A 110,144-nucleotide genomic window follows, 5' to 3' on the forward strand; every position below is an offset into this window, starting at 1 on the left:
GGGGGGGGGGGGGGGGGGGGGGGGGGGGGGGGGGGGGCGGGGGGCTGAGGAGAGCTTAGAATGGGGTTGGACTGGGGCTGGGGGCAGGGAGGGTTTTCTTGAGGAAGTGACCACCAACCTGAGGCACAGTGAGTGCAGGGGAAAGCAGCAGGAGCTCATGTCCCTGGAGTAAATGGGCCTTTCGGATACTGTTAGGATTTTGCCTTTTACTCAGAGGAAGGGGGTAACCACAGGAGGGTCTGAGCTGGGGAGGGACAGTGTGAACCGTCTAAGGTGGGAGGCAGTGAGGCAGGAGCCCTGGGGCTAACAGGAGGCGTGAGGTGACAGTGTGGAGCCTGGGGCTCTGCGAGATGAGGCAAAGGGTCACATGAGATGGTATTTACCCAAGAGCAGTGGACACCACCAGAGAGTTTTGAGCAGGGGCTGCTAGGATTTTGGCCACATTTTCCAGTGACCTCTTAAAGCCAGGAGAAGGACAACTTCGTGGAAGTAGCGTCGTGATCACGTTCTGTATTCAGATGACCTCAGGTAGCCACAAGTGGGAGCGTCTCCCACCTGAGCCTCAGTGTCATCCTCTGTAAAATGGGGCATGCTCGGTGGGGCACACAGAGTTGTTGGGGGTTCTGTAAGGTACTGCCTCTGAAGAGCCCAGCACAGGAAGAGAGTTGCTTCTGTCTGTGGACCCTTTGGGAGGTGGAGGAAGAACATGGCCAGGTGGGTCATCTCTGACCTGAATCTTTCTTCTCCTTGACCTGGTGGCCTCAGGCATGAGTTCGACAGCGAGAGGATCCCTGAACTGTCCGGCCCCGCCTTCCTGCAGGACATCCACAGCGTATCCTCCCTCTGTAAGCTCTACTTCCGGGAGCTGCCGAATCCCTTGCTCACATACCAGCTCTACGGGAAGTTCAGTGTGAGTAAGGGAGCTGGCAAGGTTGGAGGGTGCCAGGGTGCCCCGGCCCAGCCCCCGTCACGCCTGTGCTTCCTCTCAGGAAGCCATGTCCGTGCCCGGGGAAGAGGAGCGCCTGGTGCGTGTCCACGATGTCATCCAGCAGCTGCCCCCGCCTCACTACAGGTAAGCCAGAAGGGGTGGGGAAGACCAGTGGGGGGGTCCCATGGGAGCTGAGGCTCAGGTGTTGTCCTCCACTGCCACCCCTAGGACCCTAGAGTACCTGCTGAGGCACCTGGCCCGCATGGCAAGACACAGTGCCAACACCAGCATGCATGCCCGCAACCTGGCCATCGTCTGGGCGCCCAACCTGCTACGGTAAGCTGTCAGCCCACCAGCCTGACCCCCTCAGCTTCCTTCCACAAGCTGGGCCTCAAGTTGGCCCCACACTTCCTACCCAGAACCCACCTAGCTTCTGTTCTCTCTTTCACTTCATTCCACACATATTTCCTAAGGACCCCCTGGGTGCAGGCTCTTGTTCTCAGCAAAGGGACCCAGGACCCAGCAGTGAGCAAGAACCTGTGCTTCTAGGCTCACATTTTCATGGGGGAGACAGACAATGAGCTAGCAACAAGAAAACCAGAGAGTGTGGTATGATGGTGACGAGTTCCAAGAAGAAAGATGACAAAGCAGGGAAAGGAGATGCATGTGGCCATGGAATTTTGAAAATTTTAGAGGGGCAGGCGAGGCTTTCATAAGAAGTGAGCCCCAGAGGATTTGATGGTGACCAAGACAGAAGAGCTCTCTGCTCGGCGTGAATTAAGTGGTCCATGAGATGGTGGATATAAGAACTATTAGGACAAAGAAAAAAAAAAAGAGAGAGAGAAGGAAGCTTAATAATTTTAAATAAAGTGGGTGGGGAAGACTCCACTGAGAAGGTAACATTTGAGTCAAGACCTGCGGGAGGCGAGGGTGGGGACCCATGTGGACATGTGGGGAGGAGCAGACCAGGCCAAGGGAACACAAGTGCCAATGTCTGGAGGCTGGAAAGGCACTTCTGTGCTGGAGGGCCAGCAGGGAGCCCAGGGTAGCAGGAGGGAGCGAGCAAGTGAGTGAGTGGTTGAGGGGGAGGAGATGACAACGTCAGAGTGATGACAGGGGACCAGCCAGAGCAGTAACTTCTGGGTTCCGGGTCACGGTAAGGACTTTGCTTCTGCCAGGAGAGAGGTGCAGCGGTGGAGGCTCTGAGTCTGCAGGGCCCTGACAGGGGGTCACAGGCTCCCTCTGGTTGTGGCCCGGAGCAGACTGCAGGGGGCAGGATAACCTGGGAGCCCAGGGAGGAGCCACTGTGATGTCTGGGAGTGGGAGGATGGAGGCTGGGCCACGGTGGGGAAAGTGGGGGGAGAAGAGTTTAGAATCTGGAGAGATTTTTGTGGATGGAGCAGACAGGGATTGCTGAGAGGCTGGATGTAGGTGTGAGGGGAAAGAGAGGGGTCAGGAGCATCACCTGGACGTGACTGGCCTGAGCACTGAGATGGGGAAGGCAGGGAGGGAGGGGGTTGAGGAAAGGTTGAGAACCCAATTCTGGATATGATCACTTTGATGAGGTCAGAGGTATTGGATGACTGTCATTTCTTCCATTGACTTCCCATCGTGCCTAGCTGGAACCTGCCAGCTGGGCTCAAAGCACCTGGCACCCCTCCCCCTCGTCCCATCCAGGTCGATGGAACTGGAGTCCGTGGGGCTGGGTGGGGCAGCAGCCTTCCGGGAGGTCCGGGTGCAGTCTGTGGTGGTGGAATTCCTGCTCACCCATGTGGATGTGTTGTTTAGTGACACCTTCACCTCTGCTGGCCTCGACCCTGCAGGTATGCCCATCCCACCCCCTGATGTCCTGGCTACTGCCCCCTCATTGTTAGGGCTGCAGTGGGAGGGCAGGTGGGCTCCCAGCCCTATCCCTAACCCCACTGAAGCTGGACCTCCCTCCTGGCTCCTTGAGGACCCCGCCCCGGCCTCTCCCTCCCCTCCCCCCCCTTCTCATTTCAGCTCCTACGCTCAGGATCCCCACTTCTTGGCCCGGACATCGTTCTTCCTTCACCCCTTGTAGCTCCCTGGGGCTCTTGGGGCCTTGGGGCCACCAGGGAGGAGGTGGGAGGTCCCCAGACTTGACCCCGCCCCGGCCCCACCCAGACTCCCCGCCCTACCCCGGACCCCAGCCCAATCAGGATTCAGCACGTCGGAGGGCCCTCTGGCCCGAGGTAACTGAAGCCAGAGCCGCTGCCCCCGCTGGCTGCCGGGAGCTGCCTCCTCATCAGCTCGTCCTGCCTCACTCCTCCTCACCTGCCTGCTGCCCACCTATTCCCGCCTGATCCGCCCTGGCCCCCTGCCTTGCCAGCCCGGGTGGGCACGCTGCGGGGCCGGGGCTTGGGCTGTGGCGCTTGGCTTTGCCTGTGGCCTTGAGAGGCCCCCAGAGCTGACAGCTGCCCCCTTTCCCAACTCCTTAGGCCGCTGCCTCCTCCCCAGGCCCAAGTCCCTTGCGGGCAGTGGCCCTTCCACTCGCCTGCTGACGCTGGAGGAAGCCCAGGCTCGGACCCAGGGCCGGCTAGGGACTCCCACCGAACCCACCACTCCCAAGGCCCCAGCTTCACCTGTGGAAAGGTGAGTGGAATGCTGGGGGAGCACAGGGCCAGCCTGGAGGCCCCAGATCCTCAGACTCCCTCCTTTTGTCTCCCGCAAACCCCAGGAGGAAAGGGGAGAGAGCCGAGAAACAGCGAAAGCCAGGGGGAAGCAGTTGGAAGACCTTCTTTGCACTGGGCCGGGGCCCTAGCATCCCCCGAAAGAAGCCTTTACCATGGCTGGGGGGCACCCGTGCACCCCCACAGCCTTCAGGTCAGAGGCTGCAGTGGGTGGGGAGTTGGGGTGGAGGGGAGGCACTCCGGAGTGCCCCATGCCCATCCTGCGCCTCTTCGCAGGTGGCCGACCTGACACAGTCACGCTGAGATCTGCCAAAAGCGAGGAGTCTCTGTCATCGCAGGCCAGCGGGGCTGGTGAGCGCCATGGCCCAGGCCCGGCCGGGTGGCTCAGGCCCGGCCCAGTGGAGCTGGGAGGGCTGGCAGCCCTGGGGCGGCCTCTAAATGTACTTCAGATTTGTGGGTTTGGGGTTCCTTTTTGATGTTCTTTAGTTCCTAATCCTGACATGAGTTTCAGTGTGTTAGAAAAAGTGTCACCCTTGGTTCATGATGCTCTGTGATCACTGGTCCAGGCAGGGCCCTTGCAGATTTTTATTCACTCCTTTGGAAAAAAATCTAAGTAATGAAGCGACCACCTGTGAGCCCACTGGCCAGAACTAAAAGAGCCCCACTCCCTTGGCTGCAAGCTCCTCCCCTCTGCCGTCTGCTGCCTCCCCACCGGAGGCAGCCCTGGATTCCATGGGCAGCATCTCCTTGCTCTAAGATTTTATCCCCTGCAGGCCTCCGTGTAACATATGGCACAGTCCTAGCTGTTTTGTAAACGTTGAAGGTTTCCAAAGAAAGGGTGCTGGATGCGGAACTTGACTTTCCGCTCACTGCCAACCACGTGGCTGAGTATTGCTCAGCCTTGTGCGTCTTAGTTGGTCTTAGCTGCTCTCTGGTATTCATGTGCGGCTCTCCCATCCCGAGTCACTTGTCTATCCTCCTCCTGAGGGCTTGGGGGCTGTGGGGAGCACTCCCTGCACGCCCACACTCTGGAGAGTGTTCCAGGCACCCAGGAGCGAGGGGAGGGGCGTGCTGTGGGCCTTGCTCATGTTCAACTTTACATGACAAGGCCCAATTGCTTTCCAGAAAAAAACCAGTCACGTCTGCACTCCTGATAGTGATAGTGAGAGCTCGGGAGGTCCCGCTGGTCTCCTGCTCACCAGCCTTGTGGTTGTCAGATGTCAGACTGGCCTTTGGGTGTAGAACGATTCTTATCATGGCCTGGCCATCTCTTTCCTTTCTCACTTTGAGTCTGAACAGCGCCTGGATTTGCAGCCACTGGGACCCTACCCAGGGGAATGCCTCTTCCTGTAACTTCCCCAGCCTAGCCCACTGGGTGACGTACCCTATCCTTACTGCCATATGCCTATGAAGTTCTGACCCCTGACACCTAACTGCCCCCCTTCCAGGCCTCCAGAGGCTGCACAGGCTCCGGCGGCCCCACTCCAGCAGTGACGCTTTCCCTGTGGGCCCGGCACCTGCTGGCTCCTGCGAGAGCCTGTCCTCCTCCTCCTCCTCCTCTGAATCCTCCTCCTCTTCGGAGTCCTCGTCCTCCGGATCCTCAGCAGCTGGGCTGGGGGCACTCTCTGGTTCACCCTCACACCGAACCTCAGCCTGGCTAGATGATGGTGACGAGCTGGACTTTAGCCCACCCCGCTGCCTGGAAGGGCTCCGGGGGCTCGACTTTGATCCCCTTACCTTTCGCTGTAGCAGCCCCACGCCAGGCGACCCGGCACCTCCCGCCAGCCCGGCACCCCCAGCCCCTGCCTCCGCCTTCCCACCTAAGGTGACACCCCAGGCCCTCTCACCCCGTGGGGCCGCCAGCCCTGCCTCGCCCACCGCCCTGGACATCTCAGAACCCCTGGCTGTATCCGTGCCACCTGCTGTCCTGGAGCTGCTGGGGGCCGGGGGAACGCCTGCCTCAGTCACCCCAACGCCGGCCCTCAGCCCCAGCCCCGGCCTGCGGCCCCATCTCATCCCCTTGCTGCTGCGCGGAGCCGAGGCCCAGCTGAGTGACACCTGCCAACAGGAGATCTGCAGCAAGCTGGCCCTGACTGTTCCCCGGGGAGCCCCAGGCCAGCATGGTGAGTCTTGCTCGGCCCACCCCATGCCCTTAGGAACCCTGAAGGTGCACCCAAGCCCGGCTGACTTCTCTTCCCATTCCTCTCTGTGTAGGTCCTGGTATGGATTCACCGCTGCTGCCCCCACCCCTGTCCCTCCTGCGCCCTGGGGGGGCCCCACCCCCACCCCCCAAGAACCCAGCACGCCTCATGGCCCTGGCCCTGGCTGAGCGGGCTCAGCAGGTGGCCCAGAGACAGAGCCAACAGGAGCATGGGAGCACCCCTTCTGCTCCCCACTCCCCTTTCCACCGCTCACTGTCGCTGGAGGTGGGCGGTGAGCCCCCAGGGACCTCGGGGGTTGGGCCAGCTCCCAACTCCCTAGCCCATTCAGGTGCCTGGGTTCCTGGACCCCCACCCTCCCTACCAAGGCAACAAAGTGACGGGAGCCTGGTGAGGAACCAGCGGCCCCCCGGGACCTCAAGGAGGGGACTCAGAGGCCCTGCCCAGGTCAGTGCTCAGCTCAGGAGAGGTGGAGGGTGCAGGGGGTATGGGGATGAGCCACAGATGGCAGCTCTGTTCCTGTATTCTGTCCCCCCACAGGTTCCTACTCCTGGCTTCTTCTCTTCAGCCCCTCGGGAGTGCCTGCCGCCCTTCCTTGGGGTCCCCAAACCAGGCTTGTACCCCCTGGGTTCCCCATCCTTCCAGCCCAGCTCCCCAGCCCCGGTCTGGAGGAGCCCCTTAGGTCCCCCTGCACCACTTGACAGGGGAGAGAACCTATACTACGAAATCGAGACGGGTGAGGGAACCCCCTACTCTGGCCCCACTAGGTCCTGGAGTCCCTTTCGCTCTATGCCCCCAGATAGGCTCAATGCCTCATATGGCCTGCTTGACCAATCGCCACCACTTCACAGGTCCCCTGACTTCCTGCTCAGCTACCCACCTCCCCCTTCCTGCTTTCCCCAGGACCACCTTGGCTACTCAGCCCCCCAGCATCCCACCAGGCGCCCTACTCGGCCTGAGCCTCTGTATGTTAATCTAGCTCTGGGGCCCAGGGGTCCCTCACCCGCCTCTTCCAGCTCCTCCTCCCCTCCTGCACACCCCCGGAGCCGTTCAGATCCTGGCCCCCCAGCCCCCCGCTTACCCCAGAAACAGAGGGCCCCCTGGGGCCCCCACACCCCTCACAGGGTACCTGCACCGTGGGGCCCTCCAGAGCCTCTCCTGCTGTACAGGGCAGCCCCACCAGCCTATGGGAGGGGGGGCGAGCACCACCGAGGGTCCTTGTATAGGAATGGGGGGCAAGGAAGGGAGGGGGCTGGTCCCCCACCCCCCTACCCCACTCCCAGCTGGTCCCTCCACTCTGAGGGTCAGACCCGAAGCTATTGCTGAGCCGCAGCTGGGAGGGACCTTCCTCCTCTCCCTTTCCCCTCACTGATATTGACCCAATCCAATCCCTCGTTTTGTATTTTCTTGAGCTCCTGACCTGTACCCCAGGTTTCTAACTTTGTAACATGTTTCCGATGTGGGTCCCTAACCTGTTATAGCTTCCCTACTCCGGGCTGAAGGGCACACCCATCCCCCCACCAATCTCCCCTCCTGGGGGCTCCCGCACAAATCTGAGGGCTAGGCCGACACCCTGTCTTCCCTCTCCCTCCAGGAGCCCCCAGCTTGTCCTGACCTGTGCACAGGGGGTTGGGGAACAGCTCCTGCCCATCTCCCCCAACACTCCCCACTAAACCATCTGACAAAATTAATGAATAAAAACAGTGAAAACACGGCCGGTAGTGTCATGCTGGGGCCAGACTCAGGGAACAAAGAGGCAGAGACAGATGGATTGCTTTATCACGTTATCATTTCAGCAAGTGCTGCATGGGAAGTCCGTCCTGGGAGGCTCTGAGGGGCGGTGTCTGCAGAAAGGCAGTCACAGGCACTCTAAGAATCGGTTTCAGGAGCGGGGTCGAGGCTGGGCTTGTCTCCGAGTGGGCATCCATCCCGCAGCTCCGCTATGATCTCCTCCAGCAGGTCCATCCTGGGGAATAGTGGGATGGGGGTGGAGCCAGGGTCACCACAGGGATGAGGAAGGGGCCCCAGGTGGCCCCCAGCAGGGCCCATTTCTCACTTCTGCAGGCTGGAGAAGAGACATCCTCTGATCAGCTCGGTACTGGGCTCCTGTGGAGGAAAAAGGCTGGAGCTGCCACCCAGTCAGGATGGGCCTGGAAGGGGGAGGAGGGCGGAGGATAGGCTCCGGTTCCTCTGTCTCACCCGCCCTCAGGGCCTTCCCCTGCCAGCAGCCTCCAGGGGGGTGGGAGGCCTCTCTGTGGGTCAGCAGGGTCAGCTTTAAGGCCAGAAGGTCCAGCAGGGCTGGCATCTTGGCTGAGTTCCTCTCAAACTGCTCCACAGAACCCTGGTCCCCAGCAGGGAGGCTAAGTCCTGCAGGCTGGGAGTGTAGAGCGGGCCCTGGGGGAAGTCGGGTTGGTCAGGGGGCACAGGTCAGTTGAGGGGCCCCTGGTCAAAGGCGAGGCAGCTGGGGAAACGGGCTGGTGACAACTGGGGTGAGGGCTCATAGTTTAACAAACTGAGTGGCTGCACAGGGCCCTGGGACGATCCACACCGTCGAGCTGGGCTCCAGGCAGTGGTGCAGGCTGACCCGGGCTGCAGGGCTGGAGCCTGGGTAGAGGCTGAACCCGGGACTCGGGCTGCTGCCTAGAGTCAAGCTGCTGCCTGAGTCCCAGGCTGGGGCCCTCTGGACTCTGGCGCGGCCTGTGACCTCAGGAGTCTTCAGGGCCTGTGGAGACAATGGCAGGAGCTGTCATGAGTTGCCCAGTGTCCCACAGCTCCCCTGGTCCTCCACATCCCTGCCCTGGCTCCTACCTGGCATGGGGAGAGGCCTAGGGACATCACAGGGGGCACAGGCCTGGGTGGAATCTTGGTTCTGGGAGCCACCTCACAGTACAGTGTGTCTGGGGGGGACAGACCAGTTGGTTGGAATGGGGGGAGCAGAGCGGAGCTCAGCACCAGCCACCACCCACTTGTGCCCTCTAACCTGGTAGGAAATCCTGAGATGCAGGGCACCGTGTGGTCCGGTGCATCCAGGAGCTCACCTCAGGAGCCGAGTCCTGGGGAAAGGCGGCTGAGTGTGTGATGGGGGTCCTGCCTACGGTTCCACAGCCACTCCCCGGCCGGCCAGCGTATCCCGTACCTGGGCCATGGCCTCCTGCAGCAGGTAGCGAGTGTTCTGCAGGCTGCCCCAGCGGTCGGCTGGCCCCAGGCCCAGCCCAGCCTGAACCAGGGCCTGGTAGGGGGCCGGCACCAGGGGATCCAGGGCCGGGCTCTCTCCTGCCTCCAATTTAGCCTTCACCTCAGGCCCCTTCCTCCCAGCCCAGGGCAGCTGTCCTGTGAGGAAGCATGATTGGGGGACCCGACCCAGAGGACGACCTCAGTGGGGCCGGGGTGTAGGATCACTCACTGACCGGTGAATACCTCCTGGGCCAGGATGCAGAAGCTGTAGAGATCTGAGGTGGCAGCGGGCATGTCACCGCAGATGAGCTCAAGTGGCAGCCAAGGGTACAGTTCAGGAGGCGGGGGCAGCCCTGGGCCTAAGCCTCCCCGGGAGTAGCCCTGCTGTGGCCTGTGGAGGCCGAGGGGCCTGGTGAGCCAGCGGCCACGGGACAGGGATACGGGGCAGGCGGGGGAAGTCGGCGCTCACCTGGGCTGCAGCCAGCGTTGGTGCAGGGGCCGCCCGTGCTCCAGGCTGCTCACTTTGGCCAGGCCCGGCCGGACCAGCTGCACGGCGTGAGAGCTAAGGCCACCGTGGGCGTGCCAGCGGGCCTGCAGGAACAGCAGCGCCTCCAGCACCTGCAGCAGCAGGTGGCCAGGCAGAAGCCCCGGCACAGCGCGAGGTCCTCCTGGACTCGGCCCACGTGGGTGCAGCACCACGTGCAGGGAGCCCAGCCACACTGGTTCGAAGAGGAGGCATAGCCCCGACAGGTCGGCCGAGGGGCTCAGTGCCATCAGCAGCAACAGGTTAGGGTGGTGCAGGGTGCTGGGCGGGAGGAGAGCAGGCCACTCACAAGGGGGCCCTGACCTGCGTGGTGGGGGCTGCTGCTCGGCACAGATCAGCACATGCCAGGGGTTGACCATCTGATCTGCATCAGCCACGGGACAGAGGAGAAACTGAGACCCGGCTCGCAGGGCCAGCTCCCAGTTCATACCCCATCTGGGGTACCTCTGCCTACACCCAGCCACTTCTCTGTGGCCTAGAATACACAGCATACAGCCCTGGGACCCACTTTACAGCAGAAGGGTGGGGGATGGTCACTCCAGTAGGAGGGCTCCGTGCCAGGTGCTGGCCCAGAAGTAAAGAACCGTAACCGAGGCCCTGGCCTCCTGTTTATGAGACACCTGAGTCCGGAGGGCAGACCGGAGACAGGTCTAGGGGACTGGGCCATCCTCAGGGTAAGGCTGGGGGTGGTGTACCTGCAGTGCTGAAGGTCAGCCAACAGCACATCCGGCTGAGCTCCAGGTGCCTTCAGCTTCCGAGCTGTCACGGAGTGGCCCCTCCACAAGAGGCTAGACAATGCCGGAGGGGGAAAGAGCACAGATCTGAAATGGGGGTCTTCCCACGAGGGAAGGAGGAGAGCTAGACCCCTCCCAGACTCTGCTGACAGTCAGGCAGGGGTGTGGGAGGGGCTCTCACTTGGCCATGAGGGTGTGGGAGCTGCTCTCGTAGGTGCGGTCGGGCTCGCCCTGGGCTGGCAGCAGCTCCTTGGGGTCCGCAAGGGGTATGCCTGTCACCAGCCCCAGTGGCCTCAGACAGCTCAGCTGGGAACGGGGAGTGGGATTATGAGGCACAAAGCAGACAGGGATGTTCCCTGCTCCCCCAAACTCTCCCGCTTACCTGGCCAAACCCCAAGGCTGGAATTCGGGGGGGTCTTCTGATGCGCTCTCGTCTCAGTGCCCTGGGGCAAAGGAAAGTCCAGGGGTAAGTCTAGGGCAGCTGGGGGCAGGGGTGAGTGGGCTTTAGGATATGGGTAGTTACCTGTCCGCACACTCCCGCCGCGGCAAGGACAGGGAGCCACACAGGCTGTGTCTACAGCCGGCCTGCAACTGGCCCAGGGATGCACTGACCGCCAACTCAGCGTCATGCACTAGTGCCGACATGTGGGCTCGGCACAGCTCTAATAGCTCCAGCACCTGGACGGGGGACGTGTGCGGTGAAGCAGATGGGGGTACCAGCTCTATACGCCCCCACCCCACCTGGGCCACTGCTCACCTCCCAGCTCTGCTTGGCACCACCCTGCTCGGCCCAGTCCCAAGGCGTGCGACCCTGCTGGTCATGCAGACGCAGGTCACCCCCTGCCTGCAGCAGGTGCAGCATCACCAGGCTGCGGCCCGAGAAGGCGCCTGCGTGCACAGGTGTGCTGCCATCAAGGCAGCGGCTGCAGTGGAACAACAAGGACAGAAAAGCATTAGGAAAGAGGCAGAAAAGGGACAAGAGGTGGCAGGATGGGAGCACTGAGGGACGAGAGGAGTCGCAGTGAACATGGGAGGTGGATATCGGGACAGGAGGGTCACTTGGGGACAGGGTGAAGTCTTTACTGTGAGCATGGCAGGTAGCAGGAGAATGGGAGTAGTCCCTGCTGGACAAGAGGGGGTTAATCCAGAGAACAAGGGGGAGATCACTGGGGCCAGAAGGGTCATCAGGATGGAAGGGTGTCATGAGGGAGTGGTCTCTGGGGAGGAAAGCCTCTCAGTCTCTCTGGGGCTCAGACCCCGCGGAGCGGTGGGGGCACCGCCATCGGTCCACTCACTGGTTGGGGTTGGCGCCAAAGGTCAGCAAGAGCTGCACAGCAGAGCTGTGGCCCAGCAGCGCCGAGAGGAAGAGCCCCGTCTGCCCAGCGGAGTTCTCACCATCCACCTGGACAACTGAGGGGCAACAAGGCTTAGGACTGTCCCTGCCCTTTATTCCAGAGGCAGAGGTCCTGGGGGCCGCTACGCAACACCTCTGCCAATTCCCAGTCTCTGCAGTCCCTCCTTGACTGGGTGAGCCTTGACTCCAGGTTCTCTCTGTATACCCTGGAAGCCCCACCCTCCAACCACAGGGGACTCTGCTCAGGATCTGTCTCAACAAGGTGCTCACTGTTAATGAGCCCACAGAGTCGCAACAAGGGGTGAAAACCACCTGCTATGCTGACACCCATCTGCCACCCCAGAAGTGTCAAAAATCACACAAAGGTCCCCAGGGGCCAGGGGGACGTGGACTTCTCAGAACCTCGGCTGACAGGAGCCTCGTGCACCATCCAGGGCAGGCAGCCTCCACCCAGCTCTACTGCAGTGTATGTACACGGGTCCCATGTGGCCAGCATCCAATTCTTCAAGAAAAGCAAACTCTTGGGGCGCCTGGGTGGCTCAGTCATTAGGCGTCTGCCTTCAGCTCAGGTCCTGATCCAAGGGTTCCGGGATTAAGCCCCACCTCAGGCTCCTTGCTCAGTGGGAAGCCTGCTTCTCCCTCTCCCACTCCCCCTGCTTGTGATCCCTCTCTCGCTCTGTCTCTATCAGATAAATAAATAAATAAAATCTTAAAAAAAAAAAAAAAGAAAAAGAAAAGCAAACTCTTGAATTTTCTCAGGAAATCTCTCAAGTTTATTTTTGAGTTCTGCTTCTAAGAGCTGGATCCAAGAAGCAACCTCCTCTGCACTGCACTTATGCCAACCCCCTCCCCCACCATCCTGCTCAGAGCCTCCTTCTCACCCCTCCTATCCACACCCAATATCCTGAACTCTTCTTCCTTGAGGCCCTTGCCCCTCTCCCTACTGAGGGCAAATACACAGTGTCTCTGTCATTGCAGTCCTATGTCCTAGGCAGATATGGCTAAAATCAATCAAGCACTTGGCTCAAGCCAGCTTTAGTTACTGTCACAAAATTCCTCCAAAGGTGGTCCTTCAAGAACATCTGAATGTCACATTTACTGCCTTCTATTTTAGCCAGTAGCCCACTGTCTTTTGCAAAGGCATTCTAACTGATTTTCTGCATTTGTATTGCCCTGCAAAAGGGTCTTCTTAAAACACAAATCATTGCATAATATAATCATTACAATGGTAATCATTTCATGTATAATCTTATACAAGTTGTTCCAAAAAAGAGAGAGAAAGAGAGAGAGAGGGAGAGCAAGGCTCCTTTTATGAAGCTAGAATGACCTTAATTCCAAAGCCACATAAGTTTCCAGAACCAAAAATAAAATCGTATTTCAATTCCATTTATGATCATATATGCTAACCCCCTAAATAAAGTAAAAGGGATTATCCAATTGATTTATTCCCAGAAATCAAGGATGATTCAACATAAGAAAATCGATCAATATAGAAAACACATTCATGAATTAACAAAAAATCACACTTGACTCTGTAGATACAGAAAAAGCAACTGATAAAATTCAAAATTTCCATAAGAGACTCTTAATGACAGAGAACAAACTGAGGGTTGATGGAGGGAAGTGGGGGGGGGGGGAGCTAAAAAGGTGATGGGTATTAAGGAGTGCAATTGTTATGATGAACACTGGGTGATATATGTAAATATGAGTCACTAAATTAAATAAAAATAAAATTCAATACTTATGACTGGGGGGGCAAATACCTCAAAAAACTAAGAATAAATGAGAACATCCTCACTTTATAAAAATTATATACCAAAACTCCAGAGCACCCACAATACTTAATGCAGAAATACAGATTAATTATCTTTAATATCAAAAACAAGAAAAGAGATATCTATTGACAATAAGGTTTGGGGGTTCTGGCCAACAACTTACACAGGGTAAAAAAAAAGAATCAGAGTTTAAAAGGCTGATAACAAACTGTCAACCATCTGTGGGTAACAAAAACCGTTAAGAGTCAAAAAATTTCAACTATTAAGTTCAGAAAGTGGCCAGAAACACAATCGAGTTACAAAAATCAATTGTAAATTAGATGTTCATTTCCTCCCTACAACTCCAATGGCTTCTTATCACACACAGAACAAAATATAACAGAATTCACCCACACTTCAGAGGCCCTTTCCTGTCTGTGGCTGGTGCCTCTTAGCTTCTGCCCTCTCCCTGAGTCCCCCTCCCCTCCGCTGCTACTTAACAATTTGTTTTGACTTCAAGGCCTTTGCAGTGGCTATTTCACCCTGGGGTGGGGGGTAGGGGGTTGCATGACTGGCTCTCATAAAGCCACCCTTTTTGGTGTATCTACTTCTTCCTCACCATTCTTTTAAATTCTCATGATAGATTTCATTCACAATGACCCAGAAGGTTGTCCCTAAATCCCCATCATGGACATCAGAGGCTGGCGCACAGTAGGTGCCTGGTACACAGCTGGTGACTGGCCCTCTGAAGGCCCGCCTTCCACACAGCCTCTCGAGCTGCACCCCACAGGTAGCTGCAGGAGCTAAAAGAATGCTCACCTCTTCGCAGGAGCCGCGTGAGGCCCCATCCTGGGCCCCCAGCCACGGCCAGGCGATGCAGTCGTCCCAGCTGGGCTTCTGGATCCCTAACAGAACCCAGCTCCATGGGGAAGCGAGAGCGCAGGGAGGGCATCTGTGGGCTCTGGCCTCCTCGCTCAGCTCCTGGGCAGGGATCACCTAGGGGTTTCTTATGAGGGAGGAGGAAGTAAACATAGGACCTCTTGGGGGCAATAAATACAGAGCCGGCTGGGAGTCCTGGAGGGCCGCGTGAGAAAGAGGGGAGACTCAGGAGGAGTCTGCTCTGCTGTTAGGTGTTTGAATGGGAAAAGTGGTCGGACAGGGAGAGGTAACGACCAGACCGGCAGGTCTGGGGTCTAAGGGAGTCTGGGGGCTGGGCATTCTCTCTGGGGGAGGGGGGTGTAAGGGCTCCAGGGACAGGACCTGAGCTCTGGAAAGGACACTAGCGGTTTAGGAAAAGGGTCTGGTAAAGAGGGGCCTGAGGGCTTGGCCTGAGAAGGGGTAGGGTCTCCAAGCTCTGCGAGGGGGTGGAAAGGAGGGCAGTCAGGGCAGGGGCAAAGGCGCTGAGGCAGGCTCTGTGGGCTGGGAGAGGGTCTGAGGGTTGCGGACACGGACTGAGGTTGAGGGAAGCCTCTGGGTGCTGGGGTGGGGTCTGTGGGCTATGGGAGGGGACTGAGGAAGGGGACCTGAGGGCTGTGTCTGTGGGTTGGGAGCCGGAGTCTGATAACCAGTAGGTTCTGCGGGCCACCAGGCGTGGGAAGGAGGAAGGAGTATGAGGGAAGGCGGAGGTCTGGCAGCGGAGTCTAGTCTGAGGGCCCAGTAAGCTCTAGGAAGATTCTGGAGTCTAGGCTCCAGCCCACGGCTCTTTGCACCTACCGTTGCGCTCCCGCAGTGCTTATCACGTGACTGCCACGTGACCCAGGCTCACCGGCGCTGGCGTCTGAGCGGGAACCAGGGGCGCATGCGCTTCGGGGGCTTGCGCTTGCGCAGTAGCCCCCTCCTCTGAGAGACACCCCCACAGTCCTGACGTGATGCGAAAGAAGAGAAAGCGATATCCACCCAAGAGCTATCGGCTGTGCAGCACATGTTAGCCGATTCTTCCGCCTGCCCCAGGACTGGTTTGAGGGGGTGGGCCCTTCCTAATCCCTGTCCTTGGTTGTCTTCTTTCCATGCTTCTCACCACCACCACGGGCCCCACGTGTTTTGGACACCGCTCCCTGGAAATCCTCTGATACCGTACCATCCACTGGGTCCCACACTTGTTGTATCTCCCCCAAACTGCATTTCCTCCCCGATCACCATCTCAGAGCCCACCCTCTTCAAGCGAGGGCCCTGGGCCTCGCCCTTCACTGTCTCCCTCCCATCCAGCCTCTCAGCCGGGTGGCCCATCCACTCAGCTTCCAGACTGTCCTTCTCACCATCCCCCCTCCTCTGTTTTTATTGTCCTGCCATGCTCCAGCAGCCTGCGGCGATTTCTTACTCTAGCTTCCCTTGGGCTCCCAGCCCGTCTCCCCGCTCTGGTACACTCACTACTAGGTAGCCAGGGGACTTTTACTAAAGCCAAACCTGACTTTGTCCCTCCCTTGCTTGAAACCCTCCTGACTCCCCAGGGCCCTTGGGACAAAGTCCAGCCCATGAAGCCTGGCAACAAAGATGGCATCATCTGGCCTGCCTACCCTTCCATCCCTGTGTTCCCACTCCCCAGTCTGTTTCACACTCTTCTGTCTATGCACACACTTGCCTTTGTATGCTCTTCTCAGTATTCCCTTGGTTATCCTTATGAATCCTCTGAGAAGCCCTCTTAATCACCAGGAGTCTCCCCTGATCCCCCAGGCTATCACTGAAGATAGGTCTCTCTACCTCTACTGGACCAAGGCTTGTGAGTCAGGGCCTGCAGTTGTCTTTGTCACTGCTGTGTCCCCAGCATTGTTCACCTCAGAGCATAGCTCAGGAGGAGCCTCAGTAAATGCTTATTAAATAAAAAAGTGGTTTGCCTCTTCCCTCTGTCCCTCCCAACCTCTTGGCTTCAGTGTCTCGGTGTCTGCTCATCATCTGGGCATCCACTAGAGTTAAGAAAGTTCCCCCTTGAGCCATTGACTGGCTGAATAGAGCTAATCCCAGGCCCAGTGCAGGATAGGCCGCCTCGGGTTGGAGGGAGGCATGTTAGTTTTTGATCAATGTCCTTGCTATGCTCTGTGATCAGCTACTGGTCTCTCTTGAGCTACAGAGCTGCTAGCTTGGACTGACTGAGGTCGAGAATAGCCCTTTCCCAAGGAAGCAGCTTCAGTGCAGGGCAATAGCTCAGGATCTTTTTTTTTTTTTTTTTAAAGATTTATTTATTTATTTGACAGACAGAGATCACAAGTAGGCAGAGAGGCAGGCAGAGGGGGAGTGGGGGAAGCAGGCTCCCCGCTGAGCAGAGAGCCCTATAGGGGCTCGATCCCAGGACCCTGGGACCATGACCTGAGCTGAAGACAGAGGCCGTAACCCACTGAGCCACCCAGGCATCCCTAGTTCAGGATCTTTATTAACCACATGACTCCTGGGGATTCTAATGGGGTACCCTCAGGCCCCAACCCAGCACTCTCCTCCGAAGTTCTTGGCCGAGCAGCTTCTGTTCCCTGCGGGCACCCTGCAGCACGCTCCGGTTCTCCTGGGCCCTCCGGATCAGATAGGGGATCACCTCCTCCAGGGAACCATAAGGGATGGACTTATACACCGCATAGCCGGCCTGCCCTGCAGGGAGATTGTTGGCAGGGTATGAACTCATGTTTGGGGAGAGACCCCACCTGGAACAGAGGCTCTCATCTCTGAGAATGTGACAGACTAGGTGAGTTGGACAAAATTCCCAATGAAAAAAACTTAAAATCCTGCATTAAACATTTAGAAAATGTTCCCAAAGTTATTAAAATACTGCCAAAAGAGTAAGGAATTTAGTAATCCAAGGATTAAGAGAAAATGAGAACCCAAAAAGGGAAGGACGCAAGGAAACACTTCCACCCTGAAGGCAAAATTTGATGACTTCATAGAATGGAGGGGGTACAGAAATTGAGGCCCAGAGTCTGACCAGGGTGACTTGTAAAGGAGCATTTCCTCAAGTTAAGCTGCACCCTCAGTGTCAGAGTTAACCAGAAATCAACACTCCCACCTTCCCCAGCTCACAGGGAATAGTAGCCTTGACCATAAGTAGAGCAAAGAAAACAAAAGCCCATCTCTGAGAGATCAAGGCCGTGGATTAGCCTCACATATTTGTAGCTCAAACTTGCATCATGGAGATGCTTCTGGAAATCTCAAGCTCTGAATATAAGGTAAAGTGGTTCTGTACCCCTTAGCACCTGGCAGAAGAAAACATAAATCTTCTGGTCTCAGACCCCGGGGAGACACAATCAAGATAACAAAGCACATAGGAAACAAGACACCATGATCAAAAACCATCAAAAGCGAGAGACAGCAGGCTTAGAGAACAGGCAAGCAAGGCCTTCAGATATGAGAGCAACAGATCTATCTGGAAGAGTCTGGCGGCTGGGCCAGCTGCAGGCTCTGAAGGGGAGCCTGGGCAGGTGCTGGTTGGGAGTGGGAGAAGGGATCTGGCTAGGAGGGGATGAGGCCGAGGGCTAGGTGGGGCATGGTATTGGGGAATGGGGAGAATGGGCCATCCACATACCCAGTGCCAAGGAGACATGGTCACACATCCCTAGAAGTTGTCCAAAACAGACCGGCCCGTCCAGAGGAATGCCCAGCTCCCACATGCTATAGAGAAGGCCACATCATCAGTCCACACAGTGGCTGGATCCAGAGCTGACAGTCAGCCATTATGCACTCATATGGCTGTTCCAGTTACTAAAATCTTGAAGTACTTCCAAACTCAGTGATAAATAACCACTACTCTCGAGCCTGTGAAAGCTCCCCGGTGAGTCCCAGCTCCTTCCCTGGAACCCGCAGACTTCCCTGTGCCCCAGCAAATAAGGAGCAATACCTTGTTTAGCCGGGGCCTACAGGGGGATAAATATTTTAATAGCCTCCCCTGCATCCCTGTGAACCTACTTGTCCCTCACCGTCCCTACCCCTATTCCATGTCCACCACCTTCTGCCCACCCCTGGCAAGGGAGAGGAATCGAGGGGTCCTCCTTGTGGGGACCCATTTCCCATCCCTCTACGTACCGCTTGGTTGCCTGGCAAACAGATTCTTCATTGTGGGAAGCCACCATGAGGTGGCACATGGGGCCACGGTGGGACACATGGGTCAGCATCAGATCCAGACAGCGGCTGTAACTGAAGGGAGACACTCTGTTCAGCTTACGGCTCCTGGTAGTTAAAAGTCAGGCCCCGGGGACTCAGGATTCCTCTCCTTGGGAGTTGGGGTGCTTAAGGGCAAGTACTCTGGGATCAGAAGATACCCCCATTTCCCCTCCACCAGGTGCAGGGGATAGCCCTTCTCTGAGCCTGTTTCCTCTCTTGTAACGATTCACATTCACCTCACAGCCCTGTTGAGGATGGAGTAAGATGGGGGTGTCATAAAGCCCTTGGCTTGGTGGCCGACTCAGAGCAAAGGGTGACATCACGTTCATGAGATGACATTTACCTAAGGTCATTCACAGCAGCGTTGACCACAGAACATGAGCAGCAGTAACGTAACGGTCAGTGGGGCCCGGCTCAAAGGAATGACGGCGCACAAAGGCTCGTGGAGCGCCCGGCACCAAAGAAGGGTGAGGACACTCTGGGGCTCTGATACAGAAGGACAAACTAACTGGCAAATGCTTTCCCGGCTTGCTGCTGGCTGTATGTCACCCTAAGGACAAGGTGTGGTACATCCATACAGTGGGATATTATTTTAGACATAAGAGGGAATGAAGTACTGATTAATGCGACAATGTAGTTGAACCCTGAAAACGTTACACTGAGTGGAACAGGCCAGACACCAAGGCCATATGTTATGACCATACATATGACTCCATTGGTATGAAATATCCAGAAGAAGCAAATCCATAGGGACACAAAATGGATTAGAAGCTTCCAGGGCCTGAGGGGAAGCAAATGGGGAGTGACTGCTAATAGACGTGGTGATGAAATGTTCTGGAATTAGTGGTGATGGTTGCAAAACCTTGTGAATATATTAAAATCCCTTGAATGGTACACTTCGAAATGGTGAATTTTATGGCATGTGAATTATAACTTAGTAAGAAATAATCAGATGTGATTAAGCCCGTGGGGCACAACCATATGTAGGAGCCCTCATGGGCCTCGGGTGTGAGCCTAGCTTCCAGCCATGGCGTGGCCCCTTGCCCTGTGAGCTTGGGTCAGTCCCTGTGGCTCTGCAAACCTCTCCTGAATCTAGCGGGAAATGGAAGTAGATTTTTAAGCTTTACAAAGACTGGGCCTGGGGACCACCTTAGTTGGGAATGGGACCAGGACCAGGGTCTAGCCCAGGCCCTGATCTAAATCAGGTGATCAGAAAGTATGTGGTAAAGGAACAGTTTGCTTCTTCCCAGGGTCCTGGGATGGGGATCCAAGGAGCTCACCCATGTTTTGCTCCCAGCACAGGATGATTTGAGGTGAGTAAGAATGCAGGTTCCAGAGTCAGTCTGCTCAGTTCAGAACTTGGTCCTGTCACTTACTAGCTATGTGACCTTGGGTAAGTGATTCTACCTCTTCGCGCCTGGGTTCCATCCTCTGTGAGATAGGTGTTGGGTGGGGGGGGCGGTTATGATAATAGTACCTACCACTTGGGGGTTGTTTATGTATTCAACAAATGTGTTCTGAGCACCTGTCACGTAGCAGGCACAATTCTAAACACGGGATGCTCAACAATGAACAAATCAGAAACCCCGGCCCTCCTGGGCCCACACTCTAAAGGGAGAGACAATTTGCCATTGAATATGAAAGTGTGTAGAATCTCAGATGCTGGTAGGCGCTAAGGAGGGAAAGCAAATTCAGGAAGAGGGTAGGTGTGGGAGTTCTCATTTTTGATAGGGAGGGCAGGGAAGGCTCCCCAAGGAGGTCCCAAAAAGTAGAGACCCAAGAAGGTGAGGGATTGAAGCAAGAAGCTGTCTGGAGGGAGAATGTTCTAAATAGTGGGAACAGGAAGTGCAAAGGCCCTGGGGGTCATCAAGGAGGCCAGTGTGGAGGAACAGAGTGGGCAGAAGAGAAGCTGAGGTGACAAGACCAGGTCATGCGGGGCCTGGGGGCTGCTGTAAGGATTTGGGGTTTATTGAGGGGCAGTAGGAGCAATGGGAGGGTTTTGAACTGAGCAGGGAAGGGGATTTGACTTAGATATTAGCATGCGCCTTCTGGCTGCCTGTGGGGTACAGACTGGGGTGGTGGACAAAGGAAGGAGCAGGGAGCCCAAAGAGGAGGTGGGAAGAGAAGATGTCCTGGACCAGGGAGAGGAAGTGATATGGGGACATACAGAGGCTGCATCATGGACAGTGCGCTGGGATGAAAGGTTATGATTTATCTCCGAGGCCTGTCTGGCCCAGTCCTACCTCCGACTGGTAGCCTCATAGTCTGGCTGAGTGGGGTCTTCTGTCCCTTGGTGCCGAGCCACCTGTCTCTCCTTGTCCAGATATGCCCCTCGTACCAACTTGACTCCGAAGGCCAGGCCAGCCCTGTCAGCGGCCTCCGCGGCCTGCCTCAGCCGCTCGTGTGTGTCCTGGCGGGGCACCCCGGCAGCTTCGGGTCAGGGCCCCGGGACCCCAGCCCGCGGGCCCCCACCGTGCACCACACACCTTCAGATAGGCCTGGTAAGTGTTCCACACCCAGGGCCCGCCTTCCCCAGGGCTGTTCCAGCGCCTGGCCAGGGCATCCACCAGCAGAGAGAGAGCTGGGTTCAGGAAGGTGTACTCAGCGTCCACCAGGAGCCTCACATGCTGGGCCCGGGCGTGCTGCGGGTGGGAGGGATCGCGGTCAGGCCTTGGGGTGCCTGGCACGCGCGGGGGGACAGGCCACGGCCAGGGTTACCTGGACCACCCGGTGCAGGCGGCTCAGAGAGGCCTGGAGATGCCGGTTCTGCTCGGCACTGAGGCAGGAGACCTGGAGATCCTGGGGGAGCAGCAGAGGAGGTGACTGAATCCTTCCGGGGCCCGTGTCTCCCCCCCACCACCCAGAAGGGAGACACGTTTAGAAATTGTTAGATGTAGGAAATGAAGCTGTATCACATAGATACTATCTTTTTTAAAGATTTTATTTATTGGGGTGCCTGGGTGGCTCAGTGGGTTAAAGCCTCTGCCTTCAGGTCAGGTTATGATCTCAGAGTCCTGGAATCGAGCCCCACATCAGGCTCTCTGCTCAGCAGGGAGCCTGCTTCCTCCTCTCTCTCTGCCTGCCTCTCTGCCTACTTATGATCTCTGTCTGTCAAATAAATAAATAAAATCTTTAAAAAAAAAAAAGATTTTTTTTTCCGGAAGATTGTCTCCCCCTGGCTGGGGGCAGAGTCTAGGGGGGTCCTGGGGAGTCAGTAACTGGTGAGACTTCCTACATAAAACGGCCACCCTCAGAGAAGGCCTACTCGGTGCTGGTGCTATTTCGGGTACCTCACCAAATATTTAACTCACCCAATCTTCACTTCTGTCTGAGGTAGGGACTGACACAGAGGTTGGGAGGGCTGTCTCTGAAATGGGGGCAGGAAAGGGAACAGGTTTGGGGAGACACTGAAGCCAGGGTGGGATCTGGTAGGTGTGAGGGGTCTGGAGCATGTCCAGGGGCTCAGGGGAAAGGCTGGGACTGGAGACAAACATGGGCCTCATAAGTGGGGAAACTCCCCTAGTGGGGAAACTGAGGCTACAGCGTGGGTAAGAAGACCCCATCAAGGGGAGGAAGGAGTGAGGAGGCGGGAGCTTCTCCCCCGACCCCCTCCCCACATTCCCCACCAACCATCCATTCTCTCCCAGCCTGAGATCCTTACCTGCCCAGAGTCCATGGCTTCTGCCAGCCTCTCGGGGCTCAGCTCCAAGGAAGCCCCTGGTTTTCTGATGCAGGAGGTTAGCTCCTTCTGGAATGGGGTGGTGGGTGGAGTGGTGAGGGGGAGCTAGTCGGCAGCCCTACCCTCCCGCCCCCATCTTGCCCATCCCTTACACAGAGCCGAGCGCTGGTCAGCGCCGTCACCTTCAGCTGCATGAGGATGTTCCCAGTCGGGCCAGGGGTATCCAGGAGGCCACGTGACAGGTCCACACACCGAAGCATAGCACTGAAGTTCCCTTCATACCAGGCCTCACTGCCCCAGCCAGCGGGCATTAGCTTCGGGAGCCCACCCATCCCCTTTCTGCCAGCCTCCCCGCCTCCCCGGGCCTGGCCCCTACTCACCCCGTCTTGACAGCTGAGTCTGGCTCCTCTTCAGTGGGTACTGCCAGCAGGGGCCGGAGGCCTAGGGCCTGGAGCTGTTGGACGCAGCCCCTCACCTCGTCTGCTGTCTCACCAGCCACAAACTGCCCGTAGATAGACGCTCGGAGAAGGGCACCTGAGAGCCGGGAGCCCAGGAGTCGCCGAGACCAGGCCTGGAGCTGGAGTGACAGAGAGCAACGGCTCAGAGCCCAGCCCGGGGTTGCCCGAGGCCAGTCCCCAGGGTCCCTGCTCACCGCCAGGCCATGTGTGACCAGAGGGGGCCAGGCACACAGCCGCAGCACCAGCAAAGCTCGTGTCAGTTCTCCTGTGCCTTTGAGGTGAAAAGCCCCTCCATCAAAATTCAAGGGCTTCCAGCCCCCAGCAGAGGGTCCAGCTTGGGAACAGAGCACACGACAGGTCCGAAGCATCATGAATCCCTAGCCGTTTCTAGAGCAAGTAAAGGGGCTTTGGGGGCAGGTCTACCAAGTCCCCATTGCCCAGCCAGGGGCAGTGACTGATTAACGAGGCAGTAGCCAGGGCAAGGTGAATCTTTGAGGATCATAGGCTCCTTGGGGGGGGCAGTTAATTATTAACCGATGGGGACAGAGTTCAGAATAACGGGGACAGGAATGGAAAGCTCCCCAAATAGCCCCCAAAACCCCTCAGCAGAACATCTCACGTTGGTTAGATGCCCACCGTGGGCCAGTGGGTACTAAGGGAGAGCAGGGTTTCTGGAACAAGGATCTCCGGGTTCAAGGCGATTTGGTTTTGTGATCTTGGGAAAGTTACTCAATCATGCTTGTTACAATTACTACATCTCTGGATGGGAAAGATGGCAATGTTACTGAATCAATTTGAAAATGCACATAGCCTGTAATCCAGCTGTTCCAGGCTGAGCATACATCTTAGAGAACCAGGTTGTAGCCATAGAGAAACAGGTACAGGGAGGAATGGTCACAGCTGCATGGTTTGCAATGGCCACAAACCACCCAAATTTCCATCAACTGGAGAACGAGTAGAGATATACCCTGGTCTACAAGGGCATCCTGTGTGGAATACTATATGGCAGTGAAAAAGGAACAGACTTCTGATGCGTCCAACCCCATGGTTAAATCTCACATGCACAGTGGTGAGTGAAAGAAGACAGACACGGAACAGGACATGCTGCATTAGTCCGTTCAATACACTTGAAAGCAGGGAAAATGAAAGAACAGTAGGGTTAGGAATATGCACGTGGGTGGCCAAACCATACAGACAAGACAAAAAAAGACTATCTCAAAAGTCAGAGAGGTGGTTACCTCGGGCGATTGGGGGAGCTGTAACTGGGTTGGGGCTCTTGGGAGCTTCCCTGTCCTTTTTTCTTAACCTGATAATTCACAGTTGTTCCCATTCTAAGTATTTTTTTAAAAGATTTGATTTATTTATTTGAGAGAGAGAGGGTGGGGAGAGAGGGGGAGCCCATGTGGAGGGGAGGGGCACAGGGAGAGGCAGACTCCCACCGAGCAGGGACCCCCCCCCCAATGTGGGGTCTCGATCCTGGGACCCTGGGATCATGACCTGAACCAAAGGCAGATACTTCACCAACTGAGTCACCCAGGTGACTTTTTTCATGCCCTACACCTACATTATATACTCCTGAATGTACATTTCACAATAAAACAAAAAGGAAACACAAATCATAGTATTAGTCTCCTGGGGCTGCTATGAGGGGTTCTGGTGAGTTCACGAGCTCACACAGCCTGACCCACGAAATGAGCTCAGTAAGGACCGGTAAGTACTGTGTGTGCACAGTCTCCCTAGTGTCTGTGCTCCCAGTGAGGTATACACTGTTCATCACTCCTGGGTTTGGGGATCCCCAAAACCACCTCAGGCTCAGTAATTCACTAGAAGTACCCCCAGAACTCAGAAGAGCTGTTTTATTCACAGTCATGGTTTACCTCAGTGAAAGGATATAGATTAAAAAAAAACAAAAGGAAGAGGCCCACGGGATCCAGGTGACCCCGGGCACCAGCTTCTAGTTGTTCTCTCCCAGGGCCACTGAGCAAACAGCGCTCAACGCTTCCAGACCCAGTGCATGATGACACACCCAGAGGACTGCAGCCAGCGGCCTTCATATGAGCCCTGGTGTCCAGGCTTTCTACTGGGGTGTCATTCACATAGTCCCAGCTGTCCTCCGATATGACTGACATTGGTGTCCAGCTCCTCCAGAGGTCAAGCTGACACTGCATGTCCCAGGTAATCAAAAACACTCTTACCAAGCAAGATATTCTAAGAGGTTACCTCCCAGGAACTGGGCAAAATTAATCCTTCACTGTATAACCCCTAATTCACAGGTGTTGAAAGCAGAGGCTCAGAGAGGTAGAGCTATCTACCTGAAAGCACACAGCCAGTGGGTGGCTAAGTGTGGAGTTAATGACTTTGTCCCCTAGACCCCAGGTTCAAGATTTTAGCCATGCAGCCTCTTTCTCATCTTTTATCAGCATCCAATTCACAGAACATTTGACTAGAGTCAGACTATAAATCCAGCAAGCTTGAGCTAAAAAAAAAGTCTTTATGCTGTTTTTTTTTAATTCCTTGCACAGTTCATATTTAAAAATTAAAACAATAGAAAAGGGGGCAGAGTGAAAAACTAGTCTTTCTCCCACTCCTGAAGTTCAGCCCCTCAATTTCCTACCTGTAAAGCAGTGGGCCATCCTTGCAAAGGCAGAATATACACCTATATATCTCCTTTATTTATTATGTAAAGCGGAAATACTATTCATTCCTTTGCACATTGATTTTTTCCATTCATGTATTTTGAAAGATTATTCCCATCTCAGCACATACAGCTCCTTCTCAAATTTGAAAAGTTCTGTGTTGTTTCTGCCTTTAATCGTTGACAGAATCCACCAGTAAAGCCATTTGTGCTAGTTGTCTTTGTGGGAAGTTAGCTTCTTTCTTAAGATTTTATTTATTTATTTTGTGGGAAGTTTTTAAATAATGAATTCACTTTCCTTAGTAAATACAGGGCTCTTCATATGTTCTATTTCACAAGCTTTCATTCCTTGTGTTTTCAAGGAATCATCACTTCATCTAAATTGTCAAATATAACTACAGAATTTGTAGAGATAACCCCTCTTTCACTCTTGATATTGGTTATTTCTGTTCTCTTTTTTTCTTCATCCATCTAGCTAGGGATTTTTATCAATCTCGTTCATCTTTTCAAACAACCAACTTGGGCTTTGTCAATTTTCTCCATGGTTTACTGATCTGTCTCATTTTTAACGCTTGGAGATTTTTCTCTTGTATGGACTCTTGTCATTGGTGATTCCATTTTCTCTGACACTTAGTTTAAAAATTTGCAAACACAATTTAAAGAATGACCACAGCCCACTTCTACACCTTCCACCTAGATCCAACAACCTTGCCATCTTTGCTTTTTCTCTCCTCTTTCCCTATTTCTTAATATGAACATGTGCCCCCATATCATTTGAAAATAAGTTATAGAACTTGTGGCATCTTGGCATGCATGTATTAAGAATAAGAACAGGGATGGGGCGCCTGGGTGGTTCAGTGGGTTAAAGCCTCTGCCTTCGGCTCAGGTCATGATCTCAGGGTCCTGAGATCAAGCCCCGCATCAGGTTCTCCACTCAGCAGGGAGCCTGCTTCCCCTCCTCTCTCTCTGCCTGCTTCTCTGCCTACTTGTGATCTCTCTCTCTGTCAAATAAAGAAATAAAATCTTAAAAAAAAAAAAAGACTAAGAACAGTGTGCCTGGGTGGCTCAGTTGTTAAGTGTCTGCCTTTAGCTCAGGTCATAATCCCAGGGTCCTGGGATATTCCATGATATATTTTTTAAAGATTTTATTTATTTATTTGACAGACAGAGATCTACAAGTAGGCAGAGAGGCAGGGAGAGAGAGAGAGGAGGAAGCAGGCTCCCCGCTGAGCAGAGAGCCTGATGCGGGGCTCGATCCCAGGACCCTGGGATCACGACCCAAGCTGAAGGTAGAGGCTTTAACCCACTGAGCCACCCAGGCACCCCCATGATATTTTTTAAAGATTTATTTATTTATTTGAGACTGTGCGAGTGGGGGGTGGGCAAAGGGGGAGGGAGAATCTCAAGTAGACTTCCCACTGAGCACAGAACCCAACACAGGGCTGGATCTCATGACCCTGAGATTGTGAACTGAGCCAAAACCAGGAGTTGGAGGCTCAACCACCTGAGCCGCCAGGCACTCCATGACTTAAAAAATCAAACAAACAATATTGATTTTCAAAAAAATCCCAGAACAAGTGTCTTGTAGAATGCCCCACATGCTGTATTTGCTTAATTATACTCATGTGATGTCATCTAATGTGTTCCTTTATCCTATGTATTTACTGTAAATCCTGTGTTCTGGTTCAGGGCCATAATTTAGTAGATCAGCCTCCTACTGCTGACCATTTAGGTTGAGTCCCCAGTCTGGTCTCTTAGCCACCATGTTATTAGGACCTCCCAGGCTTCTCAACAACTCTGCCAGAGCAGTCTTGACAGGAAGGTAGGAGACAGGTTGAGGGGCTAGTTTCAAAGCCTTCCCAGACCTGCCATTGGGGGATTAAGAGGACTAGAGTTCAGGGAGGCGTAGGGAGAGGAGAGAAGCCAGAAACAAAATTGTCCTTTGGGACTAGATGTGAGGGACCTTAAATATTCATTGTGAAGAGCCGATTTTACCTTGAGCATAGTGGGGAGCTGTGGAAGATTCTAGCTATGGAAGAGAAACTCACATTTTGGCTTTAAGACAATCCCCCTGGAAAAAAAATAAAGAAGATCCTCCTGACTCCCCAGTGGGAGAGTAGATAGGAGAGAGGGTCTCAGTCTAGAAGCCAGGGAGGAGACTGACTCAGGGATAGGGGTGCAAGGATGAGGTGGGGCCAGAGTGGAGGTGGAAGAGGGTAGAGATAAACAGGGCAACACATGGATGGGTGATGGGAGACCCCCAAATCCTCGTGGAAACCCCAAATCCTAAGGGTGACAGTCACAGAGACCTTGATCAGGTGGACATCTGAGGGACACTGTCTCCTCACTTTTTTTTTTTAAGATTTTATTTATTTATTTGACAGAGAGAGAGATCACAAGTAGGCAGAGAGGCAGGCAGAGGGAGAGGGGGAAGCAGGCTCCCTGCTGAGCAGAGAGCCTGACTCGGGCCTCAATCCCAGGACCTTGAGATCATGACCTGAGCTGATGGCAGAGGCTTAACCCACTGAGCCACCCAGGTGCCCCTACTGTCTTCTCACTTTTTTTTTTTTAAGATTTTTTTTAATTATTTATTTATTTGACAGACAGAGATCACAAAGAGGCAGAGAGAGAGAGAGGGAGGGAAGCAGGCTCCCTGCCGAGCAGAGAGCCCGAGGCGGGCCTCGATCCCAGGACCCTGAGATCATGACCTGAGCCAAAGGCAGCGGCTTAACCCACTGAGCCACCCAGGCGCCCCTGTCTTCTCACTTTTAACCCCAAAAACTTTTCCATGAGAACCCCAGTTTCCAGGGAATCAAGCACAGAGACCTTAGCCAAGTGTGGGGATCAGAAATACCAGCTGCTTCTTTTTTTTAAAGATTTTATTTATTTATTTGACAGACAGAGATCACAAGTAGGCAGAGAGGAAGGCAGAGAGAGAGGAGGGGAAGCAGGCTCCCTGCTGAGCAGAGAGTCCAATGTGGGGCTCTATCCCAGGACCCTGGGATCATGACCTGGGCGGAAGCCAGAGGTTTTAACCCACGGAGCCACCCAGGCACCCCAGAAATACCAGCTTCTGACCCCCTTCCCAGATTTCCCCCTTGCAATCTCTAAAGTACTCCTTTATCCTTGCCTGGTAGGAGGAAGGAGTGGTTTAGCTTTTGTCTTGTTTTGTCTCCCAGGTTCAGGCAACTCAACTTAGGTGCTGAATAACTATTGAATGAATGCATGAAACAAACCAGAGAGGGTCTCATCCCTTTGGCACCTTCAGACCAAAGAGTGGCCTCCCTGGACCAGCCTCAGTGTGTGAATCCTCCTGGGGGTTCCGATCTTGGGAATGTCCCTCCCTTGCTCCTCATGGTTCTGAAGAGAAAGAAAAACTCCTTCAAATGGTCTTCACGGCCATTACCAGTGGTCTCAGCATTGGCTGCACATTGAGATCACCTGGGGAGATTATTTTAATTTAATTTTTTGAATGATCATATCATAAAAATAACTTTTTTTCTTTTGGTGTACAGTTCAATGAATTCTAACACATGTATCAATTCATTCTACGCACACACCCCCATTGCAATCAAGATAAGAACAGTTGCCTCCTCCCCAAACACTTCCTTTTGCAGCCACACCCTCTCCCAAAGACCCCTGATCTTTTCTAACATTGCTGCTTTTTTGTATTGTTGAGAATGTCAAGTATAGGCAGCCATACAGTATGTAATCTTCGAGACCGGCTTCTTTCCCTTAACCTGATGTCTTTGAGATTATGTAAATTGTTACATTTATCAGTAGTTTGCTCTTTTTGACAGCTGAATAGTATCCTGTCGTGCCAATAAATCTCAACTTGTTTATCCATTAACCTGTTGTTTCCAGCATCTGGTGAGCTTTTAAAATTCCTGAAGTCTAGGCTTCTACCCCATGAGTCTGATTTAATTGTTCACAGGCATTAGGAATGTCATCGATTCCCCTGGTGATTAAAATAGTCATCCCAGCTGAGAACCCTGACCCCCACAGTCTGGCCCCTATGCTCCTCTCACTTAGCTCTTATATTTCCCCCAAGCCCACCCTCTTTTACTCCTTGCTGTCCCTTGAACACACTGCACTTCTTCCTGTTCAGGGCCTTTGCACTTGCTGTTCCTTTCCCCTTAAAACTCTCTGCTTTCTGGGGCACCTGGAGGGCTCAGTTGGTTGAGCATCTGACTCTTGATCTCAGCTCAGGTCTTGATCTCAGGGTTGTGAGTTCAGGCCCCGAAGTGGGCTCCAGGCTAGGTGTGGAGCCTACTTAAAAAACAAACAGGGGCACTATAGATAGATCTATATCTTAGATCTATAGTCTAAGATCCCATAGACTCTGTGAGATCAGAATCCTCTCGGTTCTAATTGGGTCACCCGATGACCCCTAAGTCCATCAGTGGGGCTGGAGAGTTAGATACTCGGAATGGCCATTCTGTAGCCCCGTGTGGGACGGGCTACATCCAGTGCACAAAGCCTACTTGACGCGGGGGGATAGATATTGCTGCTTCCCAAGAGTCAGCATGAGAAAGGGTGAATGGACACTGGGTGATAAAATAATTGGGCTCCTAAGTGATTCTAATGGTTTCAGGAGAAAATACATAAAAATAACTTAGAATAGGGATTGGCATATGGAGAAAGCTATGAATGTTGTTTGTCTGTTGTCCTTACTTCAACTATTTATTGGCTTCTGACCACTCATAGGATAAAGTACAAACACATTAGATGATCTTGGTTTATCCTCATCCATCTCACCAGCCTCAATTCCTATCACTCCCTGCCTTAACAATTGTCCAGCATCAATTTTAGGAAAATCTCCTCCCGGTACTCCTGTGATCCTCTGCGTCTCGATGCCCTGCACACCTACTCAGCCTCTAATATCGGGTCTCGGTGACCGCTTAACATCAGAGGACACTCCCATTACCACCATCAAGTTTTTATCTCCAGCACAGACCTCTCCGCAGAGCTCCAGATCCCAAAATACAAACCACTTCTTTAAAATCTTGGGCTTGATTTGTTCTTCTCAAACGGGGCGCTACCGCCCCCTGGTGGGAGTTTTGGAAACTTTCGCAAACGTTGTTAGTTGCCGCAGAGTTGGAGGGCGCTACAGACTTTTACACGCGAGGAACCAGGAACGTTAGACCCTGGTCTAAATTGAAACCTTCCTTAACGGCGTTTAAAAGGTTTATTAATTATCTGAAATTATTAATATAATATATTTACAAATGCATAAAAACATGTGGTATGGTTTAAAACATACTTTTTCTGAAATGAAACTATAATGTGAATTGAGTGAAAATGATCGTTTTTGTTGTTCAGAATGATACCAAAGGTTGTTCACCATACAGGAAAATTTCGATTCCAACTATAATGCCACTTCTGAGATATAATGTAAAATTTTTTGAGGGTTTTTTTGTTTGTTTGTTTGTTTGTTGACAGAGATCACAAGTGCACAGAGGGACAGGCAGGGTGGGGGGGGGGGGCGGGAAGCAGGCTCCCCGCTGAGGACGCCGGGCTTGATCCCAGGACCGTGGGATCATGACTCAAGCCGAAAGCAGAGGTTTTAACCCACTGAGCCACTCAGGCGCCCCTATAATGTAAAATTGTAACGGTGTAAAACACACATAAAGAAATGTGTCCATGTTACAGATGTTTGGTATGATAAATGTGCAGGAAGTTACACGACCTAGTTAACAGGAAGTTAACTAGCACCCTAGTCAAAGAACATTATTATCCCTCTGGAAGCTCTCCTTATGTCGCATTCCAATCCCTATTTCTCTCTGCTCCAAAGATGACCACTCCTGACTTCTAATGCCAGAAATAAATTTTGCCTGGGATCAAGGCCCACAACGGGCTCGTTGATCAACAAGGGAGCCAGCTTCCTTCATCCCTCTCACCCTGCTTGAGCTCGTGCTCTCTCTCTCTCTCTCTCTCTCTCTCACTCTATCTTTCAAATAAATAAATAAAATCTTTTAAAATAAAAAATCAAAAAAGAACCTCCATTTTACTTTCTCATTAACGCACTTTTATTTTTATTTTATTTTTTTAACATGGAATACATCTCAATTTATATGTTGACCTTGCATGGGGGCCATGCTATGGTGTCCTTATTGTTCCAGTTTCAGTATTTATGTTGCTGAAGCAAGCAGTATTTTAATTTTCTTAAAAGTAGAAGAAATATTCTGTTTTCTTTGAGTTTATTCTATGGCTCATTTTCTAGTGTTTTTTTCTTTTTAAAAAATTTTCCCCAAAACAGGGGCCCCTGGGTGTCTCAGTGGGCTAAGGTCATGATCTTTGGTGTCCTGGGATCCAGCGGTGCATCCGGCTCTCTGCTCAGCAGGGAGCCTGCTTCCTCCTATCTTTCTGCCTGCCTCTCTGCCTACTTGTGGTCTCTGTCAAGTAAATTAAAAAAAAATTCCCCAAAACAAAATTTCCCCAACATTATTATTATTATTTTAAACTTTATTAGGTTTTTAATTTAAACTTCAGTATAGTTAACATATAATGTTATGTTAGTTTCAGATGTATAATATGGTGATTCAATAATTCTGCACATTACTGAGTGCTCATCATGATAAATGTACTCTTTTTAAAAAAATTTTTATTTATTCATTTGAGATAGAATGAGAGTGAGAGAGAGGGAGAGCACAAGCACAGGGAGTAGCAGGCAGAGGGAGAAGCAGACACCCTGCTGAGCAGGGAGCAGATGTGGGGCTCCAACCCAGGATTCTGGGATCATGACCTGATATTAGATTAGATTAGATATGATCTAATCTACAATCCTTATTTAGTTTTGTCAGTTCGTCCCATAATAGCCTTTATGGAAATTATGTGTCACCCTCAGTTGACTCTTTAGTATCCTTTAATCTGAAACAATTCCTTTTTCTTTTCTCTTTTTTAAAGATTTTTATTTATTTATTTGAGAGAGAGTGAGAGTGAGAGAGATCACAGAAGGAGAGGGAGAAGCAAACTCTCCACTGAGCAGGGAGCCCGGTGTGGGGCTCCATCCCAGGACCCTGAGATCATGACCTGAGCAGAAGAGCAGAAGACAGATGCTTAATCAACTGAGCCAGTCAGGTGCCCATCAATGTTCTTCTTCTTTTTTTTTTTTTTTTCAGTCTTCTTTTGTGTTGCATAACCTTGACATATATGAAGATTACAGGCCAGTTATTTTATCAAATATCCTTCAATTCCTACCTGTCTCCCTCATTATTAGATTCATATTATGCATTTTACCCCAGAATATCATTGACATTCTGTCATATCCTCAGTATTTCTTACCAGGGGGCTTGTGATGTCATTTTGTCTCATGCCTGGTAATGTTAACTCTGATCATTTGGTTAAGGTGGCACGATCATGTTTTCTCAACTATGAAACTATTATTTTCCCCTTACTAATGAATAAAACAAGTGCCTTTTTAGCTCTACTTGAACTTGAGTGAGTTTCTGCCCCTTGCAAATTATCCATTTTTTGTATCCATTAACTAAAGGCATTCAAACGGACTTAAGAAAAGGGTAATCTATGGTTGCAACTACCTAAAGCCACCATTCAGATTGGCCTAAGGGGGAAGGGAAATTTATGGTCCAGAAGCAGCTCTAACTTCAGGCACAGCTGGATCCAGGAGCTTGCTGTAATTAGGAACTTGTCTCATTCACAGTATTTATGTAAATTAAGAGAGACTAGATTCTGGGCAGATGGAAGCAATAGATATTTGCTACATTGTTTCAGACAATGGCAAAGAGGAAACAGGAAGTGCATGAAGAGACCCAACCACAGCCTGGAGTTCCTCTGGGGAGACTTACCCAAGCTGTTCAAGTGGTACCCATCAACCGAGATCCAAGAATATCAGCATATTTTCTTCCATGGTCACAATGATTGCTTCAGGGATGGGATTAAAACCCAAGCTGGGCTGAGGGAAAAACAGCGCCAGGACTTCCCAGACCTACCGGCAAAAGAGGCACTGTGGCTGCTGAGTTTGTAGAACGCCAGCCTAGAGCTGTAAGTGGTCATCTTTCAATGAGGAGTCTACCTGAGGATGAAATCAATGCAGAGAAAAGCAGACCCAAGAGACATAGAAGAATAGACCCTTCCTGGCTTCGTTTCAATACGGGATCCAGCAATGCTTGAAGCCAGCATTCCCCTGATGTTGTCAGCTAGAACAGCCAATAAGTTCACCTTTCCTTCTTAGCCAGTGTGGAAACAGAATGCTGCAGGTGTCTTCTTTGAAAAGGAAAAATATACAATTAGAAAAATTCTACATTTAGGAATCAAATCATCTTTTAAATTAAAGGGGAATTGTTTGGACCTGTGTATTTGTGTATTCAAGTGCTGTAGTCTAAAAGCTAGTATTTTAGTCTTCACTGAAAAAAAATAATAATATGTTGATGAGCATTTGAACCTACAGTTTTGATAATATGACTAATCAAGTAGAAGTGGAGGCCTAAATGAAGATTATACTTAGCTATACTCTGTTCTCCATGAAAATAGGCAGATTTCTCAGTTCTTCTGCTATTCAATATAAACAATAAGCATTCTCTTGCTGGGCTGCTTAATTATTGAGGCTGTTTTACAAATCACCTTTACTGAAGTATAATTTATATACCATAAAATCCACCCATCATAAGTGTACAGTTCAATGAGATTTGACAAATTTTTTTTAAGATTTTATTTATTTATTTGACAGATAGAGATCACAAGTAGGCAGAGAGGCAGGCAGAGAGAGAGGAGGAAGCAGGGTCCCTGCTGAGCAGAGAGCCCGATGTGATGCGGGGCTCAATCCCAGGACCCTGAGATCATGACCTGAGCCAAAGGCAGAGGATTTAACCCACTGAGCCACCCAGGTGCCCCAGCTTACACCTATGAAACCACAACCATAATCATGATGTAGAACATTTCCTTCACCCCTCAAAAGTTCTGTTGTGCCCTTTTGCAGTCAATTCCCTTCTCATGGCCCCAGGCAACCACTGATCTGCTCTGTCACCTTAAATTAGCTTTGCCTGCTTTAGAATTTCTATAAAATGAAATCATACAATACGCATTCTTTTGTGTCTAGCTTGTTTATTGTCTTTTTCTGTAAAGTCTATTTATGTTTACATGTGTGTCATAGTTTATACATCATATTTTAGATACCTGTGGAAAATAACAAGACAAGCAGGATATAACAATGGCTCACAAATTCCACTTATTATTAGCTATCTTGGGTGTAGTGTAACTCAACATGAACTATTTTTAATATATCTTTTCCAAGTTCTGAAAATTGGACTATTAAAAAGTATAAAGACCCTGGAATAGCTTTTCATTATTGAGATGTCTTTTACGATTCATTGTTTCCCATTGGAGAAGTTTAGTTTCTAAAGTCAGTTCCCAGAGTTGGCTTATTTATACGAGCTTTGTTGACACCAGCTTGAATCATCTGCTGTCACTTACACGCACTTCTCCTGAAAATAGTCCTGTCCCTTTGTGTCTCGTGGAGCTCACTTAACAAGCTCAGCCGATGTTGGAGTAAAAAGGGCCATTGGAATATTGTGTCCTGCAGGTGTAGGAAAGGGGTGTTGAGAAGGCTCTCACACCAGATGTCCCCTCAGCTCAAAGGGGAGAGAATCAGGTTCCATAGGGTCCAAGTCTCCTGCCACCCGATCATAGACTCCTCTTGAGTCCTCATACATCTCCCCAGGCCAGCAGGGGTCGCAGGGGCCCTGACAAGCAAAGGTGGAGTTGGAACCATAGAAAGATGCCCTGTGGGTCATCATTACAACTCTAGGAGGGATACACACTCCTACTCAACTTCCAAAAAAAAAAAAAAAAAAGTTTTAGTTTCTAATTATGGGGGGATCCAACAAATACAAAGAGGAGAGCAATTATCATGAACCTCCCTGTACCCATCACCTAACCTCAACAATATCAACCCTTGGTTGATCTTGGTTTATCTATATCTCCATCTTTTTTCACCTCCTAACCTCACTAACTAGTTATTTAAGCAAGTCTAAGATAACTCATGATTTCTGTCAGAAAAATAATTTAAATGTCAGAAATATGAAGCTTTTAAAACTTTTAAAAGTGCATGATATAGGGAATTGGAGTGGAATGTGAGTCAAGATTCTGTTCATCCTATAAATTTCAAAATTTTCACCAAAATAGAAGACAAAAACAACCATGTAGAGTGGTCTTTACTGGGGATGTGCTTTGCCCTAGGATTGGGAGGAAAGAGTTCTTTTAGCTCAGCAAACTTTAGAGCTGATTTGCCCATGGGCCAAATAGAGCCTGCTGCTTTGTTTTCATACTGCCTGGGGCTAAGAATGGTTTTACATATTTTAATTGATGGTAAAATATCAAATGAAGAATATTTATGACATATGAAAATTATATGAAGTTCAAATTTCAGTGTCTAAAAATCAAGTTTTCTTGGAACTGAGCCACACTTTTTCATTTACGTACTGTCTGTGGCTGCTTTTACATGACAGCGGCTGAGCTGAGTAGTTTCGAAGAGGACAGAATGTCCTGCGATGCCCAAAGGATTTACTCTCTGGACCTTTATAGAGAAAGTGTGCGGACTGCATCTCCGCTTCAGAGGGCACGTGTGGTTCAGCACCACGGACAGCATTGTGATGCACATTTTTTTCCACGATTGTGAGAACAGTGCCCCATCTGGGACAGAGCTACAGAGGGAAATTCTTGGCCCAGAGGTCCCAAAGCATCAGCTAAGGCCACACAGAAAGTCAAGCATTCTGTGCCACCCCCCTTACAGTAGGTGGGGGTAGTTGATCGACAAAGGGTCCGTTGTTCTTGCCTTGCCCAGTCACCATCCTCACTTCCCTCGGACTCTCTGTTCCTCTCTTTCTCAGTCCAGTGGATGGCCCCTACTCTCTGATGCCATGGCTGGACACCAGTCCTGACCTGTCTGATTAGCATAGTCTTTCCCCTGCCTCAGTCGTCCAGCAATAAATATGTGACCAAAGCTAGACTAATAGAGTGTGAGCTCTGGAACTTTAGAGCTATTGGAAAAGAGACACTCTCTTGCTCTGAAGGTTACCAGTCTAATAGGATACAAATCTGCATTTTCTAAGGACATCTCTAGGGAGGAAACTCTGGGTCCACCTGGGTACAGCCTAGAGTCTATTTTGTTCCTTGACTTTTCAATTGAGTGGGCTAAAGACATATTTCTCTATATCTCTACGCTTAACCAGTGTAGTGGAGAAGGCTAATTATCCAGCAGGATGCATAGCTTCCTTCTTCCTCGGTAATAGAAGTTTGGGGAGGCATACAGCTGCAAAGCTGGACTATATTTCTTAGTCTCCTTTACAGTTAGGTTGACCACTTGACTGTGTTTTCATCAGGGAAGGAGTAGAGTGTACCAAGTCTAGGCCTGGGCCATAAGCCAGGGTTGTACCTTCACCACACTCTCTTTTTCCCTCTCCCACCAGTTGAAACCCACAGTGAGCTAGCCTATCTATGCAAACTTGAACAATGCACTAGAGGGTGGCAGAGGAATCAGTGGAAAGAACTTGAGTTCTGGAATAACCATGTGCAACAGGGTCGTTCACCTCTGATTGCTATGTGAGAAGGAAATAGGATCGTAGCCAGGCTTTTGTGCTATGGCGTCTAGCTTACCCTTAACTTATATGAACAGTAGGAGGTGGGTTTCTCACACTAGCCAGGAAAGACTTCTGCTGATACAAATTGCCTCACCATTGGTACTTCATCATAGAGGGGTCCCCAGGCTCCAGTTGGGGCATACAGTCTTTCCACCTCATCATACAGGTGTCCAGGAAAAGCCATATCTTCCTCTTCAAGATGTGTGAAACCTGGAGTTGGAAGGGATGATCAGGGCACCTGTCCAGATGTCAGGGTTATCTATGAGCAGAGGGAGCTCTGATATGGTCATGACTCACCTCGGGGATAAGACACCTCCTCCAGTGTTGGTGGTAGCTGGGGGCTGAAGTTCTTCATGGAGTGGTAATATGGTTCTACATCCATTGTGCTAACCTGTCAACAGCCCGCCCCCCCCCCAAAAAAAAAAAAAACAGATAAAATCTTTTCTATCCTCTGACTCCATAGTTCCCAGGAAAGACAGCAATTACCCTGAAGTTAATAACAGAATGTTAGTCTGCAGTTCCCTGTCAGCAGAACTTTCAAGAATATCCCCACCCACCGTGGAGCTTCGCGTGTCCCTGTCTCCAGTCCACTGGCTGTCCTCGTATTCATTCTTGACTCGGTCCTCCTCCGACCTTCCAGGACAGAGATATGGAGGGCAGCTGGGTGTTGACTCTGACACCTCTCATCCCCAAACCTCCTTCCTCAGAGCCTTTCTTACAGAAAAATATTCCCACTTACCCTGCCTCTGTCTTCTCTGAGATGCCTGAGGAAAGTAGGGAAAAAGGGATCAGAGACACCCTTCCTCTGGCCAAACAGGCCCTGGGAGACTAATATGGAGCAGCCCCAGGGCTCTCTGTCACTGTTGGGCCAACATCCCTATAGGGGAAGAATGGTCTCTCCTCACCTTCAGCAAGATGCCTCAGTCTCCGCCACCAGAGGAATCCCCCAACACAGGAGATGTTAGAAAGCAGCAAAAGACCCCCAACAGCAAACAGAACAGGCAGCAGGGGCAGCCCTGGGAGTCCTGAGGGAAGAACGTATCTCTCAGTGAACCCAAAACAATTGGCTCTAGGCCCCAAGCAGCATTATCTGAGAAAGCCCAATTCTGACTAAACAAAGCCTTTCTTCATAGGTCAAGGAAGGACATGGGCAGAGATTTCCAGGTCCACTCTTTCTTGCCACCTCAGGGCAGTTGGCTTCTCTCAAAAGTCAAACCACTAACAGTGGTTCCTACCTTTGCATGAGCCCTGTTTGTAGCCTGACGTAGGAGCTCCAGCTAGGCGTTCAAGACCTCTTCCCATGTGTTCAGCCTTGCCCATCAACCATAGACCCTGGTATTGGACCCCTCAGCCACACAAACTAACCAGTGGAGTTGTTTCCAGAATCACTGAGCCAAAGCCACATCCCTAAGCTTTGGAAGAGTCAAATGTCTGTCCTTAAATGTCCTGTCTTCTCAACTGATTTTCTTCTCAAATGACTTCCCCTTTGCACAAACTTCCACTCAAGGTAATATTGGAGTCCTCTGCCATATCCCTAAGGACAAGACTAAATCCTTCTAAGGAGACATCTGCTCAGCATCCATCTCCCCATCTTTCACTAACAGCACTCATTTTCCTTTAAGGAAATAACCCCTTCCTCACTCTTGGTCTGTATATTCCCACAGATCTCCATGGAGGACATGTGGACCTCCCTGGCTGCTAAGAGCACCCATTCCTCTTTCCACAGTGATCAGTTCAGACCCATCCAGCATTTGACCCAAGGTAAATTCTTGCCAGAACATTTAGGACAATTCTTTGCTGGCTGCTGAGAAGTGGAACAAAGTTGGAGGTATGTGGAGTGGAGCAGGTACTTCTTTGCCCTCTTGATGAAAGAATCTGAGAAGGAAGCCATCAGTGATGAAGGCAAAGTTGAGAGAGAGTGAGAAATAGGTCCTTTGTGAAAATCATGAGCATCTATTGGAGTTTTCAACCTCACAAGCCAAGCAATTCTTTTTATTGTGAACAACAGCTGAATTTCTGTCACTTGCAACCTTCTTCTCGGGCTTTGAAGGGAGATTGTTAGCAAAATGGTCGTAATTCTCTCCCTGTAACTACACTTTTTTTTTTTTTAAAGATTTTTATTTACTTATTTGACAGAAAGAGATCACAAGTAGGCAGAGAGGCAGGCAGAGAGAGAGATGGGAAGCAGGCTCCCTGGCGAGCAGAGAGCCCAATGTGGGGCTTGATCCCAGGACCCCAGGATCACGATCTGAGCCAAAGGCAGAGGCTTTAACCCACTGAGCCACCCAGGCACCCCTGTAACTACACTCTTGAGTAGTCCCCTTCTACACTAAGTCTGAGTTGAGACATGTCACTTGTTTCAACCCATAAGACAATATCAAATGTGACAGAATCAGGAGCTCGAAAGTGTTTGCGCAGTCCTGCTGCTCTTGGGATTCCTGTGACCACCTCCATGTGAACAAGTCAAGGAGAGACATGTGGCCCAGTTATCTCCATTGTCCCAACCAAGAACCAGATTGTCAGATATGTGAGGAGGAGGCCATCCTAGATCAACTGGTCCCAGCCGAGCCTCCAACTACCTATATCCCAGACCAGAATTGTCCAGCCACTCATAGAATCAAGAGAAACCTATGAAAAGTTTCAAGAGAAACTATGGTTGTTATGATAAGTGGTTTATTTTGCACCAAAAGCCAAACGATACAGGAGCACGTGGGTGGTGCAGTCAGTTAAGCATCTGACTCTTGGTTTCAGCTCAGGTCCTGATCTCAGGGTCATGAGATCGAGTACCGCTTGGGGCTCCACAACTGCCCATGTCCAGGCCTGTCTCAGCCCTGTGTGGGGTTCTGCCTCGGGCCCCCACCTCTGGTTCCATGCTTAGTGGGGAATCTGCTTAAGATTCTCTGATTTTGGGACGCCTGGGTGGCTCAGTTGGTTAAGCAGCTGCCTTCGGCTCAGGTCATGATCCCAGGAGGCTCAGGTCATGATCCCAGCGTCCTGGGATCGAGTCCCACATCGGGCTCCTTGCTCGTCAGGGATCCTGCTTCTCCGTCTGCCTCTGCCTGCCATTCTGTCTGCCTGTGCTCGCTCGCTCTCCCTCTCTCTCTCTGACAAATAAATAAATAAAATCTTTAAAAAAAAACAAAAAGATTCTCTGATTTTGGGGCGCCTGGGTGGCTCAGCGGGTTAAAGCCTCTGCCTTCGGCTCAGGTCATGATCTCAGGGTCCTGGGATCGAGCCCCGCATCAGGCTCTCTGCTCTGTGAGGAGTCTGCTTCCTCCTCTCTCTGCCTGCCTCTCTGCCTACTTGTGATTTCTATCTGTCAAATAAATAAATAAATTTAAAAAAAAGATTCTCTGATTTTCCCTCTCCCTGCTTGCTCTCTCCCTCTCTAATATAAATAAATGAATCTCTCTCTCTCTCCTTTTAAGCCAACTGATACAGGCTCTGCACAGGGCATAGAATCAGCTAATTCTTTCAGAATTAAACTGAATTAGGCAGAGAGAAAGTGTGTCACATCCAGAAAGAGAAAGAACTTGGGATGTGTATAAGGGACAGAGCTAAGTCTTAAGCAGCTGTGGCCACATACAGAGAGAGGGATATTCAAGGGATTGAAAACTTACCTTCAGGCTGCTCTGTGGGCAGCTGGTAGTCAGGCTCTCCAGAAGGCTTGTCTAGACCTGCGGGGGTGGATATAGTGATTGTGAACTAACACCAAGAATTTGGGTAAGCCTTAAATATTTCACGGTTTCCTATTAAGCTTTTCAACCTATTTTGAGGTACTGACTTATGGCTTCTTAGAAATACTTCCAAGAGACCTGCAAATTGCTGATAATAATGGCAATACTATTAATAGCTACTCTAATGCCATTAATAATAATGATGATGAAGATGATGATTATTGTTGATGAGTGCTTTATGGTATGGAAGATCCTTTTAACCCAAATTATCAATGTTGGAGGTTGACCAAAAAAAGATGCTGGGCCCTCGGAATGTCTTAATTGAGGTATTAGTTCTAGAGCAAGCAAATGAGTGTGCTTTATGCTTTAGTACTTAGAGGGAAGACAGTAATGGAGGAAAGAAAGAGGAGGCATGGGAGAAGTTCCTTACTTCCATTATAAAGAAGGCTGCTCTGTCAGGAAGGGAAAGACAGAAAGAGGGAGCTTTAATGGGGCAAAGTAAACAGAAGTTTCTCTAAATCACTATTTACATAGCACTTAATTTATACAGGTCCCCATTCTAAGCACTGTAGATTAATTTATTTAATCCTCACAACTGACTGAGAGAGACCTTACTTTCAGTAACAGGTACAGATATCTGAGATACCTTATTTTTAGACACTGAGGCTCGAAAATGTTAAGTAACTTGCCCAGGGTCTCACGACTAGGAAGCGGCAGGCTGGGACCTGAATCCCGGCTTACCTAAACCAGCCTCTGTGTGATGAGCCACTCAAACGTTCTCGTTAGTCATATGAAGGAATTTGTCCCTTTCATCAAAGTTGCTGAATTTATTGGCATCAAGTTGCCCGTAATATTCCCTAACTTCCCCTTAATGCCTGTAGAGTTAGTAGTAATGCACCCTGTCATTCCTGATACGGGTATAGTTGCGTCTTCTCTCTTTTTCACCTTGATTTGCTTTATAAAAGTTATTTGACATTTTCAAAGCAACAGCTTTTGTTCTCATTGATTTTTCTCTATGGTTTTTCTGTTTTCAGGTTCATTGATTTTTGTTCTTTATTATTTCCTCCCTTCTGTTTACTTTGGGTTTAATTTGCTCTTCTTTTTTTAATTTCTTTTTTTTAAGATTTTATTTATTTATTTGTCAGAGAGAGAGAGAGAGAGAGAGAGTGAGCACAGGCAGACAGAGTGGCAGAGGGAGAAGCAGGCTCCCTACGGAACAAGGAGCCCGATGTGGGACTCGATCCCAGGACGCGGAGATCATGACCTGAGCCGAAGTCAGCCGCTTAACGAACTGAGCCACCCAGGTGTCCCCTTTTTAAAATTTCTTAAGATGGAAATTAAGCATCAGTCTGAAACCTTTTTAAAAATCTAAACGAGTACTTAATGTTGTAAATGTTCTGCTCACACTGCTTTAGCTGCACCCCACAATTTCCATGTTTCCCTTCCATTGAATACAAACATTTTTCTAATTTCCCCTTCTCATTAACCACATTCAGACAGAATCATTTAGGGGCTAAAAACTGGTTTCTGGAGTTCATCCGCCTGAGTTCCAGTCTCATCTCTACTTCCTTCTAGCTGTGTGAGCCTCAGCACTTTGCTTAGCCTTTATGGTCTTCAGTTTCTTCATCTATAAAAAGGGAAGAGTATCTACATCCCTGTATCACTTCATAAGTCCCCTGAGGAGCTCTGCAATCTGCTCAAGATTGTCCCTTCCCACCTGGGGTTGTGATAGTGATCTGGGACCCCTTGTCAGTTATTCCGCTGTCCCCTAGGGCATTGCTGGCCAGCAGCCAGACTCTGTATCGTGTAGAGGGCTGCAGTCCAGTCAGGGTGAAGGTGGTGGCCTCGGGTGGTAGGACATCCACGTAGAGGAACCCTGAAGTCTCCAGTGCCTCATATCTGCATGAAAAGGAGAGTAGTCATTCGGGAGGTGCCCCAGCCCTGCTGGCTGCCATCTCTTCCTGCCCTGACAGGGACCCACCTGATCTGGAACCTCTGTGGCAAACCCCCATCAAAGCCAGGTTTCCATTCCAACCCCACTGAATACGGGGTCATGCTCACAACCTTTAATCCTGTTGGGGGATCCGGGCGGCCTTTGAGGAAAAGGATGAGGGGAGTAGTCAGAGGCTACAAAAGGAGATTCCTTCCAGGTTTTTCTAAGAATGATTTTAAATATATAGTCGATTCTTGTAATTAGTGGTGGTTATGTTCTATAAAGTTGCTATGAACACTGAATTACAGAACATCAAATCGTTGCTTCTGGGGGAAATACAGTTAGGTTCCTGTGAACCTCCTGTCACAACATTTTCATCAACCAATCAATACATGACCTTGTTTTTTGTGTGTGTTTCTGTTTAAGACACCTTATTTAATGTATCTTATTATTCATTAACATTGAGCTCACTGCCAAACAGTGTTACAATTCATGTTTGAATGAAGCTTATCCAACAGAAGTGTTTTCTCCCTATCCTTAGGAACCCTAGACAGCATATCAGCACTATGGCTAAGGGCCGCTTTAAATAGCAAAATCACTAACAAAAAGCACAAAAGTGCAATACATGTGGGACTAAATAGGCTACAAAGAGGACATTTCCTTATAGTGTGAAAGCTGGAACAAGAAAGCAGAGTGTCACCCTGTTCTAACCCAACCGAAAATGTGTTCATTGGGTGACTCAATTTTTTTTATCTGCTCTGTACATATTCCCGAATGACCAAGAAAGCAGCATGAGTATTGATTTGGGGATTACAAATAAATTTTAGCATGTAGGCAAATTTGCAAATAGACTTGACAAATATCAAGCCCTGGCTGTATATGATATATGTTCCTTGTGTGGATTTTTTGGTGCCTATGTCACATTCATTCCTTGTTTCTTCTGGTTGCAGAACCCTTTGGAAAACCACTTGTCCACATTCTTAGAGCAGGTATTTCTGATGGAAATGACCCCACTCCTTGTAGGAGAGATACATGACTGAGCCAAGCCAACCAGGGTGTCGCCTTCCCTGACCACAGGGTTGGTGTAGGGGTGGGATGGGACCCAAATAGAGCCAATAAATCTTAAGTCTAGTAATTTCATACCACTGTTAGGAAGAGAAAAATATTCCATTTCCCCTGGGAAGTCTAACAGCCTCTATGAAGAGCCTTAGAATAAAGCCAACACAGAAAAGCAGACCTAAGAGTCAGATAGTTCTTGATGATAGCTGAACCTAAACCCAGCAACTCCTGACAACCTACTTTTTGATTACTTGGGCCAATAATCCCCCCACTTCTTTTCCTTGTTGTGGGGTTCCCTGAAGATCCAGTCTCCACTAGTATTTTCATGGCAGGCTGAAACTCCATCTCAGTTCATAAACACTTCTCAGGTTTGGGGAACACTGCCTTTCTGGGCCAACCAGAGACCTGCAGATAGACCCAGGGAGCATCTGCCCGACACCCTCACAGCCCACTCCCACCATACTGATGCTGACGAGTTGAATGTTGGTGTGATCTGAGCCAAGGGTGTTGGTGGCTGTGCAAGTGAAGAGGGCGTAGTCCTGGGCTGCAGACACGTTGGCAATGGTCAGGAGACTGCTGTGGACGCCACCCTGGTGGTATGTGTGCTCTGTGTACCTGGCGGGGGCGGGGGGAGTGGGGCAGAGGTTCAGGAAAGATAACTGGGGTTGGGGGACCAAAGTTAGTACTAGTGTGCTCCCTGGCTAGGCCTTAACTCACCTGGGATCCTGGAGATCCAGAGGGACTCCATTTTTGGTCCAAGTGAAGATAATGTTGGGGACACCTCGGGCACGACAGTGGAGGGTGGCAGAACTGGTGCTGTCTCCAGCTGCAGCCACCTTAGTTAGGGGAGTGGGGTGCTCCACCTGGGGGGGAACTAGAAGGGGTTGTTGGTCAAATGAGGTATGTGGAAGGACATGAGAGATGTGAGTTTAGTGGAGGCCTTAAAATCAGAGTTTGGGTGTTACTCACATCTGACAACAAGTCGGACAAGTCCTCGGGCTGGAGGTGCCACTCCATTGTCCACAATGCACTGGTAAGCACCAGCCTGGGCCAGTTTGGCATGGTGAATTCGAAGACGCCCTGTGGCTCCCTTTGACATTTTCTCCATGTCCTCCAGGCTCTGGTCCTCCTCCTCTTCTCCCTTGAGGCACAAGATACAGGAGATGCTCCCCCCCAAGTCTGGCCCCAGCCTCATTCTCCCCCAAACTGGGTCCATCCTTATTCTCCCAGACACAATCATCCTCCACAGATCTAGCAAAGAAAACATTCCCCCATCTATCCATTCCCTGAGTCATCCATCCATCTATCCACGCAACTGATCATTCATTCATGGGCCCATCCATTCATCCACCAATCAAGAAAATTATTCACCCATTCATTTACCCAATCATTCATGCTCAGAATGATCTATCTACCCATCCACCATCTATTTAACCATCCATCTCTGCATCGCTTTATTCATTTATCTATCCATTCATCTACCTCTCCTTCATCTTTTTGTGCATTCACCCATTCATTTATCTTCCCTCTCCCTCCACCTATCCACCCTTCCATCTCTCCACCCATCCACCCCTTCTATTTACTCATACATGCACATACCCATAAATACATGCAAATGTTCATCACTTTATCTAACTACTACTGTTTATCCATCTCTCCATTGACCCATGCATCCATCCATCCATCTGCCTATCCATCCATCCATCCATCCATCATTCTTCCACAGACATCTTTCCACTGATGGTGTATTTTTTTAAAAAATATTTATTTATTTGACAGAGAGAGATCACAAGTAGGCAGAGAGGCAGGCAGAGAGAGGGGAGGAAGCAGGCTCCTCACTGAGCAGAGAGCCCGATGCAGGGCTACATCCCAAGACCCTGAGATCATGACCCGAGCCAAAAGCAGAGGCTCAACCCACTGAGCCACCCAGGTGCCCTACTAATGGTGTATTTATCTATCCATGTACCCTCTAATCTAGTCAATTTATCTATTCATTTCTCTCATTCAGCTATTTAGTCACTCATCTGTTCATCATTTATCTATTCACTTGTCTGTTTGTTCATATGTTCTTCCCTCCATTTATGCACCATCTACCTACCTATCCATCCACCTGCCCACCCACTCATTTGTTTACCTACCCACTCATGCACCCATCCATCTGCCATTCAACAGTTAGTTAGTTCTCGGAGGATGTCCCAACAAATGTATCATTATATAGGATCATATAGCTGTGATCCTTCCCGCCAAGGAGCTCACAGTCAAGAAACCACATCCACCAGCCCCCACCTCCATTGACCAAAGGTTGGATCCTTACCAGCCTCTCCCAGCTGAACATCTCTGGAAGGATGGGATTGGCATCAACAGTGCAGACTATGTCCACAGAACCTCCAATATTCACCTCAGTTGGGTCCTGGAGAGCTCGGATAGTGGGAGCATCTGGAGAGGCAAGGGGTTGGGGAAGGCACTTGTGCCATACAGATGATGGTGGGAGAAGGCCCCAGGTGGAAGAGGTGTCTTAGAGGTGCTCAGGAAAGTCACAGGTATGCAGTCTGCCCTTTATGCAGAGCACTTGGAGTAAAGCTCTCAGAGTTAATGAGGCATTCCCCCACCCTCCACCATACTGCACCTCTGTGGTGACAAGAGGAAGTCTGGTGGACTTCCAGGACTGTATGGAAGTGGATCTTCCACAGTGGGTTTGGCTTCATTCTTTTTTTTTTTAAGATTTTATTTATTTATTTGACAGACAGAGATCACAAGTAGGCAGAGAGGCAGGCAGAGAGAGAGAGGGGTAAGTAGGCTCCCCGCTGAGCAGAGAGCCTGATGCGGGGCTGGATCCCAGGACCCTGTGATCATGACCTGAGCCGAAGGCAGAGGCTTAACCCTCTGAGCCACCCAGGCGCCTCCCCCTGCCTTTTTTTTTTTTTTTTTTTTTTTTTGAGAGAGAGGGAGAGAGCTCCTGCATACACAGAGCTCATGTGTGCAGAGGGAGAGGGAGAGAGAATCTGAAGTCTTAAGCAGGCTCCACCCTGAGCACAGAGGAGCCAGGGCTCAATCTCAGGACCCTGAGATCATGATCTGAGCTGAAAGCAAAAGTCAGATGCCTGGCTGACTGACCTGCCCAGGCACCCCAGGGCTTCCTGATGAGACTGAGTCCCATGTAGGTAGCCCCCTGTCTGAGCAGATTCCACGTAGGGTCTCTCTAGTGGGCAGGGTTCCCAAAGTGGGAATGACTCCATCACTGTGGAGGCTCCCAAAGTGAGAGGCTTTCAGGATGAGTGGACATCCCTAGGTAGGCAGAGCTTCCACAAGACGAGACTCCACATTGGGCAAGAGTCCCTGAGTGGGTGTGGTTAGCAGGGGGGCGGGGTTCCCAGAACTCCCTAGTTTCCTAGGGTGGTGATGGGGCCTCACAGTGTACATCCAGCCGCACTAGAGTTTCAGCGGTGCCCTCTGAGTTCTGGCAATGCAGCTGATAGAGGCCGTCGTCAGCGCGGGTCACATTCCATAGCTGCAGGGCTCCACCAGACAGGATGCGATGCCGCGGGCCGCCAGCTGAGGGAGGTCAGTGAGAGGAGCCTGACTCTCCGGTGTGGGAGACCTGCACCCCTTTCTGTGGCCTCTCCACGCACCTGGGCTGAGGCGGTAGCCACGGAAGGTCCAATTGAAGGCATCAGGCGCAGGGTTGGCAGATACAGACACCGGCAGCAGTGCCTCGCCCTGCTCCACTGCAGTCACCACAAACACTTGCTCTCCCAGGAACTCCGGAGGGTCTGTGGGAAGGGCGCCACCGGGAGTCAAGATTGTTGTCAACGTTGGGGTCTGGGATGGATTTGAGATCAGGTATAAGGGTTAAAGTTGGAGTCATGACTAGATTGAAGGTTGTGGTCAAGGTATTCAGAGCTGAGCTCAGCTATTAGGTTCAGGATAGAGGTTAGGATCTAGCTTAGGAAGAGAGTAAAGGCTAGAGTCAGGTTAAAAGATGGAGAGAAGGCCTCCAGAGCAAGATGGCTGAGGAGTAGGAGACCGAAATATCAGGTCCCAGGAGTTCAGCTACATAGTTATCAAACCATTCTGAACACCTACAAACTCAACAGGAGATAGAAGAGAGGAAGAGCAGCAATTCTAGGAACAGAAAACCAACCACTTTCCGGAAGGTAGGACATGCGGAGGAGTGAATCCAAAATGATATACAGGAAGATAGACCTCAGGGGGAGGGCCAGGTCCTGGCAAGCGGTGGAGCAGCAGAGCACAAAATTAGAACTTTTAGAAGTCTGCTCCATTGAGGGACGTCACTCCAGAGGCTAAGTGGGGGGTAGAGCCCTTGCAGAGACAGTGTGGTCTCAGGTTCTGCCGGGTCACAGAACGATCAAGGATGTCTGAGTGTAGCAGAGCTCCCAAGTATCAGAGCAGGAAGCCAGCTACAGAGATGGAGCCGAGGAGTGAGCTCTCAGCTCAGGGTTACCTTAAACTGTGATCTGTGGCACAGTCGAGCCACTGCTCTTCGAGCAGGGACCCCACAAGTGGCAGATATGGGGAGACCCCCTCCTTCTTCCTCTGGGAGGAGCAGCACAAAAGCGCACTGCAGGAATCTGCTGGGTTTGGAGACTCCAAATGGGTGGTGTGCCAGAGATAGAAATGCTTGGTCACAGGCTGGGTGATCTCGGAGCATGGCCAGAGACCAGGGAGACGGGAGGGATTGATGGCTTTTCTCTGAGGGCACACTGAGGAGTGGGGCCTGAGCTCTCATCTCCTCTGGGTTTGAAATTGGGAGGCCACCATTTTCATTCCCATCCTCTACGGAGGATGTTCAGGAAAACGGGAAACAAGAAAGCTCTATGGAAAACTTATAAGGAACAAAAACTCCAGAGAGCAAACCCAAGCAGATTTCTTAGCCTGGCCCCCAGCAAGGGCAGTGCAATTCAATCTGGGGCAAAGACATTTGAGCATCACAGCAACAGACCCCTCCCCCAGAATATCAACAAGATCAGTGAGCCAAGACCAAGTTTACCAATCAATGAGAACTGTGGAACTCCAGAGCTAGGGGAAAGCAACACATAGAATTCATGGCTTTTTTCCCATGATCTTTTAGTCTTTCAAAGTTAAATTTTTTTAATTTTATTTTTTTCTTATTCTATCTTTTAAATTTTTTCCTCTTTCCTATTTTAACATTTTTAAACAATTTTATCTTATCAATACCTTTTTAAAAATCTTTTTAAATTTTCATTGTTATAGTCATATTTTATCCCTTCATTGTATTTAACCTTATTTTTTGTATTCATAAAGATTTTTTTTTTCTTTACAATTTTGGGATACAATTTCTTCTACTAGATCAAAATATACCCTAAATCTAGTGCATGGTTTTGTTCTAGTTTCCAGCCTGATCACATTCTTTCCTCTTTTTTTTTCAACCACTTCTTATCAATTCCTTTTTTAGAATTTTTTTTTAAATTTTCATCTTTACAGACATATTCTATCCCTTCATCATGCTTACCCTTATTTTTGTATATATATAAGTTTTTCTTTCTTTAAAATTTTGGGAAGTATTTTCTTCTAACAGAAGAAAATACACCCAAAATCAAGTGTGTAGCTCTGTTCTTTTCAGCAGTCTAATATATATATATATATTTGTTTGTTTTGCTTTCTTCTCCCCCACCCCCCAGTTTCAAGTCTCTTCCAATTTGGTTAGTGTATATTTTTCTGGGGTTGTTGCTACCCTGTTAGTATTTTGTTCTCTCATTCATCTATTCTTATCTGGATAAAATGACAGGGCGGAAAAACTCACCTCAAAAAAAAGAACAAGAGGCAGTACCAACAGCTAGGGACCTAATCAATTCAGACATTAGTAAGATGTTAGAACCAGAGATCAGAATGATGATTACCAAGGTGCTAGCTGGGCTCAAAAAAAGCATGAAAGATACTAGAGAATCCCTTCCTGGAGAGATAAAAATCCCTTTTTGGAGAAATAAAAGAACTAAAATCTAACTTCGTTGAAATTTAAAAAAAAAAGCTATTACTGAGGTGCAATAAAAAATGGAAGCTCTTACTGCTAGGATGAATGAGATAGAAGAGAGAATTGGTGATACAGAAGACCAAATGATGGAGAATAAAGAACCTGAGAAAAAGAGAGATAAACAACTAATGGACCATGAGGGGAGAATTTGAGAGCTAAGTGATACCATAAGATGAAACAATATTAGAATAATTGAGATCCCTGGGGTACCTAAGTGGATCAGTTGGTTAAGCCACTGCCTTTGGCTCAGGTCATGATCCCAGAGTCATGGGATTGAGTCCTGAATCTGGCTCCCAGCTCTGCAAGGAGTCTGGTTCTCCCTCTGACCTTCTCCCCTTTCATGCTCTCTCTCATTCTCTCTTTCTCTCTCTAAAAAAGAAAATAAACAAATAGAATAATTGGGATCCCAGAAGAAGAAGAAAGAGAGAGGGAAGCAGAAGGTATATTGGAACAAATTATAGCAGAGACTTTCCCTAATTGGCAAAGGGAACAAGCATCAAAATCCAAGAGGCACAAAGAACCCCCCTCAAAATCAATAAAAATAGGTCCATACCCTGCCATCTAATAGTAAAACTTACAAGTCTCAGTGACAAAGAGAAAATCCTGAAATCCTGAAAGCAGCTCAGGACAAGAGGTCCATAACACACAGCAGTAGAAATATTAGATTGGCAGCAGACCTATCCATAGAGACCTGGCAGGCCAGAAAGGACTGGCATGATATATTCAGGGCACTAAACAAGAAAAATATGCAGCCAAGAATAGTATATCCAGCTAGGCTGTCATTGAAAATAGAAGGAGAGATAAGCTTCCAGGACAAACAAGAACTAAAAGAATTTGCAAACAACAAATCAGCCATACAGGAAATATTAAAGGGGTCCTCTAAGCAAAGAGAGAGCCTAAAAGTAACAGACCAGAAGGGAACAGAGACAATATACAGTAATAGTCACCTTACAGGCAATACAATGGCACTAAATTCATATCTTTCAATAGTTACCCTGAATGTAAATGGACTAAATGTTCCAATCAAAAGACACAAGGTATCAGAATGGATAAACAAACAAGACCCATTGATATGCTGTCTACAAGAAATTCATTTTAGACCCAAAGACACCTCCAGATTTAAAGTGAGGGGATGGAAAACAATTTACCATGCTAATGGACATCAAAAGAAAGCTGGGGTGGCAATCCTTATATCAGATAAATTAGATTTTAAGCCAAAGACTACAGTAATAGATGAGGAAGGACACTATATCATACTTAAAGGTCCTGGCCAGCAAGAAGATCTAAAAATTTTAAATATCTATGCCCCTAATATGGGAGCAGCCAATTATATGAACCAATTAATAACAAACAATAACAATTACAAAATCAAAGAAACACATCAACAATAATACAATAATAGTGGGGGACTTTAACACCCCCCCTTACCAAAATGGACAGATCATCTAAGCAAAAGATCAACAAGGAAATAAAGGCTTTAAATGACACACTGGACCAGATGGAAATCCCAGATATATTTAGAACATACCATCCCAAAACAACAGAATACACATTCTTCTCTAGTACACATGGAACATTCTCCAGAATAGATCACATCCTGGGTCACAAATCAGGTCTCAACCAGTACCAAAAGATTAGGATCATTCCCTGCATATTTTCAGACTGCAATGCTCTAAAACTAGAACTCAATTGCAAGAGGAAAGTTGGAAAGAACTCAAATACATGGAGGCTAAAGAGCATCCTACTAAAGAATGAATGGGTCAACCAGAAAATTAAAGAAGAATTTTTTAAAATTCATGGAAACAAATAAAAATGAAAACACGACTGTTCAAAATCTTTGGGACACAGTAAAGGCGGTCCTGAGAGGAAAGTATATAGCAATACAAGCCTTTCTCAAGAAACAAGAAAGGTGGGGAACCTGTGTGGCTCAGTGGGTTAAGCCTCTGCCTTCAGCTCAGGTCATAATCTCAGGGTCCCAGGATCAAGTCATGCATTGGGCTCTCTGCTCAGTGGGGAGCCTGCTTCCTCCACTCTCTCTGTCTACTTGTGATCTCTCTCTCTCTGTCAAATAAATAAATAAAATCTTAAAAAAAAAAAGGGGTGTCTGGGTGGCTCAGTGGGTTAAAGCCTCTACCTTCGGCTCAGGTCGTGATCCCAGGGTCCTGCATTGGGCTCTCTGCTTGGCCGGGAGCCTGCTTCCCTTCCGCTCTCTCTGCCTGTCTCTGCCTACTAGTGATCTCTGTCTGTCAAATAAATAAATAAAATCTTAAAAAAAAAAAGAAATAAACAAGAAAGTTCTCAAATACACAACCTAACCCTACCCCTAAAGGAGCCGGAGAAAGAACAGCAAAGAAAACCTAAGCCCAGCAGGAGATGAGAAGTAATAAAGATCAGAGCAGAAATCAATGGAATAGAAACCAAAAGAAAAGTAGAACAAATCAACGAAACTAAGAGCTGGTTCTCTGAGAGAATTAATAAGATTGATAAAGCCCTGGCCAGACTTATCAAAAAGAAAAGAGAAAGGACCCAAATTGATAAAATCATGAATGAAAGAGGAGAGCTCACAACCAACACCAAAGAAATAGAAACAATTATAAGACCATATTATGAACATATTACTATACACCAGCAAATCTGACACTCTGGAAGAATGGATGCATTCCTAGAGACCTATATGCTACCAAAACTGAACCAGGAAGAAATAGAAAACCTGAACAGATCCATAACCAGTAAGGAGATTGAAGCAGTCATCAAAAATCTCCCAAAAAGCAAGAGCCCAGGGCCAGATGGCTTCCCAGAGGAATTCTACCAAACATTTAAAGAAGAATTAGTACCTATTCTCCTGAAACTGTTCCAAAAAATAGAAATGGAAGGAAAACTTCTAAACTCATTTTATGAGGCCAGCATTACCTTAATCCCAAAACCAGACAAAGACCCCATCAAAAAGGAGAATTACAGACAAATATCCTTGATAAACACAGATGCAAAAATTCTCACCAAAATATAGCCAATGGGATCTAATAGTACATTAAAAAGATTATTCACCACGACCAAGTGGGATTTATTCCTGGGCTGCAAGGTTGGTTCAACATCTGCAAATCAATGTGATACAATACATCAGTAAAAGGAAGAACAATAACCATATGATACTCTCAATAGATGCTGAAAAAGCATTTGACAAAATTCTTGATCAAAACTCTTCACAGTGTAGGCATAGAGGGTACATACCTCAATATTATCAAAGCCATCTCTGAAAAACCCACAACAAATATTCCCAATGGGGAAAAACTGAGAGCTTTTCCCCTAAGGTCAGGAATATAGCAGGGATGTCCACTATCACCACTGCTATTCAATATAGTACTAGAAGTCCTAGCCTCAGCAATCAGACAACAAAAAGAAATAAAAGGCAACCGAGTTGGCAAAGAAGAAGTCAAACTCTCATTCTTTGCAGATGATATGATACTTTATGTGGAAAACCCAAAGACTCCACTCCAAAACTGCTAGAACTCATATAGGATTTCAGTAAAGTGTCAGGATGTGAAATCAATGCACGGAAATCAGTTGCATTTCTATACACCAATAGCAAGACAAAGAAAGAGAAATTAAGCAGTCCATCCCATTTACAATTGCACCCAAAACCATAAGATACCTAAGAATAAACCTAATCAAAGAGGCAAAGACTCTGTACTCAGAAAACTATAAAGTACTCATGGAAGAAATTGAGGAAGACACAAAGAAATGGAAAAACATTCCATGCTCATGGATTGGAAGAACAAATATTGTGAAAATGTCTATGTTACCTAAAGCAATCTACAAATTTAATGAATCCCTATCAAAATACCATCAATTTTTTTTTCAAAGAAATGAAACAAATAATCCTAAAATTTATATGGAACCAGAAAAGCCCCCAAATAGCCAGAGGAATGTTGAAAAAGAAAGCCAAAGGTGGTGCCATCACAATTCCAGACTTCAAGCTCTATTACAAAGCTGTCATCATCAAGACAGTATGGTACTAGCACAAAAACAGACACATAGATCAATGAAACAGAATAGAGAGCCCAGAAAGGGACCCTCAACTCTATAGTCAATTAATCCTCAACAAAGCAGGAAAGAATGCCCAATGGAAAAAAGTCTCTTCAATGAATGGTGTCCAACGAACTGGACAGCCACACGCAGGAGAATAAAACTGGACCACTTCCTTACACTGCACACACAAAAATAGACTCCAAATGGATGAAAGTCCTCAATGTGAGACAGGAATCCATCAAAATCCTTGAGGAGAGCACAGGCAGCAACCTCTTCAACCTCAGCCTCAGCAACTTCTTCCTAGAAACATCACCAAAGGCAAGGGAAATGAGGGCAAAAATGAACTATTGAGACTTCATCAAGATAAAAATCTTTTGCACAACAAAGGAAACAGTCAACAAAACCAAAAGACAACTGACAGAATGGGAGAAGATATTCACAATGACATATCAGAAAAAGGGCTAGTATCCAAAATCTATAAAGAACTTATCAAACTCAACACCCAAAGAACAAATAATCCAATCAAGAAATGGGCAGAAGACATGAACAGTAGAAGACACGAACATGAATTTCAGCAAAGAAGACATCCAAATGGCCAACAGACACAAGAAAAATTGCTCAACATCACTCGGCATCAGGGAAATACAAATCAAAACCACAATAAGATACCACCTCACACTGGTCAGAATGGCTAAAATTAACAAGTCAGGAAACGACAGATCTTGGCAAGGATGCAGAAAAAGGGGAACCCTCCTACACTGTTGGTGGGAATGCAAGCTGGTACAGCCACTCTGGAAAACAGTATGGAGATTCCTCAAAAAGTTAAAAATAGACCTATCCTATGACCCAGCAATCACCCTACTGGGTATTTACCCTAAAGATACAAATGTAGTGATCTGAAGGGGCACATGCACCTGAATGTTTATAGCAACAATGTCCACAATAGCCAAACTATGGAAAGAACTTAGATGTCCATCAACAGATGAATGGATAAAGAAGATGTGGTAATACACACACACACACACACACACACACACACACACACACAGGAATACTATGCAGCCATCAAAAGGAACGAAATCTTGCTATTTGCAATGATGTGGATGGAACTAGAGGGTATTATGTTAAGTGAAATAAATCAGTCAGAAAAGGACAATTATCCTATGATCTTACTGATATGAGGAATTTGAGAGGCAGGAAGGGGGTCATGGGGGGTAGGGAGGGAAAAAATGAAACAAGATGGGATCAGGAGGGAGACAAACCATAAGAGAGACTTAACCTCATGAAACAAACTGAGGGTTACTGGGGGGTGAGGAGGTAGGGATAGGGTGGCTGGGTCATGGACACTGGGGAAGGTATGTGCTATAGTGAGTGCTGTGAAATGTGTAAGCCTGATGATCCACAGACCTGTACCCCTGGGGCAAATAATACATTATACGTTAATTTTTTTAAATGCCAAAAAAAAAAAAAAAAAAAAAGAGTTGGAGAGAAGTTCAGGAGGGTTCACAGCAGGGGTTAGAATAGAATGCAAAACGGAGGTTGGGCAGGATAGGAATTAGTGTAGAGCCAGGGTCCATGATAAAGATCAGGAAAGTTTCAAGCTTTAGAATGGAGATAAAGGACGGTGTCAAGGTGAAGACCCAAGTAGTATAAGGTGGAGGGAATCAAGAGGGGTTCCACATACACAACACGTTGAGGCGATAGAAGGCGCTCATGGTTTCCCGTAGTTCAGGGCTGTGGGCTTGGCAGGTCACTCGGTGGCCGTGGTCTCTGGATGACAGTCTCAGAAGGACGCTCCTAGCTGCTGCAGAGCCTTTGAATGGGGCACTACGGGGTGGTGTGGCCACACTTTCCAGCCTGTGGCCGGAGCAGGGGTGGTAGGGTCAGGTCAGGGCTAGCGCAGAGATGGAATCAGAGCCAGAGGATTACTAGGTACAGGACAGGACACCAGCCAGGGGTGGGGAGGAGGGCACAAACGGTGAAGGGGCGTGACCAGAACCAGACAGAGGAGGGGCCACTGGTGCTTTCACCTCTCCCCTTCCTTGTCCCACGATAAGTTGACGGGAGGGTTGCTGCTAATACTGATGCAAGTCAAGTTTAACGCATCCCCTGGGCGCAGAGCTGTGGCGTTGGCCAAGATCGTCACGTTGGTGGGGGGAACTTCAAGAACGGGCCAGAAGAGAAAGACTCATAACTGCATCTGTCTTGCCTAGATGCCAGGCTCTGCAGCAGCGTCCTGGCTCTCGGTATGCACTGTCCCCCAGCCTGGCTCTGGCTTAGTTCCCTGCAGCGACCAAGCCCTCCCCCAGACCCTGGCTGAGAGCGCACTCACACTGCACCACAAGCTGCGTGGATGCGCTGAGTTGACCCGCCTTGCAAGTGAACTTCGCCTGGTTGTCCGATGGACCCGTGATCAGTACAAGCTCTCGGGAGAACGTGCTCCCTGACTTCTCCAGACTTCCCAGCTGCACCCGCCGCGGCTCCTGGGGCGGCCGCGGTTCGGTCACCGTCCGGGAGTCCTGAGGACAAACACTGACTGGGGGACCGCGTAGCCCTGCCATTCCCCCCAGAAACAGCCCCATTCGTGTGATGAGGAAAAGGGGCCTCCTTCCCCTGGAACTACCAGCTAAGGTAGAGGAATGGGGACTAGAATAGAGCACCTCCCACCAGGGTCCCCAGAGCCTATTCTGGGTCACCGGAGCCCTAAGGTTTTGCAGAGGGAACCCACCTCCAGTCCCATGCCCCACCCCTGCGCCCCACCTTCACGGCTCTCTGGAGGCCAACAATGGTTGGTGCCCCCTGCTGACCTTCCCCTCCACTCCTCAAAATCCATTCCAACTAAGCAAACAACCACAGGCCAGGAAAGTCCCATGGAATCCCCAAGCCTTTCCCAGAATTTCTTCATCTTTTCCTATCTTTAGTTCTTTTTCTTAAAATTCCCACTTTCCCCCCAAATTTCCTTAGATTGTTCCCTTAATTTCATAGTCTTTCACAGATTACTGAATCTTTTCCCAATATTCCCTTATTACACTAGTCTCTTTTTTTTTTAAGATTTTATTTATTTATTTGACAGACAGAGATCACAAGTAGACAGAAGGGATGGGAGGGGAAGGAAGCTGACTCTCTGCTGAACAAAGAGCTGGATGCGGGGCTCGATCCTGGGATCCTGAGATCATGATCTAAGCTGAAGGCAGAGGCTTTAACCCACTGAGCCACCCAGGAACCCCAAAGTTTTTTTTTTTAAGATTTTATTTATTTAGGGGCGCCTGGGTGATCTCTGCTCAGCAGGAAGCCTGCTTCCTCCTCTCTCTCTGCCTGCCTCTCTGCTTACTTGTGATCGCTGTCAAAAAATAAATAAAATATTAAAAAAAAAAAGATTTTATTTATTTATTTATGTACCAGAGAGTGAGCAAGAGAGAAAGAGGGAGAGAGAGAAAGAGAGCTCGAGAGTACAAGCAGTGGGGGTGGAAGGCAGAGGGAGAAGCAGGCTCCTTGCTGAGCAGGGATCCTGACTCAATCCCAGGACCTTGAGATCATGACTTGAGCCAAAGGCAGATGCTTAACCTACTAAGCCACCCAGGTATCCTGAATGTCTTTTAATTTTAATGGAATTTCACTTTCTTACCTCCAGATCCCATAAATGCAATTTTATATTAATAAATTTTCAAGTTCTGTGGAATAACTAGTCTTTCCCCCAAATTTCTAGCCTTTGCCCATCATTGTCCTGGGACCTGGAATACTTGGTCTTTCCCTAAAATTCCAGCCATTTCGTCTGAATCCCTAAGATTTAACCAGAATTTCCTTCACTTTTGATGAAATTAATTGCCTTTTCTCCAGAATTCCCTATCCTCATCTAGAATACCTTCCTTTTCCCTAGAATTCTCACTGTTTTCCCAGAATTCCCAGAATTTTCCTAGGATTCTGTTTCATCCTCATGGCATTTGTGTCTTTTCCAATTCCCTACCAAAACTCAAACTCTTCAGTATTTTTCAAGAAATTCACATTTTCCCAACATTTCCAAAGACTCTGGAGGAGAGAGAAAAGGGCTCTGTCTTCCCCACCCCCATCCCGCAGCCCTTTCTGGCCACCTCAAGAAGCCGTTGTTTGACCCAACCTTGAGCCAGGTAAGAGAGGGTTCTGGATTGCCTCCAATGGCCAGACACACCAGCCTCACTCGAGTCCCAGCCCGGAGGCGTTGTCCCTCTGGGGGACCCTCTATCCACAACTTCTGGGCAGGATCTGTGAGGAAAGCAAGAAGAGTGGCTTTTCTCTCTGGGTTGGGCCTGAGGGTTGGGGGGAGGGTCTCTAAGGAATGGGACACCCCCGGGGGCAAGGGTGGAGGCTCACATTTCACATTCAGGGTGAGTGACTTCTTGAAGGTCTCTTTGGTGAAGGCCTCGCTAAAGGCCTCACACGTGAGAGTCAGACCATTGTCTTCTCGCCGCACCAGGAACGTGAGGTTGGACATGGAGATGTGGCCGCCATGCAGGCCCTGCCAAGGAGCGAGCTTCAGACTTGGCAACAACAGCACTCCCTTCCCCGGTACCCAAGGTCTGGGCTTACCCCAGACCCTAGCAAGGACACGGAAAACATCTCCACCCCCTCCTCTGTGAGACCCTGGAGGCCAGACTCAGTCACCCAGGCTGCCAGGCCCATCCTCTCCCAGATCCAGGAGTTGTGCCCTCGGCTCCCTCCTCCCTCGGACCCAGGAGTCTGGCCACTGCCTCACATCCATGACCATCTCTTCCGTGGGCACCAGCTGCCGCCAGCCCAGCCACCATCGCAACAGGACCCGTGGGCGACTGGACTTGGTGATGCAGGAGAGCGAAACGTTCTTGTTCTCAGACTGGGATGCGGATCCTAAGATGGTGATGGCACTGGGGGGGACTGCAGGGACGACGGGCAAAAGAGAGATGTGAAACTTGGCTGGAAGCCTCACAGACCGGCCCCGACAGGGGACTGGGGACAGATGACAAGGTCTTTGGTATCAGATAGGCATGATTTGGGGGCACAAACAGATGGTTCTCTGGGGCACGGAGTGACAGATGGGCAGCTGGGATCAGGACTCACAGGTGACCTGCAGCGTGACCCCATGTTCCTGGATCCCTGTAGATACGCTGTTTTGGGCCTCACAGCTGAGCCTCGCCCCGTGGTCTTCCGGTCGCACGGTCATCACCAGCATGCTACGGGCCACCGCCTCAGCATGCTCCGTGCCCCACGCTGTGGACATAGGCTGGCCATTCTGGAGATGGAGAGAGAGCTGCATCTGCTCAGGGCCAGCTCCTTCCCCCACCTCCCCACTGCCCCTCCCATCCCCAGGCCGGCCTCTGCCCTCACCTTCAGCCACTGCAGTGTGGCTGGTGGATTTCCCCCTCGGGCCACACACAACAGCTCCAAGCTCTGTCCTGCCCGCACGTGCCCCTCGTCCAGGCCTGGCCATTCAATGACAGGGGGTCCTGGGGGGACTGGGAAGCAGCAATCACTCGGTGGGCCTGGGGAGCCCATCCATTCTTTCCAGACCCCACTGTGGCCCCTGAAACCCTGTGTTTCTCCATGATAATCTGAACCTTCCCTAATCCCTGCAGTCCCCCAGGACCCCCTAATTCCTGCTTCCCATCCTCCGTGCTCACAGCTGACTCAGTTCCCCACTTACACAGAACATTCATGGTGACTGAGACCCGGATAGGGGTGTCCAATGCTGGGCTGGACGCCTCACAGACCAGTAGCTGCCCATTATCTGAGCTCTGGGGTGTCACCCTGGGGTGAGAAGTTGGGGTTCTAGAGTCAGAGTCATCATCTGAACTTTGGGGACTCAGGGAGAAGAGGTGGAGGATCCCAGGTTCCCACACCTGGTCTAAGTCTCTCTGCTGATTTCCTCTAGCATCTAGAATTCCATGGAAGAGATCTGGGGAGGGTGGTCAGCAGTGAAAATTGGGATTCCAGAGGCCCTCTCCTGGCCAAAATCCTTGTACTTGATACTCTGGAACTAGTTTTGGAGGGTCGTTGTGAACAATTAGGTCCCAGATGTTCATGCCTGACTCTAGTCTCCATGCTTGGAGCTCTCACCGAGAAACTTGGGGGTCAGGCTGAGGGGAGGGCATTGCAAATTTCATACCTGGCTGTGGCCTCCGTGGTGAAGAGCTTCTCCTGGGACCCCGCGTTCACATTAGCAGAGGTGTCAGAAACTGTTTGTCCGCCTGGAGGCAACAAGAGGGCTAGAGGGATGCCAGGTTCCCCCCAAGGTTGATTCTGGGGAGAATGGCCTGGAAGTCCTTAAGGTGGACACAGTGCCCCCTCCCTCCTGGTTCCAGGGGAAAAGCTCCAGCTCGGTTCCTCCACCGAGGCCTCCCTGAATGCTGGAGGTCCTGGGCCTCACCCTTGCCCTCACCTGACCTGGCCGGGTTGAGTCACCCACCTCCATCACCCTGCTTCTTGCTTCTGCACCCGTGATGACACCCATATCTCCATCTGGAGCCTCAGCTTCTTCCTTGAGTCCCAGACTGCCAGTCCTGCAATCACTTTGGTGTCTCTCCCTGTAGGTTCCCTCCCATTCCAGGGTCTCACACTGGCCTCAACATCTCCCCAAGTCCGTTCCTGCATTCCCATCACTCAGGAATATCCTATTTTCTGGGACCTCTAGGAGGACACCCCCCCTCCCCAGGGGCTCCCGCCAGTTCACCCACACTCACTCTGTAAGAAGGTGATGTCGGGTGCTGGCTTTGCATCCCCAGACACGCAGCTGACCACATACTCCTGCCCAGCAACCCACGTGACTGTGCTCCCTGCCTCGGGGGTGAGCTGGAGCACTTTAGGGGGCACTGGTGAGAAAAGGTGTGGGGTGAGCTGCCACCACTGAGAAAAAGATGAGGGTTTGGGTTTGGAGTCTCAGTGCTCATCAGATGTGCACCCTGGGTCTGGGACTGGGGGCTTGAATCCTGGACCCCAGGGTAGGAGAGGGATGGAAATCTGGATGCATGCGTCCTGGGAGTCTCTCACCCGTACCCAGGATGGAGAGGATCACTCTGGGAGACACAAGCTCAGGGCCTGTCTCCGAGCGGCCGACCTGGCACTCATACTCTGCGTCATCGCTGAGGTCACATGCTTCAATATGCAGGTGGAATTCACCTGCAGGCAAGACCAGGGGTCGCAGGTCAGGACCTTAGGCAGTCCCTGCTGGTGGTTCAGGGTCTTAGGCCCTGACCCCTTACCTCTACTAGGGTCCCCTTCCAGGTGATACCTCGGGAACCTGGGGATCCTGGGATCCGGGCCCAGGAGTAGCCCATCTTTGGCCCATTGCACCGCACTGCCGGGGGCGCTGACCCCACACCGCAGCTCAGCAGCGGCCCCCTCCACCACCGTCAAGTTTTCAGGCAAAGCCCAGAAGCCTCTCAGGGCTGAGGCAGGAAGCGGCAACTGGGCCAGGCCTGGGGACACAGGGGTGTCAGCAGGAGAGGGAAGAGGGGTCAGTCTGGAGAACATGAATGGAAAACGAGGACCACTTGGCGCTGAGTCACAGGGCCAGGATCCCACTCACCTGTGGTCAGCAGCCCCATGAGGAGCAGGGGAGCCCTGCTGGGTGTCCTCAGAACCATCTCAGGTCCTCTGCCTGTGGCTCCCAATGGTTCCACTGCCTGCCTCCTCTCTGTTTCTGTCTTTCGCTGGGTCCTTCTCCCTACGTCTCTGGCTTTTCTTATTGTCTCTCTTCGTCCATTTGTCTCCTCTTTCTCTGTTTTCTTCTCTTCCCGTGAGTCGGTCTCTCTGCCTCTCTCCTTTCCTCCTCCTCAGTCTCACCCTTCTTCTCTCCTGCCACCTCCACCACTGCTCCCCTCTCACCATTCACGGCCCCTCAGGGAGGAGAGCAGCTCAGAGTGCAGCGGGCTCCCAGAGGCCAGGAGAGTGAGGAGGCTGATGTGGTCAGTGGCCCAGAGACCCAGACCCTGCCTCCCCCGGCTGCCGTCCCAAGTCTCCAGCTCCAGGCCTCTGCCCAGCAGTCTGCTCCCAGCCCAGCTGGGGCATGAAATCCCCTGTCAGCACATGCCAGGAACATTCCACGGTGCCTCCCCAGTCCCCATGACCCCAAGGGCCTGGCTGGGGCCAGGGATAAGGGGCAGCCGGTCAGACCCAGGTGGACAGCTGGACCCAGTGTGGGGTTAGGACTCCCCAGCTCTTCCCTCCCCTGGCACATGACCTTGGCAAGTCTCTACCTTCCCAGAGTAGACATGTCCTCATTGCCATCAGGGGTCTCTGGGGGAGAGTGTGCAAGAGCGTGTCTGAGAGACTGTAGGAATGCAGATATCTATATGCATATGTGTGCGTGAGTGCAGGAGCATGCGTGTGAGCACAGAGAAAGTGAGAGTGAAACATGATCTGTGAAAGTATACGCAAGAGTACGTGTGTGTAAAAGAGTGTCAAAGGTAGACAAGCGTGCAGGGCCATCAGAGTGGGTGGAGGGAAAGGCAGGGTCCAAGACCACTTGCCCTAAGTGGGTATAGGAGAAAGCCCAGCTTGGGAACCCTGTGGCCATGTGAATTCTAGTTCATGAGGCTTCTCTGTCTCTCCCTCTCTCCCCCTCCCTCCCTCCAAGTGGTTACATCTCAGGCAACCTTCACCTATATCACTGTCTCTCTTTATGCCTCTATGTGTCTCTGTTTTCTGTCTTCCTTTGTTCTCATCTCTATTCCCCACTCCCCATGCTCTGTCTCTCTCACACACCAGACCCTCAATAATATTTGTTCTCCAGTCAACATGGGACTACACTTCTTTCTTTTATTTGTTTCTCCATTGCTGAGCCCTCCTGGTTGTCCCATCTTAGAATTTTATAACCCTATGCTGCTTGGCCTGCCCTCCCCACCCCACCCCAGCGTGCACACACACACAAACACACACAACACACACACACACAACACACACACACACACACACACAGGATAAGCTTCTTCTGCCTGCTTATCTCCTGCAGAAATTGGAACTTCTCAGCCCCCCCCCACTCCCACTCCCTTCTCTGGTCCTCCTCCAGGAAGAAGATGAGGCATCTGGCCTGAACCCCCACAGCTCCATCCTTGATGTTCCCTCTAGTCTCTCTTCTTCCCTCCCATTACTGACTCCTCACCCTCCCCCACATTCCCTCTCCCAACTGCCCCCCACACATCCTGGGGAATGGACTGGATACAGAGCTGGCGTTTCTGTCAGTAGGGGCTCTCACCAGATGGTGTCCCTCAGGGCCGGGGTGTAGAGCTGTCAGTTGCTGGGACCTTTAATTAGCACAAACCTTCCACCATCCACCTTGGCTGTTTTCCTTCTCTGGGTACTCCTGGGGCCTCCCACTCTCCATTTTTCCATGTCTGGGGCCCAAGAGAGCCAGGAAGGGGAAGCGATGTCAGGTGTCTGGAAAAACAGCCTTACAACTGACTTCCTCCCCAAGACTCAGGAGTCCTGGCTCCGAGCTCATCCTCTGTCAAAATCCAGGGGCTGGATTCCCCAAACAGAAGCCAGCTCAGGCCCCCAGACCTAGAAGTCTGGGTCCTGAGGACCCACCCCTCTCAGACTCAGCAGCCCAAGGCTGAAGCTGCTTCTCCCCAAGGACCCAGGAGTTCAGGCCTCCAACCCTTCCCCCCACCACACACAGGGCTTAGGGCAGATGTTCACTGTCTGTGATTTTCAAATCCTCCTGGGCCTGTGTGGGGGTGGGAGAGATTGGTGGTTAATCCACGGACTCTAAGACTTAAGACCAGATTTTCTGAGCCCTGTCCTCCTCTCCCAACTGCACCACGCTGCAGGCAGGAGACCTAATTGAGTCCCCACTTCCCCAGAAACTCGCAGTTCAGGCCTTTAGCTTCTCAATCAACGTAGGTCTGAATGCCCTATCTTAGAATCCTGGCGTCCAAGCCCCTGCCATTTGGAGAGGCAAGAATCCGAGCTCAGGAACAACAGAGAACCTGAGTGTGGGGTCCCCCCCAGTCCCTGCAGGCTCAGGAATGTCAGACCCAGGGTCCCAGGCCCCCCAGGCCCCCCTCGGTCGGCTCGGGGTCCCGCCCACCTGCCCCGCCAGCTGCGCAGCGCACCGGCCGGCCTGCAGCGTGGGAACGCCCCAGCTGGGCGGCATGCAGCCGTCAGGACAAGCTGCGCGGTTCCCAGCCTCCCTGCCTGGCCCAGCTCGGGCACCGCCGCCTCCCAGCCGTCGCCCGGCAACCACAGTAGAGTGGGATGAGGGGCTGAGCCTGGACTGCGGGGTCTCCGGGAAGGAAGGGCTGGGGGCCTGGATTCCTGGATCCTTGGACCTGCTGTGGTTTGCAGCAGTAACAAGGCAGGGGAGGGATATTTTGAGCTGGGGTTTTGAGGCGAATAGAACTGAACCCCCTCCTCTTCTCAGGAGTCCCAGTTGCCCCCAGGCACCTCGGTGTCCTCTTCCTGACCCGCAGACCCAGGGGAGCCCCGAGCCCCGCCTCCCCAAGGCGCGGAAACTAGCGAAGCCCCAGGGGCTCCCATTTATAGCTCTGTTTCCACTCAGCGCGTTCCCTCCAGGACCTAGGCTGAGCAAGTTTCTTCCATTCTCCCCCGCCATGCCCCCCACAAGCCTGGCAGGGTGCAGGTGTCCAACCCAGCCAGGACGCCCTCCTTCGACCCAGGTGTTCCGGCTCCCAGACCTCAATTTGGCTGGGGCGCCCGCCCGCCGGGAGACCCCGGCCTGCGGTGGCCCCATTCATCCGCGTCTCGGCCGCGGGAGTTTCCCAATGGGAAGAGGCGGATCTCCCAGGGGGCGGGGCGAGTGGGATTGGACCCTCCCCGGTTTCTCCGAGGCCAAGCGCGCGGAAACCGCCGGTGTTTCAGATTGTTGGAGCCTGCGGCTGAGCAGACTTGGGGAGCTCCAGGCCAGAAACCGGGTGGCTCCTAGCCTGGGGCGAAGAGTCGGGCGCGAAAGGAGCTCCGACCAGTGTGGTGAGAGGTGTGCCGTTGAGGAAGGAGTTTCCAAGGAAGCCAGTGCAACAGCAAGTCTACGGGATCTTGGGGGACACACATTCAGAATGTTGGTCCCTGCCCTCCTCGTCCTCCTCTTCTGCCTCCGAGGGCATGCAGGTACCTGGGGGGGGGGGGGGGGGTTTGGGGGGGGATTGTTTGCCAGATGCCTTTTTATTAGGGGAGATGGAAGGGGGGGGGGGGGGTGTGCTCAGACACCTAGGTCTGCAGGAGAACTCTGGGAGGCTGGACTCCTGGGTCCTGAATGACGGAGCTAAGCTCATTTTTAAACTCAACTCTGGTCCCCTCCCCCGATCCTCCTAGGTCTGTCGCCCCATTTTCTGCAACAACCAGATGACTTGGTGGCACTGCTGGGGGATGAGGCCCGGCTGCCCTGTGCCCTGGGCGAATACTGGGGGCTGGTTCAGTGGACTAAGGATGGGCTGGCTCTAGGGGGTGAAAGGGACCTGCCAGGTGAGACAGTTCTCTCTGCTCAGGAGGGGTGAGCTCCAGGTGGGGGTGCTGGGCTTGGGCCTTATCTGAAGTTTCTATTTTGATGTTTTCAAATTTGGGAAATTGTTGGGCTCAGATGAACATCTGGAAGAACTGAAGTTTTAGCTTCTTCTTTGGGGGAGTAGGGGATTTTTATTTGCATTATGAAATATTACATAAATGCAGAAACGCACCTAAAACATAAAGGGAAGATTTGCCAAGTAGTTCTGAAGTAGACCCTCACGTGACTACTACTCACGCTCACTGGCCGTTCCCCAGAAGCCTTCCTTTCTCCTTTCTCCTATCATAGCCCTCTGCTCACTCCAGAGGTAGTATCTAATCTGACTTCTATGGCAGTTGCTCTTTTGCTTTTTTCTGACTTTTTCACCCACCCCTAGTTTGCTGTGACTCTGGATTGGGAGGGGGTTAGAGTCTCTCTGGCCCAGCACCCACTTTTGGGTGTCTTTCTAGTGTGGGATGTCTGGGGGTGGGAGGAGGGAGTTTCTGGGGCCAGAAACTCAGAACCATGGTGTGACTGCCTCTTCCTCAACTGCAGGGTGGTCCCGGTACTGGATTTCAGGGAATGCAGCCAGCGGCCAGCACGATCTTTACATTAGGCCCGTGGAGCTAGAGGATCAAGCTTCATATGAGTGCCAGGCCACACAAGCAGGCCTCCGCTCTCGACCAGCCCAACTGCATGTGCTGGGTGAGGACCCTCACTTGTCCCTGGGAAGCCCAGGGGGACAGCCAGTGCTAACTGATTACCAGAGTCCAGGGAACCCAGAGGGGTGGTCAGTTAGAGCCGGGAAGATTGGGGTCTCTGGGTCCGGGATACAGCTCTGACACCCAATCCACCCCACAGTGCCCCCAGAAGCCCCCCAGGTGCTGGGCGGCCCCTTTGTGTCTCTGGTGGCTGGAATTCCTGCGAATCTGACCTGTCGGAGCCGTGGGGATGCCCGCCCCATCCCTGAGCTGCTGTGGTTCCGAGATGGGATCCGACTGGATGGGACCTCCTTCCACCAGGTCAGGTCCAAATCTCTATGCAGCCCTTGCCCATTCAGGGAAAACACGCTTATCCAGAGGGGAGAGGGGCATGTGAGGGAAGAGGTTCAAGTGTTGGGACTCTTGGTATGTGATTAAGGACAAGAACTCCAGAGCCAGACTACCTAGGTTCAAATCCTGGCTCGGCCACTTGCTGGTTGATTGGTCTTGAGTTCAAGTGGCTGAATCTCTCCATCTCTCAGCTTCCTTATCTGTACAATAGGGACCATTATAGTCACTTCATGGGGTAATTGTGCCGATTAAATAAAATGCTTAGAAGTGACAGGTAGTAAACACTGCATACAGGGTAAATGAAATCATTATTATTATTCATAACCTCCAGACCCTGCTGAAGGAAGGAACCACTGGGTCAGTGGAGAGCATCTTATCCTTGACTCCTTCCAGCCATGATGATGGAGCCACCTTGGTCTGTCGGGCCAGGAGCCAGGCCCTGCCGTCGGGGAAGGATACAGCTATCACACTGAGCCTGCAGTGTGAGTGTAATCAGACCCTGGCTCTTAAAGAAAAGAGGGGCCTGAGACTAGAGTCCAGGATATTAGGAAGGAGGAGGTTGTGGACCTGTGGTCCTGGAGGAACTGGGAATTGGAGTCCTGGGCTCCTAGCTCAAAAGGAAGAGGAGACTGGGGACCCAGCCTGTGAGAGGCTGGGCATTGGGACTCAGATCCTCCATGGAGGTGTTCCAGGTCCTTGCTCACCGCTGACCATGACCCATCTCTACAGACCCCCCAGTAGTGACTCTGTCTGCAGAACCACAGACTGTGCTGGAGGGAGAGAAGGTCACTTTCCTGTGCCAGGCCACAGCTCAACCTCCTGTCACTGGCTATAGGTGAGGACGAAGGTCACCGGAGCACGGGTTTGGGGAGGACTGAGATTGGGACGTAAGTGGGCGTGCCTGGGGAGCAGAGACAACACCAACAGCCCCACTCCCTCCGCAGGTGGGCAAAGGGAGGCTCCCCGGTGCTCGGGGCCCGCGGGCCAATGTTGGAGGTCGTGGCAGACGCCTCATTCCTGACTGAGCCCGTGTCCTGCGAGGTCAGCAACGCCGTGGGTAGCGCCAACCGCAGCACCGCGCTCGACGTGCAGTGTGAGCCGGGGCGGGGCCCTGGGTGGGGCCAAAGTGTGGCGGACCGTAGAGGGTAAGGGGCTTGAGTGGGGCGTGGCTGAGATGGGCAGAAGGAGGAGGTGGAGCCGGAATGGGATGTAGGCCAGGATTGGCTGTGCTGAGTCAGGGCCAAGGAGGGGCGGGGCGAGGGCGGGGCCGGAGCGTGTGAGCCAGAAGCGTGAGCCGAGTGGTTATGGAGCAGCCGCCAATCCTTGGGCCCTTGAGGCTGTTGCTTCTGAGTGACCGATCCCGGGTCAGAAGTTGCATCCTTGCATCCCTCCCCGGCCGTGCGACGCCTCCTCTCTCTCTCCTCTAGTCGGGCCAATTCTGCAGGCAAGGCCAGAGCCCATGTCAGTAGACGTAGGGGAAGACGCTTCCTTCAGCTGCGCCTGGCGAGGGAACCCGCTCCCACGGGTAACTTGGACCCGCAGCGGGGACGCACAGGTGAGACCCGATCTGGGACCTGTGGCCGCGGCTGGCGGTGGATGGGGCTTCCCCTCAAGGTCCTGCCCGTGACGCCCCTACCCTATCCCAGGTGCTGGGGTCCGGGCCCACGCTGCGTCTTCCGTCGGTGGGGCCCGAAGATGCAGGCGACTACGTATGCAGGGCTGAGCCGGGGCTCTCGGGCCTGGGGGGCGGCGCTGCGGAGGCTAGGCTGACTGTGAACGGTGAGAAAGAGGCGGTTTCTAGAAGACGGGGCAGAGCCCTGGACTGGGAGCCCGCAGAGTGGGCGAGCTCTAAGCGGGAGTGGGCGTGGCCTTGAAAAGGCGAGCTTTGTAGACCGCGGGGTCTGGGGGTGGGAGCCGGACCTAACCCAGGCGAGCCTCTGAGAGGTTCAGAATTTATTGAGGGGCGTGGCCTGCTTGATTGGCATTAGTGGAAAGGGCCAAGACCTGGCCCCGGCTTATTGAGAACTGGAGTTTCCGAGGGCCCGGCCTCTATCTGACTCGTTCACAATCTCCAAACCAGCTCCCCCAGTTGTGACCGCCCTGCATTCTGCGCCCGCCTTCTTGAGGGGCCCCGCCCGCCTCCAGTGTCTAGTCTTCGCATCCCCAGCTCCAGATGCCGTGGTAAGGAAATGTCACCACTGTCATGACCGGCCTCCCTGACCTCCCAGTCGGAACTCCAAAACTGCTATGACCCACACCCTGCCCGCCTTTCCCTCCCCTTCCAGTCTCTTTAATGACTTCCCTTTTTTTGTGCCCCCAGGTCTGGTCATGGGATGAGGGCTTTCTCGAGGCAGGGTCACGGGGTCGGTTCCTGGTGGAGACATTTCCAGTTCCAGAAGGCCGCGAGGGACAGGGCCCAGCCCTAATCTCTGTGCTACACATTTCGGGGACCCAGGAATCCGATTTTAGCCGGGGTTTCAACTGCAGTGCCAGGAACCGGTTGGGTGAGGGAGGCACCCAGGTCAGCCTGGGGCGTAGAGGTGAGATCCTGGGCCTGAAGACTCCAAGCCCCCAAACACCACAATCTCTAAGCCAAGGACCTCCACATGCAGACAGCTTCAAACCTTGAGAGCCTCAAAACTATGAGTCCCTTGAATCCTGAGTCCCTCCAAAACAGTAAATTCCTTTAAATGTGGAATTCTAAGTTGAGAGACCCCTCACACTTAGGTACCCCAAAGAAGGGTAGCTCCAAATATGGGGTATTGTAAAGTTTAAAAATGCTCAAACTCTCAGACTCTCTAAAGCCAGGCAGTTTAAACTTGTGGAACCCCAAATTCAAATGCCCTTAAACTGGAAGGACACTAAGCTAGGGACTACAAACTTGGGTATCCCCAAACTTGGTGATCTTTTGAACCCAGAGAATCCAACCCAAGCAAGCTCTGAGTCCCTGTTCTCTGGTTCCTCCTGGGCCTCACACTTAGCCTCGTCAGAACACCCCCTGTCCTCCCCATAGACTTGCTGCCCACTGTCCGGATTGTGGCTGGAGTGGCTTCTGCAGCCATGACTCTTCTTATGGTCATCATCGGGGTGACCCTCTGCTGCTGGCACCATGGCAAGGGTCAGTGACTGAGCCCCACCTCGGTACCTTCCCCTAAGCCTGCTCCCCCTCCACCGACGGATCTGGCCTTGACCTGCCCCCAGTCCCACCACTATGGTCTTGGCTTACCTTTGGGCCCTGATTCCTCCCTCAAGCCCTATGCCCATCTTCTCAGGGTCCTTACCCTCCCAGGTTCTCATTGTTTCCCAGCCTCCTGACCCAACCCAGTCCTCTTTCTTCCTGCTCATTGGTCTCCACAAACTGTGACCTTGCTCCATCCCTTATCTCTGCTGTCCCACTGTCCCTGGCCTCAGCCTCTTTCTCCAAGCAAAAGAACCTGGTGCGAATCCCAGGGAGCAGCGACGGTTCCAGTTCTCGGGGCCCTGAGGAGGAGACAGGCAGCAGCGAGGACCGGGTAGGACACTAGGGTCCCCAGACACAACTCGGCCTTTGAACAATGAGAAACCCAGTCCCAACTGGGCCCCCCAACTCAAAGAGGGTCTGAGTCCCAACAAGTGACCCCAGGCTCCAATGTCCCCCAAGTCTAAATATTCCCCTGACCCAGTTATCCCCTAGGCCAAATATGTCCCCAGGACCCTTTGTCTTGAGTCCAGACCTGAGCTCCAGCTGCTCTTGGTCCCTCCTGCCTGGCCTCCACTGTCCAGCTGGGGGTTGTCAGGGTCTTGTACTGGGCCAGGAGGATTCTCTGAGTACTCCCTCTCACTAAGCACCCTACCCCAGGGACCCATTGTGCACACGGACCACAGTGACCTGGTTCTGGATGAGGAGAGGGCTCTGGAGACCAAGGTGAGTGTTGGGAAGGGAGGGTTCCCTTTACTGAGTCTCCAGCTCTCTCCCAGCTTAGTCCTCTCCTTTTTCACTCTGGGTCCAGACCTGGGACCTAGCCCCCTTCACCCTTTCCTCCTGCCTCCTGGGCCACTTCATTCACCTCTGCAGCCTGATGGCACACCTGCTGATTATGCCCACAAATCTGTCCAGCCTTGGCCTCCCTCTTGAGCTTTCCCATCACAGTCCCACCCCAGGAGTCCTGGATGTCTCTGCTAGGCCCCTTCCACCTACCAGATCCCACACTGGCCTCATATCTCCCCAAACCTGCCTCTCCTTTGGGGTCCCCACTTTCGAGCTCCACTGACCTCAGCCTCTAGTCCAGAGCCCTTCTCTGTCTCCTCTGTACATAGCACATGCCACTCTATTGGCCTGAAACACTACTTTCCTTCCCATACCTACCTAATTATGTCCTTTATTCCTCTGGTCTCCGCTCACACATTTCTTGTTCTGGAAAGCCCATGCTTCCCTCCTCACAGTCCTGATCATTCTGTGTTCCACCTGTCACAACTGGGACCACTCTGTCCTGGCTTCCTGTCCCAGCCCTGAAATCCTACTTGTGCTTCCCCATTAAGACTTATCCCTCTGCCTGTCCTTCCCCCATCAATACCCTGACGCCTCTTGACTCTGGGGATTTGCCATTTCCTCTTTGGCCGGGGATCTCCATGAAGGCAGGGGACCCCAGTCTCTCCCTGCATGGTAGTCACCTCCAGCAACAGCATAAGGCATGACACAGAATCAAAGCCTTGGGGCTGGTGGGCAGATGAATGAATGTCTTGGTCTCAATCTCTCTGTTCCCCACTGCATCTCCTCCCATACCACCAACCCTTAGCAGGCCTATAACCCCCTGTTGCTGTCTTTCTCTGCCCATTTCCTTCTGTCTTTTTGTCTCTTGTCACTGTTTTTCTGTCCCACTTTATCTTCCTATCAGTCTATATGTCTGTCTCTGTCTCCAGGTCTCAACTTGCTCCTATTTCTAAGTCTCATTTCTAAGTCTCAGGGTCATGTTTTAAGTGTGTCTCTCCATTAGGGACCCTAACCTCCCCCCACCATATCCTCATATAACTCATATAATCCCATTTGTCCCCTCAGGATCCAACCAATGGTTACTACAAGGTCCGAGGAGTCAGTGTGAGCCTGAGCCTTGGTGAAGGCCCTGGAGGGGGCCTCTTCCTGCCGCCCCCCTCCCCCCTCGGACATCCAGGGACCCCTACCTTCTATGACTTCAACCCACACCAAGGCATGGTCCCCCCCTGCAGACTTTATAGAGCTCGGGCAGGTTATCTCACCACACCCCACCCTCGAGCTTTTACCAGCTACAGCAAACCGACATCCATTGGACCCCCAGATCTGGCCCCCAGGACTCCACCCTTCCCATATGCTGCTTTCCCCATACCCAGCCACCCACGTCTCCAGACTCATGTATGACACCTCTCCAAATGAAGAGTCCTGAAATCTTCAACTTGCCATAATGGATTGTCCTGATTTCTGAGGAACCAGAACAAGTTGGTGACCTTCCTCCTCCAAAACTGAACATTGATGGGAGAGAAAGATCATACAATTGTCTGACTTACTGGTGTATAGTCAGGTCAGCCAAAGAAGCTGCCCCAAAAGGAGCAAGATGGCCACTTGACCAACTATTCCCCCTGTGTAAAAGGGATTCAAGATGGCAGATGGGCTCTTTGTAGAGGGATGTCGATGGGGGTGATAGGAGTTAGAGGCAGGGATGGAAATTATTTCCAGACATTGAAAGAAGAGATTTCAAAATGACCACCTGTACTGAGAAGACAGGCAACATAGGAAGATCTAGATAGAAGCCAGATCAGACCCTGTCCTGGTTCTCTCTGAGGGGCATTTTGCTTGGCCAATGGAAGTGCAGCCAAGATGGCTGTTCACTCTCTGGGAACCCAAGATAGCCACTATCTTGATTCCTTCAAAATTCCTTCAAGACCCTGGAAAAATTGAATTCAAGGAGTGAGGATAGGGTAAGAACTGTCATGAGGAGAGGGAAGTGGGTTGGGTTGTGTGGGGGTGGAATCTGGGGATGAGAATATTTATGTTTAATAAAAAAAAAAAAGTTGAGAAGTGAATGTGTCTTGGGGATTCTCCTAGCATTATCACCCTCCACAAGGAAGGATTCCATTAAATCTGGCCTAAGAATGGATAAAGAAGATGTGAGATACACACACACACACACACACACACACACACACACACACAATGGAATACTATGCAGCCATCAAAAGAAAAGAAATCTTGCTATTTGCTACGACGTGGTTGGAACTAGAGGGTATTATGCTTAGCGAAATAAGTCAATCAGAGAAAGACAACTATCATATGATCTTCTTGATATGAGGAAGTGGAGATGCAAAGTGGGGGGCTTGGGGGGTAGGAAAAGAATAAATGAAACAAGATGGGATGGGGAGGGAGACAAACCATAAGAGACTCTTACTGTCAGAAAACAAATTGAAGGTAACCAGGGGGAGGGGGGTAGGGAGAGGGTGGTGGGGTTATGGACATTGGGGAGGGTATGTGATATGGTGAGTGCTGTGAAGTGTGTAAGTAAATCTGGCGATTCACAGACATGTACCCCTGGGGCTAATAATACATTATATGTTTATAAAAATTTAAAAATTTAATTTTAAAAAATCTGCCCTAAGGCCCTTCCTCTACCCTAGGCAATGAAGTGAGAGTAGGAACAAAACCATGAGCCACCCGTTTAGCACTCCAGGTTCTTTCGACATACATCTACACAAACATACAGGCACAGATGCACATACATGACAGGGCTGCTCCAGTGGGCTTGGGGTAGACCGAATTCTAGTTATTTGAGGAGACAAAGCAGTGAGCCCTGAAGAGGAGGAGGGGAGGAAGAAGCTAGAGAGAATAGAGATGCCATTGTCCTTAAAGCAAGGATGGGTTGAGTCCTGTGGTGCATGGCACCTGACTCGGGTCATCCTTAAAGAAAGGGCTTTGATTTATGAATCCTTGAGCTAGGAATTAAAGGTCCAAACACCTGGGATCCTTGGAAAGCAGAGCAGAAGGCCAAGACTCCTGAGTCTTAGGAAGAAAGGTGGGGGGTGGGGGCGAGGGTCCTTGGTCTCTGGTCCTGAAAATGAAGACCCCTGCAGCCCAGACTCCTGGATCTGAGGGAGAAGGGGACTAGGTCTCAGCTGCTGTGTTTGATTAGGGAAGTTTCCTAGGCCTGTATTCCTGGGACCTCAAGGGAGGAATTTGCCTGGAGGGAGAGATCTCCAATGTTGTCACGCCTTTAGAGAAGGCTGATTTGTGAGTGGCTGTGAGGGAAGAGAAAGCTGGGCGTGAGGGTCCTGAGGAAGGGCTCAAAACGGCGGAGCCTATGACCCAGACTCCTGGCTAGGCCCTTGCATGGGGTGGGACTCCCAGAATCTCTAGGAGGCGGGGGCTTGGCGCTGGCTCCCACCCGGGGCTCCCGAGCTGCTCCACTCTGCGCAGAGCTGCCACGCTATTGTCCTGGCTAGGAAGGCGGGGCCGGCGTGGGGCGGGGCTGGCGGCGCCGGCGCAGCCCGGGGGCGGCGGGAGGAGGCGGCGGCGGCGGCGGTGGCGCTGGGAGCTCCTGTCACCGCTAGGGCCGGGACGGGCCGGGCGGGAGTGCAGGGGACGTGAGGGCGCGAGGGCCGGGACATGGGGCCCACCAGCCCCGCCGCTTGCGGTCTGGGCCGCCGCCGGGGCCCGCCGCCGCTGCCGCTGTTGCTGCCGCTATTGCTGCTCCTTCTGCGCGCGCAGCTCGCCGTCGGGAGCCTGGCCAGTGGGAGCCCCGGTGCGGCCGAGGTGAGGCCCGGCCGGGTCCTAGGGGATGGGGGAAGGGGCGGGACCGGGCCTTGGACCCGGACGCAGATACGTCCAGGGCAGAAAGCGCAGTCTTTCCAGTCAAGGGGCCGGCCCCTATACGCCCCTAACGGCACTAGGCATTCATGAACCCAGGAGTTCTGGACCCAGCTCCCCCATCTTCTGTCCTCCCAGCTGCCTCCCGCCCCTAGCTTAGGAACTGGCTGTTCCAGAGCCGCTGGTCTCGAAAGTCTAGCCCTCTCAGACCCTCCTGACCTAGGTGACTCAGCCCCTACCCCTTCCCACCTGAACACGGGACCCACCAGACAGTAAGACACCTGGATCCAAGAATGTTTGCCCCTTGAATCCTCTGGACCCATTTGAGGGCCCCCGCAGCCTCCCAGAACGCAGGAGTCTAGGTCTTCAGCCTCCGACCCCCGACCCAGGATGTAGCTCTCCAGCCCTCGAAGGATTGGAGCCCAGGCCTGCAGGGCCCTGAAGCCAGGCCTTGTCGTCTTTGCACTGGAGAATGGGACCCTGAGCTAGGGATGGAGGGAGGAGGGGCCAGAACGCCTGGGTTCTGGCCTCCTCCCCCGCGATTCAGTTTTAACCCCTTCGGGCTCCAGTGCGGCTGCGCCCGGGTGGGGGCGGAGTTTGTCTCCGCGGCAACAAGGCCGCGAGACTCCCGGGGGACCCGGGTCGCCATAGCAACGGGAGAGCTGGGGCGCCCCCGCCCTGTGGGAGCTGTTTCCCAGGGAACAGTACCTCTTAGGAGGCGGGTGCGCGATGCTTTGTGAAGGGGGCTGGTGTTGGGGGTCTGAACCTCTGGGTCCTAAGGAGCAAAGGTCCGGGGGACCCACGTGCCAACGTCCCGGGGCCCTCGCTGACCCCTCCGACCCGACCCTCAGGCCCCGGGGTCGGCCCAGGTTGCCGGACTATGCGGGCACCTAACCCTTCACCGAGACCTGCGCACCGGCCGCTGGGAGCCAGACCCACAACGCTCTCGACGCTGTCTCCGGGACCCGCAACGCGTGCTGGAATACTGCAGACAGGTGGGCGGGACCTACTGAGAGGGGTGTGGTCAGCGGGAAAGTGGTTCCGAGACTGGGCCGCATCGCCCAAAAGGAGTTAGTGGTACAAAAGGCAGGGTCCAAGGAGAATGAGGGATCTAAGTAGGCAGGAGGAGCTGGAGGGCAAGGCCAAGAAAGAGGCACATTTAGGATAGGGCAGGACCTGTTTTTGAGAAACTAGGTCAGGAAAGGAGAACTGGGCAAAGAGGGCCAACTAAGGGCAGTATCTAGTGAAGAGACGGAGTTTAGAAATCTGTGGTGGGCTCCTCAAAAAGTAGGGGTAAAGGTGGGCGTGGCCAAAGGAGGGGCGGGGCTAAGAAAAAGATCTTGTGGGCTGCAAGATAGGAAAAGGGGTGGGGCCCAATGAGAGTAGGAAAGCTAGGAGGCGTGGCTACAAAAAGGCAGTTCTAATACAGAAAGAGGGGATGCTTCCTGAGAAGCCAAACCCAGGAAGAGGTGAGGCTTAAAGGTGGGCCAAACCTATTGGGGGAGAGGACAGAGGTGACACGAAGAGAGGTGGGTATTAAATTTCTGGGTGGTTGGCGGGGCTTCTGAGGGAAAGCTACTGGGGGCGTGGTCAGGGGGCCTGGCGGGCTTAGATATCTAAGACCGGTTCTACGGAGAAGCAGAGCCTAGGGAGATCATTAGACCCTTGAAAAGGGACATGGCCAGTGGAGAAGCACGGCTGGCAGGGGCGAGGCTGCGAGCTGATGGCCCTACCCGGTGCCCCCAGATGTACCCGGAGCTGCAGATTGCACGTGTGGAACAGGCGACACAGGCCATCCCCATGGAGCGCTGGTGCGGGGGTGCCCGGGGTGGCCGCTGTGCCCACACCCACCACCAGGTTGTGCCTTTCCGCTGCCTGCGTGAGTCACAGGCTGGGAGAGGGAATTAGAAGTGGCGGGGTGGGGGGATGGGGAGGTATCTCCCAGGGGTGAGATTCTGGGCCCTGGGCTCAGGTTCACATTAGGTATCTGGATGTTTGCTGCCAGAGTGGGGCAGAGAAACCTCTGAGGATAAAATGCCTGGATTCTGGGGGCGCCTGGGTGGCTCAGTGGGTTAAGCCTCTGCCTTCGGCGGCTCGGGTCCTGGGATCAGGCCCCACATCGGGCTCTCTGCTCAGCGGGGTGCCTGCTTCCCTTCCTCTCTCTCTCTGCCTGCCTCTCTGCCTACTTGTGATCTCTGTCAAATAACTAAATAAAATCTTTAAAAAAAAAAAATGCCTGGATTCTGAGGAGGTTGGAGCTAGTGTCTGTGGGAAGGTCTCACTGTGGTGCCCCCATTCTCCAGCAGGTGAATTCGTTAGCGAGGCCCTGCTGGTGCCTGAGGGCTGCCGATTCTTGCATCAGGAGCGCATGGACCAGTGCGAGAGTTCAACCCGGAGGCATCAGGAGGCACAGGAGGTCAGGACCCTGGCCCATCCCATCCTCATCCCCCAGAACAGGAGTTCAATCCCCTAAGGCCCCATCCCCTCCAGAACCTGAGTCTGGACCTCAGCCCCCTCTTCCCAGTGGAACAGAATCCAGAATCCAGGCTCCAGCCCCATTAGTCCCCAAGACCTAGGCATTCATGCTCCTCTCTATCCTCTCCTAACCCACAATCCTGGCATCTGGGCCTACTCTTCCCACAGGCCTGCAGTTCCCAGGGCCTCATCCTGCATGGCTCTGGCATGCTTTTGCCCTGTGGCACAGATCGGTTCCGAGGTGTGGAGTATGTGTGCTGCCCCCCTCCGGTGACCCCCGATCCATCTGGGACAGCAGTTGGGTGAGTGGGAGGGAATCCTCCATGCCCATTCCAAGGCTCCTGAGGCAAGAAACAGAAGTCTGGGGGCGCAGGTCAGATTCTCATTGCCCTGAGTGTTCTCTTCCCTCAGTGACCCCTCCACCAGGTCCTGGCCCCTAGGGGGCAGAGTAGAGGGGGGTGAGGAGGAGGAAGAAGAAGACTCCTTCCTACAGCCAGTGGATGATTACTTCGTGGAGCCCCCACGGGCTGAAGAGGAAGAAGAGGAGGAAAGAATTCTACCCTCAAGCTCCCACAGCCCTCCAGGGGTCAGCAAAGGTGAGACAGTCTCTGCACCCCTAGTTCCCTCTACCCTGGATGGAGGATGATTTGAGGGAGCCTTGGTGTAGGGGTATCTTTAGGAGGGAACTGTTGGGGAGAGACCCAACTAAGGGGAATGGAAAGGATGGGAGCAACTCTGGATAAAGAAAAGGAAGGGCTGTCCTGTGAAGGATACAAAGGGTTGGAGATGGTTTGGGGGTACCTAGAGGTGGAGGAGACATCTGGTTGTTCCTCAGGGTTCTTTTGGGGAAGGCTGAAGGATGGTGTAATGGATTCCTAAGCTTTGCAAGAACAGGCCCAGTTCAGAACTAGATCTCTCACGATGCCTCACAGCAGCTATGGTTATGGGAACACACGGTAGCCTCCAGTGTGCTCTAGAAAATGCAGTTCTCCGGGAAGGCAAGGTGACCTGGCGATGGGCTTCAGGTTGATTCCCTGATTCCTGCCTTGCAGCGACCACCACTGCAAGGCCCACGGATGGTGTGGATGTGTACTTCGGCATGCCTGGAGAAATCAGCGAGCATGAGGGGTTCCTGCGGGCCAAGATGGACCTGGAGGAACGTAGGATGCGCCAGATTAATGAGGTAATGATCCTGGGAGCCCCAGGATTTCCCACAACACAGAACTCCCTAAATAAACACAGAATTCCTCAGGCGCACATTGAGGCTCCCTCCAAAGACTCCTCAAGCCCCCAGCAACCCCTAGCCCTCAACACCACCTCTAAGATGATCAGGGATCCTTGACCCACTTAGAATCCCTCTAAGATGTCACCAAGATTCTATGCAAACTCTGGTACACTGTATTCTTCTACTTTAAATTCCTTCTGAGCCTCAACCTCTGGTGAACCTGAGAGCCAGTGGAACTTAAGGGATCTGGAGCCTCCAGAGTCTTGAAGAGGGTTTGGGGGGACTCACTGGGTAAAGCAGGGAAGATTCCAGGATCCTGAAGCTCCCCTTGACCCCAGGTGATGCGTGAATGGGCTATGGCAGACAACCAGTCCAAGAACCTGCCCAAGGCTGACAGACAGGCCCTGAACGAGGTAGGACACCCTCCCGTGGGTCTTACTCACCCTCCCCCACTACCTGGGACACACCTGGTCTCAACCTGGTTCCGGCCTGGTCCGGCCTCCCTCAGCTCTGCCCCTACTATATTGGTCTCTCCTGGCCCCACCCTTCCACCTGGTCCCCACCCCTCTGGGCCTATGGCTGACCAGACCTTTCTCTTCTCCTCAGACTGGCCATGTTTAGCCTCCTCTTAACCTGATGCTTACCTCGGAGGGCCGGTTCTATGCTCCTCTCCCCAGCTGAGCCCCTAAAGATGCAGCCGGGGCCTTCTGAGGCCCTGCCCCCTGACTCTGGTCCCACCCCTCTAATCTCACTTTTTCTCAATCCCTGCTCAGTAGGCCCGGCCTCATGACTCACTGGTCACCTTTAGTCCTGGCTGGAGTTAGCCCCACACCCTGACTCTTGCTCCACTCCTCTCCTATTCAGGCACAGACCATCTCCAGTTGGCCCCGCCCAGGCCTAAAGCCTTCCCTATCCTGTAATACTTGGAAAGTATTTCCCTTGAATGTGAGCCCGCTCAGTTCCTAGGTTGTTCCCACCAGTTCCGTTTCCCTCCTCAGATCAGCTCCCATTTGGCCTGGTCCTGCCTGGCTCTGCCTGGCCCAGTATCCCCACCCCTTCCAGTCAGTGTCCCAGGACCTAGTCCCACCCTAGGGTGGATTCTACTCATGCCTAGACCCACGACACCCTCCTCCACTACCCTGTGGCCCTACAGCCCTGCCTTTCCAGACTGCCTTTGCCCCAGACTCTCACCCGTCTTCACCTTTCCTGGCCCTGTGCTCACCCCCCTCGCCAGCACTTCCAGTCCATCCTGCAGACCCTGGAGGAGCAGGTGTCTGGGGAGCGACAGCGCCTGGTGGAGACCCATGCCACCCGAGTCATCGCCCTTATCAACGACCAGCGCCGGGCTGCCCTGGAAGGTTTTCTGGCGGCACTGCAGGGGGATCCGCCTCAGGTGTGGGAGCCGAGGGGGCAGAGGCCAGAGGGTGGAAAGGTCTTGGGCAGGCCCCGGCAGGCAGCCTTTCTCCCTTCGGCAGGCGGAGCGCGTCCTGCTGGCCCTGCGGCGCTACCTGCGGGCAGAGCAGAAGGAGCAGCGGCACACACTGCGGCACTACCAGCACGTGGCGGCTGTGGACCCTGAGAAGGCCCAGCAGATGCGCTTCCAGGTCTCTGATCCTTCCAGCTCCCAAACAGCCCGTTCGCCCTCCGACCCCAGTGTCTAGGACCCCATCCCTCAAGATGCCCTTCCTATCCCTGGCAACCCCCCACCCCCATGCCTTGGGACCTTTTCCAGCCCCTTGGATCCCTACTCCTCAGACCCTGGAACGCTGCCCTCAACCCCACTCCCCCACCGCCACCCCTGTGCCTTTGACCCCCATCTTGTCCCTTGGATTCCTACTTCTTTTTCCAGAATCCCCCTCCTGGGCTTTGCACCCTATTCCTGCCCATCTGCTCTCCTTTCTCCCTCACCCCACTTGTGTCCCCTGCAGCCCTTGTTCTGTGTCCTCAGATCCCAATTCCTATCTCTTGGATGTTCTCTTCGTGTCTTGACTACTCCATTCCACACTTTTGAACTCCAAGTCTTGCCCTTGAGCCACATCATTTCCATAGGACCCCCTAATCCTACTTCCTTCTCTGCAACCCCTGAAACCTCATTTTCTATCCCTCAGACCCTACTTTCCGCTCCTCCTTCTCACTCACATTGACTTCCTGTCTTCTGTGCCGTATCCTGGACTTACATTGTCTCTTGGGCACTTTTCCTGGTGACTACTCCTTTCGCTTCTGCCTTACTTCCTTTTCCAAGCCCCTCACTTCCTGTCTGCTGTACATCTTTTCCTTTTCTTTTTATTCTGCTTCTCCTCCAGTTTTTTCCCTCCTGTGGCCCAATTCCTGGCCTTTGGACCCGACTTTCTGTCCGTCATATATGCTACTTTTCCTTGGACCCTGTTGACCTTCCTGCTTCACCCTGCCTCAGTTTCCCTATCTCTCCCCACTGCTTCCTCCCCCACAGGTGCAGACCCACCTTCAAGTCATTGAAGAAAGGATGAATCAGAGCCTGGGGCTCCTTGACCAGAATCCCCACCTGGCTCAGGAGCTGCGGCCCCAGATCCGTGAGTGCCTGTGACCCCCAGTTTCCATTCCAGGGCTTCTTAAGGCAGGGGCCCACCTTCTATTGGTTAAAGCAAGTGGCAAACCCAATCCAGATTCGAAGGCAAGGCCCCCCCCATGAGAGAACAAACACCAGAAACTGTGACCTACCACAGCCCCAGATCTGTTGTGACTTCCTACTGGATATCCCACACCTAACCCTGTTCTTTAAAGAAGCCATTCTCTTGGGGTGCCTGTGTGGCTCAGTTGTTAAGCATCTGCCTTTGGCTTAGGTCATGATCTCCAGGTCCTGGGACTGAGGCTTGCAATCAAGCTCTCTGCTTCTTGGGAAGCCTGCTTCTCCCTCTCCCACTTCCCCTGCTTGTGTTCCCTCTCTCACTGTGTCTGTCTCTGTCAAATGAATAAATAAAATCTTTTTTTTTAAAGATTGTATTTATTTATTTGACAGAGATCACAAGTAGGCAGAGAGGCAGGCAGAGAGAGGGGGCTGGGGAAGCAGGCTCCCTGCTGAGCAGAGAGCCTGATGAGGGGCTCAATCCCAGGACCCTGAGATCATGACCTGAGCCAAAGTCAGAGGCTCAACCCACTGAGCCATCCAGGCACCCCTGAATGAATAAAATCTGAAAGAAAGGAAGAAAAAGAGAAAGAGAAAAAGAGAGAAAGAAGATAAGGAAGGAAGGAAAGAAGGACGGAAGTAGCCATTCTCTTGAAACTTCAACCTCAATCTTCCCTGCCAGGGGTGTCTCCATCTAGCTCCCCACTTTCCCCCATCATACTTGTGGCTATACCCAATCACTCAACTATTAGGGTGCCGTTTGTTCCCCCAGTTTTGTTTTGAGGCATCCCTAGGCTCATGATCTCAACCCCCTTTCCTCATGTTCCCCTCAGAGGAGCTCCTCCACTCTGAGCACCTGGATCCCAATGAATTAGAAGCCCCTGCCCCAGCGGGCAGCAGTGAGGACAAGGGTGGGCTTCAGCCTCTGGATTCAAAGGATGGTGAGTTAACCCAAATATGATAGCCCCAGACTTTGGGGGATAGGCACCCAACCTCCATGCTAATCCCCTAAAGTCTGGGGGTGTCTTACCAACACAGTGAGTGGGAGAGGATGGGAACAGATGTCTAAGGTTGTGCAGATGTCTGTAGGATCCTTGATCCTCCTGCCTTGCCCCTGGGAGGGTGTGTCTCCACCCTTTCCTCGATGATGCCCTCCTTTCTTCACTGTTCTGCCTGTCTTGCCTCCTCTGGCTGCCCGCAGACACCCCCATGGCCCTTCCGAAAGGTGAGTATCTCCCAGAGCAGACGCCAGCCACCAAATCCCGCTAGTCCCTGAGCCCAGAATGGGAAAGGGTCCATCCTTTGGGAACTCCAGACCTTCTGGGTAGAGTCCGGAGCCCCTTCTTACTGCCTCCTCAGGCAGGCATAGCACCATTCTCAACTCTCAGGAATAAGATAGGACTTGGGGGTTAGGGTCCACAGAACAAGATGCTGCATCCTCTGGGAAAGAGAAGATGTCCCCCCTGGAGCAGTATGAGCGAAAGGTAAGTCAGACCTGTGGGAGCCTGAGGGTCGATGGGAGAGGGGTCCTGGACTCCAGCATCTGAAGAAGGAGGGTGTTAGGGGTTTGGATTCCTTGGCCTGAGGGAAGAAGGGATTGAGAACATGGATTTCGGGATCCTAGGGAAGAAGGAGACTGGGGGATGCCCTACTGGGGCCCAGGGGTGGAGGAGGCCGGGGCCCAGACTCCTGAGTCGCTGACACCTCCTGCTTCCCCAGGTGAATGTGTCTGTTCCAAGGGGTTTTCCTTTCCACTCATCGGAGATTCAGAGAGATGAGCTGGTAAGAGGAGGACTATTCTGGGGACTTAGGGGGAGAGGTCAGAAGTCAGTGGCTAGGCTGTGACTCCCAAAGCCACACAGGGCCTTGGTGAGCCTCAGAGATGGCCTCTGCCCCATGTCCTCTCCATGCAGGCACCAGCAGGGACAGGAGTGTCCCGAGAGGCCGTGTCTGGTCTGCTGATCATGGGAGCAGGTGGGGGCTCCCTGATTGTCCTCTCACTGCTGCTCTTGCGCAAGAAGAAGCCCTATGGGGCTATTAGCCATGGAGTGGTGGAGGTGAGAGACACAAAGACATGGGATGGGGGAGGAATTCCAGACTCTGGACACAAAGGAACTGTGAGATCTGTGGTCAGGTCCCTATGCCCCTCTGTTCCCGGTCCCTACTGCAGGTGGACCCAATGCTGACCCTGGAGGAGCAGCAGCTGCGGGAACTGCAGCGTCATGGCTATGAGAACCCCACCTACCGCTTCCTGGAGGAACGACCCTGAACCAGCCCCCTTTACCCCCTTTGGCTGAGCCCAGACCTTCCCTCTTTCTGGAGCCCCAGAACCCCAACTCCCAGCCTTGGGGGGCCCTCAAAAATGTTCATTTCACACCCTTTTTGAGGGGGCTGGAAGTTCTTATTTCCCCTTTCCAATTCCAAATTCCATTCCCAAGAAATCCCCAGATATTCCCAGCTGCCTCCCTGCTTGGGATTCCCTCACCTTAATTTATTTTGTAAGTTAATTTATTGTTCCTTAAGGTGACCACCAGCTTGGTCCCAGTGTCTGTTGTTCCCTAGAATTCACCCTCCCATGTGCTCCCCACTAACAAGCCAATAAAATCCTTCCCCCACCATGCCATCCTGCGTCTCTGTGGGGGAATCGGTGTGTAATCATAGCTCTGGATGCTGCTGTGGATCCCTGCCCAGGCCTCCTTCACCTCCTCAAACAATGGGAAGGAGCTTGAAGATCTGGGATCTAAAAATCTGGGCGGAACCTGTAGGAGGGCTAGGATTGGCGTGCAGGGGGCGGGGCCCAGGCTGGACAGCCTCCCCCTGCCCACTCAGGAGCTTTCCGTGGTGCTGAACAGTTTATTACTTCGGGACCTCTATTTGCTAAATCCCAAGATAGACTCCGAGGAAGTTGTGTTCTGGCAGTTTCTCCTGCCTTCTATTCACCCTCACACTCATTCACACATAGCATCCACCCCCAACCTGCGATTCCAAGAAGGGAATGAGAATCTTGAACCCCTCTTCCTATTCACAAGTTTTCATCCCTTTTTGGGAGGCAATAGGAATCCCCCTGAAGTATGTAAATTCCAGTTATGTGTCCCAGAGAGGGGAATGTGATGTCCGCAAATGCCTATTAGAATTTAAACCCTCATGCACCCCATCTTATGGCGTTGGGGTTAACCATCTGCATATGTTTTTCCCTGCCCCAAGAGGGTTGTTATGGAAATTAAAAGGGTTAATATTTGTGGAGATGTTAGAACTGTGCCTGCTATTTCGTAAGTATTTGTTAAATCATTTTTTTTGATGTTAAATAAATTTTAAAACAATATGGAAGCAGGGACGCCTGGGTGGTTCTGTTGGTTAAGTGTCTGCCTTCGGCTCGGGTCATGATCCCAGGGTCCTGGGTCTAACCTGCATTGGGCTCCCTGCTCAGTGGGGAAGTCTGCCTCTTCCTCTCCATCTGTCTCTGCCCCCCCCATGCTCTCTCTCTTTCTCTCTCTCAAATAAATAAATACAATCTTAAAATGGTATGGCAGCAAATGCTCATAAGGCACTAACCCTATAGCAGGCACTGCTCCCAGAGCTTTTTACGTACAATGACACAGTTAGTCATTACTTCTATCCCATGTAGGAGGTACTATCACTCTTCCCTTTCATAGGTTAAGAAATGGAGGTAAGAAGTTACATAACATGCCAATGGTCACCATCTAGGAAGGGTCAGAGCTAGGGATTCAACCGGGACAACCTGGCTCCAGCAACCATATTCTTACTCATTTTGCTAACCTGCTGTCCAGTAATTTGAGGCTGTCCCATATGCTGTTCAGGGTGTACACTGCAAAATTCCAAGTGATAACTTTCACTTTCTACACACTGTAGACTTGCCTTTTTACCACAACTTCCCAGCAGGTGGCAGTAATATGTCATGCTCTAATGTCAGCTTAGTACACAATTTTCTGGCAGATGGCCTAGGGAGGAAACTCCTAGAATTAGATTTTCTTCCAAAGAGCCTATGAGCTCAGAGTGTCTCATCATAATATATACATGTAATTACAAGTCATGTATATTAAATATAGACTTAGAAGACATCGGGAAGAAAATGCCTACACGACGCAAGTTGCATACAATGCCACAGCTTCGTTGGAGAACCCGGTTTCCAACATCATTCTGATACTGGCTAAACCTTTAGTTGCATTGTACTGTACCTAGCAGAAATCTATGACTAGCACCACAGACGGGGGGGAAATGCTGCCTTTGTGTTTTCACTGTCAAGGGTGATCAACAGGCTAACTGAATAAGGAGCTCCAAGCCCGTGGGACAAGAAGTGAAAGGCCATTTTGCTCAGTATGCTCAGCGTGTGATTCCTTACTAATGTTTACATATTAACGGTGATACTTAGGGTAATTCGTTTAAAAAGACTTATTACTGGAATTCCAGCAGGGGATTGCTATTGTTCATTTGATGTTCTTGTGCCATTAAGCTGCCCTTTTTTTCCCATTGAAAACAATTTGTTCATTTTTATTTTAATAATACAGTTTCTTAGAGACATTTTATCATTCTCTCATTTTTAATATGTGTGTGCATGTGTTTGTCGATACATCTTGGGATATACATCTTTTTTCTTTTTATATATACATCTTATATGTCAGTAGGCTCTAAGATACCATCAATGATAAGAAATATCCTTATGGGGGTGCCTGGGTGGCTCAGTTCTTAGAGTATCCAATTTTTGGTTTTAGCTGAGGATGTGATCATGAGTCCTGGGATGGAGCCCCATGTTGGGCTCCACACTCAGCACAGAGTGTGCTCGTCCCTCTCCCTCCCCCTCTGCCCCACTCCCCACTCACAAACTTTCTAAGACAGATAGGTGTATAGATAGCTAGATAGATAAAATACCTTTATGCAAAGGAAGAAATACAGAAATTAAACTATGCCCTACAATGACTATAAGATGCTTTCCAGTTAAGTTCTTAGAATCTATGGAATAACGTTCCTATGAATTCTTCACAGGTCTGCTGCCACAATGTGCATCCTCAGAAGAGCAGTGCATGCTGGTACAGGGCTGCTGATGTGGAAGGCTAACACAGGGGGCTCCGGAAACTATGCCTCCCAATATTCAAGCCCTGGAGTAATGCTCCCTCCCCAGATTCTGGGCTTGGCCATGTAAATGACTTTGACCAATGTGATGTCAACAAGTGTGAGGCAAGCAAGTACGTATTCTCTTAGAACACTTCCTCTTGGAACCACCCACGCTCCTGGAGAGACCACATGGAGGAAAGGGTGCTTGGCCCACTCCCAGTGGTCCCAGCTAAGCTGTCAGACATGTGAGCAAAGTTGCCCAGCCCAAGCAGGCCTAGCTGACCGCAGCTGCATGAGTGACCAAAGCAGGACTGTCTAGTTGAGCCCAGCCCAGACTGTAGGATCATTAGCGAATAGTGATGGTTGTTTCAAGCCTTTACTTTTGGGATGGAGACATGGGTACATGCCCCCAAGTAGGCTTGTTTGTTGTCTATGAGAGGCTCTGAGCAGTGAGGGGTTAAGATGAGTCAGAGGGCTTTCAGTGGGGCTCTTTTGGTGATAAGAGTGGGATGAAGTCCAGAGCAGAGACTGTGGGGCAGTTATGAGAAAGGGGCATTGGGAGGTCTTCTTAGTTTGGGTCTCTCCAGAAGCAGGATTTGAGGACAATCTATTGGTAGGGGAGGTGGGAAAGGACACAGAAAAGGGAAAGCAGTCAGGAAAGGATGTCATCAAGCCAGAACCAGTACGGGGAACTGAAGCTTAATTCTGTTGGGGAATTCTGAGAGCATGTGTAGAACACACACTTCCACATTTACCCTCACAGAGAGGTGAGGGACCTGGCGTCCTTCTATACCATCTCCTTTCAGTCTCTGGTTTGAGGGCTGTTAGACGGGAAAGGGCATCAACTCGTTGGCACTTAAGGCTACCTGGCTCATCCCCAGGGTAGAGCAGACACCAGTGGTCTCACGATATCCACAGGCAGTCAGACCACCAGGTACTAACGGGGTGAAGGACGCAGACTTGGCACCCACAGTCTGCTACATGCCCCACCCACACAGTCATCCAAACATGCCTCCTCAGCCAAGCACCACGGCCGCTCCCCTGCACCAGTGCCCCCGGAGATTAAGACAATGACGACGTTGTCCAAACTGAGTTTAATAAGGCATTTCAAATAGGGGAGGGATTCACCGGAAATGCGGAGATCTGGGATAGGGGCCTTGCCAGTTGAGTTCTGAATTAGAAAGCACAGGACCTAGGGAACTCCAATCTAGGAAGAGTCCTTCCTATGTCTCAGGGGTAAGGACCTGAATGGTGTGGGTTTGGGGAGTCATCTCAGGAACTCTACCAGATGACAGTGGGAGCTATTCTGGGGGTACCCCAAGTACTGTGTAGGGAAATCACATCTGGGATTCTAGGTGAGTTGAACTGAACTTGAGTAGGGGAGGGGGTCCCAGAAGATCCCCATGGAGGAAGGGTTAGGGGTCTAGGGTGTTTCACAGAAACAATCAAGGGGCCTCGATTTCACAGAAATCATCAAGAGGGCTCCTTGTGGGTAGGGGAGGGGTATTACACCACCCCAAATATTGGGGATCGTTTACCCCCCCCGGGCAGCCATTTTGGGGTTTTAATGTAAGACCCTGATGGCAGGACATTCCACATACATTATCATGGATTTGCAACATTAGCATACGCTGGCTGTCCCACAGGACGGTGGGGACTGGAAAATCAGTCCAGGTTCTGGGTTTGAGTCCTAAGAGGACAGGCCTGGGGGTGCCACACGGCTCCTCTTCAACAGCTGTCGGAGCTGCGGACAAGAAAGGGGAGAAGTCAGGGAGGCTAGAAAGAGAGGCCAGGGCCACAGACCCTCTAAAGTCCTGAGTGGGTAGGGTCAGGGGTTCAGCCCGTTAGGTCACGGGCCACTCTGCGGTCAGGGTGGGCTCAGCACTCACCCCCTCGGGGCCCGGCCCAGGCCGCAGCAGGTGGACAGGCTGCTCGTTCTCCAGGTTTCGCAATGTTGGATCCGCCCCAGCTGCCAGCAGGCGCCGCACGATGGCCTCCTGGGGTGGTCCAGGGGGCAGGGCAGCCGCCATGTGGAGGGCTGTGTTCCCATGGGCCTGGGGACAGTGAGGGGAGGGCTGATAAAGATGCAGACTCAGCTGGCCTGGGCCTTCCACAGTACACTCCAGAGTCCAACACTGCTGCCTTCCCAGCCGTATTCCATGTGCCCCTACTCACATCCCGGAATCCCCTCCACAGTCACATTCCACACACCCCTCGGTCTATGTCCCATACATTCCTGCAATCTACAGCCATCCACATCCTATCCGGTCCCCACCTGGGTTCTCTACGTTGTCCCTGCCACTGCCACTGCCACAGCCCACAGGCCTCTCCAAGCCCCTCGCTCTTCTCCGTCACATCTCACACAATTGCCCATTCCAACCTAGGTCCCCACCTTCATGTTGACAAAGGCCCGCAAGTCTCCCCGCGGCAACTCAAGCAGCAGCTGAACCAGGGTAGGATTGGCGGCCTGCACAGCCAGATGCAGAACGGTCTTATTGCTCTTGATCTCCTGTAGAGAAAGGAACGGCGGAGGTCAGGCCAATTCTCACACCCAGAGCCCCTCCCATGGAATCCAAGAGCCTTTAGACACCTTGTCTCTCCTTTGCAAGCACCCAGGGATTCCTTACACAGTTATCTATGTTGTGCACTATACAAGACTATCACCTTTAAGGGGATGCCATTCGCATCCTTTGCATCACAGAACTATGTTTCTTTTGACAGTTTTCCAGCCCAAGTGTCTTTGAGAAGAAGGCTCTTACCTAATCCTCCAAAGGCACTCTACACTTGCAGCTGCCCTGGCTACCCCACATTCCATTAGGCATGGTAAAATGTACCCACATCCCACACGGACTGTACTTGATCTATAAGGATGGGACTTGAACAGCATTAATCAGGGGACTCAACAAACCCATACATACTTCCCTATTGAGTTGTTCTCTTCATATTTTGGAGCAAATAAAGATATTTTCCACAATGAGACCTTATTATGTGCCCTCATTAAAAATATGCTGTGTTTCTACAAGACAAAACAACCTAGCTGGCTCACCAAACAGATAATGAAGAGGAGACCAGAAGATGGAAAGGAGAAAGCTCTAAATTAAGAACAATTTTAAAAGTCTTACAATGGCAATATGAGGGCTTTATTTGGGTCTGAGGTTTTTTTTTCTTTTTTTTTTTAATAAAAAAACAATGTAGGGGCACCTGGGTGGCTCAGTGGGTTAAGCCTCTGCCTTCGGCTTAGGTCATGATCCCAGGGTCTTGGGAGCCTGCTTCCCCCTCTCTCTCTGCCTGCCTCTCTGCCTACTTGTGATCTCTATCTGTCAAATAAATAAATAAAATCTTTAAAAAAAAAAAACATAAAAGGGGCGCCTGGGTGGCTCAGTGGGTTAAGGCCTCTGCCTTCAGCTTGGTTCGTGATCCCAGGGTCCTGGGAAAGAGCCCTGTATTGGGCTCTCTGCTTGGAGGGGAGCCTGCTTCCCCCTCTCTCTCTGCCTGCCTCTCTGCCTACTTGTGATCTCTGTCAAATAAACAAATAAAAAAAAAAATCTTAAAAAACAAACAATGTATATCACTTTAGAGTCAATCAGAAATTTGAACACAGCCAGGATACTTGATATTATGAGTTTAAATTTTTTTTTAAGGTGAAATGATGGTATTGAGGTTAAAAGAGTTCTTCACTTAAAATACATAATTTTTTGTGAATATACTATTTTCTATATTTTATCAGTGTTCAAAATTCTTTTTATTTTTTTTTAAAGATTTTATTTATTTTTTTGAGAGAGAGGAGAGTGAGAGAGTCTGTGTTTTCTGGCATGAGGCTACCTGATTCTAATCCCCTCTCTGACTCTTACAAGCTCTAAGATTTTTGACTCGTATGCCTCAGTTTCTTTATGAGTAAAGAGGTAAAAGTAATAACAGCGCACTTGTCAAAGGGGGTCGGTGAGGATTCGATTAGCTAATCCATGACACTCGATGCCTGATGAATAGTAAGTACAACCTAAGATCAGTGATCTTCTTCTCTGGGGCCCTGGGAAACATAGCCATGTGCTCAAGTTCACATGGCTGGCAGGAAGCAAAGTCAATTTGTCTGAATGCCCTGGAGGTCCGGGTGCCCCATCCCACACACCCTTCTAGGGGCCGGCTGCCCACTGCCCAGCTCACCTGGCTGGTGTGATCAGCACCCATGTGCAGCAACATCTGGACACAAGCCAGCCTGTCTCGGGCCTGGGTGCTCAGCACCCGGGAACATAGGTCAGGTGGGTGCATAGCCATGTTGAGGGCCAGGATGGCTGTGTGGAGAGGGGTGAGGCCTGCAGGATAGAGGTGGTGAGGGCTCTGCATCTGAGGCAACCACCTACCCCAGCCCCACCTGCCACACCCTCCCTGCCCACCACCCAGCTTACCCTCGAAGTCTCTGGCTTCTAGGTCAACCTGAACCCCCGAGTTAATCACGGCCTGGGGAGGAGAAGGCACAGTGCTGGAGTCGAGTCTCCCCAGGCCTGAACAACCAGTCCAACCCCTTCTCCCCACCGGCCCACTGGTCATACCGAGAGGACTCCTGGGAGCCCATAGGTAGCAGCCACATGCAAGACAGAACGTCCCTGATGATCAGTGGCATTGGGCTCTGCTCCAAGGTTCAGCAGGTCCTCCACAATCAGGGGCTGGTTGGCGGCAGCAGCCACCAGGAGAGGGGTCTGCAGGAAATAAGGTCAGTCTGGGCCCCTGGTCTCCTCCCCTTTGAAAAACCAATAATCCAGGCCCCCAGACCTCCTGCCTTCAAATCCAGCAGCCTGGGCCCCTGGCCCTCACCTTGCCCTTATGCTCACGAATGTCCAGATGTCTATACATTTGGAGCATCTCAGCTGCAGCATACGCTGCCCAGCGTAGCCCCCGAGCCGCAAACAGGTGCAGGAGCCTGAGGACAGGTAGAGGACAAGCAGTGAGCGCAGAACCCCAGCTAAGCCAGGAACAGGCAGACTGCAATCCCCATACTCACGTGTCTCCCTCCTCATCCTGGGCCAGCAGCTGCTGTGGCCCCAGAGCCAGCATGTGAGCACGGGCTGTGTCCAGGGATGGCCCGGTGGCCACGGGGGGCAACTGTGGGGGTCCTAAGGGGAGTCCAGAACCTCTCCAGGATCCTGCCTGTGGCAGGGAAGGTTCTCCATACAGCCGGGTATCTAGAGGGTCCTGAAGGATACACGTGGTGGGCAGAGCCAGTCAGCTGAGAACTCCTTTTCCTGACATATATACATACACACACACAGAGCGCCAGGTAGGGTGGCTGGGTGCCCCATCTGTACCGAGTGACCTTGGACCTTGGGGCCTCAGTTTTGCCCATGTGAAGAACAGGCTCTTAATCTAGCACAAGGGCAACTGGGAATTTTAGGGGCCCTTCAGCATCCTGTTCCACTCTGTATCTCACCTCCATCCCCACAGAAAATGGACACTGCCGCCCTGAGTCGGAGGGTGGGTAGAAGTCAGGAGTCGGGAAGCCTTCAGCAGCAGAAGCAGGGTAAGAGTAGGGGCTGTCTGTGTAGGCAGCATGCGTGTTGGGGTCCCAGTCTGGAAAGCCCGTGGTGGGAGCCAGGCTGCCAAGTCCAGAACCCACAGTCTCTTGGTGTACTGGGAAGCGAGAATGGCCTGTGTGTGAGAGGAGGAGCAGGGGCAGGCCTGGTTACCAGGGTTGGGGAAGTCATGACCAAGGCTGGAGGACGGGGGTGAGGGCCTGGAATCTCACAGGGTCCTGAGAGCTAGTACTTGTGGGACGCCAAAGGGCTGGGACTCAGAGGGCTGAGGGCTTAGACTCCGGGAGGTGCAAAAGGCTGGGAGCCTGGGCCCCTTGAACACTGAAGGACTGTGTACATAGACCCATGGGCTCCAGAGAATCTGGGCGATCAAACTGCTACCGGGTCCCAGCAAGAAAGAGGGTCTAACTCCCAAGTTCCCCAAAGTTCTAAGATTTGGAATGTTTGAGTCCCCGAAGAAAGCTGGGGAGGTGAGCTGAGGGAACCAGGTGAGTTTCCAGACTTACCAGCCTCACTCTCATTCACAGATGGGGTCAGGGACTGGGCCAGGGGACATGGAAACTGTCCCTGTAGAGGGATAAACAAAACAAAAAAAAAAAGGAAAAAGGGGTAATTTATGGGACAGATCCCTCAGCATCCATGCCCCGCCCACAGCGCATCTAAGTCAGGACTACATCTCTGATCTGCTCGGAGGGTCAAGGGCTCACAAGCCATCAAGTGTCTGCCCAACAGGACATGGCCTCACGAGTTACAGTTTAGAGGGCTTCGTGGACCTTACCGGTGCCCCACCAGCGTCAGGCTGCTGCTGACGGCGCCTCTGTTCTTCTAGGAGCTTCTTCACGGTCTGTGATGGGCAGTGGCTGCGTTCACTCCGGCTCACTGCGGGGGAGGCGGGAGCAGAAGGAGAGGGGAAGGAAGCAATCAGAGTTCCTTAAGTCACCCAACTATGTGGGGGAGTGGACTCGGGCACCCTCCCTCACCCTCCTGCGCGGAAAAACTGGCACACTGACGACGCCTGAGAACTCCAAAGCCAATCTAAGCTTTCAGGTGCAGCTTCCGCCTCCGCCGTTTCCTTCCCTTTGCTCCGCACTTTCCCCTCTGACCCAACTTTCCACCAGCGTCGCGGAAACTGAGGAGGGCGCTCCTCTGCAGCACCACCCCACACCTTCCGTGAAAAATCCCAGCCCCCAGATCTCCCAGTCCCGAGGTCTTGGGGGTCGCTGGGAATCACTCCCAGGAGACTTGCACATTCAGGTTCCCAACACCTCTCTGTCCTCGACACACTTCCCGGGAAAACAGGCGTCCGAGTCCCCGGGCCCTCTCCCCAAAGAAGGACGAATCAATAGCCCTCTAGCTCGTCGGGGATCGGAAGTCCAGACCCCATTCCCTCTTCAGACCTAAGAGTCCAGGCCCCATTCTGCGGAACTCTGAGCGCCTAACACCCCTTTCCCCAGGACCCAGGAGTCCGGGCCCTCAGCCTCGCCCTCCCTTGCACCTGGGAGTCCCACTTTCCAGAAGCCTGGTCCGCACCACCCCGGAAGTCCGGACCCTCAACCCTCACCCTTCCAAGCGCGGGTTCCAGCAGAGGAAGGGTTAAGCGGGGGAGGGCGGACTCGGAAACAGCCCAGACACGACGTGCTGACGTCACGGCGCTCACGCAAGGGAATCTTCCATCCACCCCTTCCTCTCTCGGCGGCGCGCCGCAGGTGTCCCGCTCAGAGGTGGCGCGCGCGGTCAGGCGTGGAGCGCTCGGAATCCCCGCACGTGGGGAATTCCTGCTCCGCCCGGGGACCCGGGGTGGGTGGCGACTCGGGAATTCCCGGGGCCCGGGCAGGGTCAAGGCCAGCGTGGGCCCCCTACGGCAGGGCGCCTCCTTACCCACACCGACTCGTGGCTGATTTTTTAAACAACCACGCCCCCAGGACTCCGTCTAGCTCCTTTCTAGAGCTATCTGACCGGGCCGCCAGCCCCCTCCTCCCACAGTACCCAGGGGTCGGGGCTCCCAGCCCTTTCACCCCACCCCCCGACCCAGAATTCCGAATCCCCGGTTCCTTACCCACCCAGGATCCCAGAATCCCAGCCGCTCCTCCATCACCACCATAAGTCCCGGACCCCTACCCCCTTCAAACACCGAGTACGCTCACTCCCAGCACCCAGGCTTAATACTCCAGCTCAGTCCCGCAGGTTCGTGAGAGCCGGACTCCCAGCCCTCGCTCTCCCAAGGGGCCGAGCATGCTTCTCCTCCCCACCCCCTCCATTACCTCGCGGATTCCGTGGCGCGGATTGCGGGCCCCCAGGGCCGCGGCCTCGGCGCTGCGCCAGCCTCGCTCTTCCCCCGCGGAGCCGCCGCCGGGTCCCCGATCTAGGGCCTGTTCCCCGCGAGTTTTTAAACTGGACTTCTTGGCACCGCCCAGTCAAGGGCAGGGCCCCTCCCACAGACCCGGGAGTCCCCGTGTCGCGCTTGATCTAGCCCAGTCTCTGAATGGGCGGGGCTGACGTTGAGGGCCTGACTCCGGAGCCTCCTACCTGGAAAGAGGGAGCTGGGGGCCCCCATCTTTGGTCTGAGGGTGAAGCGGCCAGGGATTGCCGACACCTGAAGGAGGAGGGCACTGGGGGCCTGGACTTCTGGGTCTCTGTCCAAGGGGGTACCGGAGGCTTTGATTTGGGGGGCTTGGGTTGGAAGGGGAGGCTTTGATTTCTGGAGCCTGGGCTGGAAAAGAATAGTATTCCCGAGTCCCAGGGTAAGAGGAGGCTGGGATTCGGGACTCCTAGTCCCAAGGGAGGGAAGGTTTGTAGGTAAGAGTGACATCGGTAGACTCAAATTTCTCCCTTTCCCCACATCACCTTGTTCAGAGGTCAGTTCTCATTTATTCATTCGTCATTAAAGATTATTTATTACTTCAAGAGAGGCCCTTTGCTGGGGGCCGTGGTAAAGCTGTGAACTAAGCGGACAGGAATTCCCAGCCCTCAAGCCAACTGACATTCCCAGGGGAGGCTCGTTCTCAGTTCCCATCTCGGTGGCCATGTTAATCATTTCTCCCAGACTTTCAAGACTTGGGCTGTCCTGATTCTCCTCCCTCACATACTGTTCCTTCCCAGTTTCCTGGGCTGTTTCCACCTCTTCACCCATTCTTGGGGGCCAGGGGCACTCCTCTGTCTGAACTCACTTCCTGGGTGATCTCATCCAGTCCCGTGGCTTTATTCATTCATAAGCCATCAACCCGAAAATTTACATCTCAGGCCAGAAACTTATCCCTGAATTCACAGATGCAGCTGTGGTCATTCAGTGCTGCAGGGAGATCTAGGAGGCATTTCCAACTCGGTGTCCCCAGACTTTGGCACTTTCCTCTAAATCTACTCTCCCCTCCTACTCCATCTCTGTCAAGGAATGCTCCGTCTTTCCAGTAGCTTAGTCCAGAAGCTTTGGTCATCCTGAATCCCTCTCTCTCATACACACCCATACATACATGACCAGCAAGTTTTGTTGGTTCCACCTCCAAAATATCCCCAGAATCTCCTCAATGCCCACAACCCGGGCCATCCGTCCTCTCCTGCCTGGACGATCATAGGAGCCTCCCTGGGCTCTGACCCTACCCCCAGTTCATCCCCAAAGGCAGTCCCAGGGACCCACTTTTTACTTCTCCCCCTCCCACACCCTCACACAGGAAGCAGGTGACGTTGCCACCAGCAGGGTGACATCCGCTATTCTGCTTCTTTACTCCTCCACTGTTCCTCAGGACTTCTCTGGACCAAAGCCTTTTGCCCACCATGGCCCCTTCAGGTGTCATCCTGCTCCTTCTTTTGCTCCCAGGTGAGCAAAAGTGGTTATGGGGGGGGAGTGGCAGGCAGAGTCCCTATGAGAGGGGTGGCTTGGGCGGCCTCTGAAGTGAGGAGTGCTGAGGGCACATCCTCCTAGGACCCCTTCCTCCCTGGAGATCCGTTTTGGCTGCAGAGCCTGGTTCTTTGTGGGAGAGAAGCTGAGTCTGGAGCCTGTTGATCTCGCCTTCTCACTGCTGGGTCTGTCTCTACTTCCACTTCTGATTTTCTATCTCTCTGGCCTCTTTCTCATTTGCTCTCTCCCAAATGGAGGTTATTTCTCAGGACACCACCTCTCCCTGCTAATCCACTTTCCCTCTCTTTTCACAGTGGCTGCCACTCTGATGACCCCAGGTGAGAAATTAGCACCCCTTCCCTTGTGCCATGGTACTGCTTTCATCCCTGAAGTGTGGCCTGAGGATCCTGTCTAGGTCACCAGCTCCCCTCTCACCCCCAAATCAGAACCCGCAGGGGATCTACAGTCCTCTCTAGGTCCCCATCTCACTGCCCTCATCACCAAAATGAAGCCCCAAGGACTCGGCCACCCCCCAGCCTTCTTTGGGAGTACCCACTATACCCAAAGCACCATGTATGTCTCTCTGTGCTAGGATCCCCCCCACCCCACACCCCGCTTCTCTCCAGGCCCCCACCTCCCTTTTCATCCCCAAGTCAACCTCAGGGTATCTCAGACACTCCTGCCTCCCCCCCAGGGACTTCCTCAGCCCCATTGGCCCCAAGTGCAGCCCTGAGGGTCTGGAACCTCCCTCAACTGCCTTCTTGTCTCGGCCCCCACCCTCCAGGTTCCTGTTCCGGATGTGGGCCCCTCTCTCTGCCAGTGCTGGCAGGGCTCATGGCCGCCGACGCCCTGGTGTCGCTGTTCATCATCGCAGTCGTGTTTGCGTGTGCTTGCCCGCGCCACCGGCCCACCCTAGGTGAGGGCAGAGACAGGGTGGGGCCCGGAGGGAGAGGTGTCCCTAGAGCGGGGGTCCCCAGGGAGGGGTCCCCCAGGGAAGCCCTGGAGGAGATGCTGGGGAAACCCTGGGGGCGGTGCAGGGGGGAACTCCAGAGGAAACCCCTGAGGCAGGGGGTCCCCAGGAAGGTGGGGATGTGGGTGGGCGGTAGGTGGTCAGGCCTCATGCTTTCTCTCCCCCACCCCCAGAAGATGACAAAGTCTACATCAACATGCTCAGCAGGGGCTGATCCCCCTGTAAGTGAGACCTTTGATGTTGGACCCTCTCATCCCGCTTTGTGTGCCGCCACACAGGAAATGCACTCCCCACTTTAGGGTGGAATAAAGCTATTGAACTACCTCTGGTTCTGATTCTTCCTCACAGAATCCCAGGGTGCCCAAAGCCTCCCTCCCACTTAGCTGTTTCTGGGTCCATGATCTTCCAGAACCCCACATAGCCCTGCCCCCTCAGCCGAGAGATCTGGAATAACTCAACAGTGTTTTTGTGTGCCATGTTTATTTGGGGGCAGTAGTGGAAAGAAGTCTGACCCCTCAGGCAGGGCACTCTGAGGATCTGTATCTTGGTGGGAGTAGGAATAGGGTGCTGGGGAGGCATCAGGAATGACTGGATCCAGGCATCAGGCTGTTGACTGCTGCAATGTGGGCTCATTTGTAATATGGCCTCTGTGTGTTGAGGTCACTATAGACATCTGACCTCTGACCTTGGAGCTCCTAATGGGAGGGACAGGGTGGGTACTGTTAGTGTGTAAGGTCCACTGAATAAACTTAAAAAAATTTCAGCCTTCTCCCAGTGGCCTATACGTCTCCTAGCAGCCTCTTCAACCTTGCAGCCATGGAAAAGATCTGGATTTTAATCAACTGCATTTAGTGTTTCCCTGTTTCCTCTGCCTCATCATTATACACCAGCCTCAGGGCCTTTGCACAAGCTGTTCTCTCTGCCCGAACACCGCTTTCCTGGATATTCCCATGGATGGTTCCTTCTCCCCTTTCAAGTCTCAGCTCATGTCACTTCCTCAGAGAAGTGTTTCTTGATTTTGCCATCTAACTTCTCCCCACCACACACACACTTCAGGCCCTGTCACACCAGTTGTTATTTCCTCCTCAAATTATCTTATTTCTTAATTTTCTTCAGGTCCATCTCCTAGGATGTAAACTCTGTTGCTGTGTAGGGGCTCAACAAATTCCACCTAAGGATGAATAAATTGGAATAATGTCTTGCCCTAAAATTTCACGGCCCCTGATGACTGAAAAGTTCCCTCATTCTTCTGGACCTCACAAAGCCAAACTCAAGAGGCTTGTGCTTTACAAAGAGACTTTTTATCCACAAGTGACACAAAGCAAAGCTGGCTGCAAATAAGTAAGAGACTTCACAGAAAAAGGCTTACAGTTTTGGGAGGAGGGGTCTAATGGCCCCAAGAGGCAGCCCTCAGACTGAGTCCCTGAAATCATATGCAAATGACTGGTCTGGGTATGCACCTTTATGGGAAGGGGTCTGTTTGGCCTCCATTAGATTCTCACAGGAGCCCTTGACCCCCTAAAGAGTTGGGAAAGGCATTGATAAAGAGGCAAGCAATGGAAAGATACCTCTGATTGGAGGTTGTTTGTTTTGTTTTGTTTTTTTCTTGAGAGAGAGAGAATGTGTGTGCACACCTGGAGAGGGAGGAGGGGAAGGAGGGGGAGAATTTTTTTTTTTTTAAGATTTATTTAGGGGCACCTGGGTGGCTCAGTGGGTTAAAGCCTCTGCCTTCGGCTCAGGTCATGATCCCAGGGTCCTGGGATGGGCTCAGGTCATGATTCCAGGGTCCTGGGATCAAGCCCCACATCAGGCTTTCTGCTCAGCGGGGAGCCTGCTTCCTCCTCTCTCTCTCTGCCTGCCTCTCCACCTACTTGTGATCTCTGTCTGTCAAATAAATAAATAAAATCTTTAAAAAATAAATAAAGATTTATTTATTTGACAGAGAGCAAGAGTGGGAGGGGAGGGGCAGAGGGAGAGGGAGAGAGAGAATCCCAAGCAGACTCCCCACTGAGCACAGAACCAGCCAGGACTAGATCCCACAGCCCCAAGATCATGACCTAAGCCAAAATCAAGAGTCAGGTGCTTAACCCACTAAGCCATCCAGGTGCCCCTGCATGGTGGTTCTTAAGAAGGGTTTCAAGATCCCTGTACCACCCCTAGATTATACTCACAATTTCGTAAATTTTTGTGTGGATTTTTCTGAGGAGTCTCTCGCTTTCGTCAGCTTCTCAAAAGGATACAGGATCTTCCAAAAAAGTCTAAAACTTCTCTTTTCAGATTACCAAATTAGGGCTGAATCATGTCCTCTGCCTTTCTAGAGCTTCTCCCAGAAATCATCCTGTCCCGAACAATTCCGTGCCTGCCTTCTCGCTAAGGCCTGCATTTGCCCTTGCGAAGGTAAAGCCCTCCCTGTATTTCCTCACACGTTTTAAGCTGATCATAAGGTCATGATTGATCATTGAAAGCAGTTGGGGGGGGGCGCTTGGGTGGCTCAGTCATTGGGCAGCTGCCTTCAGCTCGGGTCATGATCCCAGGGTCCTGGGATCAAGTTCCTCATCAGGCTCCCTGCTCTGTGGGAGGCCCGCTTCTCCCATCCCCTCTCCCTGTGCTTGTGTTCCCTCTCACTGTGTCTCTCTCTGTCAAATAAATAAAATCTTATAAGTAGTTTTTTTTTAAGATTTTATTTATTTATTTGACAGAGAGAAATCACAAGTAGGCAGACAGGCAGGCAGAGAGAGAGAGGGAAGCAGGCTCCCCACTGAGCAGAGAGCCTGACGCAGGGCTTGATCCCAGGACCCTGAGATCATGACCTGAGCCGAAGGCAAAGGCTTAACCCTCTGAGCCACCCAGGCGCCCCAATAAATAAAATCTTAAAAAAAAAAGAAGAAAAGAAAGCAGTTTTGGACAAATGCTCTCCATGAGTCTCTGAGGGTTTGAAATGCTGCTGAGAAATTGGCTTTAGGGTCTAGGTTCTAGAAGGACTGGGGAAGTGTTTAAGACAGACACCCACAGGGTAGGCGTGAGATGTGAGGAAGAGAAGCGGGGTTTTCTCACCTGATAAGGCGACTCTGTCTCAGTGATGCGCTGTTTCCTGGTCACTGTTGGGGGGTTGGGGGGTAGTGCAAAATGCAGAGTTAAGGCGGTGAACTGGGATCCTTTTGCTGCTACAAAATCAGCCCTTCCATTATTGTCCCTTTGGCTGGTTGTGACTTGGGAGCTTACCCCTCCCTCAAAGGGTCCCAGGCTATCCCCTCCAGCCCCACTCACCCTCCACAGCCACTCACCCTCCACAGTCCCTCGCCCCCGAGGGAAGAGCCGGCCCAAGGAGTACACAGCCAAGGCGATGAGGAGGGTCAGCACCAGGTCCCCCAGCACGATCCCCGCCAGCACCCCGGGACTCACCACAGAGCAGTTGCATCCTGAGAATGTGAGACAGGGGTTGGGGGTTGTCATTAGGGGCTGGGAACGGGGAGGAGGGGTCAACAGCGGAAGGTTTGGAGAGCTTAGGGGACAGACAGAGATGGGGAGCTCTTTGGGAGGTAGGGAGGAGGACTACAGAGTCTAGGCCTACCGTCCTGTGCCTGGACAATGCTGAAACCTGAGGAGAGAAAAAGAAGGTAAATTGAGGCGGGGGTTGTGACTGGAGGGTGGGTGCAGAAGCTGGGGAGGGTGGGTCCTGAGAGCCAGGAGATAGGAGTGGAAAGCCGTGTCTGGTGGGACCTGTAGGCCAGTGTCAAGGTCACTGACTGTGTTACTTCTACCCCGACTTGTCCTGTTGCAACACCGGTAGAGTCCCCTCCCCCGCTGCTACCAGAGGCCACATCTTGGGGTCTCAGGCTCTGCGAGACAGCCATAAGTTTTGGGGGGCTGGGGCTCTGCTTTCCCCCATCTCCCTTTTTGGTTCTCTCTCTACCCTGCTCCCTGCTCTGCTCCAAGCTGAGCCCAGGGACTCGGGAGGCAGCTGTGATAGCCCCCAACTCACCACCCACAGTCAGAAGGAGAGGCAGGAACAGGAGCCTGGTGGAAGGTCCAAGGACCCCCATGACGCAGGCAACACTGCTGGACACCGGAGTCCAAGGGCCAGTGGGATGTGGTGTTGCGTCCAAGTGAAGGAGGAAGTCTGGGGTGGGCGGTGGCAGGAGGGAGGAGGGGACAGTAGAGGAGGAGGGACAGAGACAGATAACGCCAGGAAGAATCAGGCCAAGACACCCCCAGGGGGCCATGCTGTAGCCCCTAACCACTGGACATAAAAGGGGAAAGGGTCCATGTGCCCAATCGGGGGTCAGCCATCAGTGTACCAGGAAGTTAGTAGCTATAACTGAAGCCACCTTTGCCTCTTCCTGGCTGGGCAACCTTAAACAAGTCATCCAACCTCTCTGGGCCTCAGTTTCCTTATCTGTAAAATAAGGAGTAAAATAGTGCCTATTTTGTAGGGGTTTGTGGGGAGCGAATGGATTAATGTCTCTAGAACAGGGTCTGACACTCATCAGCTTTTTATAAGCACCAGCTATAATTATTTGATAATCAGAACTTTGTGATGTTTATAGGATATTAAGAGAGCCCTCAGGATATGGGCACTAATGAGCTGCAGGCATTCTGTCCTAAGGTGTTAACACTTTTAATCCCACAGCAGCCATCTGAGGTAGACGCTCTTGTCATCGTCATCCCCACTGTACAGAAAGGTGCAGACACTTGCCCAAGGTCACACAGCAAATAAATTTGGTAAGGAAACACAGGACACAAAGACAGATATTTGACCCTTAGAGAGAAGGATAAAAGAGCCAAGAGGAAAGATAAGGAAGGAGAAAGGGGTGGCGAGGCCAAGAAGAAGAGAGAGGGATAGACAGGGACACAGATACAGACAGCACAGACACAGGATAGGGGGTTTGGAGGGAGGCGAGCGGGGGACAACATGCCGACCACTGGGCTGGGCTGCACTGCACCACGGAATGAGGAAGTAGCTGGAAGTGAGGACGGAGGGAAGGCGACCCAAGAGGAGACAGGGACTTCTAGACCCCGCCACCAGAGCCTGAGCTGGGGCTGGCTAGGAGGAACCTGAGGTTAGGGCATTGGGGGGATGGGCCCACCGCAGGAAGCTCCCCTCCCCCATCGGGGCGTCACACCCCATAGCTCCCTGGGCCTGGTCTCAGGAGAGAAAAGGGGAAACTGGATGCCAGTCATGGGACAGATTCTGAGTGGCCCTTCCTGGTGGGGGGATTTGGAAGCCAGAGGAGGGCCAGGGCCCAGTCAGAGGCAGCACTGGCTGCCAACAGCCGCGAGCACCCAGGCCTGGCCCAGTCTGGTCGCTAAAGAACCAACATCCCCACCACCACCACCACCAGGCCTGCAGTGGGTGCAGAGAGAACAGGCCCCAGACAGCCTCGAGATGGTGGAAGCTGAATGAGCCTCAGGGCTTTCAGAGAGCAGGGGAAGCTCTGAGCCTGGAAGGGCTTCATCTGAATCCAGCACTCAGTGCTCTCGGGCTCACTCTGGCTGGGCTGGGGGAGCAGACTGTGGGGGGCATGGCTGCTGTGGTCCAGTTTTATTGTGAGGATTTTGTGAGGTCTATCAGAGTAATGTCTGCCTGGCTTGTTCTATCTGCTCAGTGACTCTTAATCACCGTCCTCCTCATTACTGTTATTGTTAGTATTTCAAGTCTCCAGTTCTGGGCTTACCTTGATAATCAGCCTCCCTCAACCCCTCAGACTCGGCCTCCTGGTCTGGTCCTCCTGACTCCAGCCAGGCCCGAGCTGTCCCCAGAAATAGCCAGTACACTCGTGAACCAACCAATCAAGCAAATGTGGCCATACAGCCGGCTCTGGGTCCTGGAGCCCCCACCACCACTTTTAGTGGCTGAGATGTAGGGAAGTCCGAGGTATCCCAAAGGAACAGAATGGGGTGGTGGCAGATATCTGGGGGTGGAGTGGGGTGGGGAGGGGGTGGGCTCTTTACCAACTAAAAATAAAGTATTAAATATGTTAGCAACTGGTACGACTGTACTGGTACAGAGCACAGAACGCTGATCCAGGCTGGTCAGCCTGGGCTCTCCGTGGGTGGATGGGCCATTGGATGAAAAAGGGTGAGATGGAGGGCACCCAGCTACTGGGAGACACCCCTCACCCAGTGCCAGGCTCCAGGAAGTAGGGCTGCTTCACCTCCCATGAGATCTGTGAAGTGTCTTAATCTGTCCTGGCAAGCAGCCCAAGAGTTGGGCAAGGCCCAGGCTGACTTTGCCAGAAAGCAGGCAATGTGGTGAGCTGTGACAAGCTCGTCTCTGTGGAAGCGACAGCCCCTCCCTACTCTCCCTGCTTCTACTTCTGCCCCCTACAACCCATCCTCCCCGTAGTGGTCAGCGGAGGCTTTTTGAAAAGTCAGAGAACCAATTTTGTAAGTGGCCAAAAAATGTGAACAGATACATCACAGAAGAAGAGACCCGGATGGTCAATAAGCATGCGCGAAAGCGTTCAACATCATTAGTCATTAGGGAAATACGAATTAAAACCACAATGAAATACCATTACACACCCACTGGAGTGACTAAAATGAAAAGGCTGACCCTCTCAAGTGTCCGCAGAGACAGGGAGCAATTGGAAACCTCACGCTGCTAGTGGAAATGGAAAACAGAACCACCACTTTGGAAAAGAGTTTGGTAGTTTCTCATAGAGGTAAATATTCACCTACTCAGAGATCCAGCAATCCCACAGAAGCAGGCATCTACCCAAGAGAAACAAAAATATATACTTACATAAAGACCTGCCCATCTTTCTGTCCTCCCCTCCTACCCCTCTTTTCCTCGCTTCCCCTACTCCAGCTACACTGGCCTTCTGTTTCTTTTTTTTTTTTTTTAAAGATTTTATTTATTTATTTGACAGACAGAGATCACAGGCAGGCAGAGAGGCAGGCAGAGAGAGGAAGGGAAGCAGGCTCCCCGCTGAGCAGAGAGCCCGATGTGGGGCTCGATCCCAGGATCCTGGGATCATGACTCGAGCCGAAGGCAGAGGCTTTAACCCGCTGAGCCACCCAGGCGCCCCAGGCCTTCTGTTTCTTAAGTCAAGTTCATTCTCACTCCAGGGCCTTTGTACCTGCTGTTCCCCCTGCCTATGATGCTTTTCTCAAAGTTCATGTAGAGTCGGCCCTTTCTCATACTCCCGATATCAGCTCAAATGTCACACCCTCACAGAGGCCTCTCTTGCCCACCACCACTCAAGCCACCTCCCACCATCAATTTCATTTTCTTCCTGTATTTATCATACCTGAAGTTCTCTGAACTGTGTGTTCCCATTTTTCCTGTCTGCTACTTTCTCTAGAATGGAACTCCATGAGAACAGGAACCTTCCTGCCTTGTTCACTGTCATATCCTCAGCACATATAGTAGGTGCTCAGTAAATACTCTTTCAATATTGCAATAAATGGCCACCAGTAATGGGTTGGATGAAGGATGGCTCTTGAACCCTGCAGAGGTCTAAGGGATCCCAGACGTGCCCACCATTTCTTTTTGAATTGATCACTTGTCAGATAAGAATGCTAGTGTCTGCCAATATCCTCCTGCTTCTTCTTCCATGAAATTTTCAGCAGGACATCTGCCCACCAAACTAGAGACTGTATTTTCTGGCTGCATTTGTGTTTAGAATGGTCATAGAACTTTGTTTTGCCTGATGAGCAATGTGGGAATAAATGAGCAATTTAGAAGTCCTAGCCTTTGCGGATGGATGTACTCCACTCTTCCTGATTTCCTCATTCCCTGGAATTTGAATGTAGGATCTTAGAACAAGTAGATGAGGGCAACATCATCAAAATGAAAGAGGGAGAAGACAGAAGAAGCCTCAGTGCCTTTTGCTTTGACAAAGAACATGGTGGAAGGGCCCTAACATTCTTGAACACATCCCCTTTGCTGTTTAAACGAGTTAGTGCTTCTACTGTATGCAATGAAGAACGTGACTGCCTCATCTGGGTCAGGCGTAACCTTGATTTAATGACCAGAGCCAGGAGGTGGGTGTAGTAGCTCCAACTTGTAGAAGGAGTCCTAAGACAGTCACAGTGCAGGCAGTTGTAAGCCAGGTAGCCTGCCTGGAAATGGCACACACTGAGGGACTGTGCTTAAGGCACCTCCTTCTTCTTCTCACTTTCAGATAAAATTCTGATGTGAATACCAAACTATTTCCAGATAAAATACGATGCTACATAACCACACAGGGGAGGAGAATGAGTGGGAAAGGATGGGCCCAAGTTGGATGGTTGTCGGGGGGTAGATAGACTGTAGAGGACTCCTCATACTCTTTTATGTTTCATCTTTTCAAAATTCTCTAAATTAAAAATTTCTTGAGGGGCACCTGGGTGGCTCAGTCAGTTAAGCATCTGCCTGTGGTTCAGGTCAAGGTTCCAGGGTCCTGGCAGGCTAGCTGCTCAGCAGGGTGTCTGCTTCTCTCTCTCTCACTCTCCCTCTGTGCGCTCTCTCTCTCTCTCAAAGAAATAATAGATAAAATCTTTTTAAAAGGGGGTGGGGGGTACCTGCGTGGCTCAGTCAGCTGAATGTTTGCCTTCAGCTCAGGGCATGATCTTGGGGTCTTGGAATCAAGCCCCATGCCAGGCTCTCTGCTCAGTGGGGAGTCTGCCTCTGCCTCTCCTTCTGTGCTCTCTCTTTCCCTCTCAAATAAAAAAATAAAAATTGAAAAAAAAATTCTCTATTTTTCTTGTGGTGAAGATTACATGGCTGTAATGCACTTGTCAAAACTCACAAAACAATATACTAAGAAGGATGTATTTTACTCTATGTACATTCTACCTGAAAAAAAAAAAAACTGTTTTAAAGAGATGAAAATTGTAAGCACCAAAAGAACTGGTAAAGAGGTTTCATGATGTCTTTATTTCCTACCAGTTGCAATGTTGACAAGTAAACAGATGTTTCCCACTTTGACTTCTGGGAAAATGCTGGCAAATACTGACTTGCAAGGTGAATGAAGCAGGATCCGGTGATGGGCATTGTTTTCTCCCCTTCTATTAAAATAGAATTTATAATTGGGTGTCGGGTCTTCTAGCCAAGGCTATGTTTCTCAGCCTCTTTGGAGCCCAGTGAGACCTTGTCACTGTCTTCTGGCCAGTGGAATGTGGGAAGAAACAACTTCCAGGTTGTGTCCCTAGAGGCAAAGATGTGGGCTCCCTTTCTCTGTTCTTCCTCTTGGCAGGAACATGACCCTGACACTGGGCATGGACAGACATCCTAGACCACAACAATTGACTTTTTATTTGTGAAATGAAGGTCTTTAAAATATAATTAGAGCAATGATCCATGGATATATCAATTGTGGTTCATCTATGTCATAAATGCAGTCATTATAAATGAGTTAGAATTCTTTAAGCTCATTTGAAGGGATTTTAATTGAGAAAAGTAAGGTAGAGAGAAGAAAATATAGTATGAGGCCAAACAGTGACCAAAAGAATCTCTTGTAAATATGTAGATATATGTTTGCATATTGAGAGGTGATGCATAAAGTTGTGGAAGGAGACACCTCAGGCTGCCACCATTGGTAACACTGGTGACCTGGGTCAGGATAGGAGATCAGGGAGGATAAGAGGAAAACAGGGTTGCAAGTGAAAGAAATAGATGATAACAATAATGTGTATAACAAGATGACTTTTATATCAAATTATGCATGTAAAATTGTGTTTATCAGCACAGCATAAACTGAATGATATTCAAGAGAATATCAACAGTGGAATCTCTGGGTGGTGAGATTTAGGTTGCTTCTATTTTCTTTATTTTTAAAATTTCTGTTTTTACAGGGAGTATTTTTAACTTGTATAATCATTAAAAAATATGTTAATTTCAGAAAACACAATGAATACATTAAGGCAAATTTGCAGGGGGATAAAAAGACAAGACTTCTGTTGCCAGTAATGGTGGTCTAAGAAATCAGAAAGCACCATCTCACTGAAGAACAAATGAAAATGCAGGATGAAATATATGGGAAGAGTTACTCTAAGTAGCAAAGCACTGGTAAGAGGATAAGGAAATACTACCTCAAATCCAAAATAAAACAAGAGAGGAACCCGAAGTGCAAATGCCTTCGGAAGAAATGCTTTCACTTTGTTCTAAGGGCATTTTCCAATCCAGAAGACAGTTTGGGACTAGAGAGGCAGAAGTAAATGCCCAGACCCACCCTGACTGGAGAGTCTGAACATCAGCTCTTCATTTTAAGCTGGGATCTGAATGCTGTTGCACTCAAGGTAAGAGTGAGCTCGAAGTCATGTAGCCTTCATGTGAACTAATAGCTTATCCTTATATGCCCTAAGCCAGGTAAACCTAGGTCTTTTCCTGGATTAATATCCCCTCTGGAGTAACGTACAACTGTATTTGGTCTTCAAAGTCTTCCTACAAGTCTAAGACAACATGAACAAGAATAAGCAGAATCAATAGATATGATAATGTACATGCAAATACTTCAGATTTCTGACCATATCATATACACAAGTTTTCGTCCTGCCCCTTTTTGTAAATTATTTGTATGAACCCAGAACGAGCACCTATATTCCCTTCAACTGTTTATCTGTGACCTGACCTTGCTGTTAGACCTCTGCTCTTTGCCCTGGAAAGGAACCAAGGAGACAACCATCACACTATAGAGGGCAAAATAAATCAGACACCAAAGCTAAGGTTTCATTTCTCAGTTCACTTATGCTAAGAAAGAGCTGTGGGGTGAGTCTGTTTCCCCTTTCTTCTTCCCACTGCCTGGAATGCGGATGTGGTGGAAGCCATCTTGGACCACGAAGGTCAGGCTATTCCCCAAGGGATGGCAAAACCATAGGTTAAAGCAGCCTGGATCTCTTATACCATGAAGCCCTGGACTGTTTATACTTGGTTTATTGGTGAGAGAGAAATAAACTTGTACTTTGTTTAAGCCACTCTTATGTAGAATTCTGTAATAGGGTTCATATCCTACTAACCTATGTCCTATCTAAGTGCTCATTACACATGAGCAATTTCTCCTGTTTCTAAAACTCCCTTAGAAATATCAGTTTTGGGGCGCCTGGGTGGCTCAGTGGGTTAAAGCCTCTGCCTTCGGCTCAGGTCATGATCCCAGGGTCCTGGGATCGAGCCCTGCATCAGGCTCTCTGCTCAGCAGGGAGCCTGCCTCTCCCTCTCTCTGTGCCTGCCTCTCTGCCTACTTGTGACCTCTGTCTGTCAAATAAATAAATAAAATCTTAAAAAATATATATCAGTCTTACTGGGTTTGTAATATTATATCCTCTGAAGTTTTTGAACTTTTATTCACTCATGCATGTATTCATTTATTCAACACTATCTGTCCAGGCCCCTGGATGGGTGATAGACATGTAATGATGAACAAAACTGCCCTCACAGAGCTTACATCCTATGTGGAGGGAGACAGGCAATAGACAAGAAAACTAAATAAATAACTTTCCTATTTTCAGAGATACCACGTTCTAAAACGTGCGGGAGAGACTGGCTAATTTGTCATTAAAATGGCTTCCCTTTGCTCCTTTGCACACAGCTGGACTTTCCCCATCATCCCTCGCAGTCAGGTATGTGAGCCAACAGCACGTGAGCAAATCCGTTTCATTGGACCTCTGGGTGTGACCCTAAAAACCTCCCACTTGTGACCCTCACCTCTTTCAACAACCACTATTAGAGAGGATGGGGGGCAGGGAGGCGCAAGCCAACTAAAGTTGCCCAGAGACAATGGATGGAAGGAGCCTGATTCCCCGGGTGACTCAGCCGCAGATCCTGACTGCATCACACTATGGTGTGAAGGAAATATAGACTGTACTAAGCCACTGAAATCTGGGGGTTACCTAATACATTCCATAAAGCAGAGACTCTGGAAGACTACAAAAACGGCTCCAATTTGTCACCCCTCTCCCTGCCTTTTGCCATCTGACTTTACCACAACTTCCTTCAAAGGGTGGAGTCTATTCCGCTCCCCCCACCCTCTCACCGCCCTTGAATCTGAGCAGGTGTTGGGAACCAATGAGGTCAAAAGAATGTGGAAGAAGGAAATGGAGTGACAGTTGCCAACAACAGCTGATACAGGCTCTCTGACCAAATAAATTCAGAAAAAAAATGCCCTGGAACTTTTGGGACACGTGGTCTGGGAGAAAGAAGCCAGCCTCCATGTGAGAGCACCATGCTAGAGTGGCCCTGTGTGTTTGCTCTGATCAACAGCCCACTGGCCTTTCATCTGACAGTCAACATTGCCAGCTATGTGAGTGAGCCACCTTGGCTACCCGGACCAGTTGAGTTTTCTTTTCTTTTTTCTTTTTTTTTTTTTAAGATTTTATTTATCTATCTATCTATCTATCGAGAGAGGGAAAGAGCACAAGCAAGGAGAGTGGCAGGCAGAGGGAGAAGCAGGCTCTGTGCTGAGCAAGGAGCCCCATGCAGGACTCAATCCCAGGACCCTGGGATCATGACCTGAGCCAAAGGCAGCTGCCTAACCCACTGAGCCACCCAGGCATCCCTCCAGTTGAGTTTTCAAATGCCTTCAGCCCCACTCAGCATCTGACTTCAACCATATGATGGACACCAAGTGAGCACAGCCCAGCCCCACTGGGTCCTTCTTGAATAACTGATCCATAGAGTCAGAGGAAAAAGAAAATGGTCGGTTTAAGCTGCTTAATTTTTGGACAATTAGCAAAAGATAACTGAAACACTGGGGTTGCAAATTCTACCCTAACCTTCATCCTACAATAGCCAGACGTGTAATGTAAGCCAGTGAGCGGGGGCCTGGTGTGGGATAACAGAGCATGGTGGGGGACCCTGATTTACCAAGGAACCCATGCTGTGCTGCTCTAGGCTGTATTTACCCCCAGAACTGCTCATCTTCCCCTTTCTGCCTGCATCCCAGTCACAGTTCCCAGTCTCCCCCTTTATCTGGATTTATCTGGGGTTCTGCCAGTGGGAAGCAGTGACAGGAGCCTGGAGAGTGGGAGCAAGGGGCCATGGCAATTCATCCCTCTCCCCGTGGTTGTGCCTCCTCACAGCTCCAGCCAGCTTGACAGTCCCACTAGGTCTCCAGTTTCTTTTAGGTGACTTTGTCTCTGGGCTTTCCTGATGCCACCTCCTCCCTTTCTTCCTCCAGCCTGGAGTGACAGTGGCTTCCCACTGTTGCTAATTTCTGATTGCTTCACTGGCTCCCGCTTAGCCCCCCAGCTCCTCCATCTGGTGCATAACCATCTCCATGTGTCAACATCCCTCTGTTCTAATATCTGTATCTTCATCAGGCCCTCACAGGTAGAGCAGCTCCTGCCCACTGTGCCCAAACAGAAAAGTGGGCTCCATGTTGTCAGATAACCCAACATGGCAGAAGCCAAAAACCAAGAGTGTTGTGAGTTTTCAAATGCTGTGGCTGCCCAGTGGTCCTCTTACTTCAGAGTAGACAGAAGCGACAGGAGAGACTGAGGAGGAGTACTTACTGGGTCAGTGAACAGACCTTTACTGAGCACCTACTGTGTGCAGGTACTGTGCGAGGAGCTGGGGACAAAGTGGTAAGCCAGAAAGGGGAGTCCCTGCCCTGTGTGCTTACATTACGGTAGAGGAAACAGAAAAGCAAATGAAGGAGACAAAGGACAGCATGTGGAACGTGCCAGGCAGAAGGAAAGGTGGGTGATATTGTATGAATGGGGGTGCAGGGGAGTCAGGCTTTAGTTGCGGTGACACGATGGCAGCACTGAGATGGGGCATCTGAGCTGAGAGACCTCAAGGACAAGAGAGTCAGGCTGATGAAGATCTGGGAGAACCATGTTCCCAGAAGAGGGAATGGCCATCACAAAGTCCCCGAGCCAGGAAAGAGCTGGAAGTGTGTGAGGAACAGCGAGACGGGATGGCTGGGGCAGAAGAAGTGAAAGGGAAGGTGAAGGACTATGTGGGGTTGGGGAGGGTGCAGTGGCCACAGGAAGGAGCTTGGATTTTATTATAAGTGCAATGAGAAGCTGCTGAAGATTTTAAGAAGGGAAGTAGTATGATCCATGTTTTTGAAAGACACCTCCCCCCACCCCACCCACCACAAAGTGTTGTATGAGGACTACAAGTAGGACACAAGATTAGAGGCAGGGAAACCAGTCTGTAAGCAATTGTGGTGGTCCAGATGGTACACTGAATGGGGTTTGGACCAGGGTGTTAACAGTGGAGCAGTGAGAAGTGGGTGGGTTTGGGAGAGCTGTGTCACAGAAACCAGAAGGGGAGTTTTCAGACAGGACTGGTCTGGAGGACTTGTTAAAATGCAGACTGCTGGGTCTTGTCCCCAGAGATTACAGTTCAGTGGGTCTAGAGCAACATAATTTGCATTTCTAACAAGCTGTCATATGATGCTGCTGCTGCAGACCCAGATATCACACTTTGCAAACCACTAGGTGTAAAACGACGCTTTCTAATAGAAATACAATGTAAGCCATGTGCATCATTTAAAAATTGGGGGGGGGGGCACCTAGCTGGCTCAGTCGGAATAGCACGTGAGTTATGATCATGGGAGCCATGAGTTCGAGCCCTGTGTTGGGTGTAGAGATTACTTAAATAAATTTAAAAATAAAATAAAATAAAATTTTCCAGTAGCCACAGTTAAAAAGAAAAAAACAGGTGAAAGTATTTTAATAAAATAGTCCAGTCATATGTTTTATTATTAATACATCCCCAATTCTCTTGTTTCAGCAAGTTGACAATGTTTTTAAAATTTTTTTTTTT

General features: G+C 51.4%; 8 protein-coding genes across 20 annotated transcripts in view; 4 read left to right on the forward strand and 4 right to left on the reverse strand.

The window, feature by feature from the left end:
* The window catches only part of LOC111161562 (Rho GTPase activating protein 33), an 11,861-nt gene extending 4,409 nt beyond the window's left edge, over positions 1–7,452 (forward strand). The window contains exons 13-22 of one of the 2 annotated variants that reach the window (XM_022525303.1): positions 766–910; positions 990–1,072; positions 1,157–1,264; positions 2,606–2,751; positions 3,388–3,541; positions 3,627–3,772; positions 3,856–3,930; positions 5,028–5,702; positions 5,794–6,185; positions 6,279–7,452. In XM_022525303.1, coding sequence (XP_022381011.1) covers positions 766–910; positions 990–1,072; positions 1,157–1,264; positions 2,606–2,751; positions 3,388–3,541; positions 3,627–3,772; positions 3,856–3,930; positions 5,028–5,702; positions 5,794–6,185; positions 6,279–7,064 — 2,710 coding nt within the window. In that variant the 3' untranslated portion in view covers positions 7,065–7,452. Of the gene's footprint in view, positions 1–765; positions 911–989; positions 1,073–1,156; positions 1,265–2,605; positions 2,752–3,387; positions 3,542–3,626; positions 3,773–3,855; positions 3,931–5,027; positions 5,703–5,793 lie in introns of both variants that reach the window. The other variant, XM_022525302.1, reaches the window with a different exon arrangement.
* A 9,194-nt stretch (positions 7,453–16,646) lies between these two features.
* Positions 16,647–22,971, reverse strand: LOC111161589 (proline dehydrogenase 2). Its single transcript, XM_022525342.1, has 10 exons — positions 22,706–22,971; positions 22,434–22,630; positions 22,206–22,344; positions 22,036–22,122; positions 21,093–21,173; positions 20,861–21,016; positions 20,618–20,784; positions 18,297–18,407; positions 17,800–17,885; positions 16,647–16,871 (listed from the first exon to the last, which is right to left on the reverse strand). The coding sequence occupies exons 1-10, from the start codon at positions 22,880–22,882 to the stop codon at positions 16,687–16,689; spliced, it is 1,386 nt and encodes a 461-aa protein (XP_022381050.1). The 5' UTR covers positions 22,883–22,971; the 3' UTR covers positions 16,647–16,686.
* An 11,215-nt stretch (positions 22,972–34,186) lies between these two features.
* LOC111161575 (NPHS1, nephrin) lies at positions 34,187–61,179 on the reverse strand. 4 transcript variants are annotated; one of them, XM_022525320.1, is made up of 29 exons: positions 60,980–61,179; positions 60,654–60,869; positions 60,448–60,570; positions 60,135–60,263; positions 59,561–59,642; positions 59,099–59,202; positions 58,783–58,910; positions 58,516–58,687; positions 58,175–58,332; positions 57,793–57,937; positions 57,560–57,684; positions 55,778–55,964; positions 55,476–55,605; positions 55,130–55,302; positions 47,039–47,179; positions 46,821–46,961; positions 45,724–45,845; positions 44,379–44,550; positions 44,127–44,283; positions 43,873–44,024; positions 42,399–42,510; positions 42,135–42,316; positions 40,361–40,417; positions 37,646–37,765; positions 37,480–37,504; positions 37,298–37,373; positions 37,038–37,131; positions 36,835–36,950; positions 34,187–34,844 (listed from the first exon to the last, which is right to left on the reverse strand). In XM_022525320.1, the coding sequence occupies exons 1-29, from the start codon at positions 61,035–61,037 to the stop codon at positions 34,713–34,715; spliced, it is 3,729 nt and encodes a 1,242-aa protein (XP_022381028.1). In that variant the 5' UTR covers positions 61,038–61,179; the 3' UTR covers positions 34,187–34,712. The 4 variants fall into 4 exon arrangements, with proteins under 4 accessions (XP_022381028.1, XP_022381025.1, XP_022381026.1 ...); XM_022525317.1 differs by having other exon boundaries at positions 60,442–60,570; positions 60,980–61,155; XM_022525318.1 differs by lacking the exon at positions 60,654–60,869 and having other exon boundaries at positions 60,442–60,570; positions 60,980–61,155.
* A 3,190-nt stretch (positions 61,180–64,369) lies between these two features.
* LOC111161473 (kirre like nephrin family adhesion molecule 2) lies at positions 64,370–71,892 on the forward strand. 7 transcript variants are annotated; one of them, XM_022525149.1, is made up of 16 exons: positions 64,370–64,518; positions 64,723–64,872; positions 65,447–65,596; positions 65,753–65,913; positions 66,275–66,425; positions 66,673–66,778; positions 66,888–67,036; positions 67,371–67,498; positions 67,590–67,722; positions 68,024–68,124; positions 68,264–68,483; positions 68,957–69,059; positions 69,347–69,455; positions 69,782–69,847; positions 70,979–71,017; positions 71,287–71,892. In XM_022525149.1, the coding sequence occupies exons 1-16, from the start codon at positions 64,467–64,469 to the stop codon at positions 71,356–71,358; spliced, it is 1,890 nt and encodes a 629-aa protein (XP_022380857.1). In that variant the 5' UTR covers positions 64,370–64,466; the 3' UTR covers positions 71,359–71,892. The 7 variants fall into 7 exon arrangements, with proteins under 7 accessions (XP_022380857.1, XP_022380858.1, XP_022380852.1 ...); XM_022525150.1 differs by lacking the exon at positions 64,723–64,872; XM_022525144.1 differs by having other exon boundaries at positions 68,957–69,061; positions 69,355–69,455; positions 70,979–71,380.
* Positions 71,893–73,449: 1,557 nt separating this feature from the next.
* LOC111161436 (amyloid beta precursor like protein 1) lies at positions 73,450–82,672 on the forward strand. Of its 2 annotated transcripts, XM_022525077.1 has the most exons (17): positions 73,450–73,696; positions 74,602–74,745; positions 75,497–75,629; positions 76,054–76,166; positions 76,394–76,527; positions 76,637–76,821; positions 77,278–77,408; positions 77,789–77,863; positions 78,685–78,843; positions 78,926–79,054; positions 79,900–79,999; positions 80,886–80,993; positions 81,254–81,277; positions 81,466–81,536; positions 81,772–81,834; positions 81,966–82,109; positions 82,223–82,672. In XM_022525077.1, the coding sequence occupies exons 1-17, from the start codon at positions 73,550–73,552 to the stop codon at positions 82,319–82,321; spliced, it is 1,959 nt and encodes a 652-aa protein (XP_022380785.1). In that variant the 5' UTR covers positions 73,450–73,549; the 3' UTR covers positions 82,322–82,672. The 2 variants fall into 2 exon arrangements, with proteins under 2 accessions (XP_022380785.1, XP_022380786.1); XM_022525078.1 differs by lacking the exon at positions 81,772–81,834.
* Positions 82,673–86,207: 3,535 nt separating this feature from the next.
* LOC111161580 (NFKB inhibitor delta) lies at positions 86,208–92,991 on the reverse strand. The gene is made up of 12 exons (XM_022525328.1): positions 92,909–92,991; positions 91,426–91,526; positions 91,154–91,214; positions 90,545–90,762; positions 90,119–90,309; positions 89,932–90,037; positions 89,670–89,816; positions 89,526–89,577; positions 89,284–89,432; positions 87,515–87,631; positions 87,012–87,176; positions 86,208–86,866 (listed from the first exon to the last, which is right to left on the reverse strand). Exons 4-12 carry the CDS (start codon positions 90,548–90,550, stop codon positions 86,813–86,815), a joined length of 987 nt encoding a protein of 328 aa, XP_022381036.1. The 5' UTR covers positions 90,551–90,762; positions 91,154–91,214; positions 91,426–91,526; positions 92,909–92,991; the 3' UTR covers positions 86,208–86,812.
* A 1,387-nt stretch (positions 92,992–94,378) lies between these two features.
* LOC111161581 (hematopoietic cell signal transducer) lies at positions 94,379–95,773 on the forward strand. The gene is made up of 4 exons (XM_022525329.1): positions 94,379–94,458; positions 94,794–94,817; positions 95,264–95,395; positions 95,623–95,773. The coding sequence occupies exons 1-4, from the start codon at positions 94,416–94,418 to the stop codon at positions 95,661–95,663; spliced, it is 240 nt and encodes a 79-aa protein (XP_022381037.1). The 5' UTR covers positions 94,379–94,415; the 3' UTR covers positions 95,664–95,773.
* Positions 95,774–95,910: 137 nt separating this feature from the next.
* LOC111161505 (TYRO protein tyrosine kinase binding protein) lies at positions 95,911–99,565 on the reverse strand. Of its 2 annotated transcripts, XM_022525205.1 has the most exons (5): positions 99,432–99,565; positions 99,021–99,047; positions 98,734–98,868; positions 98,504–98,547; positions 95,911–96,144 (listed from the first exon to the last, which is right to left on the reverse strand). In XM_022525205.1, the coding sequence occupies exons 1-5, from the start codon at positions 99,490–99,492 to the stop codon at positions 96,079–96,081; spliced, it is 333 nt and encodes a 110-aa protein (XP_022380913.1). In that variant the 5' UTR covers positions 99,493–99,565; the 3' UTR covers positions 95,911–96,078. The 2 variants fall into 2 exon arrangements, with proteins under 2 accessions (XP_022380913.1, XP_022380914.1); XM_022525206.1 differs by lacking the exon at positions 99,021–99,047 and having other exon boundaries at positions 99,432–99,550.
* Between the last annotated feature and the right edge of the window lie 10,579 nt (positions 99,566–110,144).

Source organism: Enhydra lutris, unplaced genomic scaffold (assembly GCF_002288905.1).
Source record: "Enhydra lutris kenyoni isolate GAN:26980312 unplaced genomic scaffold, ASM228890v2 scaffoldscaffold85, whole genome shotgun sequence".
In the NCBI taxonomy this organism is placed as follows: domain Eukaryota; kingdom Metazoa; phylum Chordata; class Mammalia; order Carnivora; family Mustelidae; genus Enhydra; species Enhydra lutris.

Excerpts from the sequence above, each read along its gene's own strand:
- LOC111161589 (XM_022525342.1), bottom strand. The coding sequence starts at position 22,882 with ATGATGCTTCGGACCTGTCGTGTGCTCTGTTCCCAAGCTGGACCCTCT. Across the intron at positions 22,123-22,205 it reads TGACCAGCGCTCGGCTCTGT|AAGGAGCTAACCTCCTGCAT; the intron begins GTAAGGGATGGG and ends ACCCCATTCCAG. Across the intron at positions 17,886-18,296 it reads GTTTGCCAGGCAACCAAGCG|CATGTGGGAGCTGGGCATTC; the intron begins GTACGTAGAGGG and ends CCTTCTCTATAG.
- LOC111161575 (XM_022525317.1), bottom strand. The coding sequence starts at position 61,037 with ATGGTTCTGAGGACACCCAGCAGGGCTCCCCTGCTCCTCATGGGGCTG. Across the intron at positions 44,025-44,126 it reads CTGGATCTCCAGGATCCCAG|GTACACAGAGCACACATACC; the intron begins GTGAGTTAAGGC and ends CGCCCCCGCCAG. Across the intron at positions 42,511-43,872 it reads CATTCAACTCGTCAGCATCA|GCCGCCCGGATCCCCCAACA; the intron begins GTATGGTGGGAG and ends TTTTCCTCAAAG.
- LOC111161473 (XM_022525145.1), top strand. The coding sequence starts at position 64,467 with ATGTTGGTCCCTGCCCTCCTCGTCCTCCTCTTCTGCCTCCGAGGGCAT. Across the intron at positions 65,914-66,274 it reads ATGGGACCTCCTTCCACCAG|ACCCTGCTGAAGGAAGGAAC; the intron begins GTCAGGTCCAAA and ends CATAACCTCCAG. Across the intron at positions 69,060-69,346 it reads TGCTGCTGGCACCATGGCAA|GGCCTCAGCCTCTTTCTCCA; the intron begins GGGTCAGTGACT and ends CCCACTGTCCCT.
- LOC111161436 (XM_022525077.1), top strand. The coding sequence starts at position 73,550 with ATGGGGCCCACCAGCCCCGCCGCTTGCGGTCTGGGCCGCCGCCGGGGC. Across the intron at positions 77,864-78,684 it reads ACAGACAGGCCCTGAACGAG|CACTTCCAGTCCATCCTGCA; the intron begins GTAGGACACCCT and ends CCCCCTCGCCAG. Across the intron at positions 79,055-79,899 it reads CCCAGCAGATGCGCTTCCAG|GTGCAGACCCACCTTCAAGT; the intron begins GTCTCTGATCCT and ends CCTCCCCCACAG.
- LOC111161580 (XM_022525328.1), bottom strand. Across the intron at positions 89,817-89,931 it reads TTCGTGAGCATAAGGGCAAG|ACCCCTCTCCTGGTGGCTGC; the intron begins GTGAGGGCCAGG and ends TATTTCCTGCAG. Across the intron at positions 87,632-89,283 it reads GTGCTGATCACACCAGCCAG|GAGATCAAGAGCAATAAGAC; the intron begins GTGAGCTGGGCA and ends CTTTCTCTACAG.
- LOC111161581 (XM_022525329.1), top strand. The coding sequence starts at position 94,416 with ATGGCCCCTTCAGGTGTCATCCTGCTCCTTCTTTTGCTCCCAG. Across the intron at positions 94,459-94,793 it reads GCTCCTTCTTTTGCTCCCAG|TGGCTGCCACTCTGATGACC; the intron begins GTGAGCAAAAGT and ends CTCTTTTCACAG. Across the intron at positions 95,396-95,622 it reads GCGCCACCGGCCCACCCTAG|AAGATGACAAAGTCTACATC; the intron begins GTGAGGGCAGAG and ends CCCCACCCCCAG.
- LOC111161505 (XM_022525205.1), bottom strand. The coding sequence starts at position 99,492 with ATGGGGGTCCTTGGACCTTCCACCAGGCTCCTGTTCCTGCCTCTCCTT. Across the intron at positions 98,869-99,020 it reads CATTGTCCAGGCACAGGACG|GATGCAACTGCTCTGTGGTG; the intron begins GTAGGCCTAGAC and ends TCACATTCTCAG. Across the intron at positions 98,548-98,733 it reads GGGGCGAGGGACTGTGGAGG|TGACCAGGAAACAGCGCATC; the intron begins GTGAGTGGCTGT and ends ACCCCCCAACAG.